Source organism: Eleutherodactylus coqui, chromosome 1, assembly GCF_035609145.1.
Source record: "Eleutherodactylus coqui strain aEleCoq1 chromosome 1, aEleCoq1.hap1, whole genome shotgun sequence".
Taxonomy (NCBI): domain Eukaryota; kingdom Metazoa; phylum Chordata; class Amphibia; order Anura; family Eleutherodactylidae; genus Eleutherodactylus; species Eleutherodactylus coqui.
In genome coordinates, this window is record NC_089837.1 from 109,418,305 (window position 1) to 109,539,629 (window position 121,325).

Here is a 121,325-nt window from a genome sequence, read left to right on the forward strand (position 1 = left end):
TTATGCAAAGTGAACTTCTGGTTTAAGCTTCATAAAGAAAATCATTAAATTTCTGGCAATGAAGATGGAACTCTACATATGGAACAAAACATTCTGATTCTCTTACTAAGAAATTAACCCAAAAATATACTGCTGCTCAAAATGATAAAAGAACGGATCTAATTCACATACTCTGCAGCCAAAACTGCTTTGGCAGAAAGCTAAGTTGTGTATCATAGTCTCAAACAGATATTGTGCATGATAGTTTCCAAGTTGACAAAAAAAAAGTTTGGTACCGTGTTAGCCAGTAGAGCAAAATGTGATTGTTCACTACTAGAGATGAGCGAGCATACTCGGATAAGCACTACTCGTCCGAGTAATGTGCCTTATCCGAGTATCGCTGTACTCGTCTTGAAAGATTCGGGGAGCGCTGCGGAGCGGGGAGCTGCAGGGGAGAGCCGGGAGGAACGGAGGGGAGATCTCTCTCTCCTTCTCTCCCGCCCGCTCTCCCCTGCTCCCCGCCGCAACTCACCTGTCAGCAGCGGCGCTCCCCGAATCTTTCAAGACGAGCACAGCGGTACTCGGATAAAGCACATTACTCGGACGAGTAGTGCTTATCCGAGTACGTTCGCTCATCTCTATTCACTACTAATCCCCACCACACAGCAGGACTACAAGATCCCGGGAACATTCACATGTTCGATGTCTGATGTTGTGTAAATCGAGGATGAGGTCCCACCTGCCACACAATTAAAGAGAGAAAGACCAAATGACCTAAGGCGGAGCATTTTTTCTAGCTATGGACACAACATAGAAAAAAACGAAGGTTACTATATTAAAAGCCGATCAAAAATTTGGGGGGCTCAACGGCCCACAAGGGTTAAATTGTAACCAATCCACCCACAGCCTTTGCCATAAGCTCAAACCATCATTTGGATCCCCTTAATTTTTATTGATATGTAATAAAATATATTAGAGTAGCAATGAATTAAAAAGATGAGAGTCTCAATGTAGTGTGAGTGAATGTAATACAATAGACAGAACCGGTCTGGGGCCTCTTTCACATGAGCGTCGTTTTGACACTGAGTAGGTACATCCAAAAATCGCATCTAATAGAACCCATGATTTCCCATGGCTTTTTTCAGATGAGCAATTTTTTGACACACCGAGTGTCAAAAGATAGGACATGTCCTATCTTTTGACAGTGCAGCGCTGGCGGCTCCCATAGACTCTTATGAGAGCCGGCCAGCAAGCAGAGGGAGGGGGAGCGGCAATCTCACTAATAGCAGCTGCAATTTATTCACGTGGCTATCTGAGCTCTAAATCAGCACTCATTTGAAAGAGCCCTCAGAGAAACAATATCCTACCTTCCTGATTATGCACCAATATCAGGATTACGACTAACACCTGCTGCAAATGGTGCGCACTACCATGTAGCAGTACACTGCTATATGCTAAAGATATGACAAGCGACTGGATCCCTGCATGAACTGCCAGATAAACTGAGGCTTCCTTCCTATGAGCGTATATCAGCCGTCCGTTTTTCCGGCTGGCCGATATACACTACGTTGGTAGAGAAAAAATTGTTGAACAGGCGCACAAATCAAATGCTTGTGTGCCCGTTCAGACAACATGGGGCCAGGTGCACATGCGCCCATGTCCCGACCTTGTTCATAGCCAGCAAGTTCCTCCCCCGACCTGGTGTTGGTGACCTCTTTGCTGCAGCTGGAAGTGCAGAGCAATTTAAATGGATTTTGTGCTGACACAGTGTTCAGTGATGAGGGGACCTTTGTGAAGCAGCTGCTCCAGTGAAACAAGTTTCATGATTTCATTGAATGGCTGTGATTGGTTAACTGAGCGCTGGCTTTCATTTGCTGACGCCGTGCTGAGTTAGTCAATCAGTGCATTAGCTTTCTGGAGGCAGGGCATTTAAGCCCCGCCTCCAGAAAGCAATGCTCTGTCGGCATGGAGGAGGGAGCGACAGCCTGCAGTAGCGCCCCAGATCATCACAGAATGCCGCAGGAGGCAAGTATTGTTTTTTTTTCTACAGGTAGTTAGTCTGGCGTATAAGACGACTCCCGACTTTGGAGAAGATTTTTCTGGGTTAAAAAGTCGTCTTATACGCCGGAAAATACGGTACACTAACTAAATCGGAGAGCGGAGGAGAGGGAGAGACACAAACAATGACATGCCAAAAAGATTTGTAGTACACTAACTTTTCTGGCCAAAGCAGTGAGTGGCTGTCAGTAATGACATCATTGGGACCTGAACCAATCAGGTCCCAATGATGGCACCTGAACATGTTAATATCAGCCTGTTTGGGTATCTTACGCCGTTGGGGTGACCGCGATTGCCAACAGAGTACGTAATGTACATTTACATCGCTGCTGCACAGAGCTCAGGCAGCAGCTAAGTAAATTTACCATCGGCGGTTGCACAGAGGTAAAAGGCTTGCTCAGACTAAATCCATACGCATTCAGTCTTACACTTCTTATAAAGGCAATTCATCTCATTCTCTCTAAGGCTGGGTTCACACAGGGCGGATTTGCCGCGGTTTTGCTGCGTGGAATTTCGCCGCAGCAAATTCGCCCGCGGCCGCTAATCTCGAGATTAGCCAGCCATGTGGACGAGATTTCTGAGAAATCTCGTCCACACGGGACGGCCAATCTGCTGCGGTAAATCCGGGTGATACCGCGGCTGCAGCCGCCGCAGCCGCGGCCGCCGCAGCCGCCGCAGCCGCGGTTTCACAAGATGCAGCATGTCTATTTACTTTTACTTTTTTGTTTACTTTCATCGCGGCTGCGAACCCAGCGTGTGAACCCAGCCTAAGGGCGAGCACCCACTGGCGTTTTTTTACCTGCGTTTTGCGTTTTGCGTTTTTCCTGCACAGGCATAGAGATAACATGTGTTCCTGTCCACTGGCGTTTTTTTTGCGTTGCGTTTGCGTTTTTAACATAGGAACTGTCAGTTGCATATGTGTCCCTATTTTTCTCCTAATGCACCCATGAATGTCAATGGAAATTAACGGAAAACGCCGCGAAAAACGCCGCGAAAAACGCGCGGAAAAAACGCGAGAAACGCGGCGAAAACGCTGCATTTTTTTCCCGCGGAGAACGCAAACGCCAGTGGGTGCTCGCCCTAAAGGTAAAATTCAACCTGCTGAGACTAATAAAAGCGCATTTTCACGGGTCAATTCTCGAACACAAATTATCATTTCTCTGATACTCGGACCGTCTAAATTGCAAACGATCATCCAGCGAATGAGCAAATGCTTGTTCATTGGCTGATCTGCTTGCTTATGCAAGCATGATAATGCTCACTGCCCGGATGTACATCTTCCTGTATCAATATATGTATGGATGCTGCAGTGTTCATAAGGAGCAATTCGGTAAGCGTTGCAGAAAGGCCACTTTTTAAGAAACATGTAATTAAAATGCCTTTGAATTCTTCAAGAACAAGAAGGAAACATAAAAAATATGTATCCTGGAAGCTCTTTTTGATCGTTTTTTCCATAGTGATATCAGCCCTGTGTGTTCATGCTCAGAGATATTAGGTATCAGAAGAAAGTAATGAACCATCTAGCAGGTGCACAGGGAGAGGGCCGGTGTGCTGCTGAGAGCAGATCACCGTTTAGGGCGGGGAACAAGCTTTTAAAGGTTACACTCAGTGGCTGCAGGCTTGCTGCAGCTTCACAATTCTAAGGTTGACTCATGATAATAGCAATGGTTTCCTCCTCAGTCGTTTTTTTCACATTTTTCATACAGCCGGCTTTATACGGGAGTGTTTGCGCACATTTGTTTGTTTTCAAAATTTGCGCGCACAATATGCAGAGAATAGAACCAAAAGATTTTAATGGGTTTGTTCACATTTCTTTTTTTCACACGCATTTCGTGAGCTTGGAAAAACGCAGCATGCTCTACTTTTACGTGCATGTGCACACCATAAGTCCCCTATAGAAGTCTATTGGGGATGCGCAATTCTACGGGAAAAAAACTCATTAGATTAAATAGCCATTTAGAATGGTGCGCGGTTGTGTCCCGTTTGCAAACAACCATGCCTGCGGGTGCAAAACCTCAGTGAAATATGCCCGTAAAAAAGCCTTGTTCATAGGACAATTGCCTGTGTGAAGCTGCCCTTATATTGGAATTATAGTAATCATATTCTCCATGTATATGTGGACTAAAGAAGCTATAGGTAAGTCACCTACATTCTTTAGGTACACAATGAAAGATTTGAGGGGGTGCTGCAGCATAGCCATTATATTACATCTTGGTATTTGTATAGCACCAACTTATTCTGCAGCTCTTTCAGGTAATTATTACTTATTACCCCCTACCAAGCTGGGTTCTCATTTTACTGACCTTGGAAGGATAGAAGGCTGAGTCAACCTTGAGCTGGCTACCTGAATCAAGTGGGGATTGAACTTGCAACCTTCAGGTTGTAGGTGAGAGTTTACACTCTGCGCCACACAAGGCTCTAATATTGTGAATTTGCAGTGGAATCTGTGGAGTGTCTCTTTTTCTAAATGTTAGGGCTTATTCACAAGCCCGGACGATATACAGGGTCCCTTTCTGCAGGGGGAGGAGGCAGGCCGGGAGTAGTGCACTGAGCTCCTGCCCCCTCTCCGCCCTACGCCGCCATTTGCAATGGAAGAAGACGGGACGGGGTGGAACTTAGCCCCGCCCTCCCATTGTAAACTGTGGCGAGAGCCGGAGAGGGGGCGGGTGAAAACCTGGCTGATATACGGTCGTCTGAATAAGCCCTTAGTTACATTGTATGCAGCTCAGTTTCAGCACTGTAGTTTGGAAACATTCAGCAGCTAATATGTGTTGTTCTAACAAATGGGGGAAGGAATGTTGGCAAATGTATTCTCTTTTTTTTTTAAATTACATTTATTTATTTTTACACCCCGGATGATTTGTTAGTATATAAACTGCAGCACAAACTAGAAGTTTGAAGAGTTTGTGTTGTTTTTTAATATAACGCTCCTGTATGGAAGAATTTAAGAATATTTCTGCTAACAGATTTTGGAGTCGATACGGAGTTAATAAAATAGAGAACTTATTTATTAATTGGGAAACAAAAAATTTTGAAATTTTGCAGAGGATTTAGGTTTTTGATGCACAATTTTCACACAATATTTACAAATAAAAGGGAATTTCTGATTTAACCCCTTAGTGACCAAGCTTTTCATTTTTTCCTTCCCCCTTTTAAAAAAATCGTAACTCCTTTATTTATCCATCCATCGACGTCGCTGTATGAGGGCTTATTTTTTGCAGGACGAGTTGTATTTTTCAGTGGTGCTATTTAATGCACTTTATAGTGTAGTGAAAAACTTTTAAACATTTCGAAGTAGAGGGAAATGGGAAAAAAAATGAAATTCCGCCATCTTTCGGTGCATCTTGTTTCTACGGCGCACAAACTGCAAAAAAAAAATGACATAATAACTTTATTCTGTGGCTCAGTACGATTACTACGATACCAAACTTATATAGTTTTTTTTGCTGTAGTACTTGTATATTTTTTCAAAGATATTTAATTTTTTTAAATGATTTTCTACCGCCATCTTCTGCGCCTTTATTTTTCCATCGTCATAATTGTGTAAGGGCTCATTTTTTGCGAGACGTCCTGCAGTTTGCTTTGGTACCATTTTGGAATACATACGTCTTTTTGATCGCTTTTTATTGCATTTTTTCTTAGAGACAGGGTGAACAAAAAAACGCATTTCTGGCACTGTTTATTTTTTTGGTCTGACGATGTTCATCGTGCGGGGTAAAAACTTTTATTATTTTTTTATAATTAGTTAAGGGGTTGTCCCGCGAAACAAAGTGGGTCTATACACTTCTGTATGGCCATATTAATGCACTTTGTAATGTACATTGTGCATTAATTATGAGCCATACAGAAGTTATCAGAAGTTATTTACTTACCTGTTCCGTTGCTAGCGTCCTCGTCTCCATGGAGCCGTCTAATTTTCAGCGTCTAATCGCCAGATTAGACGCGCTTGCGCAGTCCGGGTCTTCTTCTTTTCTGAATGGGGCCGCTCGTGCCGGAGAGCGACTCCTTGTAGCTCCGCCCCGTCACGTGCCGATTCCAGCCAATCAGGAGGCTGGAATCGGCAATGGACCGCACAGAAGCCCTGCGGTCCACCGAGGGAGAAGATCCCGGCGGCCATCTTCAGCAGGTAAGTAAGAAGTCACCGGAGCGCGGGGATTCAGGTAAGCGCTGTCCGGTGTTCTTGTTTAACCCCTGCATCGGGGGTTGTCTCGCGCCGAACGGGGGGGCTGTTGAAAAAAAAAAAAAAACCCGTTTCGGCGCTGGACAACCCCTTTAAACTTTTATTGTTCTTATTTTTACTTTTTTTTCTAGTCTTCAGAGGGGACAACAACTTGCAATGCTTTGATCGCTCCTGCAGTATGATGTAATGCCATAGCATTACATCATACTGCTATCGGACAGCCAGTCTATCAAGCCACCCCACGAAGCCTTCCCCACGGCTGCCATGACACCCTCATGACCATATATGTAACACTGACTGTAGGCAGCGATAGAGCCCGTTTTTAGCTTAAAAAGAAAAGGCAAACATCTTTAGGCCTCATTCAAATGAGCACCTATGTGCACGAAAAAAACCTGCTGCTCGCATGAGTGGAAAACATGTGAACTGGCAAAGTTTCATATGCGCAGCGCATGAAACTTTGCTTGTTTACTGGAGCAGCTGCTCTACGAGCACAGTGTTCAGTGATGATGGGACTGCAGCGGGGATGAAGGAATCCCCTGTCACAGCTGTTGCAGAGGACCGCGATGTTATCCCATTGCTTTCAATGAGGGCCGCGCTGCAGCCGCCCCATTGAAGGCAATGGAATGAAGGCAACCCCTGCAGCGATGATTTTTGGGGGTTGGGGTTAGCGAGGGGCTTGAAATATGAGCCCTACCCCAAAAATCATCCTTTGCTGTAGAAAAAAAAGTTAACTCATCTAGAAGCGCTGTCTGGCTCTTCTCCTCATCTCTGGAAGTCTTCTTTTTGTATTCTGGTGGCCGGGAATTCAAAAATCCCGGCCTTCAGAAAATGCTGCCTCTGATTGGCTGTCACAGTGTTCAGTGATGAGGGGACTCCCCGCTGGGATTAATGGAACCCTCCGGGAGTCCCCTCATCCCCATGGGGACTAAAAGGTTAACAGCGGGGCATTTAAAAGGTTCTACTGGCCAGAAGCACCTTTTAAATGCCCTGCTGTAAGTAGCAGGGAAACTATTCCATGCGCAGGAGTTTCCATTAACTCCTGCTCCCATAGGAGTCAATGGAAACTCCCGGCAAAACGCCCACCTATGTCCGATCTTTTTCATGTGCGTGCTGTTTTGCGCTTCTAATTCCGCACATATAAATGCTTCTATAGGAACCCATTGGTTCTTTTAGAAGCGTGCATTATGTGCGCGCAAAACACCCACTCGTCCGAATGAGGCCTTAAGTATGTTGTTTAGATGTTAAAGTAAAATTAAGGTCAAAGAGTCTTTGTTATGATGTAATTCAGTAGAAAAGAGGTATAAACGTATCAATCTAAGGTGTATATAATATTTCATTGATATGCTTCTGCTTACACTATCAATGTGCAGTCAAGTGAAGTGTATGGAAGACTATATATCTTAGAACCAATGGATTAATATATATTGGAGTATGGGGATTATTTCCATCAGTCTCGTCAATTTATGATTAACCACAAGGTTCGTGTTACACCAAAATTCCTGTAATGAATTGGGCTAAGAAACCATTGAAAATGTCCAAGATATTATGTATGTGATGCTGACTTGATGCACTTCCTCTGGAGATGTCCCAAACTCCAGCCATAATAAAGCCAAGTATGTGAGATCTTGTTCTTGCTTGTTGGTACTGAGCAGTAAGAAGTTTGATAAAAGTTTAATGTCAATGTTTTTAATTATTTTTTGGAGAGATGAGTGATACTAAATATTTTTACACCGATTCCTGTGGCCAGAAAAGCCAAGTACATGGGGGTCATGCTGGTTGAGAGTGTTATTTTGCAATCAGTATGGGAATTGACATACTTCAAACCTAAAGAAACAGAAACAAAAACTAAGTAAAATCAGATTTGAGTTCAGATGAGCTTTCAGGAGATGTAAGAGTGGGTGCAGACAGAGGCATCAGAGAGCTGTCTGACAGAATAAGGGCAGAACACGATGGAAAAGCTTGTATTGTATTGTATTGTAGTACGTGGAAACACAATAAAAGAAAATACAAGCCAAACAAAGGAACATTTTTCATTTAAAAAAACTGTTAAAATTAATATTTTTTTCTTGCAAGTACGGAGATCGCTCAAGTTAGAATGGCCTCAGGATACAATATTTTCAACATGTCTTTGTCAGGCCATTGTAACTTGAAACCAGACTCAACATACAGTCTCTGGCAGGTGTGTTGGGAAATCCAGCCTAACACCTTTAATAATGAGGTGCATGCATTGGTCAGCCATCTAGTAGCGCATCTCTACAGTACAGTGTGGTACTACATGTTCTGTACTGCCCCTTACTACTCCTTCATGCTGAGGTTAACCCTTTCCAATCCACTGTCTGACGTCTAAAGACATTATGATTTAAGGCTGTATAGCTCTGATGTTAGAAGACGTCCGTCGGGGTTCTCTTACTGTATATTGTCCACCTGTCTGCTGTCGGAGCCCATCCAACGGGTCACCTCATGCAGTACTGGCTTTAGCCAGCATATAGCGCTATTGTATAACGGCAGAAAAAGACTAAGCCTCCTAGGAAAACCAGGATACAAATTGGATTGGAAAGGGTTAACTCCCTTTCAGGGTTTCCGACTCTCTGTTCCACTTTTGTAGCACGGATTAAAACTGAATTAAACAGATCCATTTTTTTCCCCAATTAATTTCAATGGGGTTTTTAAAAAACAGGAAGGGAACAAATAGTGTTGTCTGCAGGGCGGTTTGTTCCATTTTAAAACCGAAGCAAACAAAAAGCTTTCTATTTTAAAAACTCTATTGAAATCAATGGAGGAAAAAAACTGATGTGTTTAATTACACTTTAATTCCATCTCTCAGCTCCAAAAACTAAACAGAGAGACAGAAACCCTGAATGGGGATTAACACTAGTGCCAAGGATCCCTTACCTTACCAGGATGAGCAGTGACCCCATGTTATCTTGCTGGTACACGGTGTAGAGTCCTGAAGAAGCTCCTGTCCCCTACATGCGATTTACAGTTTCCAGATACTTTCTCTGACTTTGATATGTAAGAAAAATATGCAGTTTGGAGGAATAAAGTAAGAGTGTTTCACTGCACCCAGGATGCTGTCAGGATTTGGCACAGAGTTCCCGTGGATTCCGGGTTTGTGACTTGTAGCTGTCCACATTTTAAGATTTGGAGAATGCTACTTACCGTGTTTTATTGTCTGGACTCCTCATATGTAAAGAGCCATTTTATTGGTATTACTTATTTGCTTAATTTTCTTTAATCCCCATTTTAAAGTCTTGGGGTGCATTAAAAGAGGTAGAGGGATGAGAACATTATTCTACCACTATATAAGGCACTTGTCAGGCCTCACATGGAATACTGCGCACAGTTCTGGACACCGGAGCTCAGGAAAGATGTTGTAGTGCTTGAGGGGTTCAAAGAAGGGCGACTAAATTAATAAATGGAATGGGAGGACTGGAATACCCAGAGAGGCTATCAAAATTGGGATTATTCACCCGGAAAAAAGAAGGCTAAGGGGCGATCAAATAACTATGGATAAATGCATTAGGGGACAATACAGGCATCCCTTCCTCTGGATGAACAAGAAGGGGTGGAAACAGGCTGAACTAGATGGACATTGTCTTCTTTCAGCCTAATATACTATGTTAGGCTGCATTCCCACAAACGTATATTGGCTCGGTTTTCACGCCGAGCCGATATACGTCCTCCTCATCTGCAGGGGGGGGGGATGGAAGAGCCAGGAGCAGGAACTGAGCTCCCGCCCCCTCCCTGCCCCTCTGCACTACTTGCAATGAAAGGAGGCGGGACAGGGGTGGGGCTAAGTTCCGAGAATTAGCCCCGCCCCATCCCGCCTCTCCCCATTGCAAATAGTGCAGAGAGGCAGAGAGGGGGCGGGAGCACAGTTCCTGCTCCTGGCTCTTCCATCCTCCTCCCCCCTGCAGAGGAGAACAACGTATATTGGCTCGGCGTGAAAACCGAGCCGATATACATTTGTGGGAATGCAGCCCTACTATGTATTTTGTATTATTTTTGATGGACAAGTTCGGGCTTCAAAACCAATTACTAGTTTTCCATAGAGTTATGCCTTTAACATAGAATATTTTCAACATACAATATTAATTGGTTCTGGGATGGCCATTGTATTTTGTGGGACTGCTGTACATGTAATGCAATTAAAAAAGTGTTGAAAGGAGTCCACAGCCTTAAATTGGCTGCATATGTTTTTTGCCTTCTCCGAGCACATAAAAGGGTGGGAGTAATGGGCCATTTACATGGGACGGTTGTCACTCAAAATTAGTTCAAACGAAATGCCCCCCCCCAAAAAATTCTCACTATTCGTTCACAGGTTCTTATCAATGACTTTCAGTGAGAATATAAACCATCCCTGGATTGCAGGCTTGTCGTTCATTGTAAGCGCTCCCTGCTTTACTAAGAAGATGAAGTCTTTCAGTGTAAACACTCTACACGAGCGCTAACGACCTTAGCGGTGACGTCAGCGTCAAGTGTTATAGGTCTGGTATTTACTTCCATGTGATCTGTTTTGTGTTCACAAGAAAAAAAAAAGAATGAAGGTGACCAAATTTTTCTTTGGAGTCACTTAGCAATAATCTGTAAACAACAGAATGCCTGTGGATGTCATCTGTGAGCAGTACTATTTCTGCCCCCCAATGACTTATATAGCCAACTGTCACCTGAGAAATTGGAGCAGATGATGACATGCTGTGAGTTTTTTTTTTACATGGATCATTGGTTAATGCATAGAACTGCATGCCTGAGTAGCCCTATTGACTGTAATGAGTAATTGTGTTCTCTGGGTACAGTTAGTGGCGCAAAGACCAGAATTATGCCAGTTTAATTAAACCTTTAGGAGATACGAATTTGTCCTGATTCCTCTTGTAGTTTTGGTAGTTGTAAGTAATGTTAATTTGGTATAATAGAAAAAATATTGCTGGTGAAAAAAAACTCCACGCCTAAACCCATCTTTATGGTGAGAAAGCATCATTGGATATAAATCAGCTGGCACACACAACCTCACAGAATGGATAAGCCAAGCTCTGAAGCACGTAAAAATCATCTGTCCTGAGGTGCTACATTCTCTACCACGTTCTTTGGCTACAATTAACGGCGAGTGAGATCAGAAACGAGTCGGCTATACAAGTGTTTCACATGTGGTTGGAGTTGCTTTTACACTCTTGGAATAAAAGTGAAGGGTATATTTGCTTTATCTATCAAGTTCATCGAGTGCATTTCCATAGGTGAGTATACAAGCCTGAGATGACTATGCACCATTCCTACTGTTGGCTGAAGTGGCCTAAAGAATATTAGCACTGGAAGCTAACGCAGTGAAAACATCGTCCTAATGCCTTAGTCAGACGGGTGTTTTTAGCCGCGATTTGCGCATGCGCATGCGTCCGGCGATTTTATAAAACCATTGCTTTGCAATGGTATCGGACACATGAGCACTTTTTATGCGCTTGTCCGATAAATTATAGAACAAAAAATCGCAGATCGCACCTATGTGCGATCTGCGATTCCTGTTCTCTTCTGTATATGCGCTCAATGGGGCCGGCGGCAGCAGCGCCGACCCCATTGAGAACATATAGAAGACAAATCCTTCTTCTCTGCCACAGCTGTAACAGCTGTGGCAGAGAAGAACGATGTTTGCCCATTGAATTCAATGGAGCGGCAATACAGCCGCTCCATTGAAAGCAATGGGCTGCCGGCGTGCGCAGGGTGAATTGTCGGGAAGGGGTTAAATATATAAGCCCTTCCCTGCAATTCATCCTAAAATGTGTTAAAATAAAAAAAATTTGTATACTCACCTTTCCGCTGCAGCCAGAGTCCAGCCGCGGCCGCTGTCACTTCTCCTGAACTGCTTCTCGGCACTATTCAGCCGGCGGGGCTTTAAAATCCCCGCCTGCTGAATGATCTGCCTCTGATTGGTCACAGCCCTGACCAATCAGAGGCCGGTTTCACTCACACACCCATTCATGAATTCATGAATGGGTGAGTGACTGCTGCCTTTCAGCGCTGAGCCAATCAGGGGCAGGTCTGACTCACATCCATTCATTAAAGGGGTTGTCCCGCGCCGAAACGGGTTTTGTTTTTTTTTCAACCCCCCCCTCCCCGTTCGGCGCGAGACAACCCCGATGCAGGGGTTAAAAAAGATCACCGGACAGCGCTTACCTGAATCCCCGCGCTCCGGTGACTTCTTACTTACCTGCTGAAGATGGCCGCCGGCATCTTCTCCCTCGGTGGACCGCAGGGCTTCTGTGCGGTCCATTGCCGATTCCAGCCTCCTGATTGGCTGGAATCGGCACGTGACGGGGCGGAGCTACACAGAGCCCCATTGAGAAAAGGAGAAGACCCGGACTGCGCAAGCGCGTCTAATTTGGCCATTAGACGGCGAAAATTAGACGGCAACCATGGAGACGAGGACGCCAGCAACGGAACAGGTAAGTGGATAACTTCTGTATGGCTCATAATTAATGCACAATGTACATTACAAAGTGCATTAATATGGCCATACAGAAGTGTATAGACCCACTTGCTGCCACGGGACAACCCCTTTAATTCATGAATGGGTGTGAGGCATGCCTCTGATTGGCTCAGCGCTGAGCCAATCAGGGGGCAGGTCTGACTCACACCCCCTTCACACCCACTGCAGGACAGCTGCACGGAGCTCCGGCTGCCGGGAGAAGGTGAGTATACAATTTTTTTTTATTTTAACACATTTTAGGATGAATTGCAGGGAAGGGCTTATATATTTAAGCCCTTACCGACAATTCATCCCGGGCTCACCCGCAGCGCATTGCTTTAAATGGAGCGGGCTCTATTGCCGTCTCCATTGAATGCAATGCGCTGGACAGCTCCGGCCCGTTTCTAATGAAACGCGGCTAGGAGCAGATTTTCGGGCGATTTGTGGGCGACTTGCGCGCACCGGTCACACGATTTGCGGATGCGCATCCGTCATGCGATCCGCAAATCGTGCGAAAAAACGCCCGTCTGACTAATGCCTCAGTGTGGGAATACCTGAAACTGTGTCTTTTGTGTTTTTAAGCTAAGTACTGTCTATTAGAATAAATGACATCAGAAGTCATTCCAAGGCTGTGATGAAGCCCGGACTCATGTCCCTCCTGTGTCAGCATGTTATAGAGTAAGTTAGGCAGAATCGGCTAGGTTTTATTTCTAAATGATGCTGTATATATCCTATATGAGAGCTGTAAATACACATGTTGCACACAAACCATTGCCTTCCAAGTAACAAATCTGTTTATGAGTGAGCACCTTTGCCCATCATGCAGTGAGTGGCAGCTTTCCCTGTATCCATGGTGCAGAACCACTTTTCTAAAAGGAAGGACTGCTTTATGTCAATCAATGAGTAAATGGTTTTCCAGTAAAGTTGCTTTCACACTACATTTTTGTAAATCCAGGACTGGTTCCATCCTCTATACAGAAAACTGCATGGAGACAGAAATCTCGGCAACTCCTTGATAGCACCATTGGTGGTGAAGATATTCTTGCCATAAGTCTTTGGACAGCCCTATCAGTAGAATGGATTGTGTCTTATTAGCATGTCACAGGTTTAGACAGTTTAGCTCTTGAAGCAAACACCTTTTTTTACTAATTAAAACCAGACACTGTCACATTCTTTTTTTCTAATCTGCTTATATTTTCTGATTGCATTTTTTTATTCTGCTTTTTGTATATTATGTGGTTAGTCTGAGCTGCCGTTAACAGCATTTAGAGATATGCTTTACAGCAGCTACATGGCCTAAAAGAACTTGTAGACTGGAGAGGACTTATTAACTTGTATGGGAGAGTGCTGTAAGCATGCTAGGTGCAGAAATCATTGTGCAGGGAGGAGGAGGAGGTGAGCTGTGATCATCACCTACTGTGAATAGTAGATCCCATGTTGTCTAACTATAGCTGTTATTTTTCATTGCAGTCAAGCCTGTGACATTAATGAGATAGATTTACCAGTTATCTCCACCCAACAGGAAGTATTGGCTTGGTAATAGACTGTGATCCAGAGTGAAAACTGGAGACGTTCACGATTTTCTTAAAATGTAGATAACATGAAAAATGGTGGGGGGAAAAATAACATATTTATAAGGATTTTGGTAAACATAAAAACTTGATGTAAACAATAGATGATTTTCTGTTGGGACATTCCCTTTGAACCTGAGACAGACAGACAGATGTGGAGGTCATGTGCTTCTTCAGGACAATATAGTGCATTGTTGGATGAAATGACCACCAGGAATAATATTCTATCAAGGGGGAACAAGACAATAACATTAATTACATTTGTTCTTCAAATCCCAGATTTTCTAGTAAAAATGACCATCAGGGAAATATCTTCTGGCAGACGTTGCACATGTAGTTACTGAGATCCAAGTCTACAGACAGAACATTCCAATCCCACCATATTGTCAGAAGCCTCTCCAATACAAGTTTATGGGAGGGCGTGGGGAAGGCACTGTGAAGAATGAACATTACTGTGTGTGATCATCAGCAGCGGGCACCGCAGGAACCAGGGAGAGGGTAAGGATGAAAAAAATACGATATCACCCAGCTCCCTGTCACCTCCGCTAACAGCAACATAACTTAGTTTATAGTGGTGTAGGGACTTGACCTGTTGCCTTTAGAGCGCCTGCGTCCAATGTAGAACCTGTAACCGGTCCCCCACCTACCATTTACAATATTATGGTTCTATGTAGTGGAACAGCCTTTGGACCACTCGGGCATCAGGGCCCGGGAGTGACTGTCTCTGCAGCCCCTATAGTATGCCAATGGTAAGCATATGCCTCCATACGTTCCATAAAAACCTTTTTGTGTGTGTATATATATATATATATATATATATATATATATATATATATTTTTTTTTTTTTCATTCATTCATTCATTCATTCATTCATTTATTCGTCAAGGACACAGATTTTTTAAAATTTCTTTTATTGGTAGAAAACACATTTTTATTTTCCATCAGTTTGTAACTCGTAAAAGTACAAGTTACAACCTGGAATACTTCACAGTAACTGACACTTAGGAGACAGTACAAATGAAAGACGGATGTGGACAAGCGCTTCCTACACTATTACTCAATGGACAGAAGATTACTCAATAAAACAGTTCTACATTTTTTATGACAAGTATCAATATGGGAAACATTCAATTCAAAATTTGACTTCTAACTCTTGTCGCCTCTATAGTCAGTAAACATAAGATCTATTAGCAATGTCTTCAAAGCCTTGTGTGCTTTTTTTTTTTTCCCGCATTATTTTTCAGTTAGTTTTTACAGTGCTGGAAACTGTCAACAAGCAGGTTACTTACTGCCAGCAGCTATTATTAAGACTTACTCTCGTTATGGGTAGGCAGCCTGGTTAATAAACACCTAATGCTCATTAAGATACATCCAACAGTCAAACTACTGTTAGTATGTATGTGTGTGTGTGGGTGCTTCTCATGCTCCGCCCCTGATAACATGCTGGTGACAGCCATCTGAAAGATATCGCTCCTGTGCTTTCATACAGGAGGGAGGTTCACTCACTGAACGGAGGCGAAGCGTGCCAGAGATCTTTCAGCTGCCCACCTCACTTCAGAGTAAACAGGCAGTTGCTCATAAATGAACGACTGCCTGTTTAAAAGGACCGATAGTTAGGCCTCATGTCCACTAGGAAATTCGGGCCCGCGCGGATTCTCCATGCAGAATCCTGCAGCGAGTCCCTCCTTTACCACAGACGTGAGGCCTGGAGAAAAAAAAAAAAAAAAAAAAGCGATTTTACTTACCTGTCCGGACGCTGCGGATCTGCCCTCCGTCGCGGCTGGATCTTCTTTCTTCGGCCTGGCGAATGTGCTCGGCCTGCCGGCAGCGTGCCATGCGCATATGCTGTACACTTTTTTTTTTTTTAACTCCTGCTCTCCCACGTCGGAGAGCAGAAATTCACCTTCGGGTGTGCCGTGGATCCGGACGGCTTCCATGGAAGCCTGCGGGAGCCGTCCGTGCGGAAAAACCGCAGGGAAAAATGACATCCGCAGGCATTTACTTACCTGTGCGTGTCCAATGCATCCCTATGGGTGCGGATCACGCTGCGGGACACCCAAATGGATTTCCTAAATAGATTTATGCAGTGGACATGGTTTTTTACGCAAGTTAAAAACCAAGTAACTCCGACAACTGAGGGGTTCTCATCACTTGCTCTGTTGGGTCCCATGTTTATACGGGGAGACAGTCTTTTGAGTGATTACTTAGGCGATTATTGGCCCATGTAGAAGTATCAACAATCAATTTTTTTTATTATAAAAATAATCAATCAGCTCTGTTGACACAGCTGAAACGTGCTTGTTGATGGTTTCCATATAAGAAAAAGGGAAATTTCTCTACACTGAACCAAGTGAAAATAGTCAGGTTAATAAGAAAGATCAGATGTTACATTTGCTGTCTATAAGGGCTTATTCAGATGACCCTATATCGGCAGGGTTTTCACGACTGGCCGATATATGGCGTCCCTCTGTGCAGGGGGGAGGAGGCTGGAAGAGCCGAGAGCAGTGTACCAAGTCCTGTAACTAAGTTGCAGGACTTAGCTCCGCCCCCTCCCATTGCAAATAGTGGCAGGGAGCGGAGAGGGGGCAGGAGCTCAGTGCACTGCTCCCGGCTCTTCCAGCCTCCTCTTCTTGCACAGAGGGACACCGTATATCGGCCAGGCGTGAAAACCCAGCCGATCTACAGTTGTCTGAAGCAGCCCTAAAGCAAAGTTACTCCACAATGGAGCTTTACTTTCACCTTAATTGTAGCATCACATTGATGAACACTTGAATTGCACAATACAATGAAATTGAAAATGTACCTGTACAAAGCAGACCGAACAAGCCCGCCGATGGCTCTACCCCCCTCGCTGATGGCACTACCCTACTACTTTCACCTGTTTCAGGATACACATCCTCTCTTGTGGAAGTGGACATGATTAGCAGTGAAAGTCTACACAGCTGAATAGCTACTAAACTTCTGGATTAGCGATTAGTCGTAGGCTTTTGGGGCTGCATTCACGCGGGCGAGTGCAATTTTGGTCTATGAAAAACTGATCGATTTCCATGTGATTTCATGCATTTTTTTATCACGTTTTTTCCTGCTCTGCACTTGCTGGTTCTTTTTTTCCCCCTCTAATGTGGACCCCATATTAAACGGTGTTAAAAATGAACTGCACACACGTGAAAATCTCATGGCAGGCAAGTAAGATGTTTTTTTCCATATTCCCACAAAAAAATAATCTTTAGGATCACCTAAAAATAGTCAAAGTTAGAAAAATCGCTGCATGTCCTATCAGTCCAAGGAGCCTATGGAAAGCACTCAGCAAAGATAGGCCATGTCCTATTCTCTGCACGCAGCTTGTAGCACTCGCATGTCCTATCTTTGTTAGGTGCGAGCGAACCATTGGTTCTATTTAGACGTGATCTTTGCGCAGAACGCGCTCGTGTGAAGTAGCCCTCTGAATCAGACAAAACTCGCACAGCAAAGTCATCCATCTAAAATACACCCCAAGTTGCTGCCTATCCTATTTTTTGTGCAATACTTCTTCAAGAATTGCCTATTATGTTCTATGGGAAAGTTAGGAAAAAACAATCGAAAAAAAACACAAAAAAAAACAAAAAACACATGAGAACTACATGGAGAAAAACAACAAACTGGAGCAGGGAAAACGCAGGATAAAAAAGACAAAAAAACCCCAAAAACTTACATTTTCACAAATGTGACAAACGCATGTGAGAAATACATGAAGCTAGCAAGAAAAAAAAAAAAAAAAAAAACGCATAGAAAGTGATCGCTCGCTCTTGTGAATAAAGCCTCAGGGTAGGGAATCTACAGGAAACCTGTTAAGGCTCTCTTTACACTTCCGCTTAAAATCTCTGTTCTGCGGTTCCATCATGGAACAGAAAAACAAACAAATAAAAAAAAATACAGCATACGGGATCCGCAAAATGCCGGAAACAAGGTGCGCCTAACGGAATCCATTGAGTGTCCATGTTGGAGCTCTCTGCTCAGTCTTCTGAAGTTCTACATTGCATTACAGCGAGGGAGACAAGCATTAAACTCTAGTCAATGGAGGTCGTTCAACGCCGTTTGGTTCCATCATAGGAACGGACCCCCTGACCCAGATGTGAAAGCAGCTGGTCTGGATTAACACCAGATTGTACTTGTGTTTCCACAGGATACGAACTCTGTTTACTGGAGGGAGCACAAAGTACTTCAACTCCAGCAACAAACTGGGAGAAGCTAGTTCAAGCACTTCAGCTAAATCGCAGTCATGTACTTTTTTTTTGGGGGGGGGGGGGGGTATTTTCAAAAATCCTGACAATTTTGCAAAATGGCATCAAGAATTGCGACCTGACAAAGTGTGAGTAAGCTCTTACTAAATGAACCCGGTACATATCTGTAGGCAGTATGTTACAGAGCAGGAAGGGGTTAAGCAGACCGATATAGAATTGGAGAGAAGATTCAGAACAGTTTAGAATTTCTGGATTTTGATCCCTGCTCACCGTGGGTTTATCAGTCCCACAAAACTATATACCAATCCGTTCAGCGCCCCCTGCTGCCCGTAGATCGGACTACATTTACCATGTGACAGGTTCCCTTTCAGATGGGCACATTACACTAGATAACACAGACATATTGGGGTCTGTATGCTGGCTGCTGTGATCAAAAAACACAACACACAGTATATGCAGATGTATATATATATATTTTTTTTTAAGTAGTGTGTTTGATTGTATAGTAGCTCTAAAAGGAGTGTAAAGTTTCTCCTTGTGGAGACCACCAAGGTTGGCGCAGAGTCTTATAAATTAGGCAATGCTTCCTGGGAAAAAGAATATATAAACAAGGTAAATAAACGATCATCCTTTAAGAAAGCATGTTCTAGGTGGCGCTAGAGAGCCCAGCTTCTTCTCCCAGGATAGGAGCTCATTTACATACCTGTATAGTAGATACAGCTTTATAAGGAGTGTGGGGTCAGCATTATTAGCTATACTTGTTGTATATGTAACAGACAAGATAAAGCCTTGTAGGCAAAATAAAAAACAAAAACACAACCACAAATGTCTAAAATAAGTCCCATGTACACCAAATACCAATAGTTCTTAAAGGGATTGTAACAGATTAACAACATCTAGTTGCTTTACTCCAGAAACGGCAACAATCTTGCCCATAGGATGTTGTCTGGTGTTACAATGTATCATACCATGGGACAGCTGTTGGGTGCTTGAGTGCCGACTGGCTTCCCAATGACTACTGCCATTATGCTTTCACACAGAAGCAACAGTCGTTCAGTGAATGGAGGCAGAACGGGTCGGAGATCTCTTCCAGCCTCCACTCACATTGAACAGGCAGTTGTCCATTGACTGAGCGACTCCTGTTCATACTGAGCGAGAAGTCGCTAAGTCACTTCATTTCAAAGTGGAAGCGAAGCAAGTAGTGACCACTGAGCAGTTTTTTGTTCCATGCCCCATCGGTGCTCATGTACATGGTGGACGGAAACTACATAAAGACAGAGATCAAGGAGATTTCCGTTTTGTATATTCACCACCATTGGCTCCATCCTGTTTTTTGCCCCCATGCAGTTTTCCGCATAGAAGACAGAAAGCAAAGACAGAACTGATGCTGGACGGCTGAACATAGTCTAAAAAGAGCCTTACTATTTCCAGGAGGCCTCATTCACACAGGCAGTCTCTTAGTTGCATCCGTGAAGAATGAGTCTTGGGACTATGGACGAGAAATCGCTAAATTCACATGAGTCTATCACGTGAAAAATACGCTGCAGCGTGGAATTCTGACGGTTGACATAAATCCACACTTCTAATGATTATATAACAGCAGCAGTCATCTTTTCCGAGCGCCGGACGCAGGTAAACTGCCTCCCTTTCCCTTTTTTCAACTCCAACAGGAGTCTATGGGAGCCTCTAGTATTTACCAGCAAAATATAGGTCAAAACTAGAGATGAGCGAATGTACTCGGTAAAGCACTACTCGTCCGAGTAATGTGCTTTATCCGAGTACCTCCCCGCTCGTCCTGAAAGATTCGGGGAGCGCCGCGGAGCGGGGAGCTGCAGGGGAGAGCGGGGAGGAACGGAGGGGAGATCTCTCTCTCCTTCTCTCCCGCCCGCTCTCCCCTGCTCCCCGCCGCAACTCACCTGTCAGCCGCAGCGGCACCCGAATCTTTCAGGACGAGCGGGGAGGTACTCGGATAAAGCAAATTACTCGGACGAGTAGTGCTTTACCGAGTACGTTCGCTCATCTCTAGTCAAAACCTATCTTTTCACGCAGCGTGAAAAATCGTCCACTGAAAACAGACGCCGATTTTACGTTTTGACGGTGTGATTTTTCCACACACCTGAAAATCGGCCATGCGAATGACTACATTGGAATCCAATGCTTCACATGGTCGTGATTTTTGGCCAATGTTATCGAATGAGGCCTTACGGTTGCAGTAAGGCAATGCAGTATCAATAGGTACTGCTGGAGTGAACATGACACTCCTAGCCGGTCACGATGTAGCAGCATAGAAGCAGATACCATAAAAGGTACATAGTTCTATCCATTGTTGTATGCCGTACACGATTGAGCTCTTCACTTAAATAGCTGCAGTCCTACACAGTTCAGGTTCAGTTTTGAGATTCCCTTTGACTCTACAATAATGTGCCAACAGTGCCCCCAGCTGGCAAGACTGAATACAACACCCACTAGCATAGCTTGGCATGAATGTGACAGCACATAAGCTGCATAAACAAATATTAAACTCTAATAAATCGGAGGCTTAGCTTGTCCTGCATTCTCGTACCGTAAAAGCCAATCCGTCAGTCTTATCTGCTTGGTGCAGCTGAATGCGCACTACTATAATTCTTTATAAGCAGTCATTCCAGGCCGGAGGAGACGCTGGATATATCGTGTTCGCAAATATAACTGCAGACAGCAAGTCCAGAAGAAGTCTGCTCCCCTGAACACAACCATGTCACATATCTACAGCACATTATGTGTTAATGATATCCGTTGTATGTTGCAGTTATACAAGCTTTCAACTTCAGATTTAGGGTCCCTTCATAGGGGTCGTTCCACTTCTGTTTCACTGCAGAAAGTACACAGCTCCGTACTTTGTGCAGTGGCCTGGGTTGGTACTGCAGGCAGAGTCCTATTGAAGTGAATAGGAATAGGAAGCAGCCTGCAGTACCCACCCAGGCCACTGTGCAATGTACAGAGCTGTCTGCTTCCTGCCGCAAAATAGAAAGAAGACAGGCATAACTAATACACTCCATGCAATTACTCATGCACTCAATATGCCATCCACAGCAGTTAAGTGTTAAAACTAGAAGTACTTGTCATTACTAGCTGTTCAATGCTTTCCTTTTAAAGTGCTGGAGCGGGTTGGTCGCCATCTGCTTCCTGCATTGTAGATTACCCTGTACAGAAGGTTTTCCCTGCATATAGTGCATCCCTGAAACACTGTATTGCCTTTCAATACTTTCAGATAAGTAAAAGGCCATACGAGTCTTCTGTTATCTAGCAATACACCGAGTAGCAGCTGGAAGTACCGCATCTACCTGAATGCTCATCTGGATTGAATTCTGAGGACTAGGAAAGTTGGCACAGAGTTTAAAAAGTAGCAGCGAATTTAATAAAAATTAAAAACACACAAAAAGAAACCCCTCCTCCAGAACCGATGCTCCAGTGGACCCCATCGGTTTATGTTTGCATCCTGCTGTACGGCACATGACCACTGTAGCCAATCACTGGCTTCCTGGTACTTCCTAACATGAGGCCACGGATTGGCTGCATAAGTCACATTGTGGTACGGCATCGAGTTGCTCCCAGGGTGAACTTTTTTCTTTTTTAAAGCTCTCAGAAAAATCTTCAAAGGAGTTTCCCAATAACATATTTATCGCCTAGTCACAGCATACGTCAAATGATGGTCCCTATGGAGATAGCCGAGCACTGTGCCACCTTTGCCAGTTCATGGAAGTGTATGGGAGCGGTGGTCATGCATGCAAACCACTGCTTCAGTCACTGAGGGGAATTGGGGACCACCATTCTAATGATCCCTGGGGGTCTCAGCGGTCAGATCTCAAGAAATCATCTGTGAATAGGTGATAAATGTGTTTAGCAGGAAAATCCCTTTAAAAAAAGAACCTGTCAGGTACTACAAGTCCCATAAACTAAAGTTATGGACTCATGAGACAGTGTTACTGAGTCCAGGGATGTGACTTCCATACTTACCTGCCTCAGGTTCCCTCGCTGTCCAGGGTTTGTGCAGGGAGGCAGGGGAGTAGGAAAGTCATGTCCTGGAATCAGTGAACCCTCTTCTACCAGCCTATTACTTTATTAGGCTCCCAGGACCTGACAGGCTCCCTTTAAGACACTGTTCACATGGTGAACGTTCAGCATATATGTTGGGAAAATCTCCCGACACATGCATAAGGCCTTGATGTGTGCAGCCCGAGACTGCTGCAGACACCAGCTCCATGAGGCATGGCTGTAAGACAATGAATGTGATGAACTTTACCTGCTAGGCGCATCTCACGGAAAGGTGGAACCAACTAAACTGTTCGATACAGTAAAAGAAAAAAAGGATGCTGATGCCCAACACCCAAACATATGCCAAAGGGAACTTAAAGCGTAAGGCTTGCTTCACGCACGGGCATAAACGCGCACATTGGCGTGATAGGTGTTGCATTTCTGTGCGAGACTTTTTCAAAAAAATTACTGTATTTTTTGCACACGTCGTGTGTATTTGCGCATGCAGAATACACGCAAGCATGCGCTTATTGATTTCATTGGGCGATGGAGTTCTATTCGTTTAATATGTGCCATGTTCGTCTGCAATACGCACAAAGTATAGAACATGATGCATATTTTTTTGCCCAGCAAATGCATCACGTGAGCGAATATATATATATTATACACACACACACACGTCAATAATAGTTATCTATACACTTTTTAAATTCCGAATTGAATATATGGCAGCAATATGTCGTATTTTATCTCTAATATTTTATCTCACATGATCGCTGAAGCCACCAGGAGAGTAAAATAAAACGGTGGAGGCACGCTTGACTTTTTTGCATCCCTGTTGTTCATGCAGTAGTTTGCTGAGGTCAGAAAGGTCTGGATGCTAATGCTGACCTCTTCGAGGACCTGACTGACTTCAGAAGTCAAACATGGCCTACAGCTAGCTTTGGAGGGCCATACAAATCTAGTAATAGTTTTTATCCAAATATTTTTCTGTCGACGTGTATATACATTTATCAAAGACTGTGTGTGTGTGTATATATATATATACATATATATATATATATATATATATATTATAGATATGTTTGTGTGTGTATATAGACATATACATACACACATGCACATGTACTATGAGATGCAAGTCAATGAAGACAACCAAACAGTCTGATGACCGAGCCCTTTCCAAGCACCGTCCAGATTACAGTAGGTGGTTATGAACTGTTCAGTACAAAGCTGCAACATGTAGGGCAACAAGATGATAGAAGGAGCCGGAGGGCTTCATGAAACATGTGATACCGTATGGATAAAGCACAAACAGACAAGAAGCTTACACCAACAAAGAAAACACAAGCAATCTACTACACTTCTTTACAATTACCTTTGTAGTGATCTAAAGCAAAATAATGCAACCTGACCGCACTGTGTGCCTGTACCCGGCATAAAGAACCGGTAATTAAAGGGATTGCCTGTACCCGGCATATAGAACAGGTAATTAAAGGGATTGCCTGTACCCGGAATATAGAACCGGTAATTAATGGGATTGCCTGTACCCGGAATATAGAACCGGTAATTAATGGGATTGCCTGTACCCGGAATATAGAACCGGTAATTAAAGGGATTGCCTGTACCCGGCATATAAAATCGATAATTAAAGGAACTGCCTGTTTACCGGCATATAGAACGGATAATTAAAGGGATTGCCCGTTTACCGGCATATAGAACCGGTATTAAAGGGATTGCCTGTACCCGGCATATATAACCGATAATTAAAGGGATTGACTGTTTACCGACATATATAACCGGTAATTAAAGGGATTGCCTGTACCCGGCATTTAAAGGGATAGCCTGTACCCGGCATATTTAAAACTGGCAAGTAAAGGGATTGCCTGTACCCGGCATATAGAACCGACAATTAAAAGGGACTACTTGTACCTGGCATATAGAACTGGTAATTAAATGGAATCTGTCTGCTACTTTGAGCCATACAAGGTAAGTTTATTGGCACAAAGTAGGTGATCCGCTGAGTCCGGTCATATAAGTTTTAAGCTCGTCTTCCCCACTGTTTCCCTGGTGTCATCGCTGAAAACACTGACGCCGGATGAAGGGGGGTGAAGGCAAGTATAAGACTTACATCGCCAGACTGAGCTTAGCTTATAGGACTCAAAGTGGCTGACAGGCTCTCTTTAAAGGAGAATGTCTGATTGGTTAGGTCTGCTGACTTTTTTAGCCATCCTCTGAACCACTTGTTGGGTTTGCCTGATAACAGAGGAGGGAATGCAATAACTCTGACATACTTTATTTGCTAAGAAGTAAACCCTCCTCTTTTGTTTCTTCCATCTCTTTCTTCTTATTTTCCCCTTCTGATGTCCAACTACAAGGACCAGCACAACCAGATTGTTGGAATCTCAGAATTAATTCTTCTTTATACTATTTCAGGGACTGTTTTATGGCTATGGTTGTATCATCATTTGAATTAGTGATTATGGTATAGGGGTGCTATGATTTGTATCTATATAACAGTCTACATCTACCTACACAAACTGCTCTACTCTTCTAGGTTTGTTTTAATATAGGGATGTCTCCACTTCCCCGTAAGGTTTTTTTTAAACCTTAATTAGCGCTCATTCACGTTTTGAACGGATCCTTAAAAAAAAAAAAAAAAAAAAGGAACAGAAAGCAAATTAGTTCAAATGGAAACAAAAGAATAACAAAGTTTCAGTTTATTTTTAACAGATCCAGTAGATGGATCCATAAAAGAAAAAGGAAAAGGAAAGTTTCTATCAGTTTGTCTCTGGGTTTTAAGAGAATTGTTTTTTATTCTTTTGCCTTTAGAAACATCCAGTTCCTTGAAAAATGAATCTGTGACACGTCTGCCATCTTCCAAAAGCAGCGCCACTCCTGTCCGTGGGTTGTGTTTGGCATTGCATTTTAGGCCCATTCACTTTAATTGAGCTGAGCTGCAATACCAGACGCAACCCATAGGAAGGCGTATCGCTGATTCTGGAAGAAATCAGACACATTTTTCTAATCCTGGACAACCCCTTTAAATTTAACCTTTTCAGTTCCATACACATCGACTATGTTAAAAAAAAAAAAAAAAAGGTTACACAATTGTTTCTATGTAAAGAAAACCAAAAATCAGATGGAACAGAATTGAACTTGGCATAAGGGGAGCCCAGCAAATCTCACTGAAATCAATGGGACCGTTAGGCTGCGTTCACACGGGCTAAAAAATTGTGCGATTTTGTAGCAATACGACAGCACTACAAAACGCATGTATGTGAAGCCCATGCATTCCTATGGGTTCCCTCACTAGAGATATTTTGTCTGATGCAATGTTGCTTGGAAAAAAAACAAAAAACAGACGCGTCATGCTGAATATTGCTGCGATTTGCGATGTTTTGTAGCGCATGTTTTCCTATGGAGCCTCCTTGTTTATCGCATTGCAAGTACTTGCAATGTACGTGCTATGTGATACATTTTTAACATTAGAAACTCCTAACTCTCTCACAACTTAATCGCATGAGAAAATCTTGGCTAGCAGCAACGCGATGGGATATTTCTCCCAAAATGCATTTTTATAGCAGCGATATCACTGTCACCCGTGTAACAGAGGCTTTAATGGACCCACTACCTGTTTTCAGCTTTTTCACGAGAATGCAAAAAAGAAAACTGACCAAAACTCAACTAAATTGATTCTAAGAACGTTGAAGTAGAAGCTGTATGCTCTCCCTGTACAATTGCATTTGCACTTTACATTTAGTATTCTGCTTTTTTCCTAGCAGAAAAATATCTACAGTTTTCAGTTGTTTTTTTTTGAGTTTTGCAGATTTTTTTTTGCCCTGACAAACTGATGGACGCCATGCTGGAGCCCACTAGAAGGCTAGGGGTCGATCGGACACATCTAGCCGAGAGCTGTGGCTTCCATTATAAATGGTAGCCATGACAATAATCTGAACCTAGACATAAGTGAAAGGAGCAGAGCTGTTCTGGCAAAAGACCTCTGACTGCGGCGCTATGCTACACAAATTAACGGTCTTCAATTTCAGGACCAGGAAATATACATAGGGGGTCTTTTTAAAATTTTCTCATCTTCATAATCTTTACATTTTCATCAAGTAACACAGAACACGAAAGAGGCAAATAGGTGGCAAATACATTCTTTGCTAAATTCGCTCAAAACCTGGAAAGAAAACAAAAACAAAAAAAAAAAAAAACAAAAACAGGTGTGACTGCAGTTGGAGGCCCGATGCTTCTTCTTTCTCCATGCTGAGCTCTCATGGGTCATATACTTCATGTGGTACTTACACCGGAGAAGTACTGTAGCTGTTCCTGCTCCACCTTATGACACGGGGTGTGTGGTCCGGCTATAAAGAACCGCTATTAAGTTGTCAGATAAAGAAATTAATCACTGACCACATTTTTCCTTCTGTGTCACAGGCGAAAATAGCAAAGGGCAAAGACCCTGCAGGGAACCGGCCAGATCTGATATGGAGAGGTAAAATTGCAGTCACATCTGAAATTTCAGCTCTTGAATGGAGCCAGGCTTTTCGGCACAGAAGAAATAGCAGTTAATGTAACACAATCCAACCTGCCTTCTTGCCTTACATAGAAGGCTGTCCGCCTTTTCATTAATCACTGGAGCTAACAGGACGGTGGAAGAAATCTGCATGGCAGACACACTGCTCGGTTGGCAGCTTCCATGTGGTCCTTGCTGTCAACATACACTGCGCAGACTGCTTGATGGTGACTTATTTGCACAGTTACTGAACCAAGAGGAATGTCTCCCGTTGTTGATGCTACAATGAATTAATAAGGCTTCTTGTCGTGTATTCCGCTCTAAAACGACCTTTGATGACATGCATCGTAATAACTAGTACTGTTCAGGGCCGAGAACATGCCTTTCTTCACAAAGTTGACAAACTTTGACAGAGGACATAGAGGCTGGTTTGAGCGCCTTTCGTGTTCTCTACAGAAAGAAGTCTGAAAAGTGACATCCTCCCCATTGTATAGGATTCGGACATAGTGTTCTTTTTCTTGGTCAGTTTTTTGCCACAGCTCAAATACTAAGCGTGCGCCAAACCTAGGGAACCTAGCCTCCGTGAGACCGATGGCACTAAGGACTGGTGAGAGAGTCACGTCATGGGCAGAGTATAAGGCAAACACTTCGGCCTTTTTGCCTTCCGACATCCGTTGCATTCGGCTGACGGTCTGGTTTATCAGGGGGTAAGTTGCCAATAGTGCATACTTATAATAGAGCTGCTTCTCGTGTCTCTCCCGCTCATCTTCAATCTGATGTGCCTTAATGACTTTAAAGTGTTCGATGTCTATACAACCGTTCTTGGAACATGGGAATGTAACGTTGTGGCAAAAATGACATAGCAATGAGTCAATGGGATTGGAGGCTCTTAAGAGCCGAGTGGGGACCCCAACCACTTTGGCCATGTCAACGTAGGTCTTTTCTAGCTGGACGTTTTTAATCCTATAGCTATATTGGCGACGCTGCTCTTCTTCGAGGTAGTGGTTCCTCAGGGGACAGTCACAGTGGCTGGAGCAGAATATACTGCTCCATTGGTGTCTAATGCTTATCTTCTTCCAGTCAAACCCAGGCAGGAAGCTGTAGAGTAAGGCCAGCCCACTCTGCAGCGTCCGGCTTTTTCCAGTGGATTCAATGTAAAGCTGCTTTGCTGTCCAGTCATTCGATAGAAGTTTATGTTTCTTCAAGTAATTTTCCCTTAGAATCTGTCCATTATACAAATGCTGCACAACACCTGCATCACAGTGAAAGAATAGGGATCAGTGATGACATTCAAGTCATTAGTATGTAGTAGAATATACGGAATGCAGAGTACGTCATATCATTGCCACCCAACTAATGCAGTCAGGGGTGTCCAACTCATTTTGTAAGGGGACACATCAAGATTATCAACCTTCAAAGGGCTGTTTATAAGGGCTCATTCACACGGGTGTATTTGCACTCCATATTACTCACATACATATTTATGCAGGTAATATGGATAGTTTAAACACCAGTGATTTGTACTAGGTTATTCAGACGTGCATTTTTTACGCACACGGGAAAAAATAAAATAAAATTGCAGCATGTCCTATCTTGGTCCATATTATGGGCGAAAATTGCCCTTTAAAGTTAATGGGATCCCAGTGAATATTTAAGATACATTCGTATTTATGCATGAAGGTACAAGAAATCTACGAAACCTTATTTTGTACACCTAAAAAATGCAGTAAATGACCGCGCAACCCCCCCCCCCCAAAAAAAACAAACAAAAAAACACAAGGTTGAAACATGCACAGTTTTAGTCCAAGATGACTGCACATTTCACAGACCAAAACCGCATACGCCCATGTGAAAGAGCCCTAAATGTATCTACTCTATGCACCGCAATGGTATTTCTCCCCTTCGGCCTTTTTAGCACTGAGCTTCCTACCTTGGAGGATGGCTAGGGTGCCTGGGTGGGGCTGGCAGAGCTGTGGAGGAGCTCAGAATCCAATATGGCACTTGCTCGCTGTGCTGGAGCCGACCCCGCTGCCCAGTGCTGGCTGTGTCTTCTGGGGAAAAAGTGTTGGTCTGGACCTTGTAGCGGGCCACATAAAATGATGTTGTGGGACGGGTTCGACCCACGGAGCTTGAGTTAGATTACACAAGGGACATAAAGGCTACAGATTTTCCATGCCAAATATCTGCAGCATTTGCAGAATGAGGCATGTAGATCAGATTTAAGAAATCTCATTCACAAGGTGCAGAAAAAAGTCCCCCATGTTCGCTGTTCATTGCCAAATGCCACAATATTTATTATTCCGCTTGAGTTGATCGTCAAGCTGGCTGGCCTCCATATTATGCAGCCCCTAACAGCGTGGCAGAGTGCACTGATCACTTTAATAATCTTTCTTCTTGTGTTTTTGCTTCCTTGATGCTCCATGATAGATGGAAACCTTCCTGGTATTTGCAAGAGGTGTTTACAGTCGAGAAAAAAAAAAATTTTCCTAAAAGCATGGGCTGAACTTCTACTCGCCCTGCTGATGTGTGACCATTGCAGATCATTGAACTCCACGTCGGTTCCGCAGAGGCCAGTGATTGACTACCCGGAAGCGGACTGAGACCAGAGCAGTGGGGAATCAGAGTACCCAGGACATCAATAGCATGACTACAAGCAAGTAGGTTTTTATTTAGCCTGGCCCGCACTTTTAGGGATCCCCTCCCCCCCCCCCCATCAGACAACCAATTTACGGTCACATAAGCACGTATACCTGTTTGGGTTAATTCTCCCATCTCACACAGTGAATGGCTGGGAAACCGTGGCAGGCTGCTCAATGTACCATCCATCTGGGATCCTGATCCTTTTGTCATATGACTTATAAAATTTGCCAAGTTTGGATGTGAGGGGTTCCTATAGAATGTAAAGAGAACAATAAGCAACAGATAAGGGATGTTTACCAAATAACAGCGGAAGGTCACACCCCAACTTTGTGCATAACCATCATAAAAACGGAGGGAAAAAAAAGACAAAGCAAACAAACAAAAAACAACAAAACAAACATGATCTTTTAACATGGATGTAACGAACGTATGCTGTGCCTGTGGTGAGATGTGGCCCTGAACTAAGGGTGCTTCGCCCGGCCGTTGTGTTGCTGGGTCACTTCGCTTGCAGATCTTGCAATGGATTTCATCTACTTTGCTCAATATTTTTATTGTTTTTTTGTTTGTTTCCTATTATTATTTTGTTGGTTTTAGGCTTATAGATTTCAAAAATAGCAATCAGATATATCAAGTGTACAATATAACTATGCAGAATTATGTAGAAAAGTTGGTCTGAAGTGCTGTCCCCTAGGGGGTTTCATAACAGGCAGTGGACAGTAAGTGATCTCTTACTGGAGATGGCACAATGGCAGAACAGAAAGTGTAGGAAGGGGTTGAGTCATCTTGCTCACTTAAGTCTATGAGCGCAGTGGGGATGTGGGAGGAGGACAGACAAGCAGAAACACACACAGATGTACTGCTATAGCTAATGAGGAGTTATTTACTACTGTTTATTCATATCTCCACTGCTCAGACTGCCTAAAAACACAAAGAGACCTATCATCATAATCTGTTAGAATTTGTACCGTAGTTCTGTGCTTCAGTGAATAGAACCCAGCATAAGAGCCAAGATTCCTCCTAGTTCTGGGAGACTCAAATTTCAAATATATAGGCTGAAAAGGGGATGAAATGTGGGAAAATGCAGAATACAAATCATATAATGACCAGAAAGTGTTATTTTTCATTTACACAGACACTGCATTCTGAATAGTCAGCTGAAACGTATATTTAAGGGCTCTTTTCCCAGGAGCGTATATCGGCCGGCCGATATACGCCGTCATCTGGGGCGTAGAAGCTTGTGAACGGGCACACAAATCTAACGTTTGGGCCTCCGTTCACATGGCATGGGCCCTGGCGCATATGCGCCGAGGTCACCATGCCGTCGCCCCTTCCCCTCCCTTCCCACCGCTCATTCTTTGCAATGGGAGGGACGGGGCAGAGGTAAGCGCTGTTCCGTCCGGCCTTCTCCCATTGATGGCTATGGACTAGGGGTGAGGAGAGCGTAGCTCTGTCCCCATCGCAACCCTTGTCCATAGCGAGCAATGGGAGGAGGCGGGACTGGCCAGTGCTTGGCTCTGCCCCTGTCCCACCCCCTCCCATTGCAAAGAACGAGCAGAGAGGAGAGCACAGAGGTAAGCCTGCACGGGGGAAGGAGAGTAGGGGGAGGGAGTTTAGCAGCCCCACTCCCAAATGGAAGTTTAGCACCCCCGGGCCCAAAAGATAGAAGTTCCAGGACTATCTTTTGGGCCTGACGTGAAAACACTTTTACGTCTCAGGAATATGGCCATGTGATCTAATGCATTGGAATCTAATGCATCAGATTACAGTGGATATCGGCTGGATGTGAAAATGGCCGCCTGATATACGCTCGTGGGAAAGAGGCCTGGGTTAGAATTTCTTAATAGGGAATTTCTTAAAAGGGAATTTCCCACTAAAACAGAACAGGAGATAAATGTATGACCACTGAAGATCCGATCCCTGGGACCGACAAAAATCACAAGAATGGAGCCCCCAAGTGAAAGAAGAAGTGATGTGCAGGTGTGACTGCTGCACTTACGGTGTATGGTGACAGCCAAGCACTAAGTCAGTCCCATAGGAGTGCTCACTGCCGTTTCAGTCACTAGGGGAACTCCGGGTGTACCGTTCTCATGATCCGTGGAGGTCCCTGCAGTCAGGCCACCAGCAGTCATACATTTATCACCTATCCTGTGGGTAGGTGATAAGTGTATTTAGTGGGCAGACCCCTTTGAGAAACAATAAAAGGCCAGCACAACTAATTTTAAGAACCAGCACTATACCTGACTGGGTCCAGCACACAGTTTATATCAGGTCTCTTGGTTTTCGGAATAGCATACAGTGGATACCTATCTCCATGACGGATCATCACTTGGACGGACAACAGTTTAAAGTTAGGAGGTGCATGGCCTGGAATCACGGAATAGTGCGATTAATATCACATATTCATATTGCAATAATTTTAGAAGACAAAGTATTACATCATTGGAATTTCAAATGTCTTAAACCTCATCCAGAAAAAAAAGTGTATATAAACATAGGTAAGGTAGAGCTAAATGTACTTTTATTCCACTGGTATATGTTATATTGGCCAGTACAGCACTACTACACAGTATAGAAATTCTACAAGTGACGGACATTTCTATAAGTAGAGCTGTATAAGCTCTCTTGATGAACATTACTGCAACTAGTAAGCACATTATCATACCTCATCATCCTGTAATGTGTAAGTCTGGGTCCACACAGGCCGATTTCCAGCGGAATGTCCGCAGTCGGCATTCTACAGCAGATCAGTTGCAAAAAGCCTGACTGCAAACTCGCACCATTTGGTGCGGGTTTTAACGTGAATTCCTGTGTAGAATTCACCCGCTCACTGAAAAGAGGTGAATTCCGCAGCGGAAACCGCATTAAAAAAAAAAAAAAAAAAAAAAAATCATTGGCTCGTTCGCTTACCTTCATTCGTTCGTTCAAATTGTTTTTATTTGCTATATAAGTGAATGAGAACAACTGAATAAGCGCTATTTAAACTGATGTATTTGCCTGTGTAAACAGATTGCACAAGCTAACTCTGATGTCCTTTGCTTGTTCGCTCATTCAAGCCATAATAGTTAGGCAACAGAAGGCTCCTTTTACCCCTAACTTGTGATGCACATATTTCGATAGGATAAAACTGGCTTCACACAGGTGAGCGCGATATAGGCTGTGAATAACGTCCCTGTATCGCGCTCCCCGCCATTTAAATTCCCTGCAGATGCAAGGCGTTTTTAGGTCAAAACCACTTTGCATCACTTCAGGGATGTTGAGATTCCCCGCCGAGGCTGTCAGCCGCAGCGGAGGATCATGGAGTTTCTCCCACTGTTTTCAACAGGACACCTCGCATAGCGTGCACCTAGCACATGGTGCGATGCGGCCACCAGCCCTATTGGAAACAATGGGCAATGCGATGCGAGGGCACATAGAAAAATAGAACATGCGATTTGTTTCTTGTGTCACGTCACATCCCGGTGCCATGCAGGAAAACATCACGCACGTGTAGGACTCCATTCATGGGTTCATATTTCTGCGAGTCTCGCAAAGCACAAATCTCGTGCGATTTTTTTCGCCCGCGTGAAGGCAGCCGAAGTGTCTAACAGACAGTTGTGGCCCATATAGATTTCAGGTGAAGGGGAAAAACTGGATGGGTTTAAAATATCTTAACCGGTCAGATCCTTGTACTCCCAATGTGCCCACACGTATCGGATTGTCATCAGGTCCTATTTTAATTAATATGATTTGCTAACAATATCTAATATAAAGTATCCAAAACACAAGTTGTGGTGTATTTGCTCTGTACATTAGCATTGCAGATGACTTTATGCAGAAGTATTGGTATTATTGGGGCTGTGGTACGTTACCTTCCATACTGTGCTCGGCTACTCCAGGGATATTGCAGTACAGGTTAGCCTCATACAGTGGATCAGGTGCAGAAGGCTCTGTCAGCAGGTCAGGCATTATTCTTTTACGACTTTTGGCAGGGAGCACTTCTTCACTCTCAGAAACCGCGGGTAGGAGCCGAACTGAGAGCAAAAGTAATTAAATGTAGAATTTGAGAGAACGCCAACAACCCCATAACATACATATAGGTCTGGTAAATCAGTACACAAGGGGTTACAGCACAATCCCTTCATTTAATGCAAATATACTTGTCTTCACTTAAAAAGTGTTATAATAAATGCCTGGTGTCAGAACAATGTGTTTAGCAATTCATAAATCAAACTGGGGCCAGGCTCCGGATTCATAATGCTTCACAGGCCTGTCCACTTGGCACACAACCCACAGCATTATCCCTTCTTGTCACTACAAACGGCCATTTGGCTTGCAGTGAAGGCTTTACCAATTTTTCTTAATTGTGCTTCTATATATAAAATACTGGCCAGTTGGGTTCTGGGGCCACAATAATGACTACTTCCCATTAGAGAGCTTCAATCATGGTAAAGTACAAGCATCGGCCGCAGGAAATATTACACAGTCAATGTAAAACAAAAAATTGTTCATAGTCCAATTTCACCCAGAGCTGCATTCACAATTCTGCACCTTTCTGGGCTAACATCTCTCAGCGATTCATGCTGAATTGAATGCATCATGCTTAGCTGACTGGCATGGCAGTAAGTGTATACTAGTCACAGGGTGTATTCATCATTGCATTCAGAGCATGCAAACACAGAAACTGTAGTACTGGGCAGTGGCTGCTGTTAGCGGTCTCCCTCCCACTACTGGTTGGCTGCACTCCCCACTTCTGTGATATCACAACCACTGACGTGTGTGGGGATTAATCCTCTGAAGGAGGCATGTGCTGAGTGCATCATACAGGTCACAGGATTACAAAAGTGTGTTTGCCTTTAGAGGATATAGGCCCATTTACACGCAACAATTATTGGTTAAAATTTGTTGAAACAAACGAAGGTGAGCGATAATCGATACGTGTAAACGTGAAGCTATCGTGCACTAGTCGTTCACTAGTCATTTATCACGGAGTTCAGCCTGCATAAAAATAGTCGTTAGTTTTAAAATCAGTTTGTTTGTCATTAGGTTTAAATGGCAGTTGTTTGAATAACTAGAGGAGAGGGATGATTATTTGCACAGCTAAACACAATGATGCAGAAGACAATGGCTTTTTCTTTGCATTATTAAAAACCTCCTGCCAAGAGATTCCTCGCATAAACACACACCCACCTGAGCAAACATATACAGTGTTTACATAGCTAATGAGGGAAATAGCGAGGATTGTAAATTATTAAAGGTCCAGTGAGCACACTTGTCAGGGGGAGGGTCAATGGTAGTGATGTCAGGGAAGATGGGGGGAGTACAGCCAACCAGGAGAGAGCCAACAGCAGTCGTTGCCCAGTACCACAGTCCTGGTTTTTAGGTTTCCCCACGCTCCAAGCATGCTCTGAGTGCAATGATGAATATACCCTATATAAGAGTGGTCTGCAAATCATGTCCTATGAGGAACAGTTAAAGGATCTGGGAATGTTTAGCTTGCAAAAATGAAGGTTGAGCGGAGACTTAATAGCTGTCTACAAATATCTGAAGGGCTGTCACAGTGCAGAGGGATCAGCCCTATTCTCATTTGTACAAGGAAAGATAGAAGCAATGGGATGAAACTGAAAGGGAGGAGACACGGATTAGATATTTGACAGTGAGGGTGATCAATGAGTGCAACAGGTTACCACGGGAGGTGGCGAGTTCTGCTTCAATGGAAGTGTTCAAACAGATTGGACAGACCTGGGCTGATTTAGTGATCCTACATTGAGAAGGGGGTTGGACCCGATGACCCTGGAGGTCCCTTCCAACTCTACCATTCTATGATTATTACTATTTTCTAGGTAGATAGAGCAGCAGCTTGCACAATACCAATAGTAATCACCAGAACGGTGACTGCCGGATTAGGCTGTAACTCAGGATCAGTACAAGATGACTAATGTAACGTATTTACTAAATTACTTAACTGTACAATGTAGAGCATAGTTTCTCAAGGTTTCCGAATGTGAAGTAGAGGATTGTGGTTGAGCCCACCGATTTTTGTCGTACTGGTTGATCATCTAACATCTATGAGCCATCTTTAACGGGATTTGAATACGACTAGCAAATGTGAACATAGCCTTAACTGAGCCCATTTGGTAGAGGAGCCAAAGATGCCTGTGAAAGCATTGTGAACTGGGTATCCCGTAGACCGGAGACTAAGGGTGGCCATGCACATTAGCTGTAAATCGGCAAAACCGGCTAAATTTTGGTGGGTTAATCAGCCAATCTACTGTGTATAAGGGCCTCCTTTCTCTCCCCAAAGGCAGATGTCGGGGATATAAGGATCAGGCAGTTGTACTCCAACTGCCCAATCCTTTTGTTCTCGTAGAGATAAGCCGCCGTTTGGAGGTGCTACCAGCAGTTTTCGATTGTCTCTATATTGAAGCCAATGGTGCAGTTGTATGGCAGTGTTGGGCGAGATAGTGGTCAGCTGATTGAGTGTACGGCCACCATAATACTCCTAGGGTACATGTATTACTACAGTGTAGAGGATATCCTGAAGTAAGATGTTCCAATGTAAATCTATGCTTGATACCAATCTGCCTATAAGCCCCGGGTATCTGTGAACCTATGAATAGCTGCTCTACACATAATTATACACATTTTTCAGCCTTCTAAAATACATTAAAAAGACAAGGCTCCCAGCTGCTCTGGCCATTTGTACTGTAATTTCTAGGGTGTGGACGGCCCAGAATTACAAGTCTGTTATATCCTGCGGTGCGCTCTCCAATTTCTCTGGCCTCGGAGCACCGCTCTCCTATTGCACCCTGGTGTATACAGAGTTCACCACAATGTATTAAGGTAGCTTGGAAACAAAATGTGTTTACTTTAATTACTATCATTAAATCATAGAGGACATTACTGAGCGCAGCTACTGCAAACACACTAGTTTTATATAGAGAACGGAATTAACTCTGTGTTTGTGGTTGCAGGATCTGATGGGGAATATACAGTGTGCCCCTCATTGTACATTACCTGGGAGGAGATTGGCCTGCGTCTTAAGCTGCATACCGACAGGTAGCCATCTGGAGACTAGAGACAAGGACATAGAAGACAGTGGTTAGAATATGAACAAACAATAGGAATTCCATATAACGTAATCTCTCATCGGGATTTTCGGTCTGACGCTGCCAACGGGGTGCCCACAGTCATCTTCAGCACCCACGGTCATACATCTTTGTGCAAAATGGTAAATAGTTCTTGAGCCTAAAACTTAAGATTCATCTTAGGCACCTTCTATGTTAGAGGTGTCGCTCACTTTTACCGACCGCCTTATGGTTTACCTTCAAAGGGCCGTTTACATGGAGTCATTAATATGGGCATATTTGTGCTTCGTATTACATACATATTTTTATGCATGTAATATGGACAGCTTAAACCCCATTGATTTGTATTTGGGGGTTCAGACGTGTTTTTTCACGTCTGTATTTAAGGCGCATCAAGAAAAAACAAAATTGCAGCATGTCCCATTTTGAAGAACAAACAGTCGGGAGCACGAGGTTATTTTGTGAAAGTATTCTGCTTTTATTCTGTAGTGCTTGCTTCAGGATATACATCGGAGCCGGAGTACGCGTTTCTGTTCAGACAGAACCTTGGTCACCTCATATCTCTAGTCATTCAGGAACTCCAAAACAGTTCCTAATACATTTCTGCCAGTAAAAAATTCCAAGTTGGGCAGATTCTGGGGTCCATTGTGCTCAGGGGGGTCCCAATGCTCTACGGAGCACTACAAAAAGCTTGAGCTAAAAACAAACTGTTCCCCTTCCTCCTCTCTGACCGCAACTCTTTTCACCAGATGATAAAGTACCTGTGTGAGGGCTTGCTTTCGATGGGGGATAAGCTGTACTTATAATGTGCTGTAGAAATTTCATTACATTTTTTTGGGAGGGGGGGGGGGGGGGAGGTAGTGGGGGGGAAAAAAAATATCCCAAAATGTTGCCATTGGCTTTGGGTTTTGTTTTTACAGTTCACCATTTGGTAAATATAACAAAATAACTTTCTTATCTGGATCAGCACGATTACTGGGAAACAGATTTTCAGAGATTTAAAAAAAAAAATTTTTTGCAAACAAAAAAAACAAACAGACCCGTTTTTAAAGTAAAAAACAATTGGCCGCATTCTAAGACCCATAACACTTTTATTTTTCTGATAACACATTTTTCCGAGAGTTTGTTTTTGGTGGCAAAAGTTGTAGTTTTTATAGCTACCATTTTCATATAGACGTGACTTTCAGAGTGCTTTTTATTGCATTCTTTGGAAGGCAAACAACAACAACAAAAAAAAGTAGTAATTACAACATTAATTTTTTAAAACTATTTTTACAGAGTTCACCAAGATAAATAACAATATTTTCACTGTCTGGGTCATTGAAGCTGCGATAGTTCAACAGCTAGAATAGTGCACTGCATTACTTATATACTGCATTCTATTATGTATATTATAACAGCCTATTAGGCTCTGCAGGAGGCAGGGGCTAATAGGCTGAGTTATATGGCAGACATGAAGGTCTTTGTCAGGGCTTCCAGCTGCCATGATTACCCATTGGTAACCCTGCGATCACTTTATGTGGTGCTGATGGATGATAGGAGGAAAGGGGAAGAATGATTGTGTTAACGATTGGTCATTCTCAAAAATCAGAAAATCTTTGTGCACAGCGGAAAGGAGCGCTGACTTACATGGTCATTGTTGGTCAGTGGTCGTTAGCATGGGCAGATTATCCTCTGTTCACATTTGTGTCGTAGTTTCCATTTATAATGGAAACCATGATGCCAATGTCTGATTGACCCCCCTGACAGCTAATCAGGTCCATCAGGTTCCCCCAAGGTTTCTAAACTTTTGGTTTCCATGCAGCACTACTATTTTTCCCATCAAGTGTTGCAGAATCTTCTCCTACACAGATGTGAACACATTACATGTATCCATTATTCTAATGTTATGTGTTTAAAAGCTTCTGTTTATCCTTGAATAAAAATGGTTATTTATACTTAAAATCTTATTTGGAAAACAATTAAAAAAGGGATTGTTTCCTCCTTGTAAACACCCTTCCAAATGAAGGTTCAGTAGTGCCCTATAGTCCAGCATGCCTTAAGGCCCATTTAGACAACGATTATCGCTCACAATTGGCTCCAAAGCCATCTTTTGAGCGATCATCATTGTGTGTACCTGCACTGACCGTGTATAACAGCTGGGCGCTCTGAGCGGGGGACAGCTGGATGCAGAATATTCATCACAAAATGAATGAGAATTACTTCGGCCTCCTGTCCATGGGCGATTCTGCATTGCGTTATCCGTGGCGATAATCTATATGCGGGTAATGCAATGAACGATTTCCATAAGATAACTATGGAAAGTGCAGCCTGCTGTACACGAGCGGAAATCCACCGCGATTTTCTTGCAATGAACCTATAATAATGATAGGTTCAATGCGGAAAATCATGGTGACTTTAGTGTTCGCCGCCGCGGAAATCCGTGGCCTTAAAACGCAACGCCCGTGGACAGGTGGCCCTAGCGCGCATTCACATGGGTGCATTTTCTGTCTGTGTGCTGTCCATACATTTCAAGGGCAGCACATGGACCCATTACAGCCTGTGAGTCTATTCACATGCGCGAGTCCAAGTCTTCATACGTACCGATGGACCGTTTTAAAGTGAAAGCAAAAAAAAATCATAGTAAATCCTATTCTGGTCCATGTCACAGATGAGAATCTGACATGCAATGTCCATTGCCCAGGACTATTGGACAGCACAAGGACATGCATTCATGTTCAATTATCTCAGGTGCAACTTGAAAACAACTGTCAGAAATCTGTTCATGTGACACCGGCCTATGGCATTTAATTGCTGAATCCGTGGTCAGTATCTGCATAGAGGTTGCGCAGCAAATGGCACTCACGGAAACAAATTACATATTCTGCGAGAGTAGGAAAAAATAATCACAGCATTCTCTATTTTGCTGCGGATGGCCTCCATTGAAGTCAATGGAGACCGTCCGACCCGCAGCCCATCCACAATTCACATTCTGGATGATCTGCACGAAATTGTGGTTTATAAACATTGTTTTATATGTGAGATTGCTAAAAAGGCGACCAAATGATGAATTTAGAGCAATGGTTTGTCTTTAATCCCTGTTAGGTTGCTAATATGAATACCTGCTCGTGTAAATGGCCCTATATGCTGTATACACACGAGTGCACAGATGTACATTATTTTATATGTATCTGAGTATATGACTGTCCAGTTGAGAGAACAAATCCCATGTTCTATGCACCATCGGTTGAAAGTTTTTGCGCACCTCAATTTTTCCACTTCCTTTTGACATTGACACAGTTCAAGTCCTGCAAGTAATGTGAAATTGTACAAAGCTCCAAAAGTAATTTAAAAACAGAAATGATAAAATTTTCACCAGAAAAAGCGACAATAGTGTGAATTTTTGATTTTAACCAAAGGGCTTTTTCAGGGAACACATAAAGGACAGCTACTCTGCAGTGCAGAAAGGAAATTATGGTTTGAAATTGGATGCACGCTATTCCGACAGGTGTCTCAACTTTTGTAGATTACTTTCAAAGTTTCTGATTCTGTATAACCGATATTACAATAGATTGCATTACAACACCCTCTAGGGCAGGACTTGGACAGTTTTGCTCCTCAGGACAGAACACATTGCTATCATAATGGCAAGAAAAGGGCAATTAACTAAAGAAGACAGACAGAAAAATGTTCACCCTTAGAAGTTTAGGTCTCTCGGTACAGAGAAATTGCCAAAAAAGGCAAAGTGGCAGTCAGTACAGCTTCCAATACCATCAAAAGGCTCTTAGAAACTGGAGGAAACTCACAGGAAGGAGGTCTGGAGACCAAAGGCCACTGCAAAAATCAGAGGACAAGCAAATAATCTTCAAGCACAGCTTAATGCAGCTAAAAGTAAACAAGCTTCCATTTGAGCTGTAAAGAGAAGACTTCTATCTGCAGATCTTACAAGTAGAGGATCAGTAAGAAAGCCACTGCTAAGATTGTAAAATAATAGTAAAAGAAAAGAAAAAAAAAAAAACTTCCCTGGGCCAAGCAGCACCTCCAATGGACTAATGAAAAGTGGAAGAAGCTCTTACGGACTGATGAATCAAAATTTGACATCTTTGGTAAATCATGCACGTTTTTTTATGCTGTCAAGGAGATGAAAGAATGCTTCCCGAGTGTGACACCAACTGTTAAACATGGAGGAAAGTGCGTGATGGTCTGTGGCTCTTTTGCTGGGTCCAGAGTGGTACTGGTGTATTATGTTGCCACCGGAAGTAAGGGGTGGCGACATAATACACCTGTCAAAAACAATAATACACCTGTCACTGTTTTACGCCCCCAGCTTCTGATTGGCTGGGGGAGGAGGACTGTGGCGAGGCTGGGAGCACCGGCCTTGCCATAAAGAAAAGTGGCGAGTGGTGTTGTGCCGAGGCTGGGAGCAGCTGTGCGGGCACAGAGTGGAGGACTACGGCGATGCTGTGGCCAGCGGCGCCGGCATACAGGACAGTGGTGAGTGCCGCTCTGCGCCGAGGCTGCGAACTGCAGTGCCAGCACTGAGGACAGCGGCGAGTGCCATTTGGAGGAGCTGCGGCGGCAGAGCACAGCTTCCAGAGGCTGAGGCGCCAGAGGACAGAGCAGAGGCTGAGAGCGGTTGCCTCTGAAATCCCCCATGTGGAGTTACGCACGCCATGAGCAGACAGCGGGCACAGTAGGAGCGGCGCCAGCAGAGAGACAGCGGAGCACAATTGTGAGTGAGCCGCATGCCACATAGCACACAGCCAGCGACCGGCAAGGAACGCAGACCCGGCGGCCAGCAGCGCTCACTGACTGATAGCTGAAGCATGTGCATGTAGTTTTGTCAGCTGTAGCCGGTTAGGGTGAGGGGTTACTTTTCCGGTTAGTCTTAGCTTATTCGCTGTAAATTATGCCATGTTACAGCAAATAAGCTAAGCCTAATAGGAAAAATAACCCCTCACGCTAACCGGGAACGGCAGGCAAAACTAAATCCACACACTGCTACCACCCTCAAGCATTGAGCCAATCGGGAGCTGGGGGTGTGACAGGGAAGTTCCTTCTGTGAAAACCCATAGCTTCCGGTGGCGTCAAGAAACACTAATACCATCCAGAGTTGGCAACTGGCATATTGGATAAAAAAGGCTACCTGAGCATTTTTAAATACCCTCTGGTGTACTTCTATTTGGTCAAAGCTAAGTATGTTTTGGACCATTGTCTTGCTGTAATATGAATCTATGTCAGAACTATTTAAAGGGGTCCGGTCATTAAAAAAGAAAAAAAGATTTTATACTTGCCTTTTCCTCCCCGTCAGTCTTCTGACCAGATCTTCACCTCCCCTATCTTCTCCTGGCTCCTGCAGTTCCCCGGGTCACATCACCTCCAGCCGCCCGGGGCCTCTTCTTTCTGCGATGAAGCATACAAAGCTGGCATTCTTCTTCCTGCAGGTCAGTGTACATTACGTCAATAGGGATATAGCATTCACTGTCTAGCAGGGAATGCCGAATCCTCTGCAGCTAGCTTTAGTGTGCAGGCGCAGGGTATGCTGCTACTGTTCATATAGTATGTATAGCGGCGAGAGCCTGTGCCTGCGAGCTAAAGCAGGCTGCCGATTCAGCATTCCCTGCTTGACAGTGAATGCTATGTCACTAGTGACAGAGTACACTGACCTGCAGGAAGCAGAAAGCTGAGAATGTAAGCTACGTAAGAGGATTCGGAGGTCTGGAAGTGTCGTGACCCGGGGGACTGGAGGAGCCAGCAGAAGATGCGGGACGAAGACTGCCTGGGGAGGAATAGGCAAGTATCGAATATATATTTTTTTTCATGTCAGAACCCCTTTAAGACGAGTAGACTTCAAAGAATGGAATGGCTTGCACAGTCTCCAGACTTAAACCCCATAGAGCTTGTTTGGGATGAACTGGATAGAAGGGCGAAAGCAAAGCAACCTACAAGTGCAGCACATTTGTGGGAACTTCTGTAACAATGTTACCGTAGAAAGAAATTTCTGATTATATGAATGCAATTGTAGAAAGAATGCCTTGATTGCGTTAAGCAGTTATATCAGCTAGAATCAGCTACTTTGAAACTATCTAAATATCAAGAAAAACGAGAAAAATTTAAGTATGCTACAACTTTTGATTGGTATTCTACATCTGGAAGTGTAAGCACACTCACTTTAGCCCAGATGTGTAGGGCATACGACCGTCCTTGTTGTCTACATGGCTTTGAGTAAGCGTCCAAATGTCTGCCTTACAGCATTCAGCATTAGTAAGTGAGCATGAAGCTTTGGTATTTGCATGCGGGAGGGAGTCCCTGGTCCTGGAAACTTGGACTACGGTTGGGCATAATGTTATCTTGGCATATTGAGAGTCCAAATTATACAAAAAGTTTTTTTTTTTTGTTTGGTTTGTTTTAAAGGGAACCTGCTAGCAGACTCCTAGACCGCATAAAGAAAAAGGCATCGACTCTTATTATTAGGGTCATTGCAACTGTATCTCAGCCTGACCGACGTCCACCCAAGCTCTGCTGCCCGAGGGCCCACATAAGCCTGGAGCTGGCCCTGGTGTTAGAGAATCAGACCAGTGTCCTTTTCTATGCACGATTCTCCCAGCAGAGACGTTTACTCATAAAAATAAATACCATTTTTTTTAAATTGCATCTGGAATAGATTATAATAGTAGTAGTGATATTATAGTGTCCACATGTCTGCCAGTAGATGTTCTCAGCCTTAAAGACATATAAAGCACAAAGAAGTCCTGTTCAGCAGCAGTATAAATCGGCTATAAATCAATAAATACATGTATACTAATATATCAGGACGTTAGTAGTAATAGGATAGAGCACGCACCTACTAGGAGCAGAAGTGGGAGCAGGCGACTGCTGCTCATGTCGTAGCCTTCCAGGGGTTCACTATGGAAATGGCAAGGACTTACCCAAAGCCTGTATATTTTTTCTCTCTGGCATACACCTCCTAAGGAGGGACAGGACGGCCTTTCACAGTTTTGCATACCTAACACTTGATTCAATTGCTTGCTAAGGGAAAAAAAGACTCTGGCCGCAGAAAGAAAGACGGTTTTGTTCTCCGAGGAACTAACATTAACCTAAACATTTACTTGAGGTTCTGTGGTCTCGGCGGCCAACGTGTTCAGTCCTAGCACCGGCCCTCCGCAGCATTTAGACTGGTAGGCTAAAAGGAAACGCTGCACAGGCTTATATTGAGGGGTCATCCTCACCGGTGACTACAGAATCAGACAGTTACTGGCACTTAGTTTTTCTTGCTACTCTCACCATTCTTTTCCCTATACACATCTTTGTATGGCAGGCACATAAACAGTCTATACAACGGGTCTCCTTCCTGACGCTTACTTTAAAATGCATTTTCAGATGCTTGCACAAAAATAAAATTTTTTTTAAAAAAAGGCAAATATTTAAAAGCTGTATAATGTACATTCCCACATTTAAAAGGCCCCTTCAGGGACATTTTTTATATCATTTTCTTGGGGTGCAGGGCATATTGCAGCAGATAACATACTTACTAACTAATCCCTGCAGCTGCTGCGCTGCGATTTTTCCCCATTGTCTCATGAGACTCGTGCCATGACTAGCCAGACCCCCCACAGGACGAAAATCAAGATCTCTATTGATTCCTATGAGGCTGACATGATGGCTGGCCAAGGGGCCTATAATGTGGGTCAGGAGGGATAGTTTCTCCTTGTGCAGACTGCCTCGTAGGCATCAGGAGACACCCTACTACACACTGACGGGGCTAAAACCCTGAAACAGCCGTCTGTTCATGGTTATCTTTTCCTTCTGGTTTGGCTTATATCCCCAGTCATGTTAGAAGGACGATTAGAAGGCTGGCATTGACTGGTAGGTGGCTTGGCAGAGGCATTGCACCATCTCCCTTTGATTACCCATATTCCCAGAGTAGCATGCATGACCTACAAGTCTCTGGACACCTCCTTGGTGGTCTCCGCAAAGTGAAACTTCAGATTACACTTTAAAAGAGAGTAAGGCCGAATGCCCACGGACAGATTATTGCTGCGGAAGTCGCGGTTAGACACCAGTCGCGACTTCCGCAGCAAAGTCCGTCCATAGACATGCTGTGTAAAACGATTCTCCCCTGCCCATAAGTGTAAATCAGCTGCAATTTTCTGCTTGCGGGGGAGAATTGCAGCATGTTCTATTTTGTGCTGAAAAACGCACGGACGGCTTCTATTGCAGTCAATGAAAGCTGTCCGTCCCGCGATACTCCGTGCTGTGGGCACAGCAAAAGTATTGCGGGAATCCATTTCACCCCCCAGCGCCTGCATGTCATGCGCTGCACTGCGCATCGGCCGACACTCTCGTGGCGGATCCGGACAGGTGAGTATAGGGTCTCTGGGGGGCGCTGGGTCTGTTCCGCTGCGAGATTTCGCAGCTGGACTCCAACCCGGCTGTGGGCATGAGCCTTAAGATACTATGGAAGGTTTAACAATAAGAATTCATCCAAACCAAATGAAGAGCATAGTGGTGAATAATGGTCCTAGGCTTGTAATCTATTAGATCTATATACAAATGATAATAGCTATATACAAAGCATAAAGGTTGCAGACGTCACATCACAAAGTATAACAATAGCAAGTTACATTACATCATTATCCAAAAATTAGTAACTAAAAGGTTACACATCCCATATTACCATCACCAAAAGATTCCCCTAGCTTCTAGGGGTTCAACAGATGACCTCCTCATTCTGTCTGAAGCGTCCATACTTTTCATCCTTGCATTAGAGCATCCCAAAACTTCTGACTTGAGAAAATAGGACCTTTGTATATTATACTAAGGCCGAATGCCCATAAACGGATTAATCGCTGTGGAATTTGCGTTTAGATACCAGTCGCGATTTCCGCAGCAATAACCGACCATAGACATGCTGTGTAAAACGATTCTTCCATGCCCACGAGCGGAAATCAGCTGCAATTTTTCCGCTTGCGGGGGATAATTGCAGCATGTTCTAATATGTGCAGAAAAACGCACAGCCGCCTTCCATTGCAGTCAATGGAAGCCATCCGTTCCGCGATACTCAGTGCTGTGGGCACAGTGAAAGTATTGCGGGAATCTGCGCCATACTCCAGCGTCATGCGCTGCACTGTACATGCGCACCGACCGACACTCTCGCAGCAGATTCAGAGAGTTGAGTATAGGGTCTCTGGGGGGCGCCAGGTTTGATTCTGCTGTGAGATTTCACAGGAAGAATCTGACCCCGCGATGGGCATGAGCTGATAGCATTGTTTCCCGTGGAGAACAAAGGATCTAAGCGCATATAATAGCCCTCGGGCTATGAACTGTATTCAGAGAAGGCTTCATTTGCACACTTAATTGCTATTAAGTAGCTGAGTAGCTACTTAATAGTTTATGCAAAATGATCGCTCAAAGCTGTTACTCAAACTGTAGTCTGAGCGATCTTTGAAGCCATGATCTGCTGGTGTAAATGGGCCTTAAGTCCACATTCCAACAGATGACCATATGTCTGCATACCAAAGAGATACCAGCACATTCCTGTGTGAAGTGGACATCAAACCGCTGCACATGGTGATAAATGTTGACTCTTCTCTGTCTGTATACAATCTTAATTACACCTCTTCCCAGACCAAGATCTAATCTGTCTATCATGTTGACTTCACCTTTGTGTCCAAGTGAATCATATTTGCACATCAGAAGAGGGCACATCCCTTCTGATTTGCACATGTGACTGGTTTAGCCACCTACTCCATATATTCCAAATCGTAATTAAATGGCTATATAAAATCTAAATAATCATTCGGTATTTTCCCAACACCCTCCTGAAGACTAACAGTATTACATTTCACTACCAATGAATGCCCGTTCATTGCTGCTGCCATTAAGAGCGCACCTGCTATACTGCATATAGAGGAAGGAATAGGTGTTTAAATATGGCTGCTCCCAGGGACTTTTTAATAAATAGCTACAACATTACAAAAGACATTTTTCTTCTATATACTTACAGTAACTAATAAAACCAAAATTAAAGGGGTTTTCCCAACTAATGACACCTGTCCTCCATCTACAGGATAGGGGATAAATGTCTATTGCTGGGAGACCCAGAGTTCCCCAAGTGAATGAAGCTGTACAGAACATGCATGGCCACCGCTGCATTGCAGGTTGTGTAATTTAGTTTTTTGCATTGGGCTACTGAATAGTGCCTAGTGTAAACAGCATATAACCCAGAATGCAGTGCAAGAGAACACTGTTAGAAACTGAATATTCTGGAGGTATACCAAGCCATGCAATCTGAAGGTCTCTCTAATAACTAAATTACAATGGAAAGCCCGTCCCCACCCCTGGAGTTACACTTGTAGAGGCTATGGAAACCTTTGTGCATGAAAAATCAATACACACATCTTACCAAATCTCTGTAGAAAAGGAAATTATGTATTTATCAGGTTTTTTTGCATATAGAAAGACTCATACTTGGTTTACAGGGTATACTTCATTCATGTTTCTGGCTTATGGGCTTTCCAAGCACTGATCAGCTCCTCTATCCCTCTTCTCTTTCAGAGGCTGTGTAGTATAACCACACCCACTCAATACTACACAGCTATGTCATTTTTCTGTACCTGCTGGTCCTGCCCCCTCACTGCTGACAAGAGTAGAAAAATCAACTTGAGTGAATTACAGTCCCCTGTAATAGCAGCTTTCTCAGCTCTGCTTTCTTCCACAATTCCCCGGCACTGTCATACAGCCCTCTGTAATAGCTCAGTGGAAAGGCAGTGAATGCAATTCATAACAGTGGAAGCTAGCGAAGGAGTCAGTTTATTCTGACTGAATTTGGCAAGATTTCAGTCCTCTAGTCTACAGTGCCTTGAAAAGTGTAGAACTCAAACAAATCAGGCATTTTTAGGGAAAACCCCTTTAAAAAAAAAACACAAAAAAAACTCTTTCTAAAAGCACATTGTAGAAAAAAAAAGGGTACATAGCCTATAGAGGGCTTTTACGGGACTTCCATACAGATGACCTATTCTTAGGCCCAATGTCCTTGGGCAAATTTGAATTGCGGACGATCCGCAATTGAAGTCGCCTATAGGGAGACATGCGCATCCATAGCTTAATTAGAATATGAAGATTTGTTTTGTGGACCTTCAGAAAACAAATCGCAGCATTCTCCATTTTGCTGCGGTTCCTGCACGGGCAGCTTCCATTGACGTCAATGGAAAACATCAGATCCGCGGCCCATGCGCAATTCAATTGTGGATGGACTGCGGATTCTACGGGAAAGCAGGAGAGTTAAAGAAAAAAATCTCTACTGCACATGTGCGGCGGCGCACTGGCCGGCACTTCTGCACACATTTGCAGTGAAGACCCGGACAGGTAAGCACTATCCTCAGCCGCGGGCAGGGTGGGATTCCCTGCCGTGATAGTCAGATGAGCACGGCGGTCTTTTCATTTTATACCAGGCACATTTTGTACAGGCTCTGTCTGCTACTACAACTCAGTCCCATTTACCCGAATGGGACCGAGCTGCAGTAAGCTCATGTGACCGATGAATATGATGTCACACATGGGCTGAAGAGGCTGTGGACTTTTCAATCAGTGGAGCTGCTGAGAGTCTGACCTCCACTAATCTGATACGGATATCCCATCCTAAAGATCGGTCATTGATATCAATGACACAGAAAGTCCTGTTAGCCATCACTTTATAACTATTCTAGTGTTCTGTGAATTATTTGGCGGTTGTACATTATACAGCTGTGCTGATTTGGCCATCTACGTTCTCCTAGAAGTAGGAATATGAGATGGCAGATGGTTTACATGTACTTAGCTGTAAAGCTCTGGGATATAAACAGGAGATCCACATTATAATTGGTTATTTGATTTTCTCAGACTTAATATGTATGAAGAACACTGTAAAAACACAAAGTCACAAGAGAACGGCTTTGCACACCCATTAAATAATCCCAGGCAGGATGTCAAAGCTGAATTCTTTCTGGCAGCAGTCTGCACCAAGTTTTTTTTTATCTTTCCCTTGTGGTCTTACAATGAAGGAATCTTCCATCTTCAGTCCTGAATGACTGCCCACTATAATGTAGTCATTCATCTAGACAATATAGGCCGGCTGCACACGGACGGATTTGCATTGTAGAGTCCGGAGCAGGCGTCTGGCCCAGGGTTCGGCAGCAAATACCTTCCATAACGTGCTATGGAAAAGCGATTTTTCCTGCACATGGGCGGAAGTAAATTGTGATTTTCCGCTTGCGGAGGGAAATTTTTTTTAAATCGCAGCATTTTCCATTTTTGTGTGGGCTCCACATGGATGGCTTCCATCGAGGTCAATGAAAGCAGTCCGACCCGCGGCCCCTCCACCATTAACAGTGCGGAAAGGTCGCAGGACCTGCGTTATCACCTAGCGACGGCAGCGGAAAATTTGTACTGCGACTAACAGGTTAACATTTTTTGTTTAGTTTTATGAACCAATGATAATAAATGAATTATAATAAATTATAATTACTATGAGTGAGGCATGATCTAGCCTCACAGCAAATGTCTTGATATATATACTGCTGCTTGTTACTGGAATAAACACATGACTTCCTATCACATCCAATTCGTGTGTAGTGTGCAAGTTGCTTGGAGCTCGAATATAAACAACTAATTTGGACCCCAAAGACATACCTTTATAGCAAATAGATTTATTTGCACCAACACACTCAATAGTCTATAACTGAACAACCCCTCTAAGAAATATACATCATGAATAAAATCCTATCCAGGCATAAAAAGTAGAAGAGCTGCTCAGCACAACTAAATCCCATTGCAACTTTCATTTTGCCAGAGCATGATGAAAATTCAAATTCACCTTATTGATTACTATGGGTAGGACTGTCATTAAACCCAGTATCTGATTGTGCTCATATGTCGGTTTAATGGAGCTTTATCTTTCCACTCCAGCCTACTGAGTGGCTCATGAGGAACATATGTAATGTTTTTATCCTGTGCATTAATTAATTCCTCTACCAAACAAAGGAGACTCCCAGAATTACGCCAACTACCGAATAGCCTCTGCATGTAAGCAAGATCCTTCTCAAAGTTATACAGGAAAGACTAAGATCAGTAGTTGAAGCAGTGCTCCCTGAGCGCAGGCAGGATTTTGGCAAGGACGCGGCACCCACGGCCATATTGCAAACCTGCAGTGGACCATGGAAAAAGCTGGAGAATACCAAAAGAATATCTATATATGCTTCAACGACTACATCAAGGCCTTTGATTGCGTTGACCGTGACAAGCTATGGCAGACCCTACAAGAGCCGGGCGTATTTGCACATCTAGTCAACCTAATAAAATCACTTTATACCAATCAAGAAGCCACTGTGATAACAGTATGGGGACACAGATTGGTGTGGGATCGGCAAAGGCGTCAGACAGGGCTGCATCTCCTCACCCTTCTTGTTTAACCTATATGCGGAAGTGATCATAATGCAGAATATGGACCTAGACGAATTGGAAATCGGGGTGAAAATAGGTGGCAGAAATAACAATCTCTATTAATCAGATGACAAAACTCTGCTTGCAGAAACAAAAGCAGGTCTGATGCAGCTGATATGTAAGATTAAAAGAGAAAGTGAAAAAAATGGGCCTCTACCTAAATTTACAGATTAGTAAAATTATGATAACGGCAAAAAATGGCCAAATTAAAATCAAAACAACAATGAGGCCATAGAAGGCTTGCGAGACTTCATCTTCCCTGGCTCAAAAGTTGACCAGGCTAGAGAATGTAGGCCAGAGATCAAACATAGGACAGCATTGGGGGCGAAACGCAATGCTAAACATGGACAAAATCTGGAAAAGTAGGGATAGCAACCAAAAGCAGGATAGTGCAAACCACCGGTTTCCCAATAGCCATGTATGAATGTGCAAGCTGGACTGTGAAAAAAGCTGATAGAAGAAGGAAAGCTCAGTGTATGCCCTGGACAGCGAGACAAGGAGCGGGCTCGGGCTCGCGGAGGACAAGAGGAGCTCATGTATTTTTGCCATGTAACGCGAGCAGAACCGCTAGAAAAGTCTATAATGCATGGACAGATCAGTGGCTGATACTGGCATGGGTATCACACAACTGAAAGATGCAGTGCAAAACCAAAAAAACATGGAGGGAGGGAGCTTTTAGGGTCACGGAGGGTCAGGAATAACTAAACGGCTAACAACAACAACATTAATTAATCAAAATCAGAGAGATTGTTTCTTAAAGCATTCCTCCAGTGGTTAATGAAGAAAAAAAACGGCATTGCGAGCAGTCTATGTATCAGAGGAAGATTGCTAGCCAATAAAGTCTTGTTATCACAGCAGCATCAGCACTGATTCACACAAGTAGTTTTTGCAGTGGGAAAGGAGGAGTGGCAAGTGTAATATGAGCCAGCAGATACAGTGTCTAGAGACCAACCTGCATCCCCATTGTATCTGTAACATGGCAGACAATAACTACCTGTCAGGGAGGTAAATCAGAAAGAGGTCTGCCGCAGAGTGTATACACTTGGACTATTCAGTCAGCCCTGACAGTGTTGCTCATACACTTTAGATAGGAGCATTTGGCCAACAGCTATTACTCCCTACTACCCCATACACATGCCCGATTACTGAGAATCAGATATACAGCATGCAGAGGGGAAATTAAAATGCAGGATAAAAGTCGTAGCGTAACCAAAAATAATAATATTCCTCACGTACACATGGCAGATTCTGAAAAGTTAGGGTGGCTTCACACTAGCGTAATTCGCTGCCTGCCACCCGCCTGAGACAATTATGTACCTGCTGCCAATCGCCCTGCACTATCTTGGCATGTTTGCGCACCAAGATAGAACATGCGGCGATCTTTAATGTGCGCATATTTCATGCAATATGAGCGAGCTGCAACATGGGAGCCTATGGCAGATTGGCACGGCAGAATACGCTGTGACCATATGTTTGTGTGACGGAGCCCTACAGTATACTTTAACGATGTGAACTCCAAATGCAGTTATCGGTTTACAGAAGCATACACTAAATATAATACGCCACCTCCACAATTCTGTTGCCAATGACGTTGTGACTTCCTAGTATGTAAATATATGGCTGCTCTGAGCCTGGGACAACGCAGTTATTTGTAATCACGAGGACCGACTGTCGCTCAGTGACTAGAATAGCACACGGGGCACATGATAAGCCGCGAGAGGGAATGACGCAACACAAATTACCTAAAAACATAAGGCTAGTTCTATATGCATCTGGGATTACCATCCCCAACACTAACTACCCCATCTGAGCTGAAATCAGGGATTTACAAGTGGGGAGAACAAGTGCTTCTAATCACCACAAAATATGCAATTGTGATCCTGAGACAATGTAACAATCACTACAAGATTACTTACAGAACTGAAGACTGAAACTTAGAACGACCAAAACGGCAGCGACGGCCAGCAGTAAAATAAAGCGGTTTCGGAGAAGCATTCTTCAATTCCTTCTACTTAGTCTTCATCGTTTCTTTGTTTCTGCCATTAAACATCTCTGTGAAAGAAAAAGTTGAATGTTAATATTCTACAAAGAGCTTTATGTATGAGATGGGTGTAGTAAGAGGGAATGGGAAGGGTGTGAGGGGGGGACACAAGTGCACTATACCTGCTCTCTGATTGGCTAGTGCTGCTCGTGTGATCAGCACTGGCCATTCAGAAGGCAGTGCACAGTGCTGCAATTTTATATCTAGCCAATGCACATTCATCTTGGACATCCGAAAACTGGGACTACTGCAGGTGAATCAGACAGGCAGCAGAGATGAGTAAGTGCAGATAATACGCTATATGGACAAAAGTATTTGGACACTGCAGGTTTTTCAGAAAAAGGGGTTTATTATTCTATTTAGTAACGTGTCGGCCCTCCTTTTGCTTGTATCACAGCGGTAACACGGCGAGGCATACTTTCCACAAGTTCTCTGTAAGTCTGGACAGAAGTAGCTCAGCATTCCTCCTGCAAGGCTGTGAGAAGAGATTGTTGCGAGGATGGGCGTGGGTGCTGGTGTCATACCCGTCGCACCAGTCTGTCCCACAGGTGCTCCATCCGATGGTTATTACAAATTGAGCACCTTTTTATTTTACCCGTGCCCTTCCCAGCATACCGTTCAGCAAACTCAGGATTTGCATATTTGCAGATTTTCTGCACTGTCCAAATACTTTTATCCACATAGTGTATAACCCCAAATGCACTAGTCCCAGGACAGAATGGTGTCCTGCAACTGGAGGGAAGCTTTAAAGGGGTTGTCCCGCGCCGAAACGGTTTTTTTTTTTTTCCAACCCCCCCCCCGTTCGGCGCGAGACAACCCCGATGCAGGGACTGAAAAAAAGAACAGCACAGCGCTTACCTGAATCCCGGCGCTCCGGTGACTTCTATACTTACCGGTGAAGATGGCCGCCGGGATCCTCTACCTCCGTGGACCGCAGCTCTTCTGTGCGGTCCATTGCCGATTCCAGCCTCCTGATTGGCTGGAATCGGCACGTGACGGGGCGGAGCTACACGGAGCCCCATAGAGAACAGCAGAAGACCCGGACTGCGCAAGCGCGGCTAATTTGGCCATCGGAGGGCGAAAATTAGTCGGCTCCATGGGAACGAGGACGCTAGCAACGGAGCAGGTAAGTAAAAAACTTTTTATAACTTCTGTATGGCTCATAATTAATGCACAATGTACATTACAAAGTGCATTATTATGGCCATACAGAAGTGTATAGACCCACTTGCTGCCGCGGGACAACCCCTTTAAGACTTACTTTAAAGTATACCTAATTTTTCCTGACCATTATGTCTTGTTCCTGCATTTATCACTAGTTTTCACCTTCTGCAGGCTGTATATCTAATTTTCAGTTGTCTGAGCTGCAGGGAGAAGACTGTGGTTATGATGTCTTTTATACACTGCACATAGTGAAAACAGAAGATTGAAATATAAGCCCTTCCCTGAAAATAATCCCTAGCTTGTGTAAAAAAAGAGTGCAAACAAACAAAAACAAAAAATATATATATACACTCACCTCTCTGGCGCTGTTGGGGCTTGGCGCATCTAGCCGTTTGGTCTCCCTGCACTGCTCTGAAGCTCTTTCAGCAGGCATGAATTTAAAATCCCAGCTCCTGAAAGGGCTGTGTCTGATTGGCTGAGTGCTCAGCCAATCAGAGGCAAGAGTCAGCCATTCTCTGAATGACAGCTGAGTGCTGCCTGTGACTGATACAATCACAGGCAGTGTTCAGCCATTCATTGGACCATCAATAGAGTGCCGGCGAGCCAAGCAGCTAGATGCACCGAGCATGTATGTATGTATTTTCAGGGAAGGGCTTATATTTCAAGCCCTTCCACGAAAATTGTTGCAGGGGTTGCCAACATCCCATTGCTTTTAAAGCAATGGGAGAACATTGCAATCCTCTGCCAGAGCTGTGACAGCTGTGGCAGGGGATTCTTTATGGGCATGCAGCCATAGCATCATACAGCATGCTCCCCCTGCCACTCTACTCTCTGTACACTTCTATGGATCAAATGAATCTTCCCTGTCCTTCACTTTCTGTTCTCCCATCTTATTACCTTTGTTACTAGAGACAGGCATCACTTGACAACAAGTAGTGAACAGCACTTTACAATGATTTTTCAGCACAAAAAAACCCCACTTCTGCTAGTTATGATTTTTTTGTAATTTGGATCGTGCAGGCATAAAAATCAAATGACGGCCTGTGCAAAAAGGCAGTTGTTTAACTTATGAGTGGCTGCCTGTTTACCGTGAATGAAGGAGAGTGGCTGAAAGATCTCAGACCGGTTGGGGGAGGGGGAGGCTTAGTCTGAGCAGCAGAAGTCCGAAAGAGTTCAGCAAGTGATCTAGCACAGCAGGAAGGAATTCAGTCTGAGCAGCAGACAGCATACTGAACATGAGCACGATGCTGGGACCGGAGGAGCGCAGGAACACATCCCTGATAGCAGGGAGAGGGGGGGCATATCTAAACATTGCTATGACCATCAGCTGGGAGCTTACATCCGGGACAGCAGTTTTATACCCAGCTGCCAGGACCTGCAGGGGAGCGATGTCGACTGCCAATCAACCACAGGGGGCGTCACCTCCCTGTCACTCTGGTCTCCACCAGGACTTCCTGGTGGCGTCAAGATACAATAATACCGTCCATATGAAACATTTACATCAAACATGAAATCATTGTCCCTTTCAGGTTATGTTCAGATTACACATCTGCAGAACTGGACATTCTAGTATCTTTATGGAATAACTTGGATGCTTCTTAGACAACAACCCCCACACAAGAAAATTAATTCTCCTTATGCGAATTTCTCAGCAATTGCCTTTATTACATTGCAGACCTACAAACTAGAGCGCAAGACAACTTGGCAAGGAAGAGTAATTTAAACAATACACGAGCAAGAAGGAAAAAAATATTTTATCCAAATAAAATTTGTCTCCTAAAACACTGCTTGCCATCTGTTACCATGTAAGGAGTGCAAGAGCCACTCACAGAAATTTGGGACTACTATTCTGATTTTATAGTGCCACAGCACATAAACTGTTAAGTTTCAGAATGCAATAAGTATATGCATTTATCTGATTGGACTATTGGCCCTTATATAGCAGACTAAACCTATGCTTTGTAGTGCCAGAATCAAGGATCACAAGATAAGAGAAATCAGCAATGCTAAACTGTGGTGAGATAAACAGAAATAAAGGCCCATTTAAACACAACGATTATCGCTCAAAAGATGTCTTTTGAGCGATAATCCTTGTCATTTACAGCGCAAGATGATCACGCAAGATGAGCGATCACCTTGCGCTGCCAGCGGAGGATGCAGAAGACAAGTGGGGTGTCCCCACTTGTCTTCTGCATCCAGCTGTTATATAGCCGAGCGCTCCGTGCGGGGTATGGAGAACAGAGCTGGACTGCTCTGTTCTTCATAGCCAGCCTGTCATTAGGGAGCGGGATACAGCTGAAACAATAGTACCAGCTGTATTGCGCTGTGAATGCCTGATAAGGCTCATCATTGTCCAACGATGAGCGATGGCTTAACGAAAACTGCACAATGTAAGTGCAGTTACACACAACGATTATCACTCAAAAGACGGCTTTTGAGCGATAATCATTGTGTCTAAATGGGCCTTAAGACCATGATGAGATAATACCCTTATTGCATCGATTTCCTTGTCTAGACGAACCTTAAGAACTTTGAGACTGTTTTGTAGATGTCAATAAAAGCCCATTTAGATGGGACAAATGTCGGGCAAACGATGCCCGACACGCATCCCCGCAAATACTCGCTCTCGTGCTGCTGCACGGAAGCTAGTATCGCTGGCTCACAGCGGGGAGGCTGCAGGAGATTTCACTCCTCACTCTCCCCCGCCCCTCTCCATTGACATAACATAACGGCCGTTCAGTACTGAACGGCTGCTATTTACACTGAACGATCAGCTCATTGTCCATCACAGTGTTTCCCAACCTTTTAAGCCATAGGGCACCGCTGAGCAAATTTTTTTACGGAGTGACACCCCTACCAAAAGGGGGTGTGGTTAGGGTGTGTTTGGGGCGTGGCTTATTACGACATAGAATTTTCACCTCCATCGTTATAAAAAGGTATAATTTGTTGCATATTTCATTTCATAGGAAAGCTTTGGAATGTTCTACAAATATATTTTCCATTCATCTAAAGCTCATATTAACAAAAACATTGATAACGAGGATGCGGAAACAGCAGTAGAAAATCAGTTATTGTCTTTCTTCTCCATTAGATTAAGTACCCTTGTGCTGCTTCTTCAAGGCTTTTAGTGGAGATGAATCTCTGTGGCACTGTCTGCACATGCTCAGTAGTGAAGCTCCTGCTCTACAGACCAGATGATATTTTCTGTTCTACCCAAATAGCCTGATTTTTATTATAATGGTGATGAAAAGCCTGATGTTCCCATCCTAATACAGTAAACTTAGCACTTAAACATGAGTCATATGAAGCAGTCGGGAGTCTGGGAAGATTGAGGATTTGGACGTTTGGCTTATGACTCCACAGCCCCGCGAACCAGTATGAGAGGGAAGGAGAGCAGCAGCGCACACAGCACAGCTCCGACGTCACATTAGAAAAAGCGTTCTCCTACTCGGCAAGCATGGAGAAAGAAAATCAACATTTATAGAAACGAGACGAGGAAGGGACATTATGCAGTTTAGTCACATCTCTGGTTGCAACGAAACCTGAAATACATTTCCAGCTGCCTAAGGAAAGCTTGTGACTCATATAGCATAAGACGTTAAAGAATACTTCATACAGGCAGAATATCTTAAGCCACACCAATACTACTAAAGGTTCTTTTACGTGCATAAACGTGTTGGAGATGACGAGTGCCTCTCAACAAGATTGGCGATCATCTACTGAGGCTTTACACGGGCCAGTTCAGACGTTCCTATGATAGTTTGTCCTCCATAGAGCTTCATCATTTTCGGCATTAAATCCCTTGTTTACATGGGGAGATCTGCTGCCAACAACCATATTTTTTTTTTTAGTTCCACATAAGATACAAATCACCAAACGAGGGCTCGCTCAATTCATTGGAAGATCAGGGCACCTTCACATGGCCTGATCATCGAGCAAAAGAACATTATGTTCCTAGGAGTGTTCTTGCCTGGTCATTGGGCCATGTAAAAGGCCCTTATGTAAATACCCCTCACTTAAGTCCTGGGAACTAAAGCTTCATTTACACGGGACAATTGTCGGGCAAATGATGCCCGACACTCATCCCCGCATGTACTCCCTCGCTCCTGTGCTATTGCACAGGAACGACTATCGTTGGCTCGCAGCAGGGAGGCTGCAGGAGACTTCACTCCTCGCTCTCCCCCACCTCTCTCCATTGACTTTAACAGCGGCAGTTCAGAATTTTAAGCTACATAAAATCCTGATCACTCAGTGTAAACAGAAGCCGTTCAGTACTGAACAGCCGCTGTGTTAAGTGAATGGAAAGGGGCAGGGGAGAGCGAAGAAAGAAATCTCCTCTTGCCACCCGGCTGCAAGCCAACAATATTTGCTCCTGTGTGACAGCACAGGAGCGGGTCCATGCGGGGGATGAGCGTCGGGCATAGTTTGCCCAACAGTAGTCCAGTGTAAATGGGGCTTAAAAGATCTTCTTTGAATGTAGGGAGAGAAGCGCCAGCACAACACCCTCTTCTGGTAGAAAGGCTTGTTGTTAGGTAGCTTCCTCAGCTTATAGGAGGACTGCTTGGTAAACTCCACATTTGCAGAAACCGATCATCACATTTACATCCATGAGACCCCCTACATGGGTAAAACAATGATGTACTTTTCAAAACATATGTGGCAAAACCTTTTGATCAATTTAAATAGGAAAAGTTTTTATACTTTCTTTTTTTTTCTAAGTCGCAGTGAGCGGTCCAGTGGGCAGGCCGGACTGTCTCTCCTGGCTGGATTATGTCCCCTAACACTGCCCCTCTGTGGCACTGTGCCGTGGATGACGTAGGAGACTGCACATGTACTGGAAGATCCCAGACCAGCGCATGCGCAGGTCATCTAGCCCGTCTATCGGCAGATTCACTAGAATGAGCTGCGCACGCATGGCTAATCTCCTCACTTCCAGATCTATGATTGGTTCGCTGATTTTGAGCAGCGTGTGGATGCAAGTGACATTCACACGTCACCGTTTCAGAGAGGAGCAGCATTAGGGGACGTAGTCCGGCCAGGAAAAAAAAAAAAAAAAAAAGGAGAGTCCAGTCCATCCACTGTGAATTACCATGCGGCACGCGAAAAATTTACACCTTTTTAAAAAGGTATTAATTGTTCAAATAATTTATCAAAAGTTTTGAAAAGTATATTTATTAATTGTTTTACCGATGTAGGCGGCTTTAGGAATGCAAAAAGGAACAAAGATCCGCTTCAATCATTATGCATTCTATAAGACAAAGCCAATTACTATGAAAAGCTTTGGTTCTAACTGTAAGGCCTCGTTCACACAGGTGACAAAGTCGCGTGATTTTGTCCCGTTGCTACAAATCGCATATATGTGAAGCCCATGCTTTCCTATGGGTTACTTCACATGTACAAAGCACTAAACTAATCCCTAGCTGCAGAAAAAAACCCAAAAAACCCTCACATATATCACATAAGAAGCGCTTTCAGCCCGGCCACATCTTCTTTTGGGACCCCGACACTGTTTCTCTTCATCATCTTCTGACAGGAGATTGAAAGATCCCCGCCTCCTGGAAGCGCTGGTTACGATTGGCTAAGTGTCAGCTAAGACGACAAGCAGTGCTGGGGACCCGGGGAGAAGTTGCAGTGGAGCCACGGACAGCACTTCTAGGTGACGTATACCTTTTTTTTTTCCCCTTCAGCTACAGCTTATTTTCGGGATAGGGCTTATATTTCAAGACCCCTCCCCAAAAATCCTCACATGTGGTGCTACAAAGTCGTGGTATCACTACAGCGATATCGCATGGACCAGCAATGCGATATTGCTGTGATTTTCTCACGGTGATGCTGTGTAGCCCGTGTGAACCAGGCCTAACTGGCATTCCCCTGTAATCTTTCACTACAGCCACTTGCCCAATCTTCCTGAAATCTAGGTGTCTGTCTGGTGACATAACTGTTTCATAATAATCTGTGCTCTTTGCAGAATGTCTTAGAGTGGTTTCTCATCTGTGTCTGTCCCTCACTCACATAAAAAAAAACAAAAAACTGTAGCAAACTGGACCCATAGAAAGCAATACATGTTTTTGCTCTTAAGTTCGGGTTCAGTTTGACCCCGTTCTGGTCGCATTTAGTTTTTTTGAACAGTAAAAAAGTGCAGCATGCAACGTTATTGTTCCCATAAAAAAAAAGACGGAGAGCACCCTTCTGTTTTGCTTTTTTGCATAAAAGTCAGTGACAAAGGGTAGCAGACTTCTGTCTACCTTCCGTCATCCTTTTTATCAATATACTGCATAGCAAAACAATAGGTGACCTTGGAGGGAGAGAGGAGAGAAGGGAAGCACCAAGAAAAGGAGGGGGAGGGAGAAGCCCAGCCACCACCCACCAGCCAGGAGTGTGTGTTGTGTTGGCTTGGAGGAAGAGCTCTAGCAGACCTCCAAGAGTGAAACTAGTGCAACAGCCTGCATATCCAATCAGCTACTCTATCCCCAAAGTGTTATTTGCCAGCATCAGTTTTGCTTCAGTTTGTAAAAAGTCCACATTCAATATTTTTTTCTTAACTGCGCAGGACAGCGTATCTCACGCTATACGCATTGCACATGTACACCGTTTACTACGCACCAATAGAGAAAAGGGTTCTATCGTGCGTAATACGAGGTAGAATACAACATCGCGCATTCTTTTTTTATGCAATGAATATACACAAGTGTGAATGAATAAATGGAAATCAATGTACTTTCATTGACTCCATTCACCACATATATTACGCATGTAATCCGCAATGAAATTACGTTTGTCTGAGCCTACCCTTACTCAAGTACTGTAGAGCTACTTCTAATCTAAAGAATAGGTGTACAGATAACCTTTGAACTGCAGTGTAAATATTTAGGGGGAACGTAACTGGTTGGTTATATGGCATCAGCTCCAAAGAACAAATACCCAGCAGCAGCTTGCCTGGATTGGACATGGCCTACAAGTGAATCTGGTCAGGAATTATTTTTTAGGTACTTTCCAATAATACAGAATAAATTACATATAAAGGCAATGAAAAAAGAGCAACAAAGTACAAACAAGTGTGACCTCTGAGCTCACGATACAAAGTAATTTATGGTCCATGTGAATACAGAGCTTTCCAGAAACTAGAAGAAAACTGCAAACGGATTGCCAAAATCAGATTAATGCAGAAAACGAAGTCGTCCGTGCAGGATCATCTCACCATCACTTATGAATAAGGGGGTATAGATACATGACACAAGTACAATACATAAATATCTACAGCGCTCTGGAACTAATGGCGCATCAGTTGGATCCCTGACTGTCCAGTCCCTTCCGCCAGGCTGCAGCGGTGACAGACCCATATACCAACACTGGCCTCAGAGGTAGATGGCACGTCACCAATGAGGGCAGGGATTGGCTGCAGTGGTCACGTGGCTATACGGGCATGTCATCGCTGAAGCCATGTAAAGAAGCCCCAGCGGCAAGCCATCAAACTGATGATTATTGCTTCTCTTCTTATTTTACAAGGTTTCCTGCACCTACATCAATTTAGCTCTTGAGCAACCCTTTTAAAAGTTTTCTTTTTTGTATAATGCAAAATGCTAAGCTGCTGTACAACGGAAAGTTGTGCAACTTTGTGATCTATTGCTTTTCAATTTCTCATCATGTCTCAACATCGCCTATTGGGGTCATTGGTAAATGGACAGGTTTTTAGTTATTTGGTGGAACAATGAATGCTCCCAACAAATGGGTTGTACATGAAAAACATGCCATACACAGGTCCTTGATCACCAACTCTCAAAACCCCCCCCAAAAAAAAAAAAAAAAAAGTGAAAAATGCCTATGAAAACACCTCAACAAACAAGATAAAACACCGACTAGTCTCAACTTGCCCTCTTTCTGGTCAGTTTTGTTTTCCAAAGTATATATGTGCTAGAAGCTCCGGTCGGAGACTCTGTCGTAGATCGGATTCAAAATACATGCAGCGTTCTTTCTTCCATTCAAAAGCCAGGCAGCTGAGTGAAAACCGAACAGACTCCGTTAGAATTAATAGGGTCCATTCGGCGATGTTCGGGTCAGTCCTGAGACGGAGCCGTTTGGCTGCGGAGATTCCTCTTTCTTGCTCCTCGAATGGTGTAAAACTATCCTAATTGTACTTCGGGCTTGGCAAAACAAAAACAAGCTACAATAATCTATTTCCCCTCTGCACCAATGCATCACAAATGTGTTTGTTGTGTGCAAGTAAAGGGGAGAGGCATGAAGAAAATGACAATATCAAGGAATAAAATACAGAAAAATCAACAAAGCAACTTTTTTACATAGACGAGCTACATTAATTAGGGAAGAAAGAAAATTATGATTCTCACACTTTGGATTCACATAGAGAGTCTTCATTTGTGCGACTCGCTATTGGAATCATCCATAAATCGGACGTTTTAGCCAAACATTGGGCCAGAAAAGCAGTAGGATTGAATCCAAAGAGAAATGTAAATCCATATATTGATCAAACGAGATCCAAAAAGTAGGCGAGTCCAGTTATTTAGAGGGTATCGCTTACTCAATCCTATTTTTCTACCCCACAAGGAATATCTGCAGTATTTAGTCCTTTTCAATACATCTGGTTTTGAGACAAAATCCAGTCCCAGGTCCAAAGGTAAAAGGGTGTTTATTACCTACAGTTGTACTTCTCTGCCGTCTCTCCGATCTGCCGATTCCGATGGCCAACACAATCTTCAGAGTACCTAATCCCTCAGAGTGCATTGGCAGTTTGATCTACCATTGCACTATATCTGATTGGCCAAAAGGTGTTCACGTGATCAACACTGACCAATCAGAGAGTGGTACACAATGTGTGTTTGTAGTTAGAAAACTGTTGCAGCCATCTTGGAAGACCCAGACCCTGCTACCTCCTGGGCAGAACTATGTCCTGAAACTGGAGGATCCCTTTAAATTCTTAGTACTGCGCTGCCATGTAAAATTCTTAAATGAAAAGAAAAGTTAGATTTGTAGGATTTGGCTTTCTACACTTACATAACAACGATCAAAAGATTTCACAGTAGATCTTGCCTGACTTACTAGGTTTTCCCATACTGAACTCATTTAGAAAGTGTAACCAGGCTTACGACAAAGGACTCTACACACGAGGTGTGGACTCAGCAAGGATTTAATTTCTATCCACTGGAGAGTCTGATGTTAATACCCGTTATTTCAGCACTGTCATTAGTGGAGAAAGCACAGGCTCGCAATTACCGTTTCCATCACACCGCACAGCATTTATACTTGTAATTGCTACTATCGTGCCATGGGAGAAAAAAATATATATATTGTATAGCAATTCTGATTTTTCAGGCAAGGTAGTATTTGCATGAACTAATTCTGTTTTGTATTCCAAGTCTTCATAAGGAAGAGGGGGGGGGGGTTCACACCTACATTGGGGATTCCGCTTTCCTGCTCTAGACTATTAATTTCTCATAAAACAGTAAAATTTCTATGTGAAAGTGAAACGTTAGAAGAAAAAAAAAAAAATCCAGAACAGTTAAAGCAAATCACAATATAATCTCAGCAACATCCCCCCCCCCCCGAGTTATAATCATTAGGAGACAATGTACATTAAATGGAGAACGCCCTGAGCGTTTGCGCTGACTTCAAAGTGGATAAAAAATGGCTGCGACTCAAAAACACACAAGACTTTAGCTCGTTATTAAATTAAGCAGTACAAGGAGTACTTCTGGTAGCCTAATGCCTGTAGCTACATGTATAATGCATGAGGTCCTGCGTGAGCTTCTAAAAGCATGTCCTGGTTGGTGACGGGTAATAAGCCGCCTCGTTAGGTCACCCCAAGGAGGGCCTTATTTACAGCTCCTCCTGCCCTAGGCACTTAGGGTCCTAATATACATTAGACTTTAGTTGTCCAAATCTCCTGACAATGGCAGGGCTGGATGGCGCTAGTGTGTATAGGGGCGGCTTAACTTTCCCCCAACAGATGTCAGGCGACATAAATTATAATGCCCGATCCTTTTGTTCCTGAGGAGATAAGCTAGCGCCAGAGCTGACTGGCAGCGGCACACCTCTCTAGACACATGAACGTTCATATGTGTGTGGCCAGCCAGGGGAAACAGCTGTCCGACAAACAATGGTTCATCTGACAATTGCTGAATGTGTCTAGGCAGTCACTAACCTGTCAAACAACTTGTGCAATTGATCTATCTCACTGGCTATCAGCACGGCAGTTTTGCCAATTAACTAAAATTATGTTTTTCTGCTGATAAATCCCTCTAAAGTGCTGTTTCTTTCCCCCCTAGCATTCCATCCACGGTCTGCTGTCCTAGCATCTCTTGTCAATCATGAGCTAGCAGAGCAGAGGGACGAGTCTTCAAGCTCATTGAACTGTATGCAGAGAGGAGGGGAGGGAGAGCTGCAAGTAGAGCTAATAGTGAGCTCTTCTGCTGTTTACACATGCATACTGCTAAATCTTTCTTGCACTCCTGCCTGCGGTTATTTCTGCATGTGTGTAATAGGCATTTAGAAAAGCAAGATCTCTGCAGTTCTCTGTGTACAGTCTATAGCACAAAGAACACAGAGCTGCAGCGCCTCCGACCAGTCCTGAGGAGGATGGAGAAGTAAATATATAGCCTGCATAGGAAACAAAATGCAGGCGTCCGCCTCCGAATCTCGCAGCAAATACCTTCCATAGCATGCTATGGAAAAGGGATTCTTCCTGCAGAGCAGAAATCGAATGCGGTTTTCGCTCACGGAGGAAAAAAATTGCAGCATGCTCCATTTTTGCGCAGATTCTGCACCAACAGCTTCCACTGAAGTCAATGAAAGCTGTTCAATTCACGGCCCTTCTTGACATTGGGGAAAGATCACGGATTCCCTAACACTGCCTAGTGTGCGGACCATTCGTAGTACAGAAGAGGAGAAAAAGAAAGCAGGTATATATGGACGCTGCTGCTACTGCCACCATGGCCGAATCCGGCATGCCCGTGTGCATAAGGGTATCAGAAGGTCTGAGCGCTGCACGCTGCCACCCTCACAATCCTGTATGTTGTATTCTTCTTCCCCAGAGACCAGTAATGTATGCAGCGCACAACAATGCCACGCATGATGCCTCCTATCCTCATGTTACCCCTGCTTACATTTGCCTTCTTATTTAGATGTGTTCCCTGTAAAGAGATAAGGATAGTGTAAAACATCTGGCTCCACCAACAATCAATAGCAGCTCTCCGTGTCTGTCTCCAGCAAAGTACAGGCCTAATTCTATCAGATGGCTCCAGACATTCCCCATTAGAGCGCCCGTAGACTGCACTTACTGAGCGCTCATGTGTGTCTTATAGAAGATCTACGTCCACAACAGAGAGCTCCGCTATGAAAGCCTTCACCTTAACTTTCAGCAGGGAGGGACAGGATGAAGTGGAGGTACAGTAACTATATTTCACCTATTTCTAGGCTTTTCTTCAAAACTTCTTACAAAAGAGGTGGCGGCAGCTGCATCGTTAAAACACTGCATTAATAGGAATAATAAGAAAAAAAAATTAAAGTAAATGGGAAAAAAAGGACCTGCGCTCCTTAAGGAAAATCTCCTCTGGTGCCAATAATAGATACAACCTCCGTTCATTCCGTACGACGCGTTTCGTCACTAGGACTTTATCAAGTACATACAAGTTAAACAACAACAACAACACTTTATATAGTATATGCATATTACCTCTCCTGATGGGGATCCATGGCTGCCTCTGTGTCCGGCAGAAAAAAAAAATGCAGATCTTACCATATTTTAGAATGATTTTTTTTTTTTGCCCATGCTCTAATCTCTAACTTAAAGGACCACGCCAGTAATTTTATTTTTTTAAATTCATTCATTATATAGCTAATATATGCTGTATATATATAGTAAGGGCTCATGCCCACGCCCGTGAAAGGTTCCGCAAGAGGAATGTTGCAGTGGAGTCCGTCACGGCGCCCCCCCCCCCCCCCAAAGACCCCATACTTACCTCCCAGACCCGCTGTGTGAGTCCCACATGACGCGCTGGCGCGCACGTGCAGTACAACGCATGACGTACCGGCAGGGTCATATGACGTGGCGTGCGGTGGACGGGGAAGCACATTTATGTTATACTTCTGCTGTGCTACAGCAAAAGTATAGCGTGACGGTCAACTTCCATTGACTACTGCGCGTATTCCTGCAGCAAATAGGACATGCCGCGGGTTATTTCTCGCTGCGGAATTCCGCAGAGTGAACATTCAGCTATTTGGTTTAATAGAAACTAATAGCTGCGGTGTAACACGGAGGAAATCCAGCCGTGGGCATTAGCCCTAAGTCAGCTAGTGTTACCTTAGTTATTTCTGTCTGAAACTCCTGGTCTCTTTTTCCTCGGATGGTCATGTGATCTCAGTGCTGACCAGCTGTGATTTACTTGGGGTTATGTATTCATATTCTCGTCAATTTTTAAGGCCGCCTGCAGACGGGCGTCAATTCCGCGGCGGGATTTCCCACAGGATTTCCGCCGCTGGAAGCTGCCATAGGATTCCGTTTAACGCAATCCTATGCAGACGGCCGCGGTTTGGCCGCGCGAGATTTCGCGCGGCAAACAAACTGCGGCATGCCCCATTTCTGTGCGGAGCTCACTCACTGGCCGCCCGCTCTGCGCATGCTCCGGCTGGCTGGCAGCCGGCACATGAAAGAGCCGGGGCCGCGGGAAAGGGGAGTGCCCGTGCTGCTCTCTGCGGGGGCTCGGGTCAGGTCCCGCTGCGAGGATTCTCGCAGCCGGATCCGACCCGGCTGTCTGCAGGCGGCCTAAGTCTCTGTGATGCCGTTACATGAATCTACCACATAAACTGCTTAGAGGGGATATAGAAACTCCTGTCACAGTTACTGATGATGACACATCTCCTGCCACACAGTTATAATAGAGGAGATCACAACTGATCCTCCTGACTGTATACTTATGGTCTGTAGCTTATTTAGTTGAATACTGATAATAATGATAATTAACCCCTAATTCCACAGTAGGCATAAAATGGAATAGCCTTAGCTAAGGCTGTGTTGATGCATCATGGCATTGATGTAAAAGTGCAAGTTAAAAAGAATAAAAACAAAACAAAACAAAAAAAACCTTCAGGGTCGTGCCTGGTAAGTACCAGAAATAGGGATGTCCACTACATGGAAGTGGCTGCAATATAGGGGAGAACTCCAGATAATCGGGTATAAGGGGTAGGGATGAAAAATGGCGTTTTCACCAGTGGCCCTTTAGGCTGCCATCACAATGGTGTGGCCGGTATCGGGCCAATCGCTCTTGCCATCCATGCGAAAGCCCTTATTATAAATGGCTGTGATTGGCTGAGCGCTGTGACCAATCACATGCAGCACTCAGCTGTCATTGAATGACGGCTGGGCGTTGCCTCCGATAGGTCACTGCACTCAGCCAATCAGAGGCAACACTTTCTGGAGGCTGGGATTTTTCAATCCCTAGCTTCCAGAAGGCAGAAGAGGACTGCCGGGGCTGGAGAGAAGAGGCGGACAGCTCTTCTAGGTAAGTTTTGTTTTTAGCAGCTAGGGCTGATTTTCTGGGAAGGGCTTATATTTCAAGCCCTTCCCTGAAAATCATCGCTGCGGTGGTTGCCTGCAGCCCATTACCTTCAATGGGGCAGCAGCAGCATTGAAAGCAATGGGATAGCATCGCAGACCTCTGCCACAGCTTTGGCAGAGGATTCCTTCATCCCCGCAGTGATGGAGGAATCCCCTGCCATAGCTGTCAAAGCTGTGTCAGGGGAGCGCAATGTACTCCCTATGTTTTCAATGGGGCTGGCGCTGCTGCCGCCGGCCCCATTGACAGCAGTGGGTGATAGCGCAGATTTTTCTTCATGCTGCGAGGCTTCAGTGAAAACATCACAAGGCAGTATGAAACCATTGAAAATCATTGATTTCATAATCACGCGTTTTCACTCGCTCTTGCATCGCAAGAAAACATATCGCTAGTGGGTAGGAGCCATAAAAGGTCACAAATTATGGCTGCCATTTAAGACCTCACACCACTCCCTTTTCAAAAGTAGCAAGTAAAGTGGGTTGGATTTATCCAGAGTGCGCAGAATTCCTGTGGGCAAAAAAAAAATAATAAAAAATGTAAAAAATTTACCATCGTTAACTATAGAAACTTGGCGCAAGTAACGCAAATCTAACTGCTCATAGAAGGCGTCGATTTCAATCTCTGGCATAAGGACAGTCCAAGACGTGGCAGATATAGAGACATGTTGCATTTTACTCCAGTGATCTATAGTTTAAGACTATCATATGAAACACTACTCTTCATAAATCTGCTCCATAGATTTTCAGCAATTGGCCGCACAGTCATGATATTTTCATAGAAGAGGGAAAATAAGAAGCTGCCAAACCTACCTGACATCACTTATCTCAGGATTGGCAGGTCAAGCTACGTTTACACACACCATATAGGTTGAGGATTTAGGATACGAGTGTGTATATATATCATTGTGTCTAAAAGGACCTTTAGGTGACAGGATGACACCTACTCCTCCGCCATCCTCCGATCTGGAGGTGTGGGAGAATTGCAGGCCTTCATAGGACAATGCAGCGGGGGAGGTAGAATCGGACCATTGTATCCAGGTTTTGATGAAGGCGAGCAGGTTTAGGTGTTTGGTGGTGAAGAGGTCATGGATAGTTGTGAGTTTGTTACATCTGGACTGGGAGTTCTATAGGGCGCATTTGAATTGGGCGGGGGGGCATTTTGGTAGAGAGCTGTAAAGGGTGGGCCTGGGTTGGGGGATATGTCCCCCTGCAGCTAGGAGTAACAGGGAAGTGAGGGTGAGCACGTGGTTAGCGAATGTGTGTGGGTGGATGAGGTGGTTCTTGGCGGTATGGGGGGGGGGGGGGCTGAAGGCGTCTGAGGAAGTTGAAAAATGCATGGGAGTCGTGCATGGGTGAGTAGAGGAGGGAGGGGCTGATGTGGATGGAGTGTGTTGGGCCTGGGCGTTGGAAGAAAGTGTTAAGGCTTGAAAGGAGGATAGAGGTGGAGATCAGTGCAAAGAGGAGAGTATTTTCCTCCAAATATGGACGGTTGTGGATTTTACCTGTCTCTGCTCTGTCGAACTGTGCTGTAAAACTGCATCATTCGACCACATAAGACACTTGTTTCTGGACAGGCCATGCGGGGCAATGAGGCTATACATTTTTTTTTAATGGAGCAGATTTATTAGGTGCAGCATATCATACGATAGTCTAAACCTAGCAAGAGGTTCCCTTTAAGAAAAATGGGTTTCAAATGGTAAAACAGTAGCGGTGCATGCATTTGTGCAGTACATGTCAGCACTGTCATATTGTGGTGTCCTGTGGAAACCAGATCAACTTAGCAATAAAGATAGAAATGCAAAAAACACAAAGAAAACAGGTCAGAGTACAACAGATAAGATTTCAAGTACAAACTTCAGTCTTCGTGTTAACAAACACATTGAGAGCGATTTATAAAGCAAAGTGTGCCAAAAAAAAAAAAAAAAAAAAAAAAAAAAAAAGCACACAAATTTATTAGGGCCTTCCCTGACACTTTTGTTAACCATTTCAGGACCACCAACAACTGTAAATGTCCCACGGCCCTGAAGTGTTTATGGAGCAAGCTTGGGAGTCACGTCCACGCTACACAATGGCTATCAGCGGTTTATAACAGTCGCCGGTAATTGCCGCAGTCAGATTTAGCTCTGTTCACCACAGTTAACTGTTTAGACACCAGGTCATCTTTAACTGTGGCACCCAATCAGTCAGCAGGAAAGATTTTGGGGCCGGAGGGGTCCCATTTTGGTGGAGTCAGTCGGTAGAAATGTAAGCAAAGAAAGAGACGACAGAGCCGTCCAACCCCCTTCTCAATGCAGGATCACTAAATCAGCCCAGACAGATATTTGTCCAGCCTTTGTGTGAAGACTTCCATTGAAGGAGAACTCCCCACCTCCCGTGGTAACCTGTTCCACTCATTGATCACCCTCCCTGTCAGAAAGTTTTTTCTAATATCTAATCTGTGTCTCCTCCCTTTCAGTTACACCCCATTGCTTCTAGCCTTTCCTTGTGAAAATGTGAATAGAGCTGATCCCTCTGCAGTGTGACAGCCCTTCAGATATTTGTAGACAGCTATTAAAGGGGTTGTCCCGCGCCGAAACGTTTTTGTTTTTTTTCCAATAGCCCCCCCCGTTTGGCGCGAGACAAACCCGATGCATGTGTTGAAAAAAAAACCAAAACGGATAGTACTTACCCGAATCCCCGCGCTCCGGTGACTTCTTACTTACCTTGCGAAGATGGCCGCCGGGATCCTCACCCTCGGTGGACCGCAGGTCTTCTGTGCGGTCCATTGCCGATTCCAGCCTCCTGATTGGCTGGAATCGGCACACGTGACGGGGCGGAGCTACGAGGAGCAGCTCTCCAGCACGAGCGGTCCCATTCACCACGGAGAAGACCGGACTGCGCAAGCGCGTCTAATCGGGCGATTAGACGCTGAAAATTAGACGGCTCCATGGAGACGGGGACGCTAGCAACGGAACAGGTAAGTGAATAACTTCTGTATGGCTCATAATTAATGCACAATGTATATTACAAAGTTCATTAATATGGCCATACAGAAGTGTATACCCCAACTTTGTTTCGCGGGACAACCCCTTTAAGTCTCCTCTCAGCCTTCTTTCATGCAAGCTAAACATTCCCAGATCCTTTAATATATTCTGTCCTAAAATTATATGACATCAATCTCATGACAAAGTTTTGAGCAGAGAAAACTGTAGAACAGAAATAGTTTCATGTGTAACGCTGCACGACTGGTTCCAATGATTAGTTGCCATTTCATTATTAACAATCGTTACTGCTGGTATAGAGCTAGGATCACAAGAAAAATGAGAAACATGGGTTTCAGTTTCCTCTCATGTTGCCTTTCAAAGTCTCTCTGATGCAAATAGGACGATGGAACAATACCTCTATAACGCCACCTATTGGATGGCAGCATTCCTGCAAGTCCATGTCCGACCTTTAGCCCCTAAGGATGTAGTCCTCCTCCCATTTTCATTTTTCCCTCCCCCTTTAAAAAAAATCAATCATTTATCCATCAACATAGCTCTTTTTACAGGACAAGTTTTATTTTTAATGGTGCTATGTAATGTACCATATAATGTACTGGAAAACATAAAAAAAAAAACAAACAAAAAACACTTTTTAAATTTGGGGTGGGAAGGGTCTTGTTTCTAAGGTGTACACATTGCAGCAAAAAGGACATGATGACTTTGTTCTATGGATCAGTAGCATGGTAAGTTTATATAGCTTTTTGTGCTGTACTACTTTAAGATATAGTTCATCTTTGGAAAATAATTTTCGGCCAACTTCTGACATCCACAACTTTTTTATTCTTTTGCCGACAGTTGTGCGAGGGCTCAGTTTTTTTTTACAGGACACACTGTAGTTTCTATTGGTTCGATTTGGGAGTACATATGAGTTTTTGATCGATCTTATTACATTTGTTTCTTGGAGATAGGGGGGTGTAACCAAAAAAAAAGGGCAATTCTGATGTATATTTTTTTTTTCTGGTGACGTTCACCGTGCGGCGTAAATATGAGGTTACTTTAATAGATCAGACTTTTAGGGATGCCACTAAACCAAATATATTTTTATTTATTATAAATATGGAATTTTTTTTTTATCTCCCTTAATTTTTTTATTTATTTATTTTTTTTTAAGAATACAAAAATTTTTTTAAACCGGTTTTTTTTTCGTAAGAACTTGCAATGATCAGATCGCTCCTGCAGTATGATATAATACCATAGTATTACATTATACCACGATCTGACAGTCAATCAATTCACGTCGCAGGCAATCTACAATGGCAACACTGGGGACTTTCAGAAGGCCCCCTGGCTGCCATGGCAACTGAACCGTACCCAGTGATCTCATTGCTGTGAGCCGTTCAGGACATTTGAATGCTGCTGTCAAACTTCACAGCATGGAAAAGGTTAACAGCCACAATCAGTGGGAAAGCTGATCATAGCTGTTGTAAGCGGGTGTCAGCTGTAGGAAACAGCCAGCACCCGCATTGTATGGAGCAGGATCGGCCCCCGCTCACCCTCCATACAAACGCCGAACCTCCATGAAGTAACTGTACGTCATGGAGCGTTAAGGGCTTAAAGAGGCCATGTAACAATGACTGGAAATAGAAGCCAAAGTCAGTCTTCTCCAGGAGAAAGAGATAGGTGGCGTTATTGAGGCATTGTTTCATATTCCAATTTGCACAAGTTTCCCAGAAAAGCATGCAAAGTCTTACAAGCCTCATCACACCTACTATGCGCTCTCCCTGAGAAACATTCCCACACCCGACCCAAAGGGTTTCCCCCCAAAAGGGCCAGATAGAATAGTAAAAAAACCTCATGGAAGAATAAAGGAAGGGTGAATACAACACTACTACAGTAGACCATTTGGATCTCTCATCCAGCCTGATCCCCAGACAGCAAGGAACATGAGGAGTACATTGATTTATAACTTTTCTGTAAGTGACATTGCATAAGTTTGCACTTCAGGTTTAGCTGCACTCATACAATGATTGACAGCTGTCAAAAAGGGTCGATGACCTTTTGAGAATCAAACAAAGGTTCGGTTCAGAAATCTGTTCTAGCTTCCAGTCACAGTTTCTATCAGAAATGCCCAAAATAGGTAAAAAGATGAAAACCAGACCATTAAAAGTCAAAGGGTTCAGTCAAGCGTCGCTGCTTTCCATCATATAATGGATCTGGCATGCTGTTTATTTTTTCTCCGTTCTCTTGTTCTATGATGGAACAGAAGAACCAAGATTTAAATGGAAAGAGGTTTGTGCTGTTTAAATCTGTAGCTCAATGTGGTGCTAAAGTCAAAAGTTTTATGGAGCGAATACCTTTATTGGTGAACCAGAAAAATGACATCTGCAGGCTTTCAGAGCACAGTGACCCCTTCATCAGGAGATAAGAAATGAGATAAGCACAACAATTACAAGGATGTTACATCCCGACCAAATGTACCTTTACACGGTATGACTCTGGCTCCTGCGCTCTAAGGTGTGTTTAGACTGAACTATTATGTGGGTCGGGATGGGTATCATCTCTGCTTAAGGAGAGCACCTAGAAGGTGTGGAGGAGACTTATAATGCCATCCAAGCTCCTCTTGGAAATATATATGCAAATAAGGAAGATGGACCAATACATCTGCAGTGCCATCTATTGGATGGCAGCATTACTTCAAATCAATATCAGACCACTTAAACAAGTCTTATGACCGCAAGTCAAAAATTCATAGACAGCTGTTCCGGTGTTTTTGCCCCTCATCAGTGTGCAGCAGGTGAGGGGCCTATGCACAGCCTTATAAGAGACTCCTCACTCACCTCCTAAGAGTCCCATCACACACCTTCTAGCTGCTCTCCTTAGTCATAGACGTCTCACTAGCCAAGCCAGAAACCTACTGCACACTGATGAGGTGCAAAAACCCTGAAACAGCTATCTGTGTATGGTTTTCTGGCTTGCTATACAAACTTGTACAAAGGGTCTGACATTAATTTGTAGGAATTCTGCCATCCATGAGGTGGCGCTGCATTGGTATTGTTCCATCTTCCTTATTCGCATACATAGTAATGTGAGACACGGTCTTATATTAATTTTTGCCTCAAAAGAGGCACAGTGTCTTATTTACGGGGAAGGGTGTGTGTGTATGGGGGGGGGGGGGGGGGTCTAATACTACTCATCTACCGCTGCCATTTTGGTCCTCGTGCTGCCCTCCATCGCTGCTTCAGGCTGCTGCATTTTCCTTCAAGCTGATAGAGCAGTTCTTCCTGGGGCTTGAATAATCTGGCTCCAGGAAGCTAATGCTGTAGTTTGTTAATCGAGCGCCGCATCAGCCAATGAGAGCCCGCGCTCGTTAAACCAATCACAGCCATTCAATGACACGAAAAAGTGCATGATGGCCGTGCATTTAGACACAACGTTTATCGCTCAAAAGATGACTTTTCAGTGAATTTTGAGCGATCGGTGTCTAAAGGGGCCTTACATTGACTTGCAGGAATGCTGCCTTCCAATAGGTGGTGCTGCAGAGGTATCGTCCCTGTTTGCATAAACAAAACAGCTGCTTTGTTCTCTTGAGTTAACAGCGGTGTCCCGCTCCGCCTGCATAACTCTAAGTAGCGACTTAAGAGTTATGCAAAGATGATTACTGTCACTCAAACTGTAGTTTGCACGATGATCTTTCATTCTAAATGCACCTTTGAGTGCTTGTGTCAATGGCCAAATAGTTTTTTCTTTAGCAGTTTGAATTCCCAATCTTTTATCTTTCCTGGTTGTTCTTAAACAAGTGAGCTCATCACTATCCTTTCGCCTTTCATCTTATATACAAACCTTTTATTCTTCTGGCTTATCTTGATGATGTATCACCTCCATGTAAAGTGCCTGGACATCATTTAGATTGCCACACTTATCTCAGTTGTTCACTTGTAATCCGTCTGACAAAGGGGCCTTTGTGTTCTTGAAACTTGCAAATATAATTCTGGTTAGCCAATACAGGTGTCACTGGTATTAGTGTATTGTATCTTGAAGCCACCAGGAATTCCTGGTGGAGTTAAGATTGACAGGGAGGTGACGCCCCCTGTACCTGATTGGCTGCAGACAATGTTAGCCTTCAGGTCCTGCAAGCTGAGAAAAGTTAATGAGAAAATGGATTCAGCATCCACCATCGCTGAGCAGCATGTGGAGCTAGTGACCTCCCCGGGCGCAGCGGCTGCCTTTGGTGCAGCAAGGGCACAAAAGTAAGAATCAAACGAAATGCTGCAGCGGCAGCGCTGCCCCCAGAGCAAGTGCCTTTATTGGCGGCAGCTGCCGGCCACACGCTGGAACACAGCTGTCACAGGTTTCCCGGCAGCAGCCATCATGGAGAAGATATTTGGCCGCCGCTACATAGCTGACAGCTGTGGGCCAGAACGGAAGCGTGAGCCAGCGGCGGTGGGAACGGAGGTGTCAGGCAGCGGGCGGGACTGAAAGGTGAGCGGCCGCCCGATTACCATGCATAGGGCGACATGTTGGCCGGGACAGACCTTACCTGCTGCAGCGTCTGCATTGCTTTTTCCCAGCGCTGCAGCCTTCGGCTGAGGGTTACTACCGTTCTTAGACTGTGTGCGCAGGGAGAAAACTATGCACACTGTGCTGCTAGGACCTTCCTGCCTTGGCCCAGTCGGGAGCTGGGGGTGTAACAGGGGCATTCCTCCTGTCAAACCTCTAGCTTCCGGTGGCGTCAAGATACACTAATACCAGTGTCACCTCTTTTAGGAGTATTTAACATCACAATCATTCAAACGAATGCAAATGAGCGATAATCATTACGTCTAAATACAATGTCATCGTGCACCATTTGTTTACTGCTCAGTTTCAACAAGCATAAAAATAAATCGCTGGTTCGCTCACTTCTCGCTGCATCTAAACGCTCCCCAATCAGGAATGTATACGTCACAGAAGGGGAAATATAAAAACATAAAAACAATCACAGAAAATGGCCATATACTTACTGACTAAAGAGGTGAGGGACACCGATAAGACAGTTGCTGGTCTGCATGGTGGACTACATGTATCAGAAGGTCTGCCAATTTATATCCACTCTGTGGGGGGAGTATACACCAAGCAGCCACCCCCCTCTAGATTAAGAGGCAGTGTGAGTGGCTGTCTCAGCGGTGTCTCTCCCAGGTGTAATTAGCTCCCTCATTTTGGTAGTCTGCTACCTGCATGATGAGAGGATACAGCAATCTGCCCTCCCTAGTCAGTAAGCATATGGCCATTTCCAGTCAGGAATGTGAAGCACTGAAGGAGAAGAGTGCGATAGTCAGCGATGATCTGCACATCTACACACTCTGCAACTAGTAGCAACGTCACATTCTCGTTTAGACGACAATCGTCTCGTGTAAATTAATCATTAGATGAAGGGCTCATGCGTCTGTGCATTTTTCCGCACAAATTAGGACATGCAGCGATTCTCCCCCGCGAGCCGGGAAAAAAACAAAACAAAAACACTGCAGCTGATTTCTGCTGGTGGGCAGGGAAGAATCGTTTTACATAGAACGTCTATGGACGGACATTGCTGCAGAAATCATGGTGGAGGTCTGACCACGATTTCTGCAGCGATAATCCGTCTGTGGGCATTCGGCTGAAAGAGTAGACACAGGGTTACCCCCCCCATGCCAACCACTGCATACCTGTAGATGTTCTCAACAGTGAAGTCCTGAGACCCCCAACAGAATGAAGGGGCTGTGACAATTCGTAGTGGAAGAGACAAAACATGGTGAAAGACTACGGTATAAATCTACGGGCCATCTACACATCTTCCCAATGTGAAAAAAGTTGGCAGGAGACTATTCTTCTATATGGCCCAGAGAGTGGAATGGCTAGAAGACGTCTTGCCGCGAGTCCAGAATACATCGGTCCGCTTCCTCTCCCAGAACGTGACAAAGCCGGCTTTTATTTTGTGTAAAGTGACTTCATATTCTAAGCGACTGTTGTGTGCGGGGTGATAAACGCCGTATCCTGCTACTCGTTTCAAGATGTGTTTGTGAAGAGATCATTCCCTGGGAAGCAAATGACTTTTTCCATTTGCCACAAATGGAGCTGAGCAGTGGGTGGCCGCATTCAGACATAATTGGCACGATACAAGGCAAATGTTGTAATCTGAGCAGATGTATTGAAAAACTGTAAACTAAATAAATAATCAATAGACGTATTGAGGCTGGAAAACAAAGTGGGCAGAATGAATTATTAAACTCCCCCGTGTTTTCAGTAATAACTATTAAAAGGCTTTTCGCAGTAATCACTATATGTGCACAGAGGGATTAGGAAGAGACAAGCGATTGATTTCAAATTGAGCCAAGTCTCTGGGAGTTATTTCTAATGATTTGTGGTTTACAGGATGATCACTGTCTAATAGTTACAGGGTACAAAGTAGCTTATTACAGATACACAACATGCAAACTTCGCTTCTAACTTACCCATTCACAGGCCGCACTGTTCGTCTGGGGTCTATTGGGAAACCATTTGTTTCCGCCATGTGACAGATCCGTGCCCGGCTGGCATTCTGTTTACTTGTTCTTAAAGAGTATGATGGAACAGAAAAACAATGTGCCAATGGCAACAAAGCCTCAAATAAAGGGATTTTCTGGTGCTTGAAGGGGTTGCCAGATTGTAAACTATTGATGGCTCATCTTTACGATGGCTCATCAATAGTAGATTGTTGCCATCCTGCTGGTTTGGAGAGCTCCTGCACTGAGCCGATGGTCTACAGGAAGCAGAGGGTTCTGTTTCCACTGCAGTGGCCTGGCTTGGTATTGCAAGCAGCATTACCATTGATGTGAACAAGACCGCCTGCACATGGGCGGATGCCAGCTTTGGATTCCGTATCAAATATTTGCCATAACATGCCTTTTAAAAAACGTTGGCGGAGAAAAAAAATTTGCATCATTCAATGAAAGCCGCCCGATCTGCAGCCCTTGTGGGTTGTGGATTCGCATCATCACTGGTACAGTACAGAGAAGATAAAAGAAAAGGCAGGTACGCGCAGATGCAGGCTGGGCACAGGGTTGGCGGGTGGAGGACATTACACCTGCACTTTTTTTTTTTACTGTCCATCTGACCCAACAGATTGTAAGTGCAGGCACAGCTCTCATTGAAATCAATGGGAGTCATGACTGCAGTGACATGCGCCGGCCACTATACGGAGGTCGGCGCGGCGACTTCCACTCCACATAGACAGAGGTTAGCGTGGAAACCTACGCAGACTTCCCATGTAGTGGCCGGCACTTGTCACTGTAGGCACGGCTCCCATTGATTTCAATGAGAGCATGCCTGCAGTTACCAGTGTTGGCCACTACATGGAGGTCGACGCGAAGGCTTCTGCTCCGACCTCTGTTATTGCACCACTGACAGCATGTGCCCGTACAGCTGATTGGTCGGGGTCCTGAGCGGCGGACTCCGAACGGTCAACTATTGATGACCTATCCTGATAATGGGTCATCAATAGTATTTATGCCTGGAAAACCCCTATAAGGTAGGACTGCCGATACTTGATGTGGACATTGCCAAGTGTGTTTGAGAACATTCGTGTGGTGAAACAGGATCCGGCAATACCGGCCATTCATTGTGCACATGCACTAATCCTTAAAAGGGATTGTCCGAGTCATGAAAGGACAGCCTAAGGCATTGTGCATGGTGTAAAAAAAACAAAACAGCTTATACTCACCACTTCCCCGCTGCAGCTCTGGTCTCCCTGCTGATGAGGTGACAGTCAGCCTGAGCTCCTGCAGCCAATGACAGCGCTGAGTGATTATCACTGAGCTCTGTCATTGGCTGCAGGTCTATGGGACGTAACAGACAGACTGCTGCTTGTAAAACACCACAGCGGAGATCGGAGCCAACAGCAGGGGAGTGGTATTAGCTGTATTGTTATTTTACACCATGGGGGGCACCTTACACTGCCCTTTCATAACTCAGACAACCCCTTGAATTAGCGAGGATGGCTTTTACAAGTAAATGCCAGAGTTTGCTATGGATGCTGCTGAAATACTTCATCGGATTTAGTTGTGGGTTGCTGTCAAAATGGACTTTTATTTAGAATCAATAAATTGAAGTTTTTAAGTTTAAATTGTGACTTCTTGGTAGAGCTGGACCGTTCTCTCCCCTCGACTGCACTGTTGGCACTCGGTGGTCCAGTGCCAGGATCACAAGCCCTTACTAATGTACATGAGCACTTGACCACAAAGTCTGTCTGTAATCCCAGGCAGCTGCTTCCCTGCACAGATGTGACGGAGCAATACCACAAATTACTCAAAAACAACCAAATTCCATCCATTTTTAGGGGAACCCGCTACCAGATCTCCTTGCTGTACAGGCAAAGCCGTGATTCTCAGACTTCAGGAGCCGCTTCCACCATTCCTAACCTGAATACTTCCGTTTCCCAGCAATAAGGGCTCAAAGACATCAACAGAAATCAATGCCAGAGCCCAGGCGCCAGAAACAGACTTCTAGGACTGGCCTGATGCAGAACAAAAGACAGATTACACCGACTGCTGAGTGTGGAGGGCGATTAACCCCCCCCCCCCCCCCCCCCCACACACACCTCTCATAGACATCAACTTCAAGCGTGGATCTCTGGTAACCATCTACAGTCTAGGGATTTTTCAATAAGATTACTCACATCATCTCCTTGCATAACATTAGGTTTTGTGTTGATCCAGCAGCATTTTGTACAAATTTACTAAATTTGTACAAGTCTGGTGCCATTTGTTAAAAAAAAAAAAAAAAATTAAGGTATATGCTTTACAGTGGCCGTTTTAGAAACTTTTTGTGCCTTGTGAATACAATGAGAGCCGTGCCTGCAGTTACAAGCGCGGGCCACTATACGGAGGTCGGTGCAGAAGCTTCTGCTCCGACCTCTGTGCTATTGCGGTGCTGATAGCATGCACCCGCTCAGCTAATCGGTCGGGGTCCCGAGCGACGGACACTGGCTGATCAACTATTGATGACCTAGCCTGAGGATAGGTCATCAATAGTATTTCACTGGAAATCCCTTTAAGGGATCTGGGAGTGTTTTGCTTGCAGAAAAAGAAGGCTGAGAGGAGACTTAATAGCTGTCTACAAATATGTGAAGGCCTGTCACAGTGCAGAGGGATCAGTCCTATTTACATCTGCACAAGGAAAGACTAGAAGCAACTTTCTGACAGTGTGAGTGATCAATGAGTGGAACAGGTTGACATGGGAGGTGGCGAGTTCTCCTTCAATGGAAGTGTTCACGCAAAGACTGGACAAATATCTGTCTGGGATGATTTGGTGATCCTGCACTGAGCAGGGGGTTGGACCTGATGACCCTGGAGGTCCCTTCCGATTCTATGATTGAGACCATAGCAGCAGAAATTCTGAGACAATGGAGTACTACTGGTACAATTAATAGAATGGGTGTGCCTGAGCCTTGATAGCTGAATCTACTATGTGTTTACCGTTTCAGATATCACAAAAAGTTGGGCAACTTTCCAATGACCTACATGATCCTCAGATACAGCCTGCAGGTCCACAGCTTTGCAGCACGCCTTGCTTTTCTCAAGGCTTGCCAGTTATTTACATTGTAGGGAGTTGTCTACACCAGGCATCCTACCGTAATGTGGTTTAGAATCTCAATACATTGTAGGAGTTCATCTAAGGCAGGGCTCGGGCCGCGTGCAGGCTGCAAAACATATGTGCGTGACACGCAGGCAGTACGCAATGACACTGTGTACATCGCCATGTACTACTTGGGAGTGTATGTGAGCAGAATACGCGCTAGAAAATGCTACAATTTTTCTTGCACGTGTATTTTGCACAATTCGTGTGAGCGGTAACAAGGCTGCCTATGGGAGATTGGTACAGCGTTTCCCATGCAGAATACGCTATACCAACACGCTCACACAACCGGATTTGAATTGCGGTGCCCATGATGGTCACCCGCGGTATTCTGCACACATTACGACGATAGAACATTCGCATATCTGCTCAGATGAGTGGATACCGATTGCCATTTGCGTGAGCGGAAATAAAATCGCAGTATGTTCTATTTTTGTGCAGATTGCAATTGCAGTTAGGCTGTGGGTACCCGTGTCATTACATAGCGATGGCGTGGGAAAGAAAAATATAAAAAAAAAAAAAATCTCTAATGCTCATGACAGACTGCTAGTGTGCGCGGTCATCTGCAGTAGAGAAATTACAGGTACGCTGGGTCGCCGGCCACAGTGAGAGTCGGATTTCCCACATGAGAATCCGACCCATCTGTGTGAGATCGGCCTAAGCGCGCTTTACGCTTAGTCAACTACACTACTGTATAGTCCAAAAATAGCAGAAACCATTGTCCAAACGGGCAACAAAATAGTGTCCATTTGACCAGCAGTGAACTGTTCCGTGTGGTTCAGGTTCTATGAGGTTGTCTTCTATCCACAAGATAGGGGATAACTTTATATCTTGGCACAACCCCTTTAATGGGAACCTGTCACTAGTATTTAGCAATGCAAAAAATAGCAGTGCAACAGTTATGGATTATCTGTCTTTCCCCCAATGCTTTTATGCAGATGGATCAGATGGCTTCCCTCCTGACAAGGATACCCACCTCCTCCATTTGTACTGCAAACCTGAGACCACCTGTTGCCGACTCCTGGCTCTCCTGTCTACTCTCTGAACCAGTATAGTTGTTATACCTGCCTCCTCCATTTGTACTGCGAACCTGAGACCACCTGTTGCCGACTCCTGACTCTCCCAACTACTCTCTGAACCAGTATAGTTGTTATACCTGCCTGAGACCACCTGTTGCCAACTCCTGGCTCTCCCCCGACTACTTTCTGGACTTACACAGCTACTTCACTCGCAGCTCCAACCTAGCGCCGGAAACTCTACACTCATTTTCGCACACATTGTCACATTTAGGCCATGTGCCATATGTATGATTCTTTTTGGTTCATCAGCTTCATAAATAGGTCTAAAAGTTGATCATTATATGCTTGAGATGTGCAGTCACATTAGTAAGTCTGTCCGGAAGTTTTTGGAGCCAAGAAGTGAAATGGATACAAAGGAGGGGAGAAGTATCAGTCTTTGATGTATATAACTCCGAGGCTCGGCTAAAAAGAAAAAAAGACTGCATCAAAGATTGCATGTGTGAATCCAGTTTAATTTCCTTTCCTTCTACAGACCATCCAAATATTACTGTGCAAACTTATGCCATATGTGTAACAGCCTTCTTAAAACTAACAAACAATCAAAAAAAAAAAAAAAAAAAGGGCAGCCCTGGCGCTCAAAAAAAAGAAAACAATCACAGGGGAAAAAAGAAAAAAGAAAAAAAAAAAGTTCTCGTGGCAATATCGCAATTGCCAGTGTGAAGCAGCCCTAAGAGTACGTTCACACATGGTACATGTTGGTGCAGATTTCCCCCTTCCAGTTGCAGGAGTGATGTCTGCTGTGGATCCTCACCAAAATCTGCACCAATTGTGCGTAAATTGAAGCAGATTTTCCGCTACATATGAACGTGTCCTTAAAGGGTTTTCTTTTGGCCAAAGGAAATCAGATTTTAAGTTCGATAGGCAGTGTATGCAGTGACCACTTCCTCCAGCTAGGTCTTGTCATGGGGGTCCAAAAAAATTAGCTCAGGGGGGTATTCATGGGTAAAGGGGTTGTCCAAAGTGAAAAACTCCCTGCAATGTAAGAGCACTGCGGCATATACAGCCAACTTTACAATAAAGAGAGGAGTCACAAGACCCTGACACTCATGGAGTCTCCGCTTTAAGAAATAGTTTGCTACAGCAAAGAACGGTAGTGCAGTATCTTAGATGCCGTTATTAAACTTTCACATATCAATGAGTATTATTAAAGATCAGCAAGTTAATTTTCCTTATTCAGTAATGAATGGTAAATCTAGACACTAGACTGGACCCTAAAATACATCAAAATGACACCAGGATAGATGATTGGTGGGGGGTTGCTGCTGTCCATAGTGCAGTGGCCTGGGATGGTACTGCAGGCACAGCTCCCACTGAATTACAGCACCATACTGGGTTGCTGTTATGTTGTCTGCCTTATCTACTGCCGCTGCTGACCACAACGACAGCGGCGCAGGGAATCAGTTGACCAGCAGGGATCCTGGTGTATGGTAACATTTCTCAGCTCTCCACAATCGAATACTGTATCCAACAAAGCCACACACAGCAGTCAAAAGAAGAATGTGGGATAAGACAAAGACCAGACTGCAATACCTCAGGAATAGTATTTGGCACAGTATAGGAATCATTGATGAAAAAACACAAAAACTGAAATAGTTTGTATGAGAGAGCACTTTTGCTAGGGGTGTAACGAGTAACCACGATAACGACCATCATCAGATTTTTCAGCTTGTAATTTTGGTTTGCCTTATGTACATTGATAATGAACAAAGTGATGTCACAGTACAGGGAGAATACACACAGTGATGTCATGATACATGAATAATGTGCCCCATGATGTCACAGTACAGAGAATGCACACTGATGTCATTGCACATGGATAATGTACCTCATGATGTCACAATGCAGGGAAAATGCACACAATGATATCATGAGACATGGATAATGTACCTCATAATGTCCCAGTACAGGGCGAATGCACACTGATGTCACAATGCAGGGAGAATGCACACTGTGATGTCATGATACATGGATAATGTACCCTGTGATGTCACAGTACAGTGAGAATGCACACTGTGATGTCATTGCACAAGGATAATGCACCCCGTGACGTCACAGTACAGTGAGAATGCACCCCGTGACGTCACAGTATAGGTATAAAGCACACAGTGAACTTTCAGCACAGGTATAAGATATCCAGTGATGTCACAGTGTAAGGATAACAGACACACATGATACTGACAGTGATAATCTACTTGACATTATAGTACAGTGATTATATAAATAGTAATGTCACAGTAAAAGGACAATGCAGGCAGTGATGTCATAATAGTAGGACAAAGCACACAGTGAAGTTAGAGAACAGGTGTCATATGTCCAGTGATGTCACACTAGAAGTATAGGGACGTATGAGATAACACACAGTGATGTCACAGTACAGGGACAGTCTACTTGTGAGGTTAGCGCACAGGACTAATACTAATAGCGATGCCACAGTAGAGGTAGAATGCACACAGTGAAGTTACAGTATATTGAGGTCATAGTAAAAATATAAAAGGATGCAAGTTACAATACAAAGATAATGCACACAACGAGGTTACAGTACAGGGATAATCTGTTTGTGACATTGTAGCACAGAAACTATTTAATCAGTGATGTCACAATACAGGAGAATGCCATGAAGTTACAGCCCAGATATGAGATGCCCAGAGATGACACAGTGCAAAGATAATGCACACGGCGACGTCATAGTATGGGGATAATCTACCTTTAACGTCTTAATAGTGATGTCAAAGGAGTGGGCTAAAGCACAACGTAATATAGTGTGATGTCACAGCGCACGGATAACGCGCACAGTGATGTCACAGCGCACGGATAACGCGCACAGTGATGTCACAGCGCACGGATAACGCGCACAGTGATGTCACAGCGCACGGATAACGCGCACAGTGATGTCACAGCGCACGGATAACGCGCACAGTGATGTCACAGCGCACGGATAACGCGCACAGTGATGTCACAGCGCACGGATAACGCGCACAGTGATGTCATGGGATGCTTTCACACACTATTTCTGCAATCCGCACCAAAATCCACATGTATACATGCAGGTTATGGAGTGGAGATCCACAGGAGCAGTTTTAAGTCACGTCTTTAAGTGCGGATTGTGGAAATATTCCGCTTCTGTAAAAGCGCCCTAATGCACACAATGATGTCACAGTACAGGGATAATCTACTCGAGATGTCATAGCACAGAAATGATGCAAACCGTGATATCACAGTGTGCATTCTCCCTGTACTGTGACATCATAACCCAGGCAAAAATACACATAAGAGCTCACCACAGTGACATCACAACTTAGGACAAGGACATTATGACGCCCCAGTACAGGGACAATGCAAAAAGTAATGGATAAGTCATCGCTTATTGCCCCTTCTACGACACTGCAGTAGTCAGACCGCACAGCAGCTACCCTGATCATCACTTACCAGATTGCTGACCCTTCAAAGAACCTTTTAGGAGTCGTCCTACGATGACTGACAGCTGCTAAAAAAGTTTCTATTGAGGTGTGAGGAATGATAGCCAGTGCCTGCAGCGGATCTTCTCCATACGGTGACAGTATAGGTCCGGGCTGCTCCCCTATAGGACCCCTCCCCATCCCATACTACATGCTCACATACACACCACCAAATACAAGTGCTAATAGAAACCCTGGCAGCTGCTCCAACACATGGAGACCACCCAGAGGGTCCTGATGACATCACTGGGATGGGGGGCATCCAAGTGTTAACTATTTCATACCCACACCTGCTGGATGAAGACGGTGGGCTCATGTCCCTAAAAGTGAGCCTGGATGGGGAGGGGGGGGGGGGGGGATGACAAATGGGGGGCAGGATGTCACCTCCACATCAGGACAAGGACCCTGCTGCACTGTATTCCCCCCATTCCTGGTGCTAGGCTGAGCAGGGGCACCATAGTGCTGATCAGGGGGCAGGAGGGGCACAAGTAACATTACCTACCTGGCAGCCTGATCACTGAGCCGGATGATCGCGAAGAAGAAGAGAAGGAGGAGGGTAGACGGAGCTGAATAGAGAGGGACGAGGCGGGGCAGAGCGATGAATGGGAGTAAGGAGGGAGGAAGAGGAGGAGACAGGGGATAATGGTGGGGGCACCCAGGAGCCGGAGCCCCTCATGCTCTCTCTATAATGTGTGTCTATGGGAGCCGCAGCAGCGCCGCCCCCATCTCACCTTGTAGGACTCTTGCGCTGCCTAGCAACCATGGCTGCCTTCACGTCACTTGGCGGCCTCTTTACGTGTCCTCAGGTGGGTGAGAAACGAGCTCCGCCGCCATCTTTGTCTCGGGCAGATTGGACTCCAGGTGATTGTCAGGTGGTTACAACTTCTATACAAAACGAAGGCAGACGTCACGTGGACGTGTTGCCCATAGCAACCTGTGTCAGGCGGGAGAGAGAGAGAGAGGTGTGGCTGGTTGCTGTAGGCAACAGCTCTGGTGCTCTCATGTCCTGCAGCAGAGAGTGGCTGGTGTTGGCTGTATTTACACAGGCGACATCACACCATTGTGGCCCCGAGCGCCTTATCCTCAGTGGCTTCACTCACACTGATACTGTTAATTTTTGCACCATGTCCTCTTTTTGGGGAATTCCACTGCGAGAATCGCGCAATTGTTTCTATGAGAGCGAGAAAAAAAATGACATTGCACTTGTAGGCCGTACGATGCGTTTTTTGTCCATGTCAGCTGTTGAAACAACATACAATTTTTTTTCCTTGCGTTAAAAAAAAACAGTACAGCGATGCGAATTGCGTGTTTTTTAATGCAAAAGCGCATCGCAAAAACATGAAGATCGCAGATTTACGAGTGCAATATAGGTCTGTTTTTTTTCAGGCTTATATCACACTCCCCCGTGTAAATACAGCCCCGGGCTACATGCACATGGCGAGTGCGATAACGGACTGAGAAACTCGGACTGATATCGCACTCAGCAATGTGCGTTTTGCCCGCGGTTTACGAGGCGATTTTCAAGGTAAAACACGTAGCATCGCTTCTGTGAATTCTCGATTTAACACGTGAAAGCGAATTAGAGTGTTTTCCACTGATTTCAAAGACGAGACGCGCAAAACTGGCACAAATATGAACTCCATTCCTGTCTATGGACTTATTCACATGAGTGTCGTTCCCCCCCGATGCTGCGAGTATAACGAATCACAACATGTTCCATCTTTGGGCGCTCCCTCCGAACGCCTCGCCCATTGTTTTCAATGGGACCTTAAAAGCATTTGCATGCGGTGTGTTGTGCAAGCGAGCGCAATGCGGTTTCCCATTGAAATCGATAGGAAACACTTGCGACCCTCTGACGCACGTAAAGCACACACCTAAGGATCGCAATTTCACAGACGTTATGTTCGCATTGCGAAAAGACACGTTGGCAAGTGCGATATCGGCCACGCTTTTCAGCCCAATATCGCACTCGCCCGTGAATGTAGCCTAACGCTGTAAGAAAAAAAATAAAGGCACAATTGATGTGTTTTCTCTAACTGCCCTCCAAATCCGATGCATTATATGTACCCATATGCAAATAAGGAAGATGGAGCAATACATTGATTTGCAGGAATGCTGCCTTCCAACAGGTGGCGCTGCAGAGGTATTGTTCCATCTTCCTTATTTGCATGCATGGTCTTATAAGTCTCACCTCCTAGATGTCTCCACACACCTTCTGGGTGCTTTCCTTGTGGAGAGTTGACATCCCTTCCTTTATATGTACCCAAAACTGCTACCAAAAAAACTACAGTTGACCACACAAAAAACAAGCCCTCATACAGCCGTGTCGGCGGGGGAAAAAAAAATGTCTGTTGAGATGTTGAGATGAAAATCCCCCCCAAATTGTTGTGTTCTTATGACTAAGATAGACCATGTCCTTAAGGCCGCCCTCACACAGACCACTTTTTACCGCAATTAGCGCAGCGTTTCAAATGCAGCACTAATCGTGGTTCAACTCCTCCATTGATCTCAATGGGGCTTCGCAGATCTGCGCTCGAACACGAAAATAGGGCTGTTCAGGAGACAGAGGGAGTGCCCCCTCGGTATGTTGGACTATTTAAATGCTGCTGTCATTATTGACGGCAGCATCTAAATGGTTAATGTTCAGGTTCGGCGCTATCTGTGATCCCGGCCACTGCAGCCAGGTGTCAACTGTCAAAGCCTTACAAACCCTGCGCACATACGTGTACACCGGATGTCACCAAAGGGTTAAGTGTATGTTACCATGCTGGTAACAAGCGCTGATCAATGAGATCGATGTTGTTGACCTTGGCTTTATGCAGGCGATTCACAATGTACGGGGGAGGGGAGATGGTAAGAATTCGTCATATATTTCAGGATTGTTAGCAGCACATCCCGCATTCACACGGGATATAATGCCAAAAAAGATGCAATCAGCTGATGAATGGCTCTTCGGCAGGTCAGCTTCACCTGGCCAGGCAGTCCGGCACATGACTGTTCCTGTGATTGATCTTGCTGATCATCGGCCATGTAAAAGACCTGTAAGCTATTCCAATATCTATCTGGATTTTCAGACATAACCCCCAGTTTTTGAAAACATATAAATATAATTTTTGGCGATGTAATTGAGGCCTCGTTCACACGTGGTCTTAGCGCAGTATAGGCGTGTGAAAAGATTGCGCTATACTGCACCTAAAATAGCATGAATGGGCGATTTCCAGCTATTAAGTCTTGAGCTTTGTTAGCAGTGAAATTGGCCGTCCACACGATCGGGGGCTGTGTGGTGCGTGTTATCCAGCTCCCATAGGAGTCTACAGAGACTCCTGTGCAGCTTGCATCAAAGATAAGTCAGGCCCTATCTTTTCTTCCAGCACGGACCTCAGTGCCCATTAACACGGATGTAGGCGTTTTAGGTGCGCCCAGCGGCACCGTAAAAACGCCTGAACGGCAAAGGGCCCTGCGCATATACGCCGAAGCCGCAATGCTGTGCGGCTTGGGGAGACATTCCCCTGGTATTATTGTATCTTGACGCCACCGGAACTGGTGGGTGGAGAGAAGGCTTAGGCTGTTTCACAGCCAGGTCACGCCTCCAGTAGATGATTGGCTGCAGGACCTTCTGAGTATAGCCGATGAGGTTGCATTGAGTAGCGGACGCCAGACATTGCAGATTGCGACTGCTTCCCTTGCTCCCCTTTCCCTGCGCTTGTCACCCCCTTTCCCTGGGCTTACATGTCGGCGTACCCCCCCCCCCCCCTCGCACTAATGCTTTGTAAGTCAATGAATCAGAGGGGCAGCGTATATCAGCTGGGCGTGAAAACCCGTCCGATATACGCCTGTATGAATAAACCCTTAATGCAGTGTATAGTTTGATCCAGCAGATTTTTGTAATTTGCTCTTATCTGCCCTATTTTATTGCAGTTTCCAAGTACCGTTAATTTGCAGTGCTTGGTCCTGGGCTTTAATCCTGGCCGATAGTGATAAACTACTGGTCCTTAAGAGGTTAAAAATAGAGGGGACTTAAAATAGCAACCTAGAAAAGCAAGACCAGTCTACATGAAGTTTTCAGTACTTGCTTTTTCCTTTACGTTTCGCTGTTCCATCATTGGAACGGCAAAATGGAAAGCAAACATTCCAAGCCCATAGAAATGTATTGAAGGTCTTCAGTTACAATCTGTTCCTGTATTTTTTGTTTTTTTTACACTGGATCAAAAGCACAGACTGCTGCACTTGTCTTTCTAGTTATGGGGACTGAATAAAGGCAGATCCATTGTTTATTGCCTTGTGAGTCAGATGAAACTTTAAAACAATTAATTCTTCATTTCCAGTTTTGTCTTTCTTCTGTTCGGTGGTGGTTGTTCTTTAATGAATGTGGCTCAGTGGTTAGCACTGTCGCCTTGCAATGCTGGGGTTCTAACCAGCTGGCGCTTCTGCACACATCCGCAGTGAGAAAGAAAGAAGATCCATCTGGGTCGCAGGAGACCCTCATCAGATCCAGACAGGTAATTACTAATTATGCGTCCTCAGTCGCTGGCATGGTGGGATTCCGCTGCAGGCTCCCGCATGGGGAATCCGACCCACCCCTGAACATGAGGCCTTAGTTGGATTTCAACCTACAACTCCAGCACTACAAGGCAACAGTTGTGAGTATTTCACTTGATGTATGCAGTTTTTCAAAGTTGATATTGTCCTTGATGAGATTTGAACCCAGGACCCCAGCATGACAAGAGAGTGGTGCTAACCACTGAGCCACATTCCTTAAAGAGTCCCCCACATGCTGAAAACGGATGTCAGCAGAAAGCTTTCCGTTTTTACTGAGACTGGATCAGACAAATATAAGCCAATGTGAATGTAGCCTTACCTCTACAGCAGCTATAAACACAATGGTAATCAAGTTGCAGTTTAATTTTTTATTTTAGATACATTGCAACAATAAAGAAAACACTTACAAACATGTCCACCCCCTTATCAACTATCACCAAACATATTCTTTCCTTCAAAGTAGATCTATAAATCCTTCTGACCTTCTAGTAAACTCCTCATTTGTTCCCATAAACCTCCTGCGGAATCCCAGCTTTACTGTAATACAACGATATGGGTAAGACCTAAGGCACAATGACCTCTGCAGTTCTGGAAAACCTGCTCTGCCTGCAAAGCTGTACTCTGCCCAGATCATTTATTATCAAACACAAGAGAAGGATTAATAACACTGCTGAAGTACAGAACAGTTCTCTGCGGAGCTGTAAATTAGGATTTTTATATTTCTGTTCTTTCGGAAAGGCTTTGCAATGTTCCAGCAGGCTCTGGTATAGGTATCTGTATGTACTGTTGCACACATCTTACGTATGTCAGCTAGTAAGTATACAGAAAATCAGTCAATTCTCACTACGCCTGAAGGGGAGTTTAACTAATCAGTGTTGTTGTGTGAACCAGTTCTTATATAATGTTATTTTAGACTGCTTTCACACCTGCCTCAGGTGCCCTGTCCACGGGCGAGCCGGAATATCGCTAGCGATATTCCGCAGCCGGGGAGCAAGACAGACAGGCTCACCACGGAAAATTGCGGCAAATCACAGTATGCCGCGATTTAAGTCCCGCGAGCGGAGAATCGCTATGATTCTCCACTCGTGGACAGGGGGGTGCGCTTTCCGAAAGCATGCACTGTGTTACTTGCAGCCAGGTTATTGCTGCGAGTAACGCAATGCACTATCGCCTGTGGACAGGAGCCCTTATGGTCAGTTAAGGGTTTCCATTTCTCTGCTTCCTTTTTAGAGGAGAGAAACAAAAAAAATCTGTTCACTTTCCATTGATTTCAATGGGGTTTTAAAAAAAAATGGAAAGCAAACTGAAAGATGTCAGTTTGCTTCCATTCTGTCAGGTTTCCGTTTTTTTTGAAACCTCATTGAAATGAAACGGATTAGTGTTTTTCTGTTTTATATCAGTTTCTCTCCTCCAAAAACAGCACAGAGACGGAAACCCTGAACTGAGACAGAACGCAGGTGTGACAGCAGTGTGTAGTTGCACAACTGATGATCGATCCAGGCGAAATTCACAATTTTGAAAGCATATGACTGTAGGCTGCTCTATTTGGAGCTTTCTGAACAGATCTGTCTTAAAATCCCAGATGAAACAGCGCAATGCTGCACTATCTTGTCCAACTGGTTGGAAACACATAAATCAGCATAGGAGCTGTAGACACAAAGTATAATGTGTGGAGGAAGCCCTGCAGAATGCAGACAGACATTTGTGTATGTCTTTCATTGAGCAACAGATACAGACTGCTGTAAAACTCGTCTGCAGACAGGCAGTATTTATCACTAGGCACCAGAGGTCCCATGCCTAGGACAGTAAGTACCCTGCAGAGAGGGGAGGCCGCAAATGATAGTAATACAAATATATTTATTTAGATTTACAGCCCCACGCCAGCCTGTCTAGTGAAGCCAACATGTTTCTGGAGTTGGAGATGGTGGGCCACTAATAATAGATTAAGAGGCTCTGCAATAGCAAAGTCTGCTGTCAGTGTCAAATGGGGACTATTGAAGAGACTTATGATCTGTTACTTTTGGCACGGTATTTGGTGCAGATCTGCATGAGGCAAAGTCTGAACACAAAAAAATCTCATTACTGCGTCAGCATTCCCCAAGCGGATTTTTCTCATTGACAAGGCAAATTCCGCATGTGGATCTGCACAAAAAAACACAACAGAAAGCCACAGATTTTTATGTGTTTTTTTAGGGTAAAAATTGCCATAGAAAACTCCGCTGTCTGAACATGTCCATACATGGTCTGGGTTATTTATATATAGCACTGTTTTCTGTATTGTATAGTAGGGTGCATGGGTAGATACAAATATATCCATAATGTGCCAAGTGTACGTGTCACTATGAGTGGCATTTACATTTATCAATTTAAGCACTGCTAATTATTTTTACAGCATCATCATGATGAACAATTTTTTTATCATTTATCTCCTTTCTTAACAGTAATGAATTATTATTGCTCAGAAATGAGTGAATCATGATGATAATTGTCAGTGTAAATTCGTCTTCAATAGGGTGCTATTCAGGCTTAAGGATTTCACAGAAATGCCTCCACAACATTGCCACACTTCCATGACTTGCCCGGTTGCCAGATTTATCATCAGTGGAACATGTATGGAACCATCTGGGATGCCAACTTGAAACAGCCTAGAGGCTCAGTTACAGCACATGTGGACCAATATGCTGCAGAATACCATACGCAACTTGTATGCCTCCATGCCCGCCTGTACGTCATCTTACATCCAAGCTAGAGGCGGTACAACAGGGTACTAGAGCCTCCTTGCCCACCCATATCACATCTTGCATCCAAGCTAGAGGTGGTACAACAGGGTACTAGAGCCTCCATGCCTGCCTGGTATCACATCTTACATCCAAGCTAGAGGTGGTACAACAGGGTACTAGAGCCTTCATGCCTGCCCTGTATCACATCTTACATCCAAGCTAGAGGTGGTACAACAGGGTACTAGAGCCTTCATGCCCGTTCGTATCACATCTTACATCCAAGCTAGAGGCGATGCAACAGGGTACTAGTGTTACCATGAGGCCGGTCAGGGACCACTGGTGGCAGTGACAGTTCGCCGCGGCATTCTGGGATGGTGTTGCGCCCACGTTCGGGTCACGAGCATCGGTGCCATGCCCCGGTGTGCGGGCACAGCATATGCGCACACGCGTGCCTACTATGAGAGGCGCGCGCGCTCTACCTCTGTGAGTTATAGTGTCCGGCTGGGAGCTCCAGTCAGCCGGCTTGATTGGTCACTGTCCAAGGGGCTGATAGCAGTTGCCAGTTATTGGTTCCGTTCCCTGTGTGTCTGGCTTCGGTCCTGCTCCAGTGAAAGTTACTTTGTCTTGATCCAGCTCTGCATGTGTTCTGTGGGTTTCTGTCGTGTTGGTTTATTCTATCGGCCTAGCATGTTGGTACTAGTAAGTTGTCATCTGCATAGGTACGACGGTTCCTTCCTGTCCTGCCACTGGGCAGCGTAGGGTCAGTGTTGGCGGCCTGGACCTTTCCACCTTTGGGGCTACCTTCAGGAAGGGACGTTGGCATGGGTGAGGGTCAGGGAGTCCCGTGCCGTGCGTACCTGTGCACCCTACTAGTACTGTAACAATTAGAGCTTCCATGCCCGCCTGGTATCACATCTTGTATCCAAGCTAGAGGTGGTACAACAGGTAATAGAGCCTCCATGCCTGCCTGTACCACATCTTGCATCCAAGCTACAGGCTGTACAACAGGGTACTAGAGCCTCCATGCCCACTCGTAACACATCTTGAATCCAAGCTAGAGGCGGTACAACAGGGTACTAGAGCCTCTATGCCCGTTTGGTATCACATCTTACATCCAAGGTAGAGGCGATGCAACGGTATTAAAGCCTCCATGCCCGCCCGGTATCACATCTTGCATCCAAGCTAGAGGTGGTATAACAGGGTACTAGAGCCTCCATGCCCATCTGGTATCACATCTCACATCCAAGGTAGAGGCGATGCAATAGGGTACGAGAGCCTCCATGCCTGCCCGGTATCACATCTTGCATCCAAGCTAGAGGCAGTACAACAGTATACTAGAGCCTCCATGCCCGCCCGTATCACATTTTGTATCCAAGCTAGAAGCGGTACAACAGGGTATTAGAGCCTCTATGCCCGCCTACATTACATCTTGTATTCAAGCTATAGGTGGTACAACAGGGTACTAGAACCTCCATGCCGGTCCGTAACATATCTTGCATTCAAGCTAGAGGCGGTACAACAGCGTACTAGAGCCTCCATGCTCGTCTGTATCACATCTTTTATCCAAGCTAGAGGTGGTACAACAGGGTACTAGAGCCTCCATGCCCGACCGTGTCACATCTTGTATCCAAGCTAGAGGTGGTACAACAGGGTACTAGAGCCTCCTTGCCCACCCATATCACATCTTGCATCCAAGCTAGAGGTGGTACAACAGGGTACTAGAGCCTCCATGCCTGCCTGGTATCACATCTTACATCCAAGCTAGAGGTGGTACAACAGGGTACTAGAGCCTTCATGCCTGCCCTGTATCACATCTTACATCCAAGCTAGAGGTGGTACAACAGGGTACTAGAGCCTTCATGCCCGTTCGTATCACATCTTACATCCAAGCTAGAGGCGATGCAACAGGGTACTAGTGTTACCATGAGGCCGGTCAGGGACCACTGGTGGCAGTGACAGTTCGCCGCGGCATTCTGGGATGGTGTTGCGCCCACGTTCGGGTCACGAGCATCGGTGCCATGCCCCGGTGTGCGGGCACAGCATATGCGCACACGCGTGCCTACTATGAGAGGCGCGCGCGCTCTACCTCTGTGAGTTATAGTGTCCGGCTGGGAGCTCCAGTCAGCCGGCTTGATTGGTCACTGTCCAAGGGGCTGATAGCAGTTGCCAGTTATTGGTTCCGTTCCCTGTGTGTCTGGCTTCGGTCCTGCTCCAGTGAAAGTTACTTTGTCTTGATCCAGCTCTGCATGTGTTCTGTGGGTTCCTGTCGTGTTGGTTTATTCTATCGGCCTAGCATGTTGGTACTAGTAAGTTGTCATCTGCATAGGTACGACGGTTCCTTCCTGTCCTGCCACTGGGCAGCGTAGGGTCAGTGTTGGCGGCCTGGACCTTTCCACCTTTGGGGCTACCTTCAGGAAGGGACGTTGGCATGGGTGAGGGTCAGGGAGTCCCGTGCCGTGCGTACCTGTGCACCCTACTAGTACTGTAACAATTAGAGCTTCCATGCCCGCCTGGTATCACATCTTGTATCCAAGCTAGAGGTGGTACAACAGGTAATAGAGCCTCCATGCCTGCCTGTACCACATCTTGCATCCAAGCTACAGGCTGTACAACAGGGTACTAGAGCCTCCATGCCCACTCGTAACACATCTTGAATCCAAGCTAGAGGCGGTACAACAGGGTACTAGAGCCTCTATGCCCGTTTGGTATCACATCTTACATCCAAGGTAGAGGCGATGCAACGGTATTAAAGCCTCCATGCCCGCCCGGTATCACATCTTGCATCCAAGCTAGAGGTGGTATAACAGGGTACTAGAGCCTCCATGCCCATCTGGTATCACATCTCACATCCAAGGTAGAGGCGATGCAATAGGGTACGAGAGCCTCCATGCCTGCCCGGTATCACATCTTGCATCCAAGCTAGAGGCAGTACAACAGTATACTAGAGCCTCCATGCCCGCCCGTATCACATTTTGTATCCAAGCTAGAAGCGGTACAACAGGGTATTAGAGCCTCTATGCCCGCCTACATTACATCTTGTATTCAAGCTATAGGTGGTACAACAGGGTACTAGAACCTCCATGCCGGTCCGTAACATATCTTGCATTCAAGCTAGAGGCGGTACAACAGCGTACTAGAGCCTCCATGCCCGTCTGTATCACATCTTTTATCCAAGCTAGAGGTGGTACAACAGGGTACTAGAGCCTCCATGCCCGACCGTGTCACATCTTGTATCCAAGCTAGAGGTGGTACAACAGGGTACTAGAGCCTCCTTGCCCACCCATATCACATCTTGCATCCAAGCTAGAGGTGGTACAACAGGGTACTAGAGCCTCCATGCCTGCCTGGTATCACATCTTACATCCAAGCTAGAGGTGGTACAACAGGGTACTAGAGCCTTCATGCCTGCCCTGTATCACATCTTACATCCAAGCTAGAGGTGGTACAACAGGGTACTAGAGCCTTCATGCCCGTTCGTATCACATCTTACATCCAAGCTAGAGGCGATGCAACAGGGTACTAGTGTTACCATGAGGCCGGTCAGGGACCACTGGTGGCAGTGACAGTTCGCCGCGGCATTCTGGGATGGTGTTGCGCCCACGTTCGGGTCACGAGCATCGGTGCCATGCCCCGGTGTGCGGGCACAGCATATGCGCACACGCGTGCCTACTATGAGAGGCGCGCGCGCTCTACCTCTGTGAGTTATAGTGTCCGGCTGGGAGCTCCAGTCAGCCGGCTTGATTGGTCACTGTCCAAGGGGCTGATAGCAGTTGCCAGTTATTGGTTCCGTTCCCTGTGTGTCTGGCTTCGGTCCTGCTCCAGTGAAAGTTACTTTGTCTTGATCCAGCTCTGCATGTGTTCTGTGGGTTCCTGTCGTGTTGGTTTATTCTATCGGCCTAGCATGTTGGTACTAGTAAGTTGTCATCTGCATAGGTACGACGGTTCCTTCCTGTCCTGCCACTGGGCAGCGTAGGGTCAGTGTTGGCGGCCTGGACCTTTCCACCTTTGGGGCTACCTTCAGGAAGGGACGTTGGCATGGGTGAGGGTCAGGGAGTCCCGTGCCGTGCGTACCTGTGCACCCTACTAGTACTGTAACAATTAGAGCTTCCATGCCCGCCTGGTATCACATCTTGTATCCAAGCTAGAGGTGGTACAACAGGTAATAGAGCCTCCATGCCTGCCTGTACCACATCTTGCATCCAAGCTACAGGCTGTACAACAGGGTACTAGAGCCTCCATGCCCACTCGTAACACATCTTGAATCCAAGCTAGAGGCGGTACAACAGGGTACTAGAGCCTCTATGCCCGTTTGGTATCACATCTTACATCCAAGGTAGAGGCGATGCAACGGTATTAAAGCCTCCATGCCCGCCCGGTATCACATCTTGCATCCAAGCTAGAGGTGGTATAACAGGGTACTAGAGCCTCCATGCCCATCTGGTATCACATCTCACATCCAAGGTAGAGGCGATGCAATAGGGTACGAGAGCCTCCATGCCTGCCCGGTATCACATCTTGCATCCAAGCTAGAGGCAGTACAACAGTATACTAGAGCCTCCATGCCCGCCCGTATCACATTTTGTATCCAAGCTAGAAGCGGTACAACAGGGTATTAGAGCCTCTATGCCCGCCTACATTACATCTTGTATTCAAGCTATAGGTGGTACAACAGGGTACTAGAACCTCCATGCCGGTCCGTAACATATCTTGCATTCAAGCTAGAGGCGGTACAACAGCGTACTAGAGCCTCCATGCCCGTCTGTATCACATCTTTTATCCAAGCTAGAGGTGGTACAACAGGGTACTAGAGCCTCCATGCCCGACCGTGTCACATCTTGTATCCAAGCTAGAGGTGGTACAACAGGGTACTAGAGCCTCCTTGCCCACCCATATCACATCTTGCATCCAAGCTAGAGGTGGTACAACAGGGTACTAGAGCCTCCATGCCTGCCTGGTATCACATCTTACATCCAAGCTAGAGGTGGTACAACAGGGTACTAGAGCCTTCATGCCTGCCCTGTATCACATCTTACATCCAAGCTAGAGGTGGTACAACAGGGTACTAGAGCCTTCATGCCCGTTCGTATCACATCTTACATCCAAGCTAGAGGCGATGCAACAGGGTACTAGTGTTACCATGAGGCCGGTCAGGGACCACTGGTGGCAGTGACAGTTCGCCGCGGCATTCTGGGATGGTGTTGCGCCCACGTTCGGGTCACGAGCATCGGTGCCATGGCCCGGTGTGCGGGCACAGCATATGCGCACACGCGTGCCTACTATGAGAGGCGCGCGCGCTCTACCTCTGTGAGTTATAGTGTCCGGCTGGGAGCTCCAGTCAGCCGGCTTGATTGGTCACTGTCCAAGGGGCTGATAGCAGTTGCCAGTTATTGGTTCCGTTCCCTGTGTGTCTGGCTTCGGTCCTGCTCCAGTGAAAGTTACTTTGTCTTGATCCAGCTCTGCATGTGTTCTGTGGGTTCCTGTCGTGTTGGTTTATTCTATCGGCCTAGCATGTTGGTACTAGTAAGTTGTCATCTGCATAGGTACGACGGTTCCTTCCTGTCCTGCCACTGGGCAGCGTAGGGTCAGTGTTGGCGGCCTGGACCTTTCCACCTTTGGGGCTACCTTCAGGAAGGGACGTTGGCATGGGTGAGGGTCAGGGAGTCCCGTGCCGTGCGTACCTGTGCACCCTACTAGTACTGTAACAATTAGAGCTTCCATGCCCACCTGGTATCACATCTTGTATCCAAGCTAGAGGTGGTACAACAGGTAATAGAGCCTCCATGCCTGCCTGTACCACATCTTGCATCCAAGCTACAGGCTGTACAACAGGGTACTAGAGCCTCCATGCCCACTCGTAACACATCTTGAATCCAAGCTAGAGGCGGTACAACAGGGTACTAGAGCCTCTATGCCCGTTTGGTATCACATCTTACATCCAAGGTAGAGGCGATGCAACGGTATTAAAGCCTCCATGCCCGCCCGGTATCACATCTTGCATCCAAGCTAGAGGTGGTATAACAGGGTACTAGAGCCTCCATGCCCATCTGGTATCACATCTCACATCCAAGGTAGAGGCGATGCAATAGGGTACGAGAGCCTCCATGCCTGCCCGGTATCACATCTTGCATCCAAGCTAGAGGCAGTACAACAGTATACTAGAGCCTCCATGCCCGCCCGTATCACATTTTGTATCCAAGCTAGAAGCGGTACAACAGGGTATTAGAGCCTCTATGCCCGCCTACATTACATCTTGTATTCAAGCTATAGGTGGTACAACAGGGTACTAGAACCTCCATGCCGGTCCGTAACATATCTTGCATTCAAGCTAGAGGCGGTACAACAGCGTACTAGAGCCTCCATGCCCGTCTGTATCACATCTTTTATCCAAGCTAGAGGTGGTACAACAGGGTACTAGAGCCTCCATGCCCGACCGTGTCACATCTTGTATCCAAGCTAGAGGTGGTACAACAGGGTTATAGAGCCTCCATGCCCACCCATATCACATCTTGTATCCAAGCTAGAGGTGGTACAACAAGGTACTAGAGCCTCCATGCCCGCTCGGTATCACATCTTACATCCAAGCTAGAGACTGTACAACAGGGTACTAGAACCTCCCTTCAAGTTTTCAGTTTTCACACTATATTATCCTTTTGCTCTGATTCTGTAATCATTTGCTTATATCAATGCTACAATCACACATAGAAATTTTCTAAGGGATGGAGTTTTTTGACCGTGTGTATATATGTGTATATACTCGTGTTTTTGTGTGTGTATGTATATGTGTATATATATATATATATATATATATATATATATATATATATATATATATGGAGTTGGTATGTTTCTACAATTCAATAACTACGAGAGTTAGGGCTCCTGCACGCTTACGTTTTTCTTGAGCGTTTTTTTTACTCGATATTGCAGCGTTTTTTTTCCACGCGATTGTCAATGGGTCTTTCTAAGGTTAAAAACGCATTGCAGAAAAATTGCAAAGCACCAACTTGCGATGTGTTTTTAGCATTAGAAAGTCCCATTGACAATTGCGTGAAAAAAAAACGCTGCAATATCGCGTAAAAAAACGCGCAAGAAAAACCCAAGTGTGCAGGAGCCCTTAAAAAGATGGTGGCATTTCCATGATACATAAATGAAGGTTTTTATATCAATTATGGAAACTGCCTAGTTTTTTTTAATGCTGTTTAATTGTCATTTCAGACAGTAAATTAGGATATACAGTACTGAAGAATAGCAGATCTAAACAAAAAGGTAGTCTGAATAACTGGTGTAATTAATGCAACAGCGCCACCTAGTAGTGCAGTTGGACACTGCAAACCTTGTCTCAAAAAATATTTATTTTACTAATTTATATATCATATGCATATTGCACAGTACTGTATATAGATTGGCATCATTTACATTGAGCCCTCTCCCCATAGGGGTTTACAATCTAAAGTCACTTATTAGTATGTTTTGGAGTATGAGACGAAGCTGAAGTCTCCAGAGATAGGAAGAACAAACTTCATGCAGATATTGCCCTTGGTTGGATCTGAACTCAGGAGCCCAGCACTACACAGCAACAGTGATAACCACAAAGCCACTGTCCTTAGGATCACAAACTCTGAGCAATAAACAGGTTGAATGGGAGTTGTATCTGAGATCCATGACAGATATGACGGATCCATTAATCCACTCATTTCGGTTCACATGTTAGCATGTGCCTTAATACGCATCCTTTGCAGTCTATATGCCCTGTAGGTTTCTAGACACATTTATTATCCCCCCCCCCCCTCCCAGCAATTTATGACAAGGTGTATTTGTTCTGCAGTTTGCAATTCTATCACCGCTACCAACATGCTTTTTGGTAGCTAGGATTCTTGACTTTAAAATTATACAAAAAGCTTGCACATAGCCCTTACAGGAGTTAAAGCCAATTGAAGTGCGTTCGGAAATCCTGAATTTACAGTTGTCTTTTTTAGTGTGTGCAGAATAGGAGGGGCATCCAGTGGCAACAGAGAAGCTCAGTGATTCTCCTGTCTCTCTTCCTGTCCCAGGGAAGTGGGAGATGAATTTTTGTTCATGTGATCACCCTTCATCAATCAGAAAACATATTTGCTCTCTGATTGTCACATATGGGTTTTTCAAAGAGGACTTGCTCATCTAATCACTCCCCTATACTGTTTAACCTGGCAGACACTGTAGTCATTGCTGACCATGGCATCTAAACATTTTTACAGAAGGTAAAAAAAATGTAAAAACTTTTTTCCCCTTACACAAGGCTTTAAATATTGAAATAATCAAAAGAACAAAAAACCCTACACATATTTATGCATAGTAATGCCACATCTATAACAACCCATGCTATAAAATATGACATCATTTATCAAGCACAGAAAATTGCATTAAAAAAAAGCCATTTTCTGATCATAAATACCTCAAAATGGTACCAATTAGAACTACAAGTTGATCCACAAAAACAAGCCCTCCTACAGCTTTAACTAAAAAAATTAAAATGCTCCAGTCCTGGAATGTGGTGTCACCCAAAAATGTGTTAAAAAAGTGTTTATATTGCATGAATTGGTAAAGCAAAATAAAACCTATATGTACCGGAAATGGATTCCTATAAAAACGAGAACTCGTCCTGCAGAATACAAGGCGTCATACAGCTACATTGATGAAAAACTAAAACCGTTATAACTACTGGAACACAAAAGGGGATACAATTTACTTACTCTTAGGCTGGAACTGAGCTCCCGCCCCCTCTCTGCCTCCTCTCCGCCCCTCTGCACTATTTGCAATGAGAGGAGGCGGGACGGGGGTGGGGCTAAGTTACAAGAATTAGCCCAGCCCCCATCCTGCCGCTCCCCATTGCAAATAGTGCAGAGGGGCAGAGAGGGGGCGGGAGCTCAGAGCACTGCTCCTGGCTCTTCCAGGCTTCCCCCCTGCAGAGAGAGACAACGTATATCGGCTCGGCGCGAAAACCGAGCCGATATACGTTTGTGTGAATCCAGCCTTAAGGATAAAATTAGTTATTTCACTAAGGGGTTAAAAATGCACTTAAGGCACCTGAGTTCTGAGTCAAATACATGTAGGGTTTTTCGAATTTTAATGTGACTGTTGCAGGAGTTAATGGTTTGTACCAAAAAGAGTGACTGTGTGCAACATGCTTCCTTTTTTTGCTTTATAGTGGGCATGGCTAAGGGGACCATAATTTGACGCAAATTTTTTATTGTGTTTTCCAGTTTTAGGCACAAATAATTGTTGTAAAGTAAGCCAATGAAGAGTTAGTGTAAGTAAGGCTCTTCTCACATAGCATTCTATCCGTTCAGCGCTGGTTTTGTCCTGGTTTCCTTCATTTAGGGCTTTGCAAGTTTGTGCTTTTGCGATTTTTGTCTGATGGGTAGAAGCCCTTATGCAGAAAATTGCAGAAGGGCTCCTTCAGACGAGGGTATGCCCAAATGCCCGCACTTCAGTGTAACGTATTTGTGCTATGAACGCGGTTGATTTGCACATTTTAGTGTACGTTTTTGCGCACGCAGGGCATGTTCACATGGAAGTAAGACTCACCCTTCCCGTGATTTAAAAGCCAATTTAGCCTAATAAGGTTGAGACGTGTTCTTTTTCCCATGGGTTTTGTGCGGCATTTTGCACATATCGCTGCGCGCTTATTGGTTTACTACTTCAATGGGCGCTTTTGATGTGCAAATGTGCACAAAATAAAGCTTGTTCTAATTTTTTGCACGTCCAAAAAGAAGAATGTGAATGAACCCATTAAAATCAATTGGTTCTATTCTTTGCATATTGTGCACGCAAATACGTCCGTGTGAAGGAGCCCTAAGACACCAGGATGGTGCTGGGATGGAAGGATAAGGGTCAATAGATGAGACTTCTTTTCCAGGTTTCTATCCCAGCTTGCTTTTTTAGGCTGGATGGAAAAGTGCCATGGAAGGCATCATAAAAAATCCACTTAGTGGCTACTGGTAAAATGGCGTACAGTTAGTCACTAATGGGCTAAACTCTTATGATAAGGAAACTCCCAAGGTTATACACAGACAGAATATATTGCCCAAAAATTGGCTCGAGGTGTAAGTTTTTCCAGGTTTTTTTTTTTTTAAAACCAAAACCAGATGAGGATCATAAAAGGAGAGAAAGAATAAAGAACGGACACAACTTCTTCTCTTTTTTCGGATCCAATGATGGTTTTGGCTTCAAAAACTGCATAAAGCCCTCATAATTGGCCTCTACTTGTGACTCTCTTAATAGGGCAGCTTGCAAGCCGCTGTATGGCTGGTTTCAGACAAGCGTGTGGAAACGCGTCTAATAGGGATGCGTATTACTGACATGTTTCAGATGACAATACAACCATTTGTCATCAGTATTTGGCTCCATATATTTTATTTTCTACTGGGCAGATACTGAGTAGCCCAATAGAAAAGAATAGCAATATGGAGGTAAATACACAAAACATAGGTCATGTTGTGTTTTTTTTAACACAGCCCTGAGAAATACAGCCATGTGAATAGATATATAGATTTACATTAGCTCCATATTACGGCCTGCAAAATACGGACCAAATATGGAGCTACAATATTCTCATCTGGAAGTAGCCTACCTGATGAATTATCAGGCAAAAAGCAGAAACCATGAAAGGAAATCTGTCAGGGCGGACTCACATGGATGTATTTGCGCAGAGAATAGCCCCATAGGAGTCTATACGCTGAGCAATTTTGTGGGGAACATAACACACCGGGGACTAATTAGGCTAAATACGGTCCTGGTCAGCGCAAAAGCTACTATCGAATGTGCAGATACGTGCGATAGCACAACGTTCACTGCGCAAAGCGTCGCATTATCACGTGTGTTTTTGCGCTTATGCACATGTGGGTGCGTGTGTACACAACATGAAGAGATGACTCCGATGTATAGACTGATGGCTTCCAGGTGGACAGTGAAGGAATAGGGAGGCAGGTGAGTATAAAATGTCTATCTCAGGACCCAGCAAGCCCCTGTTCTATGAGCCCATAAACTTAGTTCATGGTGCTCATAGGGCCTTGCACATTCTTTGGGAGCAGACAGCTCCTTTCCCACTGCAGGGGCCAGGCTTGGTAATGCAGGCCAACAAGGTTAGTGGTGAGGGAGGCTCTGTGAAGAAATAAGGTACTGTTGTTCAGAATGTATGTTGTTCTGTTGTAACTGTTAAATAACGTTCAAAATGTATTGCCCTCCATGTCTGGGAAAGAGGTGTCTGCTGCCAGTATTATGTGCATGCTCTCTTGTCACCTGGCAAAAAAATGTATCTATAGGAGGGTGATTCCCGTTCTTGTGTAGTAAGCATCATAGTGTAGCAGTGAAGCAAGGTACTCTAAACAAAATAGGCTCTGCCTGAGAGCGGAGAAGAGAAAGAAGGTGTTCCTCTAAGAGGACTGAGGTTAAGAGAACTCATGTGATGCAGAGTGTTAACCCCTTAGTGACGGAGCTTTTTTGCTTTTTTCCATTTTTGTTTTTTCCTACTCCCTTTTAAAAAATCGTAGCTCCTTTATTTATCCATCGACGTCGCTGTATGTGGGCTTGTTTTTTGCGGGATGAGTTGTATTTTTCAATGGCACTATTTATTGTACCATATAATTTACTGAAAAACTTTTAAAAAATTCTTAGCGGAGAGAAATGGAAAAAAAACGACATTCCGCCATCTTTCGGTGCGTCCTGTTTCTACAGCACACAAATTGCAACAAAAACGACCTGATATTTTTATTCTATGGGTCAGTACGATTGCTACGATACCAAACTTGTATAGTATTTTTTTTGCTGTAGTACTTTTATTTTTTTTTAAAGATATTTAATTTTTTTCAATTATTTTCTGCGGTCATTTTGTGCGCGCAATACCTTTTTTATTTTTTCGTCGACGTAGTTGAGCAAGGGCTCATTTTTTGCGGAATGTCCTGAAGTTTCCGATAGTATCAATTTGGAATACATATGACTTTTTGATCACTTTTTATTGCGTTTTTTCTGGGAGACAGGGTAACTAAAAAAGTGTATTTCTGGCGTTCTTTATTTTTTTTCTCACACGACGTTCACCGTGCGGGAAAAATAATGCACTACTTTGATAGATCGGACTTTTACGGACGCGGCGATATCAAATACATATTTTTATTTTATGATTTTGATTTTTTAATAATGGATATGGCAAAAGGGGAGTGATTTAAACTTTTATAACTTTTTTTTTTTTTTAGCAATTAAAAAAACTTTATTGATCTTTTTTTTACTTTACTTTGAAGTCCCCCTGGGGGACTTTAACATGCGATGCTTTGATCGCTCCTGCAGTATGACGTAATGCTATAGCATTACGTCATACTGCTTTTTTACAGGCAGTCTATGAAGCCACCCTGTGTGGATGGCTTGATAGGCAGTCTGCTAAGGCAGCCCTGGGGCCATTCATTAGGCCCCCAGCTGCCGTGACACCTGCACGGCTCCCCCGATCTCACCGCGGGGGGGCCGTGTGTGACCCCCCGAACAGCGTTCGGGGGATTTAAATGCCGCTGTCAGAATTGACAGCGGCATTTAAAGGGTTAATAGCCGCGATCGGCCGAACGGCCGAGCGCAGCTATTGCCCGCGGGTGTCAGCTGTAATAAACAGCTGATGCCCGCGCTGTATGGAGGGAGATAGCGGCGCTACCTCCCTCCATACACGTCCTGCAACAGCAGGACGTAGTTTCCCGATGGGGCGGTCGTTAAGGGGTTAAGGCTTAGTTCCCACAGAAACGTATTCTTGGCAAAAATCTTGCGGTTTTGCCACAGCGAACAACTGCGAGATTTCCGCTGGGAAAGCACAGCGAAAAACCCGTAGCACTTAGCAGAAAAAAAAATATAGACATGCTGCGGCCAGGGAATCTGCGCCGCAGTGCCGGCTAATGCTGGCTTTGCCGCAACGGATTGGCCGTCCCATGTGGATGAGATTTTTGCCAAGTCTCGCTAGTTAACCCCAGGATTAACGGCCGCTAGTTAACTCCGGGATAAGCGTCTGCAGGCGGATCTGCACATTCCGCACAAAATTTCCACGGCAAATCCGCCCTGTGTGAACCCAGCCGTAGGCAGCAGAAATGCAGTCCTAAGCTCTCACTCACGACCTGAAGGTTGCTAGTGCAATCCCTGAATAGTTCAGGTAGCCGACTCAAGGTTGACTCAGCCTTCCGTCATTCCGTGGCCGGTAAAATGAGTACCCAGCTTGGTAGGGGGTAAGAAATAAATGACATGAAAGCGCTGCGGAATAAGTTGGTGGTATACAAATAACAAAATTTATATAATTTAATTTAATTATACGTATCATTGAGGCTTATGACTTCTCTGCAGAATCACCATGTGACCAAAGCTGTGACCAGGAACTTACCCAGCGTGCACCTCTCTTGGCACTTGTGTTCTCACTATTGTGACAACCAGAGTGATCCAGTACCAAGTGACCCAGAATGTGTAGAGAATGGATCCATCAGCTAGGCCCTGCCCTTGAGCTGAGGCCCAGCCCCAGAGGACCGTCAACTCACTGATACTGAACCTATTTCCAAAAGCCCCAACTTCCAAACTTTAAATTGCCCTAGTTTATGGGCCTATGTACAATTGCGACTTCTTACTTGTTTGTCAAGAAAGAGTTAAGGAGGAATTGAATTCATTAACACGGCATGCACATAATAATCATGGTAACAGACTCATTTCCTAATACCACAGTGACTGTGGTCTCCGCTAGCCTCTCGGAATATTTATTATTTACTTCCTTCCCCAATCAGGTAGTAAATTATGTTAGCAAGCAATCCATTTTTCCAGTGTGTTAATTTAAGGACTGTAAATAAATTAATGAAAATGCTACTCATTTCCCTTGCTAATAACACATCCTTCAATTACAGACAAGTGCAAGCAATTTGTGCACTTAATTATATTTTTCAGCTGAAAAATAATAAAATTCCCATTCGCTCACATATAGGCCCCTTGGCAATAAAGCAGTTTAGGATATGATTTTTTTTTTGGCTTTTATTATAAGCATTATGTATACTGTGCAAAAATAAAATGCACATCTTAATCTATGTGACACTTTTATCTCGCTTCATTAAACTCAATGACTTTTTATGTCGCATGATATTTAGAAATTCTTATTCTGTTCAATTCCTTTTTCGATATATGCAGCTAGAATATAATTGTAACATTGTGTTATAAATCTGAGGACATATGTGCATTCTTATCATTAACACATGTTAGAAAATAGCAGTGGTATGGGTCTGGGAACTGGGACCCTGCCAACCATAAGATTGAAAGGGCTCTATTTGCACAGAACAGTTGTACTGATTTCGAATGGAGAACCACCAGCACCTTAGGTTGTTCAGTCATAGTAACATAGTATGCTGGACTGAAAAAAGGCAATGTCCATCCAGTTCAGCCTGTTTTTTACCCCCCTACCCCTCCTTGTTGATCCAGAAGATGGCAAAAAAACCAATGAGGCAGAAGCCAATTTGTCCCTTTCTGAGGGAAAAAATTCCATCCTGACTCCAAAATGGCAGTCAGAATAATCCCTGAATCAACATTTGAAAAGTTCCTACCTGACTCCAAGACCGGCAGTCGGAAGATACCCGGATCAACAACCCTTCTGGCTATTTAATGTCTATATCCTGTAATGTTGTAGTGCTCAAAATAGGCATTTAGCCTCCTCTTAAACTCCTCTATCGATTTTGCTATCACCACTTCCTCAGGCAGAAAGTTCCACAGTCTCACTGCTCTTACAGTAAAGAACCCCCTTCTGTGTTGGTGATGAAACCTTCTTTCCTCTAAACGTAGAGGGCACCCTATTGTTACCATCGTAGTCCTGGGTATAAACAGACAATGGAAGAGGTCCTTGTATTGTCCCCTAATGTATTTATACATGGTTATTTGGTTGCGCCATAACCATCGTTTTTCTAGGTTGAATAATCCCAATTTTGATAGCCTCTCTGGCTATTCCAGTCCTCTTATTCAGTTTATTAATTTAGTTGCCCATCTTTGAACGCCCTCAAGCACTGCAATGCCTTTCCTGAGAACTAGTGTCCAGAACTGTATACAGTTTTCCATGTGAGTCATGATCATCAGGGTTCTACATTATGAACTGCATGAATGTTATCTATCTCAATAAGATTAGATTATTTACCTAAAATGATGATTTTGTGCTGAAAAATCACTCTAAAGTACTGGTCACTAGGTATCTTCTTTCCAAATTGCTGTCCACTGCCTGTTGTCATGTAAAATCCCTCTCTATTAACAGAGACACAGAGATAGAGCACAGGAAGTAGAGATGTGTGTTGTCATGCTGTCCATATAAATTTATGAAGAGGAGAGGGTAAGAATGAGAAAAGTGAGAAAGAAGCAGAGAGACTCACACAGATATGCAGCTGTAACTAATAGTGCATGATTTACTGTGTTCTAGCTATGAAAATCACATCTACACTGTTCAGTACTGCTATATAATGTCTTCCATTATGCTGGGGGGGGGGGGGGGGGGGAGGGTTGTATGTGTTACAGAGTTTGTCAGCAGATTTAACTGTTTTCTCCATGTGCACATTCTTGATGTACACACAGGGCAGCTTATTCTGAAAAGTCATCTGAAAATATAACTTTAAATATACCGTATCTAAACTTGTTGTTTTCAAGTTGGCCAAACATACAAAAGGACTTTTGTTTTGTCCAGTCCCAACGGTTGACTGGTTTCGGACAGACCTCGACTGTAGAAGACTATTTAGATCTCTTAAACTTAAAAAAAAAAATTCTTCACAGGATGTAAATACCCTTGGTGCTGGTGCACAACCTGACTCCTGTGAGGTGTATACCTCGGCAGGGGTAGGCTTACGTAATAAGAGCACCTTCCAACCTCCCATTACCGATAATGTGATCAATGCTTTTGAGAAATTGGTGCTGAGAGACGTATCTAGGTTACGAGACGAATATAGATATATGAAGGTTAAGAACAATTTATCACTTACTGAACAGATGGCGTTGAGGACATTAAGAAATGATGATAATATCACCATTCGTATGGCAGATAAGGGTGGAGCAGTGGTGGTACTTGACACACTACAGTACACCAATGAGATCCACCGACAACTTGCTGATAATGATGTATATGAATGTCTCCCTTGTAATCCGACATTGCAATATCAGGCTAATCTACAGTTGCTACTTGATGATGCAGTTGAACAATCAATTATTGATAAAAAAAACTTCGAGATTTTCTGCTACCGGTTCATCCTAGGACATCGATCCTTTATATATTGCCCAAAATACACAAGGAGCTTGTAAATCCCCCCGGACGCCCTATTGTGTCCGGTAGGGATTCCTTATTGGGTAGAGCATCCAGATTTTTGGATGCCATATTACACCAATATGTCACAGAATCTGCATCCTACATTCGAGATACATCTGGTTTTAAAGAAAGACAAGTGGGTTGATACAACGCAATTTATTAATACAAATGAATGAATGCTAAAAATTAAACAAAGTTACATAAAAATAGGTGATATTGTATATATGTTTTGTAAACAATTCTTAAACAATGGTTACATCAATGCTCACATCACCAAGAGCCTTAGGTATACTTCATCTGCTTTGTGCATCAACTGGAGAAGCAGTGGTGAAAAGTCATAGAACATGGGTTCCTCTTGGGAACCACACTGTGAGAGGGCATTTCCAATCACAGGTCCAAAATGCTTCTGAAGTTGGCGTGGATTTAGACAGGACAAATGTCGGGCAAACGATGCCCTGCCCGACACTCATCCCCGCATACATTCGCTCCCATGCAACAGCTAGTATCGCTGTCTCACTCACAGAGCGGCCAGCAGGGCGGCTGCAGGAGATTTCTCTCCTCGCTCTCCCCTGCCCCTCTCCATTCACTTAACATAGTGGCCGTTCAATACTGAATGGCTGCTATTTACACTGAGCGATCATCGTTCAGCTCATTGTCCATGCTGCATAAACAATGGATGATGAGCTGAGTGATGAGTGTAAATAGCAGCCATTCAGTATTGAAAGGCCACTAGGTTAGGTCAATGGAGAGGAGCAGGGGAGAGCGAGGAGAGAAATCGCTTTCTGCCGCCCTGCTGTGAGCCAGCGATCCTAGCTCCAGTGCAGCAGAACGAGAGCTTGTATGTGCGGGGACGAGAGTCGGGCATCATTTGCCCGACATTCGTCCAGTCTAAATGGGTCTTTACTCTCCAAAACCCTCTCCTGTCTTTTATATTTAGTATGATTTATTGCTTTAATATTTGCATTACAAATATCAATGCATAGTTGTTTCTCAGAAAAAGGTCATAATCTGAAGTGACCATTCCTCTAATAGAACCAGATCAGACAAACAAAACTGATTCTTAAAACAATGGCAGCACCAAGCTTCAAATGTACATAACGCCCCAGTTCAGTCTTAAGACAATGATAATAGATTTGCATGACTAATTAGACAATAGACTCACAAGACTCTATAGACAATGGAGGTAAAATTACAATGGTGATACTATGTCCAGATATGAACATGCTTCCAGCAAGTCTATAAAACTCTGTGTTCATGGCTGTTCGAATACAAGATGGAGGGTTACAAATAGCCAAATATATTTGCACCACAAATATACCCAAAGCTTCAAATATTATTGACATGTCATAAGTAGAGTTGAGCGAAGATACTCTGCCGAGCTTGATGCTCGTTCGAGCATTAGCGTACTCTGTGCTCGTTACTCGAACAAGCATCAAGCCCTGTTCAACCCCACACCAGTTTTTAGCTCCTCCCCGCTGTGACGTGCCTGTTTTGGCCCCTCCCCACCACGATGCAGCGCGCGTCAATGGCAAATTGTTTGTCTGGGGGGAAGAGAGAGAGAGAGACACGAACCTAGAAAGAAAAAAAAAAAGCTTGGCACCCGGCGTCCCACATACAAAAATGCTCGAGTCTGCCATAGTAGTCAATGGGGTTCGTTACTCGAGTAAAGCTCTCGAATTTTACGAAAAGCTTGACTCGAATGACGCGGACTCGAGCATTTGGGTGCTCGCTCATCTCTAGTCATAAGTGTTAAGACCCCAGCTGATTACTAACATGACGGGGCAGAAGTGCTTATCTGAGTGCTAGTTCTGATTGGCTCTTTTCAACTGTCATCAGAGCAGGGTGTTGGCTCAGTAGTCTGAGTCCGTATATCACTTGCCGATGACAGCCGAAGGGGCACAACATGCAGCTGAGCGCTTCTGTTTTTTTGTTTTAGCAATCGGTGGCAGTATCAGTACTTGAAACCCCACTAATGAAGACTTCAGGCATGACTTGATGACATGTCAAAATTTTTCCAACAGTTCAGTTATGCTTTTAAATATGCGCATACCTAATGTAAATTCTTGATGCACCTACATAACAGATTGAATTGACTTTATAAATGATTTTCATTGTATGAATTTTTCATTCCACAGAAAAGTTCTCATAAGTATTGTGCAGTCGCTGCATCCACAGTTTATATGACATTAAACGGAAGATAAAAGTTGACTTTATTATGAACTTTTGAAAAGTGTTTGGATACTAAGAATCCCAATTTGTACAGAGCCACAAAGGCTCCAATGCAATTCTGAAAATGACGTATGGAAAATTGCTCCTCTTATTCGAGTTTGTCTCCAATACTGTACTGCTGACACGGCTCTCAGTTCTTCCTGGGTCTGCAGACTACCTATAGAAAAATATATTTAAAGCCATTTACCAACATGAATCTTTGCTGTCACCCCATGATTTTGAAAATCCTCAGTAATCGCCTCCACTTTAGAGTGGATGCAAGAGGTTGTGCTCTTGTAAAGCAACTTAAACAATACGTTATACGTACTGCAAAGTAGTGCTATTAAAAAATACAACTCATTCTGCAAAAAGCAAGCTCTCACAATGGCTTTGTCAATGAAAAAATAAAAACACTATGTTTCTTGGAACATGATAAACAAAACACAACTTTTTTAAGCCCTTCCCTCCCAAGACTGTAAGCTTACATCTTATGAATGGTGTGGGCTCAGAAGCTCAGTCTGTGCCATCCCCAGAAGGAGACGGCTAGAACTACCAGCTAGCCTCCCGCTGCCACAGTAGGGATTGGTGAAAACACTGATCCCCACTGTTTTTCCATTATATGTTGTGATCAATGTTGATTGTTTCACATAAAGGGTTCACAGAAGGAGAACGCTCCCTCTGTGATGTCCTCAGCCCTTTACAATGTAATCGCGTTGAGGTCTGCCATGGTCTGTGATTGCTATTATTAGCAAAAATACATCGCAATATAGAAGTACTGCATTGTACAGTAGAACCTCAACTAACGTCATTAATCCGACCGGAAGCAATGGACTATAGTAGAAATCAATGTTAGTTGAGGCTATATTTCCATAGGAATTAATGTAAATCCAATTAATTGGTTCTAGACGTTCCAAAAAACACACCAAACCCCATTTAATAGAGAATAACTCTGGTCTCTAATACCAAGAACAATAACAATACTGAATGAATATTTTCACAGTAAGTAATGGCTTGAGAAACACTACCTTTAGTCGAAACGTTGCCTGTACGTGTTATAATATGGAGCAATAAAAATTGGCTTTTATTTAAAATCACCGCTGGATGCTGCCACTGCTTCTTTTTTGGCTATCACACGGGGACTGGAGATCCATGGTCCCATGAGTGGCTTTGCATATACTTCAAGACCTCTGCATTATTAAGCATAACTAGGAGTGCTGCAGGTTACTAACTTTGGATATACATTAATAGGTTGCTGGTCTGCATGGTGAACTACATATATCAGAATGGTCTGGCACTTTGTATCCACTATGTGGGGGAGTATACACCAAGCAGCCACCCCCTTCATTATCAAGAGGCAGTGTGAGTGGCTGTCTCAGCGGTGTCCTGCACAGGTGTAATTAGCTCCCTCATTTGGTAGTCAGCTACCTGCATGGTGAGAGGATGCATCTATATGCACTCCTTACTCAGTAAGTAACGGCCATTTTCTGTGATTGTTTTTAAAGACAAAAACAAGTACTCTAGGTTTTGTGGCGTCTGGCAACCATGGGTGTAGATCCAAACATCTCAGAGATTTAGGGATTTGATCATTTCAGACACACATGACCTGCAGCGATCACAATAACTTGAATGAAAAGAGGACAAAGATACCCAGTGCTCCCCCCTCCTTTTCCCTCTCCTCATGCTTTTCTTTATCTTTTATTTTACGATGTAAGTTGATTTTTTTCATTATTATAACATAGAATCTGTGTAAAATTGATAGCAGCGACTTCTATCGACCTCCGGCTTGGGTAGGCCCTTGTGGGTACATAAGTTGTATTAGTTGAGCTCATTATCCTGTATTGACCATGTTTATTTAAATTTACCTGCTGTCTAATAAAATACTTTTGAAAACTACAGCTTGCCACCCAAAAAATAAGTCCTCTTATGGTCATGTTGACAGAAAAATTAAAAAGTTATGGTTTTTGAAAAGTATAGATGAAAATTCCCCAAACATCGTCACATCCTTAGTTCAAAATAGGCAATGTCACTAAGGGGTTAAGGGCTTAAAGTCACCTTTCACCTTGAAACAACTACATAAACTAAGATGATGCTGTTCAGGGAGGTGGTGGAGAGCAGAGGCATGTGTTTTTGTTTTTTTTTATACTCGCTGTTTCCCGCAGTATCTCCCGGTGTAGATTGCACTCTATCTGAAAAAGGTCAGATTTTCAGACCAGTTGCGACATTTACCAGGGGTCACTGCAGATATGAAGGAGCGGGAGAGTATAAAAAAAATACATCTCTAAGCTCCCTGTCACCTCCTGGAACAGCATCATAGCTTAGTTTGGCACTGTTCCAAGGTGACAGGTTCCCCATAAATAGATTCTGTCATCAGAGTCATGCTATTCTGCGTTATAGGGGCAGAACGTTCCAACCGCACCCTGCCCCCTATATGCAGACTGACAGATTATCTTCCTATTCACAAACTTCTGTGGCATTTCATAATAAAGCACTCATGTGGACAGTAGGTGCAGCAAGCAGGAGTTGGCAGGCGCAGCTCAAGTGAGATGCGCTAACTCTGACCTTGTCATGGTGGTTGCTTCTCTGCCTACAATGGTGGCTCATTTAGTAGGTGGGATTGCAATAGGGTTCTTGGTGCGAGCAATAGGGAATAACTGTAAGTTTGGATGTGACACCAGTGCCTTTAAGTCCAATAGAGCTTTAGTAAACCTGAAGACACACAGTTTACTGGTTCTTGTGGACTGAACACAACCTTCACACTTGGCAGGGTAACAGGTAGCCAAATACTTTAACAGCTTCCGAACAGATGCAATACTATAACCTACATGGCTTCCTCAATTCTCTCCTGACAAATGGGGCTGCTAATCGGGGTTGAGTGGGTGCTGTAATTGGAGGGTTATTTGTGGAGGAATGGCCGGAGTAGCACAGGCTCTACTGTGGATAATATGACTTCTGACTTTGCAGGGACAAGATAAACTCACAGTTGTGTCGGCCATTTTCCTCCAGCTTGCACGGGGTCTACCCTGGCTCTGGTTCCTCCTGGCATGGATAAAGAAGATTCCACTACTGCTAAAGGCTCTGTTGGATTCTCGGTCTCGGTTCCTGCGCCTCTCTAGCCCTGGCTGGCTTCTTTCTGTCTCCACTCTTCTTCTCACCACCTGCTCTTCCCCTCTGCTGGCTCATTTCCTCCACCACACCGTAGGACTTTCACGGGCTTCACTCGACTCCTCCCTCATCACCATCCAATTGTAGTGGCCTGAAAAAAAAAGCACTACATAGCGCTGTTTAGTTATGGGGACCGGTAATATTACTGGCCCTAGGGGGTTAATCTAGGGAGACATTTTACACAGCTGATGCAGGTAACTTAGCAACCAGTTAGTCATTTTTATCTACCGTGTTTTCCTGAAAATAGGTCCTACCCAGATGGTAAGACCTATCAGGTTTGTGGGGGAGGCTTGAAATATAAGGGCTCCCCAAAAAATATAACCTAGCTCGGGTGCCCCACAAAAGAAAAAATCAATACTCACCTCGTCCGCGGCGTCCCGATGGTCTCCGGCGGTGCTGCAGTGGTGTGGCGTCCTCCTCGTTTCATAGCTGATCTTCTGCTGGTGACAGGGTTTTGAATACCCCGCCTCTGGCAAAGCGAATGCTGTGATTGGCTAATCGAGCATCGGCAGCCAATCACAGCCGGCACTCGATGAGCCAATGACAGCCATTCAGTGAATGACATCACTGAATGGCTGTCATTGGCTCATCGAGCGCTGGCTGTGATTGGCTGCCAGCGCTCAATCAGCCAATCACAGCACTCTCCTTGCTGAAGGCAGGGTATTCAAAACCCTGTCACCAGCAGAAGACAGCTGTGAGATGAGGAGGACGCCGTGCCGCCAGCGGACACCATCGGGAGCCATCGGGACGCCACGGACCAGGTGAGTATAAGGCTTACCCCCGGAAATAAGACACTGTGCTCTTTTTGGGGCAAGAAATAATATAAGACAGTGTCTTATTTTTGGGGAGACACGGTAGCTGCACAAGATAGAAAAAATGCATATATGATGCAGCTAGCGATAGGTTGTGATTGGCTACAGACAAACTGGTCAGGTGATAAATAGCGAGACAACGATAGCAGGGGGCAGAGAAAAAAGTGAGGTGCCAAAGAGAGCACAGTGCCAGGGAGGAGGCAGAGAAGCACCAGAAAAGAGAGAGAGCAGCAGTGACAGAGAGAGAAGAACAAATAGGAGCAAGAGAATGGGAGAAACAAGAGAAAAAAGAGAAAGCAGAGAAAAATCTGAGAAACAGTGAGTACAACAGAAGGAGAATCAGCTTTAACAGTGAGTAGAGGAAAAAAGAAGGATGTAAATATGAAGAGCGGGGGATAAAGAAAGAAAGAGATGTAAATACGAAGAGGTATGGAGAAAAGAAATTCAGAGTAAGCTCCCAGGATATGAATGTTTTAGACACAAGTATCTTTAATCTTGCATTGAATTCAATGAATGGCTGAGCGCTGCCTCTGATTGGTCACAGCTAAGCCAACTAATAACTCACATTTATTACGTATTATTCACATGCAGTGTGGCTTTAAACGCCAGGGGAGCCCAGGGTGGCAGTACCAATGTGGTTCACTTTTTAAGGTGCAGGGCAGCCCGCCAAACTATTATGGCGTCATTAATAGGTTGCTGGTCTGCATGGTGCACTACATGTATCAGGAAGGTCTGCCACTTTGTATCTACTCTGTGTGGCAGTATACACCAATCAGCCACCCCCCTCTATTTAGGAGGTAGTGTGAGTGGCTGTCTCATCAGTGTCCTCCACAGGTGTAATTGGCTCCCTCATTTGGCTGCCTGCATGCTGAGGTTGGTGCACATGGTTTCCCTCCTGTTTCCCTCATGGTTTCCCTCCAGCTCTACTCTCCGCATGTGCCGGCTGAGCGGCAGCCTGCACATAGCAGAGGAGACGCTGGGAGGAGGTGAGCCGCAGGTCACTGCAGGGGCACGGCTTGCATCCCGCTGCGAGAATTCTCGCAGCGGGATCCGACCCAGCTGTCTGCAGGAGGCCTTCATAGGATCAATGTTCATTCCTTAGTTCATGTTTACACTGGCAAGTCCAATATTGATCTGAGAAACTAGGCTGATATCGCACTCTTAAATCTGTGATGCGTTTTTGCGAGAAAATCGTATCGCAGTGCAGGCAATTTTCATGCACATTTTTTACACGTCTCAGAAGTGCATGCTGTTTCTTTGTTTTACTAACTTTTATTGGATATTTTTACATCTTAAAATAAGAGTACAACAAGCAGAGTCATGTTCATATGTGGTCAAAATACATTTTCAGTAATGACATATGAGTTTATAACAGTATTGAGTAATTAAGTAAAAGGAAAAAAAACTGGAAGATAAAACAAAAAGAAGTAAAAAAGAAAGCATGTAGGTATAAAAATAATTGCCATGTTGATAAACAAAACTTATTTATTATTTCACACAATTGCCATCGTGCCCTAGTGATTTATTAGTTTAACTCAAGGAAGAGAGTTATTATCAACCCGCTGCGCAATAATTGCAGGAGGACCATGCGCTACATATTTAATTAACTTCAGAAAGTGTGAGGGAATTGCTTGCCAGGATTTTCTCATAAATGTACGTTTGGTTTACTAATTTAAGAGATATTCTTATATTAGGAGCACCTGTACTTTTCCAGTGTCTCAGAATTGTCAAATTTGACAAAGCCAGTATTTTGCATCCTTAGGCTTCTTTCCCACCAGTGTATATCGGCCTATATACGCTGTTGGGAGAGCTAAAACTGGTGAACAGGTGCACTAATCAAGTTTGTTCAGACGGCATGGGTCCCGACGCATATACGCCGAGACTACCATGCCGTCGCCTCTTTTCCCTCCTTCCCCATCGCAGGCTCACCTGTCCTTTCCTCCCTGCTCGTTCTTTGCAATGGGAGGGGGTGGAATGGGGCGGAGCTTAAGCTATGTTATAAACTACAGCATAATATAGAAACTGTGAACTAAGGAATGCAGTGAAGGGAACAGAAGAGAAAGAAAAAATTAAAGTAGGAAAAGGATGGGGACGGCGGAGAGAAAGGGAGGAAGTAGGAGGGGCGGGAAAACCTACGCGAGCCTACCAAGGGTGTTACATGAAAATTAAAAGGGTTTTCCCACATCTTAAAATTGTTTTACAAGCACTCTGTACTTCCTGCTTGTTACTGACCAGGACATGTGACTACTACATCCAGTCATTGAGCACAGCTGTCCTGATCAGCAGCAAACAGGAAGGACAGAGTGGTTGTGAAACAATTTTGTCATGGGAAAACCCCTTTAAAGCAAAAAAAGAGAAGAAAAGGAACGCACTCAGGTTCAGGTTAGTGGCGAGGGGGAGAGTTGTGGATGGGCTGAATCAATCCAGGGTTGCCAAATTTTAAGGAATTGAAAATGTTTATCCAGAAGAATATTGGATAATTTCTCATTTATGAAAAACCCATTCATCCTGGCCTTAACCTGTTGTAAGGGAATGGTGATTTTTTTTCCCCAGAATGGGTTCTGGTTTCCTAAGCTGCCAAAAGAAGCAAAATAAAGAGGCGACACTGGAAGCGAGATAAATCATGTATGTCTTGATGCAGCAGGGTCACCCAAAGATAACTTCACAGAGGCAGAAAGGTCCAAAAAATATTAATCAACCAAGCTCACTAATTGGACTTACAGTCTAGTAATTCTAAAAATTAACTTTTAATGATTCAATTAAAAACTATGAATAACCAAACAGACAAACTTATATTTCTATAGGGGGTAATAGATGATACTTCAGGGAAAACGGTTATACGTACTATATGTCTAGATTAATAACCCTAGCAACTCCTATTTTTTTATATATGTATATACCGTATATACCGGCGTATAAGACGACTTTTGAACCCCGAAAAATCTGCTCTGAAGTCGGGGGTCGTCTTATACGCCGGTAATACAAAAAAAAGAAAGTGTAAAAAAAATAAATCATTACTCACCTCCCCCGGCGTTCCGCGGCGCTGCTGCAGGCTCTCGCTCCCTCCTGGTCCCCGGCAGAGCATTGCTTTCTGGGCGCAGGGCTTGAAATCCCCGCCTCCAGAAAGCTAATACTGTGATTGGCTAACACACGCTGTCAGCCAATCACAGCTATTCAATGACATCATTGAATGGCTGTGATTGGCTGAAGGCACGTGTGTTTTAGCCAATCACAGTATTAGCTTTCTGGAGGCGGGGATTTTAAGCCCTGCGCCCAGAAAGCAATGCTCTGCCGGGGACCAGGAGGGAGCGAGAGCCTGCAGCAGTGCCACGGAACGCCGGGGGAGGTATTGATTTTTTTTTTTGCTCCACTGCATTCCCGGCGTATAAGGTGACAGTTGGGGGGTCGTCTTATACACCCCGTCGCCTTATACGCCGGAATATATGGTATCTGTAGAGCTGCTGCCCACAATAAAAAGCATAACCGTGACTATCAGTCACGTGTGCCGGTAGAATTAGGACAACCAGAATTGCGTATATCTATCATAATACGTCATACAGATGATGGAACTATAATTGGATGCAAGCCCTAACACTTCCCAGCGCGTTTCGCCCACAGACTGGGCTCCTCAGGGGCTAGGATTCGCTCCAGGTATGTTGTGCTGGAGGTAGGCTAATGATCACATTGCAAGTAGCAGTGATCTGAAAACATATGCTATCGCAGACTGTATATAATGCATCTGTAGATAGCTTAGTGGATGATTCCATTTAGGCTATATAGCAGTAGTCAAACGGAAAGTCTGGTTGATCCGGATACCCCAATAAATTAGGGTCCGTGTCAAGTATAGACAAATGATATACGCAATTCTGGTTGTCCTAATTCTACCGACATACGTGACTGATAGTCACGGTTATGCTTTTTATTGTGGGCAGCAGCTCTACAGATATATACATATATAAAAAAATAAGAGCTGCTAGGGTTATTAATCTAGACATATAGTACGTATAACCCCTTTCCCTGAAGCATCAATCATCTATTACCCCCTATAGAAATATAAGTTTGTCTGTTTGGTTATTCATAGTTTTTATTTGAATCATTAAAAGTTAATTTTTAGAATTACTAGACTGTAGGTCCAATTAGTGAGCTTAGCAGGGTCACCCAAGGATCATGAAGGAGGATGACATTGAAGAGACTATCTGTCAAGCTTTAGATCCTGGACCAAAAGAGGACTACCCTAGGGCATGTCCACTATATATGGAGCATTATACCTGGGTCAGTACATCCTCTAAAGCAGGGGGCCGAGTAACTAGGTACATACTGTGCTATCCTTGCTGGCACTAAATACCAACTCATGAGTACCTTATCAGCTGATTCCAGGGAGGCAGTGTTAATGGAGCATTTGGAAATCCTGAACCATATTTTGTTCCAAGCAGCAGGGTCTCTGCTCTGGAGTAAATCTCGGTCTCATGCCCGCACATAGAAATGTTGAGAGCGGTATGTTGTCTTATTTATGGTAGAATATTGTATTGAGATCAGGCCTGAAGAGTGCAGGGAGTAAACACAAATACACTTATAGGCTTCTTTCCCACAAGAGTATATCGGTCCGCTGTTTTCACGGTCGGCCAATATATGCTGTGATCTAATGCATTAGATTCCAATGCATCAGCTCCCATGGCCGTATTCCCGTGACGTAAAAGCGCCCGGTTGGCCAATATAGCGCCAGGCGTTTTTACGTCGCTCACAAAAGATAGTCCTGGAACTATCTTTTGGCTGGAAATACATTGGCCGCTGCATGGGCTACATGGCTGCTAAACTCCCTTCCTCTGCTCTCCTCCCCGCTCGCTCTTTGCAATGGGAGGGGACAGGGCGGAGCTAAGTGCAGCTCCATCCCGCCTCCTGCCATTGCTGGCTGTAAACAAGGGGCATGAAGGGGTGGAGCTAGGCTCCACCCCTCCCCGCCCCTTATCCACAGCCAGCAGTGGGAGGAAGCGGGACAGAGTGGCGCTTAGCTCTGCCCCCTCCCATTGCAAAGTGCGAGCGGGGAGGAGAGCAGAGGTGAGTCTGCGAAGGGGAGGGGCAACGGCATGGCAACCTTGGGGTATATGGATTGGGGCCCATGCTGTGTGAATGGGCGCACAAACATTTCATTGTGGAATATAGAATCTCATATCATGGATGCTGCAAAGATAAATATATTTCAAATCATTAGCCAATCATTTTTATTAATTGATTGCATTAGAACACATATTAATGGGCTAATTAACTATTAATGTTGTTCATGGCCAGTATGTTGTACCTGAGAGAATAAGGCCGCTTGCACATGGGCGGGTTGGCCCCCGCATGCGGGATTCCCGCAGTGGAGCCCAGCCGGTGATCCCAGCGTACCTCTCCGCTGTCTTCTCTGCTGCTGATGTGCCCTTCGACGCATCGGCGCACATGCGCAGTACAGAGGACACCGCATGTCGCTATTGCAATGATATGGCTGCCGCGACCATTCTGCAATGATGATTGCAGAATGGCCGCAGGCCGAACGGCTTTCATTAACTTCAGTGGAAGAGGGCCGTGCGTAGTCCACACAAAATCGCAGCAAGCTGCGATTTCTCCCCCGCGAGCGGAAAATCGCAATCGATTTCTGTTCGTGGGCAGGAATTGCGTATTGTCATAGCAGGCTATGGGCTGGATTTGCTGCAGAATCCAGAAGCGGAATCCTGCTCTGGATTTCGCAATGCAAATCTGCCGTGTGCAGGAGGCCTAAATAGCAAAATACCTTTGACTTATATTTGATTCCTCCATATTTTTTCTAAATCAGCATTTTCTACGAATTTTCAGTTTTTTTCCCTTGTGATATATGAGTAATGTGCAAAGAAATAAAAATACATAAGGATGCTGCATAGAAAAAACTACTAAAATCTATAAAACTGACAGCATTCTGCTCAATCATTGTTTAATAAGTCATATGCTGGACCGCTTCCATGCTAAATGCTGTATATAGTTCAGCCATATCAGCTACAGAGCGCTCCATAATTATACACCCTCCACTATTTCATCTCTACTAACCTACCAATGCCCTCTAATTTACCATTTAAAGCTTTCATCTTCCCCCTCTGTGCTGCATCTATTACACTTGTGTGAAACCGGCCTTAGGCACCTAATGTCTAGTAGTTTTGAATGTGCCTTGCAAACCTTTTTAGATCTGCTTACCACTTCTAATGACCTATCACTTAAAACAAAACTTGGGAGCTACAAACTTGTTTCAGACCGATTTTGAAGTATTTTCTTGCACATTATATGTTGACATAGCTATATGGTTCATGCTGTCATGACCATGTTGCTAGGTGGCTCTGCTATTGGGTTATTAGACTTGACTTAGAGCTAGACTGTGATGTAAAGTGTAAGGAACTATGCCACTATGAACTTTGTCAGACAGAATTAACATGTCACATTTCCAACAATAATCCCCAATAGAACAGGCTGATATAATCCATAAGGAAAGTGCAGAGTCACAACGAACTATCATTAATAGGTACAGAACTATGTAAAAGTTTTAGACAGGTGTGGAAAAAATGCTGCAAAGTATAGTGGCCCAAAGTTAGTGGGGCCCCTCCATAAGTTTTTGTGATGTCAGCGTCTTCTGTGTAGTATGCATGAGATTTATGTGAATTGCACTTCTGCAGTACTGAACTGGTTCATGTCTGGGTTATGTCTGGAAATTGTATTGTTGTGTGAGTCATGTGACTATGTGTTATATATATGTATGTGTTGTGCATGGGTGTGGAGTTGGAGAGAAGAGAGGAGTACAGAGCAGCAGTAAGTCAAGCAGAAGTCTGGAAGGAGAATTCTGAAAGCCAGACACTGGTCAGATTGTGTGTGGAGCATGGAGGAAGCCGAGCGATTGTCTGATGCTCAGCCTGGGCCTAGTCTGCCCAGGGAGCCTTGGTACAACTGTTGAGTGCTGAGAGTGAGATGAGACGCTTCAAAGCGAGGAGAATACAACTAACGTGAGTGTGATTTGGTAGAGAGTTAGAGAGAGAGTCGCTGGGAGTGGGATCACACAGATAACTGGGACTGTGGATCATCCGAGATACCCCAAGAATCCTCCCTGTTACACCACTCTGATTAGTTATATCTGTGTAAAGACTATTAATGTGGTTTGAACTTTGTCAAGTTACAGTAAACAGACATTACCGGTTTTGTTCAGAAAGTTTCTCTATGTGTGGACTACTTTATTTCATCATCAAGTTACACCGCAGAGGACAGAACGATGGTGTCACGTGTGACAAATGGACTCAAGTTAACCCCTGGTTACTTTTCCCCTGTATACTCCCCAGCAGTAACTTGGTTGGGTCCCGAGCTACCCCCAGGGGAAGAGATGGTAGGGCCCTGTGACAAGGTCTTTCTCTACCCCGCTATCTTCTTGGCTGTGGGCCCGCTCCTCAGATGCTGCCAAAAGTAAGAATGCTTTCAAAAATAAAAGTGTTAATAGTTTATTTTTGTAATTTAAGAAAATGCAAAGTAATTGAACAAAAAAGA

The 121,325-nt window shown here is 44.4% G+C and overlaps 1 protein-coding gene across 4 annotated transcripts; it reads right to left on the reverse strand.

Moving 5' to 3' along the window:
- Positions 1-26,620: 26,620 nt before the first annotated feature.
- On the reverse strand, positions 26,621-84,881 carry PXYLP1 (2-phosphoxylose phosphatase 1). 4 transcript variants are annotated; one of them, XM_066599047.1, is made up of 7 exons: positions 84,780-84,881; positions 52,072-52,207; positions 36,627-36,683; positions 33,482-33,643; positions 31,871-31,997; positions 29,744-29,883; positions 26,621-28,245 (listed from the first exon to the last, which is right to left on the reverse strand). In XM_066599047.1, the coding sequence occupies exons 2-7, from the start codon at positions 52,148-52,150 to the stop codon at positions 27,314-27,316; spliced, it is 1,497 nt and encodes a 498-aa protein (XP_066455144.1). In that variant the 5' UTR covers positions 52,151-52,207; positions 84,780-84,881; the 3' UTR covers positions 26,621-27,313. The 4 variants fall into 4 exon arrangements, with proteins under 4 accessions (XP_066455144.1, XP_066455135.1, XP_066455153.1 ...); XM_066599038.1 differs by lacking the exon at positions 84,780-84,881 and adding an exon at positions 84,551-84,714; XM_066599056.1 differs by lacking the exons at positions 52,072-52,207; positions 84,780-84,881 and adding an exon at positions 43,521-43,572.
- Between the last annotated feature and the right edge of the window lie 36,444 nt (positions 84,882-121,325).

What these genes read in the sequence shown, in the direction of transcription:
- PXYLP1 (XM_066599047.1), bottom strand. Translation starts at nt 52,150, where the DNA reads ATGCTTCTCCGAAACCGCTTTATTTTACTGCTGGCCGTCGCTGCCGTT. An exon ending in AGCCGAGCACAGTATGGAAG is followed by an intron (nt 31,998 to 33,481) that starts GTAACGTACCAC and finishes CCGTGATTCCAG; the next exon opens with GCCATGCACCTCCTAACTTT. An exon ending in TGTGTGCTGGACCCAGTCAG is followed by an intron (nt 29,884 to 31,870) that starts GTATAGTGCTGG and finishes TACATTCTATAG; the next exon opens with GAACCCCTCACATCCAAACT.